Source organism: Zalophus californianus, chromosome 7 (assembly GCF_009762305.2).
Source record: "Zalophus californianus isolate mZalCal1 chromosome 7, mZalCal1.pri.v2, whole genome shotgun sequence".
Lineage (NCBI taxonomy): Eukaryota > Metazoa > Chordata > Mammalia > Carnivora > Otariidae > Zalophus > Zalophus californianus.
The window spans coordinates 88,707,265-88,851,443 of record NC_045601.1 but is presented as its reverse complement, the minus strand read 5'-3'; positions in this window follow the sequence as shown (position 1 = coordinate 88,851,443).

The following is a 144,179-nucleotide window of genomic DNA, read 5'->3' as shown; positions in this document are numbered from 1 at the left end:
CTAAGTACATCAGTTTGTAATTTATAAGAATAACATTTTTTTTGTTACAGAACCACAGAATAGTTACCTATTTAACAAATTTAGTATTGATTCTTACATACCATCACAAATTCATTTTTACCAATTGAAACCATAATGCTGTCTATAGTACTTTTTGGGATCCAACTGAGGATTCAGTCTAGACATGGGGATTGCATTTAGCTGCCATGTCATTTTGACCACCTATAATGGGAAACATTTCCACAGCTTTTCTTTGTCTTTCATGAAATTGACTTTTTGTGATTATTACCATTTCCTCCTCATTTCGAAATATAGAGCATTTTTCATTTTGTGTTGGTCTAATGTTTCCTCATGATTTTAATCGGGATATGTAATATTGGCTGCAGTCTGATAGGTGGTGTCTTGTCCTCTTCAGGACATCACATCTGGAGGCACACAGTGCCCATCTCTCTCCACTGGTGATATTAATTCTGATGAGTTTATCAAGGTGTTGTCTAATTCCTTCACCAAATTCATAATGCTTATTTTTCCCTTGCAACCAGTAAGCAACTTTTAGGAAAACACTTTAAGAACATGCAAATAACCTGCTTTTGATCATAATTTATCCTTAGATATAATGCCCACGGATGATTCTTGCTTGATATACCCTTTTTTATATTTTAACCTATAATGTATTATTTGTTTCAGAGGTACAGGTCTGTAATTCATCAGTCTTACACAGTTCACAGCACTCACCCATGGTACATATCCTCCACAATGTCCATCACCCAGCTACTCCATCCCTCCCAACCTCTCCCCTCCAGGAACCCTCAGTTTGTTGCCTGAGATTAAGAGTCTCTTATGGTTTGTCTCCCTCTCTGGTTTTGTCTTGTTTCATTTTTCCTCTCTTCCCCTATGATCTTCTGTCTTGTTTCTCAAATTCCTCATATCAGTGAGATCATAGGATACTTGTCTTTCTCTGATTGACATTTTTGGCTTAGCATAATACCCTCTAGTTCCGTCCACGTCATTGCAAATGGCAAGATTTTGTTCCTTTTGAAGGCTGCATAATATTCCATTATATACATATACCACTTCTTCTTTATCCATTCATCTGTCGATGGACATCTTGGCTCTTCCCATAGTTTGGATATTGTGGACATTGCTGATATAAACATCGGGATACATGTACCCCTTCAGTTCACTACATTTGTATCTTTGGGGTAAATATCTAGTAGCGCAATTGCAGGGTCATAGGGTAGCTCTATTTTCAACTTTTTGAGGAACTTCCACACTGTTTTCCAGAGTGGCTGCACCAGCTTGCATCCCACCAACAGTGGAGGAGGGTTCCCCTTTCTCCGCATCCTCGTCAACATCTGTCATTTCCTGACTTGTTAATTTTAGCCATTCTGATTGGTGTGAGGTGGTATCTCACTGAGGTTTTGATTTGGATTTCCCTGATAGTGAGTGATGTTTAGTACTTTTTCATGTGCCTGTTGACCATTTGGATGTCTTCTTTGCAGAAATGTCTGTTCATTTCTTGATTGGATCATTTGTTCTTTAGGTGTGGAGTTTGATAAGTTCTTTATAGATTTTGGATACTAGCCCTTTATCTGATATGTCATTTGCAAATATCTTCTCCCATTCTGTCAGTTGTCTTTTGGTTTTGTTGACTGTTTTCTTTGCTGTGCAGAAGTTTTTTACCTTGAAGAAGTCCCAATAGTTCACTTTTGCCTTTGCTTCCCTTGCCTTTGATGACGTTTCTAGGAAGGATTTGCTGGGGCTGAGGTTGAACAGCTTCCTGCCTGTGTTCTCCTTTAGGATTTTGATGGACTCCTGTCTCACATTTAGGTCTCTCATCCATTTTGAGTCTATTTTGGTGTGTGATGCAAGGAAATGGTCCAGTTTCATTCTTCTGCATGTGGCTGTCCAATTTTCCCAACACCATTTGTGGAAGAGACTGTCCTTTTGCCGTTGGACATTCTTTCCTGCTTTGTCGAAGATTAGTTGACGATAGAGTTGAGGTCCATTTCTGGGCTCTCTATTCTGTTCCATTGATCTATGTGTCTGTTTTTGTGCCAGTACCATACTGTCTTGATGATGACAGGTTTGTAATAGAGCTTAAAGTCCGGAATTGTGATGCCACCAGCTTTGCTTTTCTTTTTCAACATTCCTCTGGCTATCCAGGGTCTTTTCTGTTTCAATAGAAATTTTAGGATTATTTGTTCCATTTCTTTGAAAAAAATGGATGGTATTTTGATGGGGATTGCATTGAATGTGTAGATTTCTCTAGGTAGCATTGACATCTTCACAATATTTGTTCCTCTAATCCATGAGCATGGAATATTTTTCCATTTCTTATGTCTTCCTCAATTGCTTTTATAAGTATTTTATAGTTTTCTGAGTACAGATACTTTGCCTCTTTGGTTAGATTTATTCCTATGTATCTTATGGTTTTGGGTGCAATTGTAAATGGGATCGATTCCTTACTTTCTCTTTCTTCTTTCTTTTTGTTGGTGTATAAGAATGCCACTGATTTCTGTGCATTGATTTTATATCCTGCCACTTTATTGAATTCCTGTATGAGTTCTAGCAATTTTGGGGAGGAGTCTTTTGGGTTTTCCACATAAAGTATCATATCATCTGCAAAGAGTGAGAGTTTGACTTCTTTGCTGATTTCGATGCCTTTTATTTCTTTTTGTTATCTGATTGCTGTGGCTGGGACTTCTAATACTATGTTGAATAGCAGCGGTGATAGTGGACATCCCTGCCGTGTTCCTGACCTTAGGGGGAAAACTCTCAGGTTTTCCCCATTGAGAATGATATTCGCTGTAGGTTTTTCATAGATGGCATTTATGATATTGAGGTATGTAGCCTCTATCCCTATACTCTGAATCATTTTTATCAAGAAAGGGTGCTGTACTTTGTCAAATCCTTTTTCTGCAACTATTAAGAGGATCATATGGTTCTTGTTCTTTCTTTTGTTAATGTATTGTATCACATGGATTGATTTGTGGATGTTGAACTACTCTTGGAGCCCACGGATGAATCCTACTTGGTCGTGGTGAATAATCCTTTTAATGTACTGTTGGATCCTATTGGCTAGTATTTTGGTGAGAATTTTTGCATCCATGTTCATCAAGGATATTGGTCTGTAATTCTTCTTTTTGATGGGGTCTTTGTCTGGTTTTGGGATCAAGGTAATGGTGGCCTCATAAAATGAGTTTGGAAGTTTTCCTTCCATTTCTATTTTTTTGGAACAGTTTCAGTAGAATAGGTATTAATTCTTCTTTAAATGTCTGATAGAATTCCCCTGGGAAGCCATCTGGCCCTGGGCTTTTGTCTCTTAGGAGATTTTTGATGACTGCTTCAATTTCCATAGTGGTTATAGGTCTGTTCAGGTTTTCTATTTCTTCCTGGTTCAGTTTTGGTAGTTTATACATCTCTGGGAATGCATCCATTTCTTCCAGAATATCTAATTTGCTGGCATATACTTGCTCATAATATGTTCTCAGTATTGTTTGTATTTCTTTGGTGTTGGTTGTGATCTCTCCTCTTTCATTCATGATTTTATTTATTTGGGTCCTTTCTCTTTTTTTTCTGATAAATCTGGCCATGGGTTTATCAAAACCAGCTCCTAGTTTTTTGATCTGTTCTACTGTTCTTTTGGTTTCTATTTCATTGATTTCTTCTCTGATCTTTATTATTTCTCTTCTGCTGGGTTTGGGCTCTGTTCGCTCTTCTTTCTCCAGCTCCTTCAGGTGTAGGGTTAGGTTGTGTATTTAAGACCTTTCTTGTTTCTTGAGAAAGGCTTCTATTGCTATATACTTTCCTCTGAGGAGCACCTTTGCTGCATCCCAAAGATTTTGAACAGTTTTGTTTTCATTTTCATTTGTTTCCTTGAATTTTTTTAATTCTTCTTTAATTTCCTGGTTGACCCATTCATTCTTTAGTAGGATGCTCTTTAGCCTCTATGTATTTCTGGAGAACATTCTGGAGACTGTTCCATGTGCACTAGAGAAGAATGTGTATTCTGTTGCTTTGGGATGGAATGTTCTGAATTTATCTGTGAAGTCCATCTGGTCCAGTGTGTTATTTAAAAACTTTATTTCCTTGTTGATCTTTTTCGTAGATGATCTGTCCATTTCAGTGAGGGGGGTGTTAAAGTCTTCTACTATCATTGTATTGTCAATGTGTTTCTTTGAGTTCGTTATTAATTGGCCTATATAATCGGCTGCTCCCATGTTCGGGGCATAGATATTTACAATTGTTAGATTTTCTTGTTGGATAGACCCTTTAAGTATGATGTAGTGTCTTTAATCATCTCTTATTATAGTCTTTGGTTTAAAGTCTAATTTGTCTGATATAAGGATTGCCACCCCAGATTTCTTTTGATGTCCATTAGAATGGTAAATGGTTTTCCACCCCCTCACTTTAAATCTGGAGGTGTCTTTGGGTCTAAAATGAGTCTCTTGCAGATAGCATATTGATGGGTCTTGTTTTTTTATCCAATCTGATAGCCTGTGTCTTTTGATTGTGGCATTTAGCCCATTTACATTCAGGGTAACTATTGAAAGATATGAATTTAGTGCCATTGTATTGCCTATAAGGTGACTGTTACTGTATATTGTCTGTGTTCCTTTCTGGTCTATGTTACTTTCAGGCTCTTTCTTGGCTTAGAGGATGCCTTTCAAAATTTCTTGTAAAGCTGGTTTGGTGTTCTCATATTCTTTTAGTTTTTGTTTGTCCTGGAAACTTTTTATTTCTCCTTCAATTTTCAATGACAGCCTAGTTGGATATAGTATTCTTGGCTGCATATTTTTCTCATATAGTGCTCTGAATATATCATGTCAGTCCTGTCTGGCCTGCCAGGTCTCTGTGGATAGGTCCACTGCCAGTCTAATGTTTCTAGCATTGTAGGTTACAGACCTCTTTTCCCAAACTTCTTTCAGGATTTTCTCTTTGTCTCTGAGACTTGTGAGTTTTACTATTAGATATTGGGGTGTTGACCTATTTTTACTGATTCTGAGGGGGATTCTCTGTGCCTCCTGGATTCTGATGCCTGTTTCCTTCACCAGATTAGGGAAGTTCTCTGCTGTAATTTGCTCCAATATACCTTCCGCCCCTCTCTCTCTTTCTTCTTCTTTTGGGATCCCAATTATTCTAATGTTATTTCACTTTATGTATCACTTATCTCTCGACTTCTCCCCTCATGATCCAAAATTCTTTATCTCTCTTTTCCTCAGCTTCTTTATTCTCCATCATTTGGTATTCTATATCACTAATTCTCTCTTCTGCTTCATTTATCCTAGCAGTTAGAACCTCCATTTTTTATTGCACCTCATTAATAGCCTTTTTTTATTTCAATTTGGTTAGATTTTAGTTCTTTTATTTCTCCAGAAAAGGCTTCTCTAGTATCTTCTATGCTTTTTTCAAGCCCAGTTAGTATCTTTATAATCGTCACCCTAAACTCTAGTTCTGACATCTTACTAATGTCTGTATTGATTAGATCCCTGGCAATCGGTACTGCCTTTTTCTTTTCTTCTTTTTTTTTTTTTTGAGGTGAGTTTTTCCATCTTATCATTTTGTCTTCCAAAAAGTGACCACTTTTCTGTTCATAGTATTGCTGCTATTCTTTTCTTTGACCTGTTATTGAGTTTGTAGGTGTTTAGAATGATTTGATAACTATCTGGCTGACTTCCTGGGAAAAAACGAAATTTAGGTCTCCTACTCCTCTGCCATCTTGTTCCTTTCCCCTTGATCCACTCTTAATATGATGGCTGTATAACACTGGTTTTCTCAAATCTAGCACTCCCTCCCTCCTTCCTCAGTTACACATTTATAATCTGATTTATGATCTATTATCTTTATCTTTAAGGACTCACACATCTTTATTTTTATTTTTTTTATAATTCATTAATGTATTGAATTACTTTGCTCCCCAAATTGTCTTATTTGACTAGTAACATGACCCAATTATTATTATTATTAATTACTACTACTACTATTACTTTATTATTTTCTGGTGTAAGATATTCCGTCTTATATATACCCTGGCCCAGCCCTATAAAAAACTTCTCTTAGGATCCCTGGTTCCTTTTAGTGAAGAATGGTATCTGTTACTAAGATTAGGTATTAGATGTGCTCATTGCTATTAGAGTGCAATTATTACCTAGGCCTTTTAGGGGACAGTGTTAGAAAATATATGCATGCATATACATACATACATAGAACATATGTACAAATGTAATCACTCATGCAAATGCACATATTGCCATGCATATGCACAAACATAAATAGGTACATACATATAAGTGTACATACAAATACATAAAATTATGCATATGATATACATATTTTAGAAATCAGGAGTTTACATTAATGCCTCCAGTTCTTATGCATCATCACAGCTTTCATTTTTTTTTTTTAAGATTTTATTTATTGAACTTACAGAAACACAGCAAGAGAGGGAACACAAGTGGGGGAGTGGGAGAAGGAGAAGCAGGCTTCCCACTGAGCAGGGAGCCCAATACAGGGCTCGATCCCAGGACCCTGGGAATGACCTGAGCTGAAGGCAGATGCTTAATGACTGAGCCACCTGGTCCCCCCACCACAGGTTTCTTTCTTGCTTCCTCCATTCCATATTTGCCATCTCTTCTTCCTCATTGAGAACATTGGCTTGCAAAAGTATCAACACATATCTTTTCCTCAGTCCTATAATACGTCTAAAATTGTTTCAGAATTCTTTAGCTATATCACTACAAAAAGTAAACTTACTAAAAAGATTTCAAGGTTTGTTTGCAACTTTCACTCCCACCAGACTTAGAATATACTGTCAAATATTGTTTCTAAGTTATTTTGGTTCTTTCTTTTTTCTTCCATCCCTACCTTCTTCCTTCTCTCATTCACGCCCTCCCCCTCTTCCTCTCCCCCTCACTCCTTCCCTCCATCCTTCCCCTTTCTCTCCCTCTCTTCTCTCTCTTTCTCTGTTTCTTTCTTTTCCTCTTTTCAGTATGGTTATGGTATTCCTTTGAAATACATCTGGAAACATTTATTTAAATTTGCTTCCTTTGCTATATGTTTATCTTTTGCATTATTAGTTATTTAATTGCATTTTATTGAAAATGTAGACCATTAACATGCTTATAAAAGTCAAAACAAAATAAAAATAAGGTATATCCTCTACTTTGTTATATATTATAAACAAATATATAGCTTTTAATATTTTAGTACTCTTTTTACTTGAGAATATTTCCTTAACTAATTCCATATCAGTACGTAAATATTTCCTTTTTTATAGCTGATATTGTAATTGTACATTTTCAGTTTTGTGTATGTACAACAGTGTATTCACACAATCTCCTAAGTTTGTCTTTTAATATTTTGTAATTACAAATGATGCTCTAAACTCATGCATGTGACTTTTTGTATTATTGGAGTTGTATCATCAAGATGCATTTCTATGAGTGGGATTGCAAAATAGAAATGTAAAGGCATATGCATTGGGCTTTTGTTAGACATTGTCAAATTCCTTTCCAAAGGGATTGTATCAGTTTTCATTCCTATCACACTAAATATGTAAGTGCCTAGTTTCTCAGAGTCTTCCTCGTTCTCAAGTTTCTGCTGGTTTGCTAATCTAGTGGGTGAGAAATGGAATTTCAGTGTACTTTTCAGTGCATTTCTCTTTTTATGAAGTTGAATTTAATTCCATGTGTTTAAATGATATTTTTATAAATATTTTTGTTTATGTTTTTTCCCTATTTCCTAAATTTTTGGATTTTTATCTCTGTTTTTTAAATATTCTTTATATATTAGTAATAGTAATCCTGTATCTGTGATGTGTGTGAAAATATATATATACATTTACATCCCTGGTCCATTTGGAGTTTATTCTTGTGTATGGTGTGAAAAGTTTTAACTTTTTCCAAATATATTCAGTGGTTCCAGCACCATTTATTTTCCAAAGAATTATCTTTGTCCCAGTGATTTCAGCTATTTTAAATATCATGTAATAGATTTAAATAAATCTGTAGTTGGCTTTATATCTGGATTTTCTCTTCTATTCCATTGATCTTTCTGTCTAGTCAAGTATTTATTTTAATTATAGTATACTTGTAGTATGCTTTAGTACCTGGCAGGACTGGCTCTCCCTCATAGCTCTTCCGATATACCGTTTTCTAGCTGTTATGATAGCACAATTTTTTAAACCTGCAAAAAATGGAACTGTTACTTTCATTTATCTATGTTTCATGGTCAGTGTTAATTTTTAGAGAACTTCCATGACCCTTCCACCTAAATTAAGCCTGAAATATGTACTATTTTACTACATCTTTTTATTCCCACTCATAGTGTGTATCAGCATACATAATTATATTATTATTTTTGAGATCTGTTACTTAGTGTCCATCTTCTTGCATGCAATAGGCTTTTGGTGATGGTCATCATGCTGGAAGAGAGAGTACTAAAGGCAGGACATGGAAAATACCACGCATAGCTAAAAATCCTTGTTTATGAGCATATACGGAGAACCTACATGACACTCCATTAAATAATTCATGGGCTTTGTGGAGGAGGAAAGGTTCAGTAATAGCAAGTAAGGGAAAGAATTGGTGAAACATACAGTAAGATTTATAAAACTGAACTTTCTGTCACTTATATGCAATAAAATATTCATGAGGGAAGGGTGCAGAATGGGTCACAAGTCCCTACTGAGCCGATGAATATCCAGAAAATTAGATGATGGATAGCATGGAGAGTGAAATGAAGTGTGAATTTTTGAGTTCTTGCCATCATCAGGGATATTCAACGCAGCTCTATACTCTCTGCATCCTTTCCAAATTCAACGTGGTCACTGCCTCTGATACATTTTAAGAATGAATACACAGTTTTAATGTCCCCAAAAATCCAAATGCCAAAAAAAAAAAAATCACAGCTCTAGGGAAAATAAGTCAAAAGAAAAAAAATTGATTTAGAAGAAATGTAGTAATAACAATATAAATACCAACGTGTCTGATGATCATTGCAGGACACAAGTATTAACACTGGATTGTATAAAATAGATCTCATCACTGTATTTATATTTAAACATCAGATCTTAGTGGAAGGGCGTTTTCTTTGAAAAATATTAGAAGAGCATTTCTTTTTGAAATATATCAGAAGTTATTTCCCAGAATTAGCCAAATGGATAAAATATATCTCTCACTTGGTTTTGCCAAATTCTACATCATGACTCTCATTGTTGGAGGAGATTGAATCTTGACTTCTGTGATATGAGAAGGAAATTCAACTATTTTTAGAACACACTACATATTTTAAATTTAAATATCACAACAAACTACAAATTGACAAATCTTAGCATGTGACAGAATTAGAAATTGAACCATAACTGACTTCTTTCTAATGTCAATGTCCTGACCTCTACAAAATATTCTTTGATGAGTATTACTGGTATGAAATATTTATGAATTATGACATATAGTTTTATTTATATCTTTTAAGTTCTTCGAATTCTTGAAAGAAAAGTTGCTAGACTTTTCTTCCAGTTAATCATATTAAATATGGTAGATTATTCACACTTTCTAAGTAAGTTCACTGAAGGAAAAATAATTAATAAAAAGTAACAGATGGTAATTTCTTTAAATAAAAGTATAAAAAGAATATGCACAATTAAATTCTAATTAGAAAAGGTCAATTAGTAGAAAGGCAAAATGGTTTGCAATCTTAAGCAACATACTGAAAATTCAAGGCTTGGGGATTTCTACTCTTCCATTGAGAGAAGTTAGAGTTAAAGCATAGCGAAGGATAAAGTAATTATCTGGTAAACTTCGATATGTTCATATTAAAATCTTGAGAAATCATGCAAATAAAATGCCTTTAGAGTCTTGTTTAACTATGTCAAAAGCTTAATTTGTGGAAAGATATCAACAAAGCTTACTGTATTTTAGTTTCTTGACACAGACAAGATATGGACTTCAGCAATTATAATTGATTAATAACGTATTTAGCATTAAGCTAATCATAGCACAAAGATAGGTTTGCAAATAAGTTACTGAAAAATTCTTTAGAATATCCGACCTCTGTACTTCAGAGCTTTCATTTCAGAGAAGAGCAATATTAAAAGAAACACAAAGGTAGACACTAAGCCAGTGTGAATTCTATGGTAAAGAGGTTTTAAAAGTTGTGTATGTTATATGAATGTATTGTATTTTATCTTTTTACAACAGTATCACTTTGGTGAAAACGGTTTGAAGGTTGCTTAGTGTTTTAAAGGGCCATGTGATTTAAAAAGAAAAGGTGGGATAGAATAAGACCAAGAATGATGCTGAATTACCTATTGTAAAATTACCTATAGTTAAATTCACATTAATTTTTGGCTTTTTGTCAGAAAACTGTCTTATTTTGCTCCTAGGAAACAAAGCACACTAAAAGTCTGTACAATTACTTGGCAAAATAAAAATAATCCACAAAGTAACATGATTGAGTCGACTGTGTTACACAGAAAAAAATCATTGAGTAAGCAGCAGAGTAAAAGATTTAGGGATCTCCTTGAAGAGTAGCATTGAGTAGGTATCTATATGTTGATTCTATATGACTGAAAGAACCAGCACAAGGCCAATTAGATAGATTGTTGTGGACATCCATGGCTGGCTTTAAAACACTCAAAGTAAACAAGATCTACATTGACCATGAAGAAACAGTGCATCAGTCAAATTGACTGGGATTTGGTGCACTAGGAAAATGACCAAATGCATCTGATAAATTCGACTGCACTTCAGTTGTTTCTGGGTCTATCTGACATTTGTTCTAGGCAGTAGATTTTGCAATGAGAGAATCAGGTTCATTAACTGTTAAACACTTTGGGGTATGAAAATTCCAGTGCTTCATTTCTTATGACAAAATTTAATAAAGGACAGAAATTAACACAGCATTAATCTATGCTAGTGACAAGGATTGAAATATAAATGAGAACTGGAAAAGGTTTCCTATTTCTTATGCCTTCAGATTATAATTCAATATTACTCTCTACTTTTATGTCTAAATAGAAAAGCATACAGCCTATGAATTTTTATGATATATTGTATTTATGTATTTATCCTTACATTTATTTATTAACTTTCTTAGAACTAGTTTTCTATCTAAAAACTCATAGCACCATATGTAAAGCATTATATATTAAATGGATAAGAATACAGAATTGAAAATGAGAGGAGTGGGAAGAGGAGAGCCAAGGTTATTGTTGTGTTAGGTTAAATTAACTTAATGAGAATGGATTTAGGAAGGTGTTGGAATAAAAGTCCCTGACAGACCTCAGTGTCCGAAAATGATGTGAGTCGGTTTGTTCAGATTGTACTGAACTATTTTCAGATTACCAGAAAATTCAGGATAAGGACTTTCTCAAAGTTCCTTTCATTTTTTTTCTTCTAAATGTATTAAACAGGGCGCCTGGGTGGCTCAGTCGTTAAACATCTGCCTTCGGCTCAGGTCATTGTCTCAGGGTCCTGGGATTGAGTCCCACATCGGGCTCCCTGCTCCGCGGGAAGCCTGCTTCTCCCTCTCCCACTCCCCCTGCTTGTGCTCCCTCTCTCGCTGTGTCTCTCTCTGTCAAATAAATAAATAAAATCTTTAAAAAATAAATAAATAAATGTATTAAACAACATTTAAATAGATATGTAATTATGGAAGAATCTTCAAATCTATAACCCCTCAGAAAAAAGATAGAATTAGATAAGAAAAGTTGAAAGTAAAAAAAAAATTCTGTATAGAAGTAACTTTTGTAACTATAAGTAAATTTATGATGTATTATGTCCTGCAAATATGAATAAAACCTAAGTCAATACTTATTTAATGTTATGAATTACTACATTTACTCTTCAAAAATTATTTAATTTGAAGATCAATTATATTCCCTAGGTTTCCATATGCTAACTATAAATTTGTATTTTGAATTAATTATGACCCTTTAATGGAAGCATAATAGTTTCCTTGTACAGTAATTCATTCTAAATATAATTATGTAAGATTTTTCTTGAATAACTAACATTGAATGCATATCATAAAACCAACAATTTCAAGGTTATTTTAGTTCAGAACTGGCAGAATTCTGCTAAATTTTGCAATATTTTAATCTAATTTGATCACTATATGGTATGTCTCCAAAGTCTTCCATTAATTAAATCAGATTTGGATTACTGCATCTCAAGGAGAAGTTTCTAATGTCTTTTTGTTTTCCCCAAAACTAACTATGCAGTCCTTTGGAGGTCTTCTTACATACTCAGGCAAAGAGAGACTATTTAATTCTCTAATTCTCAAGACAAGAAAAATACGGGCATTAAAAACAGTTCTTATTCTCTGAAGTATACTGTTTCATAAATGTTTTTACTTCAGTAAGAAGCAAAAAAAAAGTTGTTAAAATTAATAGAATAATAATAAGAGAAACCAGGACCACTGTAAATTATCTAATCTTATTTAGTTTGTGAAGGAAAATAACCATAGAACTCATACTGCCTCAACTACCAAACACACACTCTGAGATATTAATTTGGTTTTTTATTTTAATAAAATAAATTCAACAGAGGAAAACTGCTACAATTACTTACCAACCAATGCATTAACCTACCTTATATACCTGCATGTATGCTCCTATGTTTCCTTTTAATCAATGATCTCTCTTTATTTGCATTAAATACCAACAATTTCATTTATGCACTGGATCTCATCGCATTTCCTGTTTTTCAAGGACTACTCCTAAAGTTGTTCATTTTATCGTCTCTGTCTTCTGCCTTATCAGTTTTCCCTCTTTCTACTAGATATTCCCATCATGAAACTTTGTTAAAATGATTCTCCCTTGACTATGTCCCTTCTTCCAGCTCCTACTTCGTTTCTCAGTTCCCTTTTACCTGTATTTGGTATCCACGCTTCTGCATATGATTTTTTTTCCTCAACACACTAAAAATTCACTCCACTGAAATAGTATTTGCCATTGTCATATAAGGTCTTAAACTTGCCAAGCTGATGGCCACATCCACCCTCATTTACTTCATCTCTAAACACTTTTTGATACTGTTGATCTCTTCTTGAAACAGAAGCTTTATTCTCCATGTTATCTTCATACTTCACTGTGTTTCTTGTGTCATTAGCAGATTCTCATCCTTTTCTCTTTAAATACTGGAGTAATTTCTCTTTTATCCTTTATAGTTCTGATGTATGATTTTTAGTACCAAACAACACTGATGATTCCAAATTTATATCTTGAACTTTGAGTCAAGACTTACCCAACTCTATTCATGACATCTCCACTTGGATGTCTAATAAACATTTCAAATGTAACCCAGCCAAAAATAAACCTTTAACTTTTCTGTCTCAAATTTACTCCTTCCCCAATCTTTATTAACTCAAAAAATTCACCACTATCTCCCCTAGTATAGCCTCCAAATTGAAATTAAACCTTAATCTTTCCTTTCCTTTTCCCTCACATCCATATACAATCCATTTATATTAACAAGTTTAACCATCTCCACTTCAAAATTTTATCCTAAATCTAATAAACATTTACTACCTCCACATCTTAGTCAATCACTGTAATCTCTTCTTAAGAACTGCAACGGTGGCTAATTGAACATAATAATAATAAAAAAAATACTCCTGATCATTAAAAAAAAGAAAAAGAACTGCAATTCTAAACTAATCTCCTTGATGCCATACTTTGCCCTTGTAGTTGATTCCTCAACCAGATTAATGTTTTTAAAATAAAATAAAATAAAAATAAAAATCAGATCACATAATGCACTTGCCCAAAACTTTCCAAGGATTTCGTATGACAACTGGGATAAAATCCAGACTCATTATCATGATCTTTAAAAGTTTTCAAGGTAGCCCCCGAACCTGTTTTAATTACTATAGCTTCAAAATAAATCTTGATATTTGGGTGGGTGCCCATAATTATTTTTCTTATTCAAATTCTCATGGATATTCTTTATCCTCATTGAAGAATTTGTGAATCATATTGCTCAGTTACACCAAACTTCTCTTGGGATTTTGATTGGAACTTAATTGAATTTCAGGCAATCTTAAATATTTTCCCAGTGTATATGCTTCAAATTTTTCAATATAATAAATTATTTATTTCATTTTATTTTCTATTTTTTTAAAGATTTTATTTATTTATTTGATAGATAGGGAGAGAGCAAAAGAAGGGGAAACAGCAGAGGGAGAGGGAGAAGCAGGGTCCTCGCTGAGCAGGGAGCTGGATGTGAGGTTCCTTCCTAGGACCCTGGGATCATGACCCAAGCAGATGCTTAACTGACTAAGCCACCCAGGCGCCCCCAAGAAATTATTTTAAAAATCACTGATTCAAAGAAAAAGAGAAGAATTAACAAAAAATATAAAATAAGAATAATTCATTAAGAAGAGAATAATTTTAAAATAAGACTCTTAGGGAGATTATGACAATACACTTTTAATAAGTAAAATTTAACTCCAGCAACGAAAAAAATAAAAGAGATAAAATATCAGCACCATGACGTAAAAATAAGAACACACAACTAGTTTATAATTGTATGCAGATAAACTGAGAAATTTAAAAGTAGTAAATTTAAAAAAAATTAAGATTATAATGATGAGCATTTAAACTTAACATTTTAAATAAGAAGTTAAAGAAAGGAATATAAAAGAAAACAAGTTTAGATAATGAAAATCTCAAATCAAGTGTTAAGAAAAATATATATATACATATATACATATATACAGACATCATACAAGGAGAAAATCTTAAGAAGTTCTAATTGCCATAGTATGGGTACCAGACCACTGCAAAAGATAAAAGAATTCTAAAACCCTAGTGATGCTAGTATGTGTATTTTGTAATGGTCTTTGAAGAGATATTTTCTTGAACATAACTGCATGCGAGAGTTCATCCCTGATTTCTTGAAGCAGAAAGACTTTGGTCCATGGCCTCATTCATTTTGCTATCCGTGCGGTCAGCGGGTCTGTCAGCAGCATTCCCTTGCTCGTCAGTAACCTGAGGCACCTGCCGCCTACAGAGGGCGCCAAGACTAACAATCAAATGATATTCCTGCAACTAGCAAGATGTTAAATTGTAAATAAACTCGCTGTTAAGAAAAACTTGCTGGAAAAAAAAAAAAACAACTGCGAAATAAGTAACAGTATTTAGATTAGTATAATAATACATTTCAATTGGAATTCCAATGGGAAAAGAGAGATAATAAGAGGTTAGCAACAAGAAGTAAAATTGAAACTGAAAGTTTATGAAATAGAGTAGGGTCCGTGAAGATCCGTGACTAGAAAGAAGACGATATTAGTATTAGGTAAATAGAAGGTACAAAGGAATAAAGTGATGAGTGAATACTAAGGCAACTATCAGGTAAGGAAAGTAGAGCCAGGATTAACGACAAAAATGACTCCTTCTGAGGTTGCCAGTTCCCAGCGGTCCCAGTTCTTCACAAGGTGTCTGTCATCCCATAGTTTTTGCTATTTGATTTCTTTGTGGTTATGCCTTTTTTTTTGTATTTGTGTATTTATACCAAACTTTCATCACTTATACTAGCCTAAATAAGTTTATTGTTATAAACTATCATATCAAGTAAAAAATACTCCCAAAGGAAAAAAAAAAAATACTCCTAAAGAATTTGAGTGAAATTGTTTTCAAGAAAGTAAGAAGCCAGGTGAAGAATCATAAAGGGCAATATTTTGATGATGACTGGAATTAATAACATAAAAACAAGCGTGATCAAACTATATTTCTGGTCAAAGTGCAAAGGAAAACATGTATACGCTCCTGCAGCCATATGAATAATTTTATTTTGCAATTTTGCTTTACACTTTTAATTTTTTAAGCTATTTAATTTGCAAAACTTTGATGCACAGTTTTACCAACCAGACTAGGCAAACGATAGTGTGACTGTTATTTTCAAACAAAAGGTGGATTTATAATAGAATAATAAAAACAGCATGAAAAAATACATTATAATATCTGAGCATTGGGCAACTGATTTTATCGAGATGCAGAAAATGCATATGGATTTGTGCCACATATGCATTTTGCTTTAGCTTTTATAAATACAAATCCCTTCTGATAAAAAGTTTATCTTTTAGGCTGCAATTTGTTTCTCTAGTTATTAAATTAAGCTTCTTTTGATAATTATTGCTGTCTGAATCTCTTTTCAAAGTCTTCTTTACAATAATAATAATTTACTTGAGTTGACCTTTGATTTTTCCTTGCTCCAGTTAGCATTGACTTTTAATATTTCCACCGCAGTTGCTATGTCTTCCTCCCATTACACTTTCTTTCCTCCAGTAATAATCATTTCTTCTATTGTTTAAATTCTACCATTTTTATTTTTAATTAGCTAGAAAACACAGGCAAGTAATACATTCTCATTGCAAGAAAAAATAGAAATAAAAATAAAATTATTATTATACAAGTGAGTTGCAACAGAATTAAAAACAGAAATATAGCAGGAACTAATACCTGCCATAAGAATAAAATTATAATTATTTAATATCTTTTGAACTGATAAAACATTTTTTTCTCTTCCTGTCTTAGAGTATTATGCTTTCATATGAATTCTTGTTATTTGTATGCTTTTAAGAACTATTTCTAAGCAAATTTTACATTCCTTGGAGACAGGGACTGATTTTGTCATATTTGTGTCATCATAACACCATGTTTAGTAAAATGGAATCACTTGAGCACATTTTGCTGGCTATCTTGCTCTATTTATTATAGATATTTGTTTTTGTAATTTTGTGTATATTGTATCTGAGTAATGACAATGCTATCAATAAATGCCAACATTTATTATCACAATAACTTGATCAATGTGTTTACACCATTTTCTCTTTTAGACTGCATGCCCCTCCCTAACACTATAACTCGGTACATGAGATAGGCCGGAGCTCATTTTGAAAATAATATTATTAATAACATGTCATTAGAGTTTTGTAGGGGGTTTTTTGTTTGTTTTAATTTTTCCCTTAGAATTTTAGCAGACCTTACGGATTAAGGAATAGTCCTATTGAAAATGTTAGCCAGCAATACCATCTTAAAAGCTGGAGAGAAAATTTTTATCTTTATTTTATTTTAATACTTTATCTATGCCACATCTTCACACATTCTGGATTCCCTCTAGGCACCTACCTGACTTAGGTGACACAGTGGCAAAGAATTAAAGTTTTCACTCAGTAGTGGAAGCTTTTATTGATTTTAGCCACCCCACCACTCCCGCTAGAATTTGTATTATGCACTCTCCTCTTCCCAATTCCACCAGGCATTTGCACTGAAACATGCACTTTTGAATAGAATCACTTTAATTCCATGCCACAGAGATAACTCCTAGTTAATCTGATTAACAAATCATACTATTGAGTTAATGAAGCTTTGAGAAATTTTAATAAGAAAATTTCTGACTTAATTAATTTTTTTGATGAAAATACTATGCCTCATAGACTTTGTGTAGCAAGTTTTTCAATGTAGAAATCCTATACAGTCCTAGACAATCATGATATACTATCAAGTTATGTATGAATCATTTTCAGTGTATTTTTAATAAACTTGTTTTTGAAGAAAGTAAGAAACTAGGAGGGGAATCATAGAATGTATTGCTTTGATAATGCATAGAATTAAGTACATAATAAGACAATGGTCAAAGTATATTTTGGTCAAAATGCAAGGAGAAAACACATATTTTCCCAAAGCATATGAATAAAAATACTTCTACCATTTATTTTCCAATTTTAAATAATAATCTATGTATATATAGTTCATATATAACTATATATAATATATTTCAAATCTATATATAACATATATAGTCACATATATTTTAGCACAGAAGGGATATATATATATATATACATAATAAAATTTATATACATATATAATATATATATAATACACATATATCTTAACACAAGAGGAATATTTGCTTTCAGTTCCTCTTATTTCTGCAATTTCTGACTAAATTAACTTAAGTTCTCTATTGTTTAGGCATTAGGTAAACCACCTCTTGGAGTCCTGAGATTTTTATTGCTGCTGATGCCTTTTTAACCGACCTTCATGCTTAGCCTATCTGGAATCTTTATCCTATGAGCTCTCTACAAAGCTCATTGTTACTTCCCTGTAATTTGAGCTCTATCACACAATGAATCCTTATACTTCTGACTTAGCACCCCATAATGCTTCTAGACTGCTTACCAGTTTTTTGGGAGCCTAGAAGGAATACAGAGAAATATATTTCTTTAAAAATAACGATAGTCAACATAAGACCTTTTTTTTTTTAGCACCAGAGATTAGTTTTCTATATTCCAGCTGATTTTCCTTGCGTTTGTTTACTTCCTCATGTTTGTATAATTCCATATTTGTTATTGTAATTCTATCTAGCTTTCAAATAAGAAGATGGAAATAAGTAAAAATAATGAACAAACATCACTTCATATTACAGCCAAAACCACAGTTTGTTTGCTATTCAATGTAGACTCAATAGAATTTTGATTTGGTAGGGAGTTCTGACATTGAAAATAATAAGAAAGAACTAAAAAGAATAGTTTAAGATCCAGTGGTAATTTAAATATTTAAAATGCAGTCAGTAAAATCAATGGAATAATCCATGTAGAATTAAAGATAGTATGAGTAAATCTTATTAATTTCCTTTTCTAAAGCATCTACCTGCTATATATATATATCCCTAGAAATGTCAACTTTAAAGTAAATTGCATTTATCTCTCGTATATTGATTTCTTAGATTATGATAAAGGTAATAAAATGCTAAACTTTTGAAGACTATCAGAATAATGCTCAATAAAATAATCTCCAGGAGGATTCCAATAAATCTAAAGAATGTATAACTTTAAAACGGCTCATATAACAAATGATAAAATACATTTCCAAATGCATTAGAAATCATAGCTTATAGTGTCCTCTAAATGCATAAATACCAAGTTTAGATATGACTGACATATTTGCATATAAGCATCTAATGACATCAATTCTCTCTTGTTTGTGAACAGCCCCTTCAAATGTCTTAATTTCACAATGAATGAAGATATGTTGATATCCAAATGTGTGGAGGCATTTCTGTATAGATCTGGAATAAATTTTCCCAGTCTATGCTTATTTGGACACCTTTTTGCCCTTATGATACATGTGTTGTTCTTTAGTCAAATTTGTCAACTCTATTCAATCAGGAACTTTATTGTAACACTGTATTTGCCCTACTTTGGAAAATAGCAGGTAGTGCATGTCTTTCCTCCACATTACTACATTCCTTAAGATCAAGGTTTCTCATTTACTACTAATCACAATTACCATTTACTCATTGCTAATTGTGTGACAGGCACCCCATATACATTATCTTTGTACCACTTGAGCTAATATTAATACTCTTAATTCAGAAGGAGTAATTTAATATTTAGACAAGTTAAGTTGCCCAACATCAACAACTATTACCTCGAAGAAGTAAGATTTGAACCCAGACTCTTGGACCTTAGAGCTTCTGTTCTTACCCATCATGCTTTAGAGCCACAGGTTTAATGAATAATTAATTATTTATTCAAAATAAAAAAAAATCTTCATTCAACATCTGTATTATTTGCTCATTAGTTATTTTAGTGCATATTGATTTATTGCAACAATAAAAGTGTCTTATGAGGCAATGTGATCTGGTGGAACAGTAAGTAACATCGTTAAAAGTGGACAAATTCAGGAGAAAAATACCAGAGGCCTAAATTTTTTTCAATTCAAAATTAAAATAATAGTAAGACTTGTGAAGAAATCTAATCTCATAAATAATTATGTTAAGGATGAGAGGAACACCAATGAGAGAATTGTTGCTTTTAAAATATAGATTTTCTTACTTCCCATTGGAAATGCATTTGTGGTCCAAATAAGGAAAGGCATGTTATAGGTAAACCAGAATCCAAAAAATTGCTCTTCATTGCTATATGTGAAATAGACTTGATTTTGAAATCATTCAGAGATTGATTGAACTTATTTTCTTATACTTTTTAATTGAATTACTGACTTATAAAGCAAAAAGAAATAATAAAGGGACTCTATTATTTTAGGCATTAAATGATATATATGAAAATAGTATACATAAAAATCAGTTTCTGGAACTATGCTAGATGATTAATAAATATTATTATCTTTTTAATATTTCTTCCCGCCCCTGTCCTAAAGAGCATACAACAAAGTAAAGGTATCTGGATCACTCCAGGATATTTTATGTTCATATATTCATTTTTTAATGCAGTCATTCATCCCACACATTTATTCAAAGTCCCTCATCTTTGTATAATGAGGCTGTATTCATGGGATAAAGAAAGATGGACGCTTACAAAGTGAATAACAAATCTCTGAATGAGGTTTTAAAGATTTGGATAAAGTTGAGTTAGAGAAAAGTTGTTTATGGTTACATTTACTTGCAAAAATAAAACCTTTTCTCAATGTTTTATTAAAGTAAATTTTCAGTAAATTTAATTTTAATGAATGTCAAGGCTCTCCTTTATAGAACATTCCTTGGAAAAGAATGGAAATTTAAACCTAAATAAGTTTTGGGAAAAAAATACTGGACAGGTTATTTCTTCCTAAAAATAAAACAATGAAAACAATAGAAGTTATAAAAGTGAGTGAAGTTAAGTAGAAAATGCATTGATATGGAAAAGACATTTCTAAACTTTACAACTAAACCAGAAACTACTCAGAAAAATATTAATTCAAAGTATAGCTGGTGTTCCAACAAAAATGACAGAAAATCACTACAAGCAAAATCTAAAGGTGTTGGAAAAACTGAATGAAGAATATGCATATTAAATATATATTATTGATATTTACATATTTGATAAAACAGGAAACGAATACTTAAACAAAAAATGTGCACAAGGTTGGAATAGGCGATTACCTAAGAAATCAAGGAGCCAATAAGTGAGCAAACCTTTAAATATGTTATTAATATTTGAAAGGACTTCATGGAATTATCAGGAAACAAAGCTCTTTATTAGATGAACAAACATATGAACAGAGTTCAGAGAATAGTATGAAAATATCCTTACTTTTCCCTGTATGTCAGCCCACAGTCCATGCTGAAACTCTATCTTCTTTATCTTCTCAAATTTCTTTGATAAAATCAATTCTTCCACCACTTCCATCAGATATACTTCCAGGATGCGGTAGGAAAACCTGATTTTTTTCAGTAAAAATTGAAACAGAAACATCAGATTGGGGATTAGACTAATAAGGGAAATTTCCTCTGAAATTGTGGGTCCTAAGGATGAGGACAAACACAACTTAAAAGCAAAATTTTTAGTGGCAGAGATTTTAAAACTTGACTTCCTCTCCCGTCAGATGAACAACTATCAGTTTACAAGGCATTTAGGAGATATAGTAGGAATTAGGATGTGATAAGTGGGTAAGACTGGAACTGAGAAATGCATTATCTTATCTTGCCTGTTTTCCCTATCTGAATTAAGATGCTTGTTGCAAGTCTAAAATTACCCTGGCCCCAAAATAAATCTGCAGCAGATAAATTCATCTTAATTATTTAGGACTGAGGGAAGGGTTGCACAGAGTATATCTTTGGCTATGTTTACACAAATTAAACAAACAAACAAACAAACTGTTATTTTGCCGAAATTCTTTCTCATAATGTCAAGTATATGGTATTGGATCCTATTTACCAAATTCACAACAACATAGTTCTCTGTTTCTTTCTGTGGTTATCACTGTAATTAACATGGAACAAGAAATGAGGTATGGCATGAGTTAGCCTAGATAATAATTTGGATATCTCAAAAAAATTTAGAGTTATAAATTGCTATATTATTTGTGTTAATATTATGTATGAATAAAGTCCTCTGGACTTAAGGCCAGAATATTTGGAAATTATTTGAATGGAGCACTGGGTGTTATACGCCAACAATGAATCATGGAATACTACATCAAAAACTAATGATGTAATTTATGATGAATAACATAACATAATAAAATTTTTAAAAAAGTATAGAAAATCATTGTGATCTAAATATAAATCTAATGTTTTGTGAAACTTAGAGCATGTGGAATCAATTCTGTGTGGTAATATAAATGTGGTATGAACTACTGAAATAAGCCCGCTTGAGTATTTTGGGTAAAAGTCTATAATTTGGTTGCATTTGCCAGCATTGTTTATTGTTTGTGGAAGGCAAGAGAGATAAAATCCTAGATAATTGAATAGTTACTTTTTATCTAAAGAATTTTATTAAATAATGAGAGCTTAACACTAAAGCTCCCCAGGATAAAAATAAATTAGGCCACTAAGGCCCATGAAAATACAGAACTCCAGAGAATTTTAGATAAAACATTAACATTACATATTCACTTATATTGTCCCTTTTGTTCCTGTTTTCTCATTACATGTGATTCTATCTGAGATACTGCATATCCTGGCTTGTGTATTTTAATGTTGATTTGGAAGGGAACTGAGCATTTTTATTCTTTTCAGAAAGTTGATACTCAAAATGACAAGGAAAAAAATCAGAAATTGAAAACTAGGAGTCAATTTCAATGTGTAAAAGCCAAGGGTTAAAGAGATGAAATGAATTTGAGGAGACATTGTAATTTGAACTCATTCTTCTTTTTTTTCTTTAAATTCAAGTAGCCAGAATGTGGAACATCATTTTCAGTTTCAGATGTAGAATTCAGTAATTCATTGGTTGCGTATAACCCCCAGTGCTCATCATATCATGTGCTCTCCTTAATGCCCATTACCCAGTTACCCCAACCCTCCACTACAATATGTATCAGGGAGATCAAAGTAAAAAGGGGGAAATTTAGAGAAGCACACTCCCATCTGAGACTAAAGGTAAAAAACATGAACTGGGAATAACAGTAAATTGCAATTTCAAAAGAAAACAAAATTTTTTCTCCTCCACAGCTATATTAATATAAAAATCTACTCTGAAATAAAATATTGCATGCAGAAGTTTATTAGACAGTCCTCTGGGTGGGGCGGGTGGGGATACACATTTGAGGAGGTGAGGGAGAAAAGATTGGGAAGAACAAGAAGCTGAAGACTAATGTAGTTGCACTTCACACACAGAGCTTTAAAACTGGGATGGCCATTCAGAGTTGTCCCAAATTGAGGCGAGGGTGTTGGCCTTTGAATTCCTGTATCATTGGATGCTGGTTACTGTAGATCCCTTTGGCCAAAGCAATTCTCACTGACAGCTGAAGCTGTAATCCATCAGTAGCCAATATTTCTAGCAGCTATGGAATGAGTGTCTTCCCTGAAGAAGGTATTAGGCAGAATGCTACAGTATCCTCTGCAGAAAATATGTATGTTAGGAAGTGATAAATCTTTCAGAGAGAAATGAAACAGGGCAAGAAGTTTCTTGTGACTGGAAGGATCAGGCTGTGGTGGAACAGGGTTCAGTTGCAAAATGGTTTTATGACATAACGCAATTTTGAAGGCAAGACTTTAATTTTTTTTTTTTTTTTTTTCAAGGAGAGACCAGCATAATGTTATGGAGCGTAGGAAAGTTCCCAGGACACAAGTTAAATCCTACTCTATAATTTGTATCAGAATGTTCATGATTAGTTAATAGAAATGTGACCTAATGAAATACCCAGGGCACAGCTTCTTAAATCGGACATGGAATTTCTTTTTTGTACTTTTTGTAACAGCATTTCTGAGAGATGTTTGCACTCCTGGGTGCCTAACTTAATACTTGCCTTTTGTTTTCTGATGGGTTTCCATAAGAATCTTTCTGAAAAGGAAATGTAGCATAAATTTAGTCAAAACACACTTTTTGGAATTAGGCTTGTTTTGAATTCCAAATCTCCAATGTGACTTTGAGCAGAAGCTTAAACCCTTAAGCCTCAATTGTTTTCCTTGTAAGTAGTGACAATGTTCATCGCACAGGGTAGTTTTAATGCTAAAACAAGAACAAGTATGTAAAGTGCTTAGCACAGTATATCACACAGACTAAGCATTGATTAAACTATATATTTGAAATAGTAGAGTGATTCAAGTTTGAACAGCTCTAGCAATAGCAACAAGATTGCCTGATTGACTATAAGCAAGCTCTTTCAGCAGACCCCACTGTTTCTAAATGTATGTGGATGAATTTACCATAACAAGAGTGAAGTAAACTGATGAACTGTGTATATTTTTAAAATTTTGCCTGATACTAAACTACACTAAACTACTACATGGCAAGTACTACCAATTGCCATTTTTTTTCATACTCATTTCTATGAGTTCAGTAGATTCTTAGTTATGGATACATGTTTGCCAATCAGTTAATGTAATAATTGAATTTAGTTGTAACCAAAACTTGATGAATCCTAACAAAATGTAGCACAGGTTATATGAAGTTTAAAAACAAATACACATATGCAAGATACTAGGGAACAAATTTTTAATATGAGCGAGACAGGTGATGCATGCATGTTACCATGACAACTTTGTAAGAAGACTTTATGCTTAGCACCACACTAAAGAACATTTCCTTTCTAGGCTGACAATCCTGTGATAAAGTCACCCACAGAGCCTATCATTTGAATTTAAGGACTCAGAAAAAAAAATTTGATTTTGCCTTCTCTGGTGAAATTCCTACCTTGTTACCTGAAGAGAAATAAAGTGGTTCTTATGAATGAGTTATTTTGAACAAGTCATAGCAATCTAAATGAAATAATCTTTGGAAAATGAAGAGGCCCTGGGCAGTAATCTGTTGAAGTCAAAAATAACAAACGTAACTAGGCCCTTTTTCTATAGTCCATTAGGAGCAGAAAAACTAATGATTGACTCTAAAAACTTCACATTTCAGGACATCTAAAAACTGTGAATCCAAGTGAAATGTATCTTCTAGAGTTAATGAACTGTATTTGGTCAATTTAATATAAATTTTTAATTATAAAATTAAATTGTATTCCCCCTCCTAGGCCCTAGAAAAGTCATTCCCTAATCTTTAGTCATTTTGCTTTTCTCTGAACTAGTCTGGAAATAGAGCAATTTAACACTCTCTAAAGGTTATTTACAGTTAGTATGTAAGTTCCCTTTGGCCATGGGTCACATATATAATGCTCAGGATATAGTAGATGTTCAAAACATATCTGCATAATATTTGAGGTTAGACATTTGGAACAACTGAATTATTTGCAGTGTTGGACAGAGAGCTAAACAAAATGCTAAATAAGGAGTTGTTATTGTAAACTATGGTTTTTTTTAATCTATATAATATTTATATTTGTATTCATCCCTGTCCTGATGATATCTTCTGGACAATACAGAGGATTATATTCCCAAAATAAATTGTGGGCACAAGACTTTTATACTTAAAGGTTTTTAGGATATGGGAGAGAAATATAATTATATCCATAGGTTGACATAATCAAGAGTTGAACAGTTATAAGTCTCTCATTAGACAACATCTTTATGGAACTTGAAAGTTTGTTCTTGGGAGTCCTTTGGGAATTATATCCACAAAGCAGGAAAACTTGACTTGAAAAATGAATTGTTTTAGATTCAGGTCAAGGATAGACCATTGATGTAGTTGCAAGAATTCAACAAAGAAATATTTTAGGAAGGAAAGAAGACATTCCATACCTATAAAAATTGTTCTGATATATTTGTGTACCTGATATCACACAAGTACATGACAATGGATCACAGCATCTGATGGATAGATGTCTGAATGAGTTTCTCTAATTCGAACTCTTTCTGCATTTCTAGCACTAAGTTGGAGCTCTTCAGTTACCCAGGTGTGACTACTTTTTAGAACTACATATATTCTTGTTAACTAAGCTTAAATTTTTAGATGTCAAGCTTTACATGTTCAGTTCCAAAGATGTGTTTGTATTCTCTAACAAATCCTGGTTACCCAGAATTTTAGTTTCCTTAAGCACATTATATGTAAAAAATGAAGAACTTATATCGTATTTAGTCACATACTGCCCATGTAGAACTTGTCATAAAATTCTACTGATGTACATCAGTCTATTCTTGGAGAATTTGCTCTTTATGTTTTTTTCCCATCAAAATCATGGTAATATTAGGGATGATTTTAAAGTTCCAGATTAATTTCCAGTTTTGATGCCAATTAAACATGTAGTTAAGTTCCTAAAAGGATAATATTATTTAATGATATGCTCTCAAGCTTTATTAATAACCTATGCTTCAAAATACTTGAAAGGCATGTTTTTCTGCAACAATTTGAATAGATGCATTTATATCTAATGTGTGTAAGATTTTCTATGCTATCTTTCATGTTGCCTTTTCTAGTATATGTCTTCCATGCAGTCTTCTGCAAGAAGACGCTTTGGAAGTGGGAGAAAGTAGGCTTGCACAAAGTAAGAAATGAAATTGCATTGCAGGCCTGCTGAAACCACAGACAACATGGCAGAGAGCTCTGGGGCAAGAATTGCCCATCAGGGTCATCCCGCACGAGCCTGAAATAGATAGGCTTTTAAACCTCCACAATGCTCAGTTGTAGGATGTAGGATGTCCCAGAAAGACATGACTTTGGATGGGGTGACTCTATTGACCACACTACCTGCAACTGGCAGAATGTCTTTCCTTGATGAAGGAACTGAGAGGCACATTCTCATGTCTACCTCACTCTACCATTTTCATGGACTCTACTTCTATATACACATGCAAAGATAAACAACTCATGGTGTTTGGTGGACCTTTTATTATATGGGTGTCTTCACCTCAGATGTCATGTTTACCTGTCTCAAAGGCTTACCTGGTGGTATAACCCAGACACTCATCACCAATGATCTGAATTTTTGCTGCCTGCCTTTCTAAAGTTGTGTTTGATAAGCCTGTGCTCTTATAGTCACAATAAGGCAAGGAAATATCAAGAGGAAACTGAATAAATGCCTCTTTTCTGGGTCTTACACATATTCTTCTGTTTAACAGCATCTTTACTTATCCTGATGACCAGAGACAATTATCCCTGATATTATAATGACTCCTTTCTTCCTGTTTCTTTGATACTAGGAGCCAAAAGTACCAGGAAGCAGCTATAGTTCATAATTCACTGAGACTTTTTCTACAATATTTAGCTAAAGTGTACCATTTCTGGGAATTTGGATATATAATCCTATAGCTCCCAGAGTTATGGGAAGAGGAAGGACAATGTCTCCTAGGGGGTCACTGGAAACAACAATAAATGGAGCCTTTCTTTCTTCCATCATTTGTGTGATGGTTAATTTTATGTGTCAATTTTGCTGGGCCACAGTGCCCAGATATGGGATCAAATATACTGGATTTTTCTGTAGGAATGTTTTTGGATAAGATAACTTCTGAATTGGTGGACTTTGAGTAAAGCAGATTATCCTCTATAATGGGTGACTCTCATTGAATTTTCATGGAGTTATTATTGGAACTTCACTGACTCTGTAGATCATTTTGGGGAGGATATACCTCTATTCACTATTAAATCTCACACGGTATGTACTTCCATATATTTATAGTTTCAATGATATTTAATAAGTTAAAAGTAAATCTTTTGTACATAATTGATTGGATTACTATAGAAATCTGTTAACTCTATTATTATTATTATTATATTACTTTTCATTAAATTTTATTTTCTGTTTTCTACTCATCTCATTGTGCAAATAAAACTTTGTATTGATATTTTAACTGGAAAGCTTATTAAATATCACTGTTAAGTTCTTTTTTTTTGTAAACCATTGTTAATTGTTAAGCATATTTGTAAATTCTTGTGGAGTTCATATGCATGTAGATAATCATAATCTTTGGAAAAAAATAATTTTTATTCTTCTTTAATTTTCCCTAAGTTTTATATCTTTCCCAGTCCTATTGCTCTATATAGGAATTCCAGTACATTGTTGAATGAAAGTTGATATGTTAGGGACGCCTGGGTGGCTCAGTTGGTTAAGCGACTGCCTTTGGCTCAGGTCATGATCCTGGAGTCCCGGGATCGAGTCCCACATTGGGCTCCCTGCTCAGCAAGGAGTCTGCTTCTCCCTCTGACCCTCTTCCCTCTCATGCTTTCTATCTTTCATTCTCTCTCTCTCAAATAAATAAATAAAATCTTTAAAAAAAAAGAGAGAGTTGATATATTAGATGTCCTCTTTCTGACTTTAATGGGTAGCTTCTAAAGACTCACAGACAAGTTTACTTGTAGGAATTTGGTAAACACATATTATCAAATTTGAAAAGTTAAAAAAATATCTTTTTGAAAGTTTTAATAAAAAAGTAAAATTTGTTAGAACAAAGTTTTTGCAAATTCAGCTGTACCTGTTTTAAATTCTGGGTTTTTATGGTTGCAGTTGTTGTTTGTGAATGTGTTTTTTTCCCCTTTTGGTTATAATAAACCCACATTTATTTATTTTGTTATTTTCTTCAGTGAATTAACCTCTGACTTTGTTGATCTCTATATTTATATTTGTTTTCTATTGCTTTATATTCTGCTCTTATGTCTATTATTTCCTTTCTTCAACATTATTTAATTTTAAGGATAGTTGCTTAATTCATTAATTTTCATATGTCACATTATAATATAAAGCATTTGCCTGCATTCCACAAGTAAGCTAAAATAATGCAACTACTTTTGTCCTTTAAATTTTAATTCACTTATAAACTATGACCCAGCAGTTTCACTGTTAAGTATATAACCTAGAGAAACACTTGCACAGGTGCCCCAAGAAATATTTAAAATATATTCATAGAAAAATTAATCATCATTGGAAAAAAGTAAGAAGAAAAACACGTGTGCATGGATGTATATATAGAGAGAGATTTATTTTAAGGAATTGACTCATACCTCATGAAACTATAGAATCTAGAAAGCCAAAATCTGTAGCGTGTGCTGGTAGGTTGGATACCCAGGGTGAAACCAACATTGCAGTTCAAGTCTAAAGACTGACTGTCTGCTGATGGAATGATCTTTTGCTAGTTGTAGGAGAGTCATTTGTTCTATTCAGGCCTTCAACTGCATGGATTCTCTTACAAAATATTTGGTAACAGAAAAACTAATTGATATATCGCTTAAGATTATATATGTAGAAAACCATAAAGTGAAGGATGAGAAAACCTCACATTAAATTCAAGACTATGGGTACTTCTAAGGGGAAAATAGTAAGACTTCAAAGTCACTGCAAGTAGTAATTATGTCCTATCTATAAAGGTGAGTAATATCTAATGGAAGTTCATTTGATTACTAATATTTGTAAATTTCTTTATATATACAATCATTTTGAGTTGTGTTTGAAAACAAAGGTGTGTTAAATATTAGGGAAGGACTTTTGGTTTACAGTTCCATACATAAGGAGTTTGGAAGTTATCACTGCCCTAACAATGAGTAAAAAGCTATACAGACTGAAAAATCAACAACTCTTCTGGGATCCATAAGAGAGGGAAGTAGACAGGGCAAATCTCTGCCCCCAGATTGGAGAGGCAGACAAGCAAATATAAGGAGTTGTGGCTTACTGGAGCAGAGACCCAGGAGTAGAAACCACTCTGGGAAACAGTGCCTGGATAGAAAAACCTGGGTTTCAATGGACTAAATGCTGGAGGCTCAGTGTGGACAACTCTGAGAGTTAAAATCTCTAAAGAGGTCTTGTTGTAGGGGTGCCCCACAATATTGTGAAATCTATCTCCAGGAACTCAACCTTGCCCCCACAGTAAACATCAGAGAAAAATCCCCTCATGCTTCCGGCAGGGGAAGAGAAAGGGGAACCATTTTGAAGTATGACAGAGCACTCTATTCTTAATAAGGACTGCTCTCAGGGGAAACTAGGTAAGCAGAGCCTAACCTGCTGGAGTATTATCAGAACCTAGCTGACCCAGGGAAGAAAAATACCCAACTCCAGCCCACTCTAGCCATTCTATCCTACCTAAGGGAGGAGAAAAAACTGAGAAAATTTTGTGAAGTTCATAGTCCAGAGGCATAAGCTCACTAAAAGAAGATATCTAACCATAAGACTATAGAACACTTTCTTTCCCTACACAGGTCACCATCACATTATTAAAGGCCTATTTATAGCAATTCCTTATAACTGGTACATGCCCTCTGTCTATCAAGAAAACAATTACAAGGCATACCAAAAGGCAAAAAACACAATTTAAAGAGATAGAGCAAGCATCAAAACCAGACATGGCAGTTATGTCTAAATTATCAGACCAAGAATTTAAAATAACTATGATTAATATACTAATAACTCTAACAGATAAAGTCGATGGTATGCAAGGAAGTTGGAAAATATAAGCAGAGAGATAAAAATCTAAGAAAGAAGCAAAAGAAAATGATAAAGATCAAAACACTGTAAAAAAATTAAGAACGCTTTTTATGGGCTTATTAGTAGACTGGAAATGGCTGAGCAAAATATCTCTGAGCTAGAGGATATATAAACAGAATCCTTGAAAGCCAGAAAGCAAAGAGAAAAAAGACTGGGGAAAAAAACAACAGAATATCCAAGGACTGTGGGATAATTACAAGAGGTGTAATGGGAATATCAGAAGAAATTATTTGCAGGAGAAACAGCCAATAAATGAATGTTATCCATAATATACAATGCACTCTTAAAACTCAACAATAAGAAAACAAAAAACCCAATAAAAAATAAGTCCAAAACTTTAATAAACACTTTAATAAAGAAGATATATGATAACAGATAACAAATAAGCACATGAAAAAATGTTGCACATCATATGACATCAGATAAATCAAATTAAAACAACAATGAGATATCACTGTGCATCTAATAAAATGTCCAGAATCTGGAACAATGATAAGACCAAATGCTGGCAAAGATGTGGACGAACAGGAACTCTCATTCATTGCTGGTGGGAATGCAAAATGGTACAGTCACTTTGGAAGACAGTTTGCTGGTTTCTTACAAAACCTAATTACTGTACTTCACTGTAGGATCCAGCAATCACTGTCCTTAGTATTTACCCAAAGGTATTTGAAAACCTATGTCCACACAAAAACTGCACTGAGTGTTTCTAGCAACTTTATTCATAATTGCCAAAACTTGAAAATAACCAAGATGTTTTTCTGTAGGTGAACAGATAAACCATGGTAGGTTCAGACAATGGACTAGTACTCAGTGCTAAAAAGAAAGCCATGAAAGGACATGGGGAAACCTTAAATGCATATTACTAAATTAAAGAAGTCAATTTGAGAAGGCTATATATATATACGATGCTAACTATATGACATTCTGCAAAGGCAAAACTAGAGAGAGAGTAAGGAGATCAATAATTTCAGGGATTTGGGGGGCAGGGAGAAGGAATAGGCAGAGAACAGAGGAGTTTTGAGGCAGTGAAAATACTCTATAGGATAGTAGGTGGTGGATATAGGTTACTTTACATTTGTCCAAATCCACAGAAAGTACAACACCAAGAGTGAGCCTTTTTGTAATCTACGGACTTCGATAGATTATGATGTATCAAGGTAGGTTCATCCTTCATAGAAATGTATTGTTCTTCTGAGGGATATTGATAATGGGAGAAGATATGCATTTGTAGGCACAGGGAACATAGAGGGAATCTCTGTATATATAGGGAATCGCTGTATATATAGGGAATCTCTGTACTTTTCATTCTATTTTGTTATGAATCTGACACTGCTCTAAAAAAAATAAGTGAAAAAAATTAAAGTAGAAATTAAAAAATAATTTGCATATCAAAATTTGTTAATTTTTGTAACAATTTGTGACATACATTTATCTGTTTTATTTATTTCAGCCAAGAATTCTCATTTTTAAATCTTTATTGGTAATCTATCAACCTATTATTCCTTTAAAAATTGTCATCTCAAATAAATTTGTCAATTTTTAGATAATGAAAATAAGTAAAGTTAAAGATATTTTAGGATCAGGTTTAAAAAGGCTTATATGGGGGGGGTGGAGCAAGATGGCGGAGGAGTAGGAGACCTGGATTTCGTCTAGTCTCAGGAATTCAGTTGAATAGGGATCAAACCATTCTGAACACCTACGAACTCAACAGGAGATCAGAGAAGAGAGTAGCAACAACTCTCTAAACAGAGAAGCGACCACTTACCGGAAGGTAGGACATGCGGAGAAGTGAATCCGAGGCGATATTCAGGAAGATAGACGGCGGGAGAGGGGGGCTTCCGTGGGCAACTTCTGGCAAGTGATAGAGCCACGGAGCGCAAAATAAGAACTTTTAAAGTCGGCTCCGCTGAGGAACGTCGCTCCAGTGGCTAAGCGGGGGGTAGAACCCTCGTGGGACAGTGTGGTCTCAGGACCCTCAGGGTCACTGAGTGCAGCAAAGCTCCCAGGTATCGGAGCAGGGAAGCCGGCTGCAGAGACAGAGCCGAGGCGTGGGCTCTCAGCTCGGGGTGGCCATAAACTGTGATCCACGGCCCAGTGGGGCCACTGCTCCTCCAGCAGGGACCCATCAAGTGGCAGAGCTGGGGAGACTCCCCTTCCTTCTCTGGGAGGAGGGGCACGGGAGTGAACCACAGGGATCTGCTGGGTTTGGAGACTCTACACGGGGTCGGGTGCCAGAGATAGAATCGCTCGGTCACAGGCCGGGTGAGCACGGAGTGCGGCTGGAGACCAGGGACACGGGAGTGACTGCTTTTCTCTGGGGGTGCACTGAGGAGTGGGGGCCTGAGTTCTCGGCCCCTCCGGGTGGAGATTGGGAGGCCACCATTTTCACCCTGGTCCTCCAAAGCTGTACCAAGAGCTTGCAGGGAACGAAAGCTCCTGAGAGCAAACCCTAGCAGCTCGCTTAGCCCGGACTCACAAGGGCGGGGCAATTCCACCTCCAGCAAAGACATTTGAGAACCACAGCAACAGGCCCCTCCCCCAGAAGATCAGCACGAACAGCCAGCAAGCCAAGACCGAGTTTACCGATCAAGGAGAACGGGAGAACTCCAGCGCTAGGGGAATACTGCACATAGAATTCATGGCTTTTTTACCATGATTCATTAGTTTTTCAAAAGTTAATTTTTTTAACTGTTTTTTTTTTTAATTTTTCTTTTTCCCTTTTTCTTTTTTTTTTTAAAGATTTTATTTATTTATTCATGAGAAACAGAGGGAGAGAGAGAGAGAGAGAGAGAGAGAAGCAGAGGGAGAAGCAGGCTCCCAAGGAGCAGGGAGCCCGATGTGGGACTCGATCCCAGGACCCCGGGATCATGACCTGAGCCGAAGGCAGACGCTTAACCATCTGAGCCACCCAGGCGCCCTCTTTTTCCCTTTTTCAACGAATATTTATCAATCCCTTTTTTAAAAAAACATTTTTTATTTTTCATTTTTAGAATCATATATTATCCCTTCATAGCAGTTACCCTTATTTTTGGCATATATATATATATAAGTTGTTCTCTCCTTAAAATTTTGAGATACAGTTTCTTCTAACAGATCAAAATATACCCTAAATCACTAGCGTATGGCTTTGTTCTAGTCTCCTGCCTGATCACATTCTCTCCCTTCTTTTTTCTGTCTTTTTATTCTTTAAATCTACTTCTTTCTTTTTTCAAACAACTTCTTATCTTATCAATTCCTTTTATAAAATCTTTTATAATTTTCATCTTTACAGTCATCTTCCATCCCTTCATTGTATCCACCCTTATTTTGTACATATATAAGTCTTTCTTCCTTTAAAATTTTAGGAGGCACTTTTTTCTAACAGACCAAAATACGCCCAAAATCTGGTGTGTGGCACTGGTCTATGCACCAGCCTGATCAAAATTGATCATATTCTGATTTATTTTGTATTGTTCTATTTTTGTTTTTATCTTTTTCTTTTTTTTTTCTCTTTCTTTTTTCTTTCTTTCCCTGTCTTTTCCCCTGGTTTCCGGTCTTTTCTGATTTGTATAGAGTATATTTGCTGGGGACATGTTAACCTGTTAGCATTTTATTCTATCATTCATCTATTCTCCTCTGGACAAAATGACAAGACGAAAAAAATCACCTCAGCAAAAAGAACAAGAGGTAGTACCGTCTGCCAGGGACCTACACAATATGGACATTACTACGATATTGGACTTAGAGTTCAGAATCATGACTTTAAAGATATTAGCTAGGCTTGAAAAAAGCATGGAAGTTATTAGAGAAACCCTTTCTGGAGAAATAAAAAAACTAAATTGTAACCAAGTTGAATTCAAAAAGGCTATTAATGAGGTGCAATAAAAAATGGGGGCACTAAATGCTAGGATAAATGAGGCAGAAGAGAGAATCAGTGATATAGAAGAACAAATGATGGAAAATAAAGAGGCTAAGAAAAAGAGAGATAAACAACGACAGGATCACGAGGGCAGAATTCGAGAGATAAGCGATACGATAAGACGAAACAACATTAGAATAATTGGGATCCCAGAAAACGAAGAAAGAGAGAGAGGGGCAGAAGGTATATTGGAGCAAATAATAGCAGAGAACTTCCCTAATTTGAGGAAGGAAACAGGCATTAAACTCCAGGAGGCACAGAGAACCCTTCTCAAAATCAATAAAAATAGGTCAACACCCCAACATCTAATACTAAAACTTATGAGTCTCAGAGACAAAACGAAAATCCTGAAAGCAGTTCGGGAAAAGAAATATGTAACCTACAGTGGTAGAAACATTAGATTGGCAACAGACCTATCCACAGAGACCTGGCAGGCCAGAAAGGACTGGCATGATATCTTCAGAGCACTAAACAAGAAAAATATGCAGCCATGAATACTATATCCAGCTAAGGTGTCATTGAAAATAGAGGGAGAGATAAAAAGCTTCCAGGACAAACAAAAACTAAAGGAATTTGCAAACACGAAACCAGCCCTTCAAGAAATATTGAAAGGGGTCCTCTAAGCAAAGAGAGAGCCTAAAAGCAGCATAGATCAGAAGGAACACAGACAATATACAGTAACAGTCACATTACAGGCAATACAATGGCACTAAATTCATACCTTTCAATAGTTAACCTGAATGTAAATGGGCTCAATGCTCCAATCCAAACACACAGGCTCTCAGATAGGATTAAAAAACAAGACCCATCAATGTGCTGTCTGCAAAAGACTCATTTTAGACCCAAAGACACCTGCAGATTGAAAGTGAGGGGGTGGAAAACAATTTACCATGCTAATGGACACCAAAAGAAAGCTAGGGTGGCAATCCTTATATCAGAAAAATTAGATTTTAAAACAAAGACTGTAATAAGAGATGAAGAAGGACACTATATCCTACTTAAAGGATCTATCGAATGAGAAGATCTAACAATTGTAAAGATCTATGCCCCGAACATGGGAGCAGCCAATTATATAAGGCAATTAATAACAAAAGCAAAGAAACACATTGACAACAATACAATAATAGTGGGGGACTTTAACACCCCCTTGACTGAAATGGACAGATCATCTAAGCAAAAGATCAACAAGGAAATAAAGACTTTAAGTGACACACTGGAAGAAATGGACTTCACAGACATATTCAGAACATTCCATCCCAAAGCAATGGAATACACATTCTTCTCCAGTGCCCATGGAACAGTCTCCAGAATTGATCACATCCTAGGTCACAAATCAGGTCTCAACCAGTACCAAAAGATTGGGATTATTCCCTGGATATTTTCAGACCACATTGCTTTGAAACTAGAACTCAATCACAAGAGGAAAGTTGGAAAGACCTCAAATACATGGATGCTAAAGAGCATCCTACTAAAGAATGAATGGGTCCACCAGGAAATTAAAGAAGAATTAAAAAATATTCATGGAAACCAATGAAAATGAAAACAAAACTGTTCAAAATCTTTGGGATACAGCAAAGGCAGTCCTAAGAGGAATGTATATAGCAATAAAAGCCTTTCTCAAGAAACAAGAAAGGACTCAAATACACAACCTAACCCTACACCTAAAGGAGCTGGAGAAAGAACAGCAAATAAAGCCTAAACCCAGCAGGAGAAGAGAAATAATAAAGATCAGAGCAGAAATCAATGAAATAGAAACCAAAAGAACAGTAGAACAGATCAACGAAACTAGGAGCTGCTTCTTTGAAAGAATTAACAAGATTGATAAACCCCTGGCTGGACTTATCAAAAAGAAAAGAGAAATGACCCAAATCAACAAAATCATGAATGAAAGAGGAGAGATCACAACCAACACCAAAGAAATACAAACAATTATAAGAAAATATTATGATCAAATCTATGCCGGCAAATTAGATAACCTAGAAGAAATGGGTGCATTCCTAGAGATGTATCAACTACCAAAATTGAACCAGGAAGAAATAGAAAACCTGAACAGACCTATAACCACTATGGAAATTGAAGCAGTCATCAAAAATCTCCCAAGAAACAAAAGCCCAGGGCCAGATGGCTTCCCAGGGGAATTCTATCAGACATTTAAAGAAGAATTAATACCTGTTCTACTGAAACTGTTCCAAAAAATTAGAAATGGAAGGAAAACTTGCGAACTCATTTTATGAGGCCAGCATTACCTTGATCCCAAAACCAGACAAAGACCCCATCAAAAAAGAGAATTACAGACCAATATCCTTGATGAACATGGATGCAAAAATTCTCACCAAAATACTAACCAATAGGATCCAACAGTACATTAAAAGTATTATTCAGCATGACCAAGTGGGATTTATCCCTGGGCTACAAGGTTGGTTCAACATCCACAAATCAACGTGATACCACACATTAACAAAAGAAAGAACAAGAATCATATGATCCTCTCAGTAGATGCAGAAAAAGCCTTTGTCAAAGTATCGCATCCTTTCTTGATCAAAACTCTTCAGAGTATAGGGATAGAGGGTACATACCTCAAATCATAAAAGCCATCTAGGAAAAACCTACAGCGAATATCATTCTCAATGGGGAAAAGCTGAGAGCTTATCCCCTAAGGTCAGGAGAGCGGCAGGGATATCCACTCTCACCACTGCTATTCAAAATAGTATTAGAAGTTCTAGCCACAGCAATCAGACAACAAAAAGGAATCAAAGGCATCCAAATCAGCAAAGAGGAAGTCAAACTCTCACCCTTTGCAGATGATATGATACTGTATGTGGAAAACCCAAAAGACTCCACCCCAAAACTGCTAGAACTCATACAGGAATTCAGTAAAGTGGCAGGATATAAAATCAATGCACAGAAATCAGGGGCATTCCTATACACCAACAACAAGACAGAAGAGAGACAAATCAAGGAGTCAATCCCATTTACAATTGCACCCAAAAGCATAAGATACCTAGGAATAAATTTAACCAAAGAGGCAAAGGATCTGTACTCAGAAAACTATAAAATACTCATGAAAGAAATTGAAGAAGACACAAAGAAATGGTAAAACCTTACATTCTCATGAATTGGAAGGACACACATTGTGAAGGTGTCAATGCTACCTAGAGCAATCTACACATTCAATGCAATCCCCATCAAAATACCATCCACTTTTTTCAAAGAAATGGAACAAATAATCCTAAAATTTGATGGAACCAGAAGAGACCCCGAATAGCCAGGGGAATATTGAAAAATAAAAGCAAAGCTGGCGGCATAACAATTCCGGACTTCTAGCTCTATTACAAACCTGTCATCATCAAGACAGTATGGTACTGGCACAAAAACAGACACATAGATCAATGGAACAGAATAGAGAGCCCAGAAATGGACCCTCAACTCAATGGTCAACTCATCTTTGACAAAGCAGGAAAGAATGTCCAGTGGAAAAAAGACAGTCTCTTCAACAAATGGTGTTGGGAAAATTGGACAGCCACATGCAGAAGAATACACACAAAAATAGACTCCAAATGGTTGAAAGACCTAAACGTGAGACAGGAGTCCATCAAAATCCTAAAGGACAACACAAGTAGTAACCTCTTCGACCTCAGCTGCAGCAACTTCTTCCTAGAAACATCGCCAAAGGCAAGGGAAGCCAGGGCAAAAATGAGCTATTGGGATTTCATCAAGATAAAAAGCTTTTGCACAGCAAAAGAAACAGTCCACAAAACCAAAAGACAACTGACAGAATGGGAGAAAATATTTGCAAATGACCTATCAGCAAAAGGGCTAGTATCCAAAATCTATAAAGAACTTATCAAACTCAACACCCAAAGAATAAATAATCTAATCAAGAAATGGGCAGAAGACATGAACAGACATTTTTCCAAAGAAGACATCCAAATGGCCAACAGACACATGAAAAAGTGCTCAACATCGCTCGGCATGAGGGAAATCCAAATCAAAACCTCAATGAGATACCACCTCACACCAGTCAGAATGGCTAAAATTAACAAGTCAGGAAATGACAAATGTTGGCGGGGATGTGGAGAAAGGGGAACTACACTGTTGGTGGGAATGCAAGCTGGTGCCGCCACTCTGGGAAACAGTATGGAGGTTCCTCAAACAGTTGAAAATAGAGCTACCATACGATCCAGCAATTGCACTACTGGGTATTTACCACAAAGATACAAATGTAGGGATCCAAACGGGTACGTGCCACCCAATGTTTATAGCAGAAATGTCCACAATAACCAAACTGTGGAAAGAGCCAAGATGTCCATGGACAGATGAATGGATAAAGAAGATGTGGTCTATATACACAATGGAATATTATGTAGCTATAAAAAGGAATGAGATTTTGCCATTTGCAACAACGTGGATGGAACTGGAGGGTTTTATGCTGAGTGAAATAAGTCAATCAGAGAAAGACATGTATCATATGACCTCACTGATATGAGGAATTCTTAATCTCAGGAAACAAACTGAGTATTGCTGGAGTGGTGGGGTGTGGGAGGGATGGGGTGGCAGGGTGATAGACATTAGGGAGGGTATGTGCTATGGTGAGTGCTGTGAATTGTGCAAGACTGTTGAATCACAGATCTGTACTTCTGAAACAAATAATGCAACATATGTTAAGAAAAAAGAAAAAGAAGAAGATAGCAGGAGGGGAAGAATGAAGGGGGTAAGTCGGAGGGGGAGACGAACCATGAGAGAAGATGGACTCTGTAAAACAAACTGAGGGTTCTAGAGGGGAGGGGGGTGGAGGAATGGGGTGGCCTGGTGATGGGTTTTAAGGAGAGTACATTCTGCATGGAACACTGGGTGTTATGCACAAACAATGAATCATGGAACACTACATCAAAAACTAATGATGTAATGTATGGTGTATGGTTTATTGTTATGTTAATAACAATAAAAATAACATAAAAAGCTTATATGATACAATAAAAATGGGTCCCAATTTTTAAAAAATAATAATGTGCTTTGATATTCTTAAGAAGAATTATTATTTTCAAAATAATGAATAAATGATATCTTTATGAAACTAGCACTAGTTTTGAGGAGATTGGCCATTTGATTCCTTTAGCGGTTTCTTCCATGTGTGAAGTAGAAACATACACTTTAATTAACATGTTTTCTATATTTTTACTGTAATTATTTCAGTTATTATAATTAAATAAATTCAAAGTATACACTAAAATAATAAGACATGGGGCGCCTGGGTGGCTCAGTTGTTAAGCATCTGCCTTCGACTCAGGTCATGATCCCAGGGTCGTGGGATCCAGCCCTGCATCAGGCTCTCTGCTCAGTGGGGAGCCCGCTTCTCCCTCTCCCACTCCCCCTGCTTGTGTTCCGTCTCTTGCTGTGTCTCTCTCTGTCAAATAAATAAAGTCTTTAAAAAAATAAATAAATAAAATAAATTGATAAGACATGGATTATTTTGTTAACTCAGTTTTACCAGAATATTCATACATAACATTTTAGTATTATTAGAATTCATGTTGTTAATAAATAAATGCTGAATTGTGAGATCTTTATATACAAATCCATCTGAATTTGCTAAAAAAAGCAGTAAAATTTTTGTCATGATTCTAAAATTAATTTGTAATTGCACTGTACATTGAAAAAAGAATTCAGGCTTGAACTTTTTGATTGATCACCTCCTAAATTGGTTCTGTGTTACTTTGCTTTGTTTCCTTTCATTAGATACAATATTTTATAATAAATATGTGCTTTAATACAGTGCTTTTATTTGATGGCTTTTATTGAAAATTTTCTATAACATTGATTGTTTGGGATAATTAAAAAACATTTTTCAGATTGAAGGGCATCAAAAAGCATAATCCATATGTGAATCTAAATGGTGCTTAATGACTACCATTAGTGATTTAATCAAATAAATAAATAAATACGTAAGTAGCCTAGGCTATCGTCTGAGGACCAATAACTTCAGTTAGGCTTTGCCAAAATAAGAATACTTTACCACTATGCTTTTAACCTATTGTTTATCAAAAATCTCATAGATATTATAAAATGTTCTGTAAAATTACATAGTATTTATTTATTATCTATCTATCTATTTTTGTCTCCTGTAATGCACATCATCTTTTGTTCTATGAACCTTCCCTAATTCCCCATGAAATTGAAACCATTTCATGGTGGTGGCCCGCTGGGTAGCAGTTTTATGCTATTTCATTTCCCTGGTTCAGCTTTCTGCCTTTGTCATCAGCTCTGTCAGTTTGACTCAAAACCCTGCTAACAAATTTGCTCTTCCACTTTTCCATTTTCAACATTAACACTGGGGTAGATTAAGAAGTGCAAAGGATTATTCTGTCTCCAAACCTTCACATGACATATTTTGTTTTCATCACATAAGAATCTACATTCCTGTAAGTACTAAAAGCAAGTGTCCTGAAGAAGTTTCCTGTTTTCAGATGCAAGTAACTTAGCAGCCAAGTTTGTCAGTCTCAGAAGTTCAGACTGACAGTTCTTATGTCATTTACTTTCATCTATTCTCTTTAGTGATTTATTTATATCTTATCTATATAAATATCTTATTTATATCTGGATCCAGAAGTGTGCTAGTTGTAGTACATAGATAAAATACCAGCTTAGCTTATTTCTTCAGGCTATGTAGCAATTGCCTCGAAACCTAAAGAATGACAAAAATGAATATTTATGCTCATCTACTTGACCTATTTGTAATAGTCATTTAGAGATCCCTTTTGTCATGTAAAATAGAATCACATATTTTCCCCTGGTAAGCAAAGGACTTTTCTGTGTCTCTGTGTATGATTGATTTGTCCAACATGCCCTATATTCCAAGCTCAGTTTTCATGGTCCTTGTTAGCTCAAGATCCAAAAGTACATTGTAGGCAGGATAGTCCGTGAAAGGAAAATATATTCAACAATATTGCATGTACTATCCAAACAGGATTTGATGCTTAAGGTCAGCAGAGGAGCTATGCTTTATATCTCTGGTTGCTAATAATAGCGGCTGGTCTTAGATATTCTGTACCATCTTTTCTTTAGTTATTTCTTTCTGTGCCTTGGATAACATTGTGAAATTGAGTGAATTCACAGCTATTTCCTTTTTTTATTCCTCAAGTCATCATATTATATAGATGAGTTTCTCCATCTCAGAAACTAAACATTTCCACTGTTTCTCAGAAAAATATTTGTCAGTCTTCATTCTATTTCTGCTTTTAAGTGTCCATCTAGTCCTGTTTTAAGGGAATAATGGCACAATATTTTTATGTTTATGTTCTTAGTATTCATATTTGGACTGTAACTTCTCTGATACAAAAATTATCATTTATATACTGAAAAAAGGCTGTAGCAAGTTCAAATTGGTAAGAAATAATGGAGTTTTTTTGGATGGTTTCAGTATTGTCTGCGTCCAAATTTAGGCCCAAGGCAGTCACTTCTTTTCACTTCCTTTTTTTCCTTCAGAAACACATTTCCTTGTCCACTCTTCTAATAGAACTTATCATCTATATATTTCTTTTCAAGGTTTTTACATTTTCTATGATATCAGTCCTCTATAACAGCTATCATTTAATAAGCACTCAATAAATTTTTTGCTGAGCTTAATTTAGTAAGTTAAATTAGATCTTGATAGGCATAACTAAACATTTATCCATTTTTTTCTTTCTGTCTCAAAAGAAATATGCTTATTTCACATAAAGAAACTGCAAATTCGCCCTGTTCTTCCTTTGCCCACTAGTAACCTCTGGCACTGACATTTTGTCTTCCCATCCTTGCTTTATATTAAAAAAAAATAACTGGGATAAAATATTTCACAGAGGCAGACAGCTGTATTTTATTGAATATAAAGAAAGAGAGAAAGAGGAAAGAGGAAAGAAGAAAGAGGAAAGAAAGAAAGAAAGAAAGAAAGAAAGAAAGAAAGAAAGAAAGAAAGAAAGAAAGAAAGAAAGAAAGAAAGAAAGAAAGAAAGAAAGAAAGAAGAAAGAAAGAAAGAAAGAAAGAAAGAAAGAAAGAAAGAAAGAAAGAAAGAAAGAAAGAAAGAAAGAAAGAAAGAAAGAAAGAAAGAAAGAAAGAAAGAAAGAAAGAAAGAAAAGAAAGAAAGAAAGAAAAGGAGAAAAGAGGAGGAAAGTTAGAACATTTCATTCATTCAGAATCAGTCCTGAAAACAAACCAGGCTTATTTCTGCTTCAGAAACTGTGTACTAGCCTTTGCCTTAGAAGGTTAAGGATAAAAACCTGACTTCCTATTATGGGATATGAACCTCAATGTTATTTCCTTGGAGAGATATTGACAGCCTGCTTGACAAGAGTATGTGAAAAAATCCTTTGCTTTTTCTCCACTGTATAACAAGGTTTAATTTTAATTATATTATTTTACTCCCAAGAATGTCAGACTCTAAGTAAGAGTAGAGACCTTGGCAATGTGGTTCAAGACTAGAGTAGTGTCTGCTCCAAGGACGCACCCAAAAATTGTGTTTAAAGAATGAATGAGTGAGGCTCATCTTCGTCATATGAAGATAACATTAGTTTATAAGTACTTCATGAATATTGGATGCAAATGATATTTATGTGATATATATATATTATCTATGTACATATATGCAATTTGTAATGTGTATATATATACATTTATACATACACAAACATATACAAATATATACACAGAGATTATCTATCTACCAATCTATTGTTTAAATAGTCTGTTCTAGAAGGCTTGTTTTATTTCAAAAAATATTCTTTTTTCCAAGATCTAAAAATTACTTGCTGTGGGACCAGCTTGTCATGTCACTTTCTGAGTCTTGGTAAATTCATTTCTAAATGTATCTACTTTCTAGTTTGTTATGAGGCTTATATGAGATAATGTATATAAAGTGCTTTTCCTGTAGAACGTTATAAGTTCAAGCCACAGTTAACTATAATTTTTACCAATAAACAATTACTATAGGTAATAAAAATTTGCATGACACAGACTTCGCATTGAATTATTTCTTCAGACAAGCTACTGAATAGCCTGGTTATTTTCTTGTACAAACATGCTCTGGAGACTGAATACTTTACATATCCAGAATCAGATATTAAAACAAATCTTGAATGAGGTTCTCAAAATTAAAAATCCCAATTTAACTGCCCATGAATAAAATTCATGGCCAGGTTTGGCTTTAGAATTTTCTCTGGGTTAATAAACACAGAAACTGTTCGGAGTGAAAAATACTTCAGGCCTAATTCTCAGAAATACTTATTTGCTCTGAATCAGACAGTCTTTTAAGAATATTGAGTGTAGAAAACACCTAATTTACATAAACTGGCAGTTTGGGTCATATTATAAATTAGCATAGTTTCTATTGCTAAGAAGTAATGGTTTCTATACATGGATTTGCTAAAAGACTAAAAAGGCTATGTTTGTTTTTCATATGACTGTCCAGCACTTTGTCTTCTATTTACCCCATGATAACTTTGATCACATTTTCCCATTTTAGGTATTATAATCTATCTATTTGTCTCTCTCTCTCCAGCTATCTATCTCCATGCTATCCATCACCTATCTGAGAATCATCTAAAACTTTTTTAAGCACTAGAAGGAATATTATGTATTTTGTAAGAATACAGACCACAGCCAGATTTAAAAGCTATATAATTATTGGCAAGTTACTTCATGTTTTCTGATTTCACTTCTTTCATCTGTTAAATGGGGATAACATTAGTATCTACCTCAGTGGATCATGGTGAGGTTTCAATGAGCTAATATATGCATATAGCTTAGAAAAATTTCTGGTACAGAGTACATGCTATATGTGTTGGCTATTATTATTTAGAAATAAGATTTGAACTATATTTTCTGATTATACTAATTGTGGTACATAGATCACCAAAAAGATGGTGTAACTATGTTTTATACTATTAAATGTACAATGAATGGGTCATTGGCTTGAGTAACGGTTCTGAAAATACAGTGTGCCAAATGATCACCAGATATGTTGATTAAAATCCAAATCTTCACACTTATCCTTATATAGGTAGGTAAAGTCAAGTCTTCTGTAGTTTAATAAGCAGGTAATTTCAATGCACAATGCATGGAACAGAGAATAATTGACAACAACAACATGATTGATTCCTACGAAAGCATGATCTTTGGGGATCTCAAAATCTCCTCAAGGATTTATATAGTCACCTTCACACCTATCATTGAAGTTATCAGTTATATGGGGATTTTTTTTTTCTTTACAGTTCTGTGAATTCACAGAGGAGAAAGAAATCAATTTTGGTGCATTTGGAAAAGCTTTCTAATTGGAGATGAAACTTGAAGAATAAATGAGATTTCAATTAGTAAATTAATCAGTGAAGGAGAAGAAATGGTGAGACTATAGAGAAAATGGAAAGAAAAGGGTACACTGAGAACATGATGGCATAAAATATACAGTTGATCCTTGAACAACATGGGTTGGGACTGCACGGATCCACTTCCATGAATATTTTTTTTTTTTTACTTGATTATGTTATGTTAATTACCATACACTACATCATTAGTTTCTGATGTAGTGTTCCATGATTCATTGTTTGTATATAACACCCAATGCTCCATGCAGAACGTGCCCTCTTTAATACCCATCACCAGGCTAACCCATCTCCCCACCCCCTCCCCTCTAGAACCCTCAGTTTGTTTCTCGGAGTCCATAGTCTGTCATGGTTTGTCTCCCCCTCCTATTTCTGCCCCCCTTCATTTTTCCCTTGCTTCTCTAGAATATAGTACAGTACGGTAAATGTATCTTCTATTCCTTACGATTTTCAATAACATTTTCTTTTTTTCTAGCTTACTTAATTGTGAGAAATATGTAAACATATAACATATAAAATATGTGTTTATCTACTATTTTTATCGGTAAGACTTCTAGTCAACAGTAAGCTATTAATAATTTTTAGGAGAGTCAAAAGTTTTATGTGGATTTTTGATTGGGTAGGGGGCAGCACCTCTAATCCTTGTGTTGTTCAAGGGTCAAGTGTATTATATTCACACACACCATTATATATATATATATATACATATATATATATATATATATGTATACACACACACACACAAACATGAATATACAAGTAACACAGCATTTGATGTACTAATTTTTTTCTGTATATTATGATGCTTAGACATCTTCAAAAAAAATCTTTTTGGCTGAGGAGAGACTACCTCTCCTGGGCCAGCTAATTCTTAGAAAAAGCAAGACTGAGCCAGGAACATGCCTTTGACTAATTCAGAGTCACACCTAGCCTATACATCCCAGGAGGTAATATTTCTTTTTTTTCTTTTTTTAATTTTTTTTAAAGATTTTTTTTTTTATTTATTTATTTGAGAGAAAGAATGAGAGAGAGAGAGAGCACATGGAGAGGGGGGAGGGTCAGAGGGAGAAGCAGACTCCCTGCCGAGCAGGGAGCCCGATGTGGGACTTGATCCCAGGACTCCAGGATCATGACCTGAGCCGAAGGCAGTCGCTTAACCAACTGAGCCACCCAGGCGCCCCCAGGAGGTAATATTTCTCTGACTTAATCATCTCAGGATCATGTACCAGGCAACTAGAGACCACTCTTCTAGCCCAAAGTCCACCAAAATTACTCAAACTAGCCACTCCTAGACCATTTCCCATACCTTGCCTTTCCCAAGGAAAACCCAGTAAAGAGGGTTTCTGATCTAGCTTCCCCCCTCCTTCCTGCTTTTGCTTCCTGACCAAAATGTTGTGTTCCTTCTGTGGTCTTTCATGAAGAACCATGCCTTTCATTTCTAGGGGCACTGTGAGTAACATTAAACTTTTCATTCAATGGAATTGACCTCTCCATGTTGTGTTACTCAATCACTTTTTTTTAATTTTTTATTGTTATGTTAATCACCATATATTACATCATTTGTTTTTGATGTAGTGTTCCATGATTCATTGTTTGTCCACAACACCCAGTGCTCCATGCAGAATGTGCCCTCTTTAATACCCATCACCAGGCTAACCCATTCCCCACCCTCCTCCCCTCTAGAACCCTCAGTCTGCCCTTCAGAGTCCATCATCTCTCATGGTTCGTCTCCCCCTCTGAACTCAGTCACTTTTAAAGATTAAGACCCAAGCACAAAACACACGTATACATTATACAAATACATAATGAAGTGGAATAATAGAATCTGAGTTTAAGATGATGGGACACATTGGACGAGTTACACATTTTTAAATTATGAAACTATTGAGGAAGCTATTAAAGTTTTATACAAGCAAAAGTTTAGGAATTAAAATTAAGGTAAGATTTGTTGAAACTGAAATACAAAATATGTATTTATCATCTGTTTAAGTCATCAGTAAGTCTTTCAGTCAACAGCAAGCTATTAGTAGTTAAGTTTTTGGGAAGTCAAAAGCTATATGTGGCGTTTTTATTGCACGGGGGGTCAGTGCCAACTTAACAAAATGCCAAAAAAAAAGTGGAGGATAAAGGAAAGAAAGAAATTAAAGATAATCTATACACCTAGATTCTCTGAAGTTCCAATCCACATTTTTTTAGAAATAATAATGTAGTTTGTTCTTTGGATATAGTCACTGGAAAGAAGGTCAAAGGACATTTTGGGGCTGTTCACCTTCTATCTCTTTATCTAAGTGCTGGTTACATGAGGGTATTATATTTGTAAAATTTTGTAAGCTATTGCACTTAATAATATAATGATATACACTTTACTACTCATATATTACATTTTAAGTTAAGAAATAAGATTTTTAATAAAAATGACTTGTAAACAGTAGAATGCAATTTACTCATCAAAATGGTTATTACTCACCTTTATAACCTAGACACCATAAGATATCTAATTATTCTAAAATTCTGCTGCTTACTGGGTGTTATATGTAAGTGTTGAATGACTAAACTGTGCTACTAAAACTAATATTACACTATATGTTAACTAACTGGAATTTAAGTAAAAACTTGAAACTACCAAAAAAAAAAAAAAAAAGAACTGATATGACAGCTCTATGGTGTCAGGGACCCAGGCTCCTTTTATCTTGTTATTTTGCTATAATCAAGTGGTAACTTCTGTCTCTGAGTCCCAGGTGGTTTTTCCAACATCTACCATCTTAACCTCAGTCAAAGGAAAGTGGAAAGAGGTTGGGTAGTTATTGTTCATTTGTTTTCTAGCTGCATATTTTTGTGTAATAAACTAAAAATCATAGTGACATAAAGCAACAACTACAAAATAATTAATTAATTAAAATTCTGCTGCTCGTCAAAGCATCTTTTAGCTTCTTTTAAACTGTTTTCACAGTTTAGTATACTTGTTAAAGTAACTTTTCTTGCTATATAATTTAATTATAAAAAAACGCATCGATTGTATGTTTGATAAGTTTTATACAACCTCCGACCCAATCGAAACAGAAAATTTCCACTTCCCTTGAATTTCCCGCATATAGGTTTTTCAGTCACACCACAGGTACTACATTTTTATCATTTGTATCTCTCTAGCTTAGTTTTGGTTTTATTTAGAACTTCATAAAATGGTATCAAACATGAACTTTTTAATATATCTCTTCATTTTGTATACATAATTTATATGCATTCCATATATATGTATATGTGTATGTGCATGTATGTGTGCATATATAATGAAATAATATAATAATATATATAATACAGTGAAATATCTTCCATTGTATTAGAGCACTACAACTTGTTACACTGCTAACATATTGGTAGACATCTGAGTTCTTTCCAATTTATAGCTATTGTTAATAAAGCTGCTAATAATATTCTTGTAGAGAATTTTTGTGGATATATATTTTTATCCCTTTGGGGATTTCACAGAAATGACATTTCACAGAATGACATTTCACAGAAATGACATTCATACAGTATGTAGTTTTGTTTTTCTTTTAGAGAGATTTCATGCATGCATGCATAGAAGCTGGTGGGGAGGGGGAGGTGCTGAGGGAGAGAATCTTAAGCAGGCTGCATGCTCAGTGCAGAACCCTATGTGGGCCTCTATCTCATGACCGTGAGATCATGACCTGAGCTGAAATCAAGAGTCAGACCCTTAACCGACTGAACCACCCAGGCACCCCTATTATTGACTTTTTGTATATTACATAACTCACTTATATATTGTGTTTATTGCCTCATTTCACTGCAGGTAAATATAAGCTATGATAGAAAAGTGCCTAACACTTGGTAGTTGTATATTGAATCTATAAGAAATGACCAAACTAGTTCCCTAAGTAGCTATGTATTATATACTCCCATCAACAATGCATGAGTTCCAGTTGACTTATCCTCACTAAAACTGGTAGTATCAGTACTTTTAATTCTATCAATCATTATGAGTGTGAAGTAGTTTATCGTTATGGTTTAAATTAGTATTTCCCTCACAACTAAGAATCTTAATCATCTTTTCATGTACTTATTAGCCATTTTTATGTGTGAATGTGTGAATATCTGTTCAAAATATGACTATTTCTATCATTTTGTTTTTTCTTTCTAATTATAATTTTATATATTTTAAGTGCAATGACACAGCAGTTTGAATATATTTTTAATGGCAAATGACATATTATATTAGTGTATTGGATTTTTCACAACATCCAAAAAATGAATGGCTATGTATTTTAAAAAAGTGGATAATCACAATTGAAAACACTAACAAAATATAAAAGGAAGACTATAAAAAATAATCTCATTCTTGCGTGAGATGTAAACCAAATCTTCATTAAAAATAGAATCTTTAAAAGTTACTTTTGGTGATATTTTCAGAAGTCTCTGGTTAGAAGACACTACACTGTTTGGATGGCACAATACTCTTTCCGATGTGAGGTCTTAGTTTGGTAGAAAAGTCAGTTGAATTTTGTTGTATTGCATGAGTTTTTTTTTTTTCTTTTTAGGATTATTTAGATATTTTTGATAGACTATTTTTTACAGCAACTTTAGGTTCATGGCAAAATTGAGCAGAAGTACAAAGTTTTCCCATATATCCTCTGCCCCACACATGACATGCAAAGTCTCCCCACCATCAATATTTTCCACCAGAGGAGTACATTTGTTACAGGTGATGAGCCTACAATGACACTTAATTATCAGCCAAAGATTACAGTTTATAATAAGATTCTCTCTTTGGGGTTGTGCATTCTATGGGTTTTGACAAATGAATTACATCCACCATATAGTATCATAGAGAATAGCTTCATTGCCCTAAAAATCTCCTCTGTGCCCCCTTCCCCCCCACTGTTTACCTCTCCCTCCCCCCAATCTCTGGCAGCCACTGATCATAGTTTTGTCTTTTCAATATGGCACAGAGTTGGAATCATACAGTATGTAGCCTTTTTAGGTTGGCTTCTTTGACTTAGTAATATGCATTTAAGGTTCTTCCATGTTTTGCTGTTGTTTTGTGGTTTGATAGCTCATTTCTTTTTAGCACTGAGTAATATTCTATTGTCTGGATCTACCACAGTTTATTTATCCATTTACCTACTGAAGGACATCTTGGTTCCTTCCAAGTTTTGCCAATTATGAATAATGCTGCTATAAACATCCGTGTTTATATCTGTGCTTATCCATATGCAAGTTTTTGTGTGGACATAAGTTTTTAACTCATTTGCATAAATACCAAGGCGTACAATTGCTGGATCATATGGCAAGAGTATGTTTAGTTTTCTAAGAAACAGCCAAACTGTCTTCCAAAGTGGTTGTGTAATTTTGCACTCCCACTACTGAGGAATGAGAGTTTTTGTTGCTCTACATCCTTAAAAGTATTTGGTGTCATCAGTGTCCCAGATTTTGGTCTTTTTAATAAGTGTGTACTTATATTTCATGTTGTTTTACTTTGCAATTCCCTAATGACATGTGCATCCTTAATGACAGAAGCATTTTTTCATATGCTTACTTGACATGTATATATATTCTTTGCTGGTGTCTGTTCAGATCTCATATATATTCTTAATTAGCTTGTTCATTATCTTCATGTTGAGCTTTATAATATATAGTATTCCTTTTTTACTTCATACTTATCAGTAAGATGGAATGCTTCAATGGCTTCAAAGCTAAAAAGCAGGGGGTGTAAAGGTGATCAGTATGTCTAATAGATCAGTGACTCCTCAATCTGACTGATCAGAACTCCAATCTTTTGTAGTTCATTAAGTAATAAAACAATTCTTTTTTCACTAGAGATTCTATTTCATAATTTCTACATTTGGTTGAAAATTAAAAAACAAAAGTAGAAACTCCAGTCATTTTATGGCTGTCTCATTGGGACAATCACTAGAATAAACTAACCTTGGGGTGTTAGATATTCAAATGATGAACCAAAACTTAACTGGGTTTCTATCAAGTACCATTCACTGTGTTAACTACTGAGAACCCATTTAAGTTTCCGTTCAATGATGTCATACAGTAAAACTAGAAAGTAAACAAGGAGGCAGATGAGTAAAAAAGAGATATAACATTTTATTTAATTACTATAAACATTGGAACCAAGGAAAACTGAAGAAGCAGGCATTCAGATTGGAAAGATGAGCAACAACTTAGAGAACATTATCACTAAGTTGTATCTTTAAGCACAAATGGGAATCCACTAAGCAAAGAAAGGAGGATAAGTATATTCAGATATTCTTGCAAAGACAAAATAAGATAAGGAATTGATTTATGTTAGGAATAGCAAAATTTCCTATGACTTCAGGTTTGGGTTTAAATGGGGGATGGTAATAAATCAGGGTCCTCCATAAACAATACCCGTATAAAAGTAGATATAGGCACACTACTCCACACCTATGTTGTTCTTCTTCCCTTTCTCCTTACTACTGCCTTTTTTTCTCCAGAAATGTACACAAATATATTATAATATATAAAATATAAACTGCATGAAAGCAGGAAACTTTTGTGTTTCTTTTTCTCAGTGTATCCCATGGAACTAGAAAAGTGTCTAGCACTTGTTATATGATGAGTATTTATTTGTGAAATAAATGAAAGAACAGATATCCCTATAATGTAAATTCGGTGGTATTATAGGAAGAATTGCAGGTCAGAATTAAAATAGTTATAGAGTTGGTCAGACCACTATTGGACCAGTCTCTTAAATTTTATCAGTCAATTTTCTCATAGGTAATTAGAAAAAAGAATGCTACCCATGCAGATCATGAAAGGATTAACTATTATGATATATATGAAAGAGCTCTATAAACTCCATATTATACAAAATAAGGATTTTTGTTTATGTTAAGAGTTTGAATGGCAACATGGTATTGTGGAAAGAACACCAGGTTCATGGTGAAGAAAAAGAATGAAATATTATTGATATCATTTACTTTTTCATTTTTTTTATATTCTCTGCAAAATTGAATCAACCAAATGCACTTGAATATATAAATTGGTTTCAGACTGCATTATTCAACACTCCTCCTACTGCCAGGATGGGTTATTACACAGACCATGAATGATAGTTTATGTAAAACTATGGGTTAATCTACTTTTGAAGCATAAATATTTTTTTGAAAAGATTTTATTTATTTGACAAAGAGAGACACAGCAAAAGAGGGAACACAAGCAGGGGGAGTGGGAGAGGGAAAGCAGGCTTCCCGAGGAGCGGGGAGTCCGATGCGGGGCTCAATCCCAGGACCCCAGGATCATGACCTGAGCTGAAGGCAGAAGCTTAACGACTGAGCCACCCAGGCGCCCGGAAACATAAATATTTTGTTGCTATTGTTGTCTCTTTGTTTTTACGTCCATCTTTCATTTGAAGCACTTCTGAGAGTACATTGGACCCTGGACCACTTTTCTACTGCTACAACTCAGTGTTCAATGTCACTGTAAGAACACCTCGTGCGTGTCTCCTTCATTTCGGATGTTGTCATGTTATGTACACATCATATCATGACTAATTCGGGTGTGATCATTCACAGCAGCAAGGAAAAGGGCCCATATTTCCAATTCCTTTTAACAAATGCTATCGTATTGCTTTTTATGTGTTCAGTGCAAGGAGATCACATAATCTTAATAAAATAAGGCAGAAAGTGTAAACGATTAGGGAAACATGACTCTTCCTCATGATCCCATTTGCATATTTTGATGAAAAAGCTGGAATGGATTCTACAGGTTAGAAATAGTATGATGTTAATTTCAGAGAAAATGTTTTTAAAACCACTATGGTAAAACAACAACAACAACAATAACAAGTCACCAAGTAGTAAAATGTATATTTACTGGGCAATAATCATTTTGAGCGCTGTTTCAGAAATATTTCCAAAGGAATGAGTTGTCTACCTGGAGTGCAATTATATTATGCAAGAGACGGCTCAGCTTGCTTATGGGTAGTTAGCAACAGCTTGTGTTTAGCTAAGATATGTCTATTTATGCCAATAATTTTGTTGTGAAATAGTTCTAATGATATGGTACTTACCGGGATGTTTTTAATGAAACTGTGAGGACAGGCTGTAATAAATAGATACTAACAGGAAAAATAAGGCAAAGGAGAAGATTGTGTTAATAACTCAACGGTATCATGGAAAATGGGCTGTGTTTGAGTAAAGGAGACATTTTTTTCATACAGGAATCAGAGCTTCCTGGGTGGTATGAAAAGTTAAACTTCAAACTCTGCTCTATAGTTGAAAATACATCCATTATCTAAGGTATTATGATTATGATCTCAGATAAAGTGGATATGGAATACATTGACTAGCTATAAATTTCAAACTGGAATTTCAGAAACATTTTAAATACAAAGAACTTAGAATAAGAATATAGCAAAATAAAGTAGTTAAATCAGATCTAAATATATATACTATATATTCTATAGCATGACTAAGATAAGCTTATATTAATATATCCAATTAATTGTTAACAATTCCAAAATACATGAAAACTCAAAGTGTTGAAAATATTTTGTTTTGTTTCCACTTTCTCTCCCTTTTTCCTGGAACGATAGTTTTTTTTTAATATTTTATTTATTTATTTGACAAAAAGAGACACAGCAAGAAAAGGAACACAAGCAGGGGGCATGGGAGAGGGAAAAGCAGGCTTCGTGCTGAGCAGGGAGCCCGATGTGGGGCTCGATACCGGGACCCTGGGATCATGACCTGAGCCGAAGGCAGCCGTTTAATTTAGATTGAGCCACCCAGGCGCCCCTGGAATGATAGTTTTTTCTGGTAGTTTTCTAGTGTACTACATTATGTTCCTCTGGCTTGTATAAATTAATATGATTTTCTTTTTGGGAGCAGAGTATTCTCCACAGAATTTAGGACTTACTTTATAATTGTACATTCTTTCAAATATATACTTAATATTGAACTTTCTGGGTTTCACTCCTGCTGTCTTTGTACCATATTTGACAGACTGAGTTATACAGCAATGATGGTGCATTAGGTGGTCTATTATAATGCAGTTTCCTTTCAGATTAAAACTTTCCAAAAGAAAGTTAATATGATTCTTTCTTTATAGTACAAATAAAGAAGATAAGGTTTCTTAGCTTCTTGCCATATTTCTGTTTCATCTAAATCTTAGGCATATAATTGTTTTCTTTTCTTTAAAAATGATTTGTAATTACAAAAACTCTCCCAACTCTTCAGATTGTTCTGGGACTGTGGCAAATTATATTCATTGTTCCATCAGTCCAACACTTTGAAAGGAAAGGGTGAAATGGTGTTAGCAGATTTTGGCAAATGTATTATTCAGGAAAGGTTAGTGAACTGCTTCTAGCTGAGCCAGAATACCCAGTCTTGTTTTATCTTGTAAAAACAAAAGCATACACGAAGATTTCCCCATTGTACTCAACAAGCTTTCTGAACCCACACAGAATGTAGCACTTGCTCAGAACCATTACTAATGATTTCCTCCACAGCCAGACAGGAAACCTAAAGCTCTTTAATATTCTAGCCTCATTATTCTCATTTTCTATAATTTAACAACTCCTCATATTATTCTTAATGGAAAAGTCATGCAATATTGAGCAGTAACTGCTGTTAATTTCCTGCTGTATATCATTTGCATTTTTTGTTGCTGGTGGAGAGTAATTAACATGCTCTAATTATCATACTGATTGTCTTTTTTAGCTTATGAGAATATAGTCATCTCAACCCTCGTTGATCTTACAATAGTATATTTTATTGTTTCTTATAATAGTATCCTGGGATATACAAGACTGAAATTTTTACAGAAAAATTGTGTGCTTCTGCAGTAGCAGGTTTTCTAAATGGTTCAATTTAAAACAGAGTAATGTAAGTTTTTATAGTTCCTATCAAAAAACATGGAGTCTTATTTCTGTGGCAGGACAAAGCCATCCTTTTTTGTGAAGTGAATTACAGTTATATTACACTATTATCACATGAGAAAATGTTTCTCATATTCCATTCAGATTGTATCTTTTATTTCTTCATATTTCAAAGGTTTATGTTAAAACTTGCTATGTATATACTTGTAAGTAATAATAAAAGTTACCTTGCAAGAATTTTTAGTGTATTAGATTCTTTTTACTAAAAATAACATTTTTCTCAGTTTAAAATATTTACTTTGTAATGTCTAAAAATTTCATAAAATAACATGGAGACAAAAGATAAAAATAAATCACGTTCTATTTTTGAAATACTACAAAAAAACTATTGATAGTACAACAAATTTTTGACAATGTTCAACTCATATTTTATGTCCAAACATAACCTGAGCATAGCAAGATGCATTATCATAGGAGAGTTTGTATGATCATTTGGTGAAGGGCAGATTTCAGGACAGTCGTTATTTATGACAGACGTATTATATCCAAGGAATGCTATCCCACAGAAGTTACAATGAGGAATAGAACTAATTTCCATATTCACTTCCATTTGGTTCCAATTATCAATGTATTCTGTACCATGGAAAAGAAAACAAATAAAAGGCACAAAGAGGACCTGAATATAAAACACTACACAAAGGTGCTCTTTTGTTTTTTAAATTTATTAACTTTTAAAAAGAACATAAATTAAAATAGAGTATCACAAAAACAGTAAATAGATTAGAAGGGAAGGCAGTGATAATTCCCTCCCGTATTTATAAAGACAGTTGTAATCAAAGGGGCTGAAATGCAAATCACACTTGCTCAAAAAAAATCAGTAGAGGGTAATGTTGGACTCTACATTTTGAGTAACTGAATTTTGATCATGACTCCACCATTTGTCTGAATTCTGACATAATACAAGTCATATAAAAACTTACAAGTTATTTCCCTTCTTTCCTAAATGGAGATAATATTAACATTTATCTCACATGTTGTTTTGAGCATTACAAAATTACACATCAGGTAAAACACTTCCCATACTGAGTGGCTCAAAGAAAAAAAATCAATTAAAAATTGGCTATTCATGGGGCACCTGGGTGGCTCAGTCTGTTAAGCGTCTGCCTCTGGCTCAGGTCATGATCCCAGGGTCCTGGGATTGAGCACCATGTCAGGCTCTCTGCTCAGCGGGGAGCCTGCTTCTCCCTCTCGCTCTCCCTCTCCCTCTCCCTCCCTCTCTCTCTATCTCTGTCAAATAAGTAAATATAATCTTTTTAAAAATTATGTTATTTTTAAAAGGAGCTTTATGTAGGTGGACCTAATTGGCTTTAAGAATTTTTCAATTCTGGACTCTAGTCCCATAATCAGAACTAGGTTTGCTTCTATCCCTTGGTTCAGCTCTGCTCTGCATGTGTTGGTTTTATTCTCATTTTGCACATGATCACAGGATGACTGTAGCAACTCCTATTTCACACACTTTCTCAAGTTCAAATCCAGTGTGCCCTTAAAGTTTCTCAGAAACATCTAAACATAACTGGCGGATTAAGCATGCATCATATGCCCAAACCTGAGTTACTGTGACCAAGAAGTTAAATCCACCAGTTGTTTTAAAAGTAGATCACATGCTTGCCTCTTTGTAGAGGTAAAGTCCCATCCAAACCACATGCCCTAAGGGTGATTGAGCTTTTGATCCCCAAATGAAAACTGTGGGTCTTTACCACAAATATGGCATATAGATAGTAGGGGCCTAAACAATAAAGCTAGCAAGCAAGAAAAAAGCAAAGGGTGGTTGTATATAAGAACTATATGATATAAATGTTATGGAAATCGTTTAGTTTTGATTCAAGTTAAAAAAAAAATGAATATCTGAGCTTAAGCAAAACTTCTAAACTCTCAGAATCTCAAGTTCTGCATCACCAAGACATGCAAGGATTTCCTCTCAAAGTTTTTGTGACATAACAGAGAAAGTATCTATAAAATAATTACTTGTGTGTTTCACTGAGAAATATTATATGGTAAGTAAATGTCATATTAAATAATACAATAATTACAAAAGATAATAAAATATTCAAAGACATGTAAAATGTTAGTAATCGAAATTGGTTAAATAAATTGTGTTTCATATGTACAAAATAAAAATGAGCAATAATTAGAATGGTTGGATGAATAAAGTCACAGAAAAAACATTGTTAAAAGAAAATATAGAAGGGTGCCTGGGTGGCTCAGTTGGTTAAGCCACTGCCTTTGGCTCAGGTCATGATCCTGGAGTCCCAGGAACGAGTCCCGCATCGGGCTCCCTGCTCAGCGGGGAGACTGCTTCTCCCTCTGACCCTCCCCCCTCTCATGCTCTCTCAATCTCATTCTCTCTCATAAATAAATAAGTTATAAAGAAGTATGGTCAGTGTTGTTTTTTTTTTTTTTTTGAGAAAGAGAGAGAGAGAGAGAGGGTTGGTGGGAGGGGCAGAGGGAGAGGGAGAGATAAAACCCTAAATAGGTTCCACACTCAGCATTGGAGCCTGATGCCCTTGAGATCATGACCTGAGCCAAAATCAAGAATCGACGCTTAGCCAAATGAGCCACCCAGGCACCCCTGGTTAGTGTATTCTTTATGAACACTTAAAATCTTGTATGTTTATAGAAAGGTAAATATGGAAAAGGCGTTTTTCAAATCTGTAGGAACAAGCTTAAGCAAACAGGAAGACCTTTTAAAGCAAACAGAAGGGAGCAAGCTCCCTCTTCCTCTTCTAGCCGTGTTGTTTCCACTCACTCCCTATTGGCCCAGTTTAATGTGGCAAAGCAGAAATGCGGTTTACAGATTCTAGTATCAAACACCTCAAAGCAAATTGTGGAAGGGTAATTTTGGAGCTGAAATACAAGAACTGACAGCTAATTAGGTGATATCAATTTGTTTATCAATAGAACCATGTAAGAAACAATGGAAGCCAGATAACAAAGGAATGATATAGTTAAAATGATTAAAGAAAATAACCAATGAACCAGAATTTTTACTTATTACAAATATCCATTAAGATGTAAATGGAAGTTTTGAACAAATGGAAAGTGTGAAAATATGTTATCAAAAGACAAATACTATACAAAGCACAGAGGTGTGTTTATTAGGCAAACAGAAAAGATTTGTTTCAATTGCTTTAACAGAGACGAAGTAATAACAAGATAGGTGGTTTTATTTCTTTTCTAACATAAACATCTAAAGTGAGAAGCAGTCTGAGGAAAGAAGGTGGGTTTCCTCTACAAGGTTCTTCAGGAACACAGATCCATTCTTTTCATTGCTCTCTCCTTCCCTGAGACCTGTTCTCCTTCAAAGTCCTTACTGATTCACCCCCACTACAACTGCGTCCCAGACTGCAGGAAAGGTCCCAGAGCAGAGAGAATGGAAATTAGCTTCCCTTTAAAGTTATCACATGAAGTTGAACATGATAATTCTACTTATATCTCTTTATCCAGAACTTAATCCCTGGGACACTCTTCGCTGAAAGAAAGGCTGGAAAATGTGGTTTAAGAAAGATTAAGGTTTTTAAAAAACAGAACAGTTGAGGTTTAAGGTAACATCCAATAGTTTCTTCTGAGTTGCTTCTCTGAGGTACCCTTGCAAATTGATTGCATTGTATGTGGGAAGAAATGGCTGACATTTTGAATAAAACAATTGAAGCCAAAAATATCTATTGGCTAATCTGAATTAAGGTTTTGTGTGTGTGTGTTTTTTTTTTCCTGAAGGAATCAAAATACTTTGTGCAATTTCAGCATTATTTATTCAATTTGGGAATCCTGTGAAGCTACACCTGAAATATGAGCCTCAATTTACAATATTTTCCTCCTGACAAGGGTTTTCCATGGCCATTTTGAGATTATGATGTAATGAGATTGAATCTGTGCTACTTGTGCCAAAACCCTTCCCGCACATAAAGAAACATATCTATTAGGGATTTAAAATCATAAACAATATTTAAGTGTTGCTGAAAATCCTTGCCAAAAATGTTGAAGATTCTTTCTAATCCACACGTTTTTTTCCAGATGGCTATGAGGACAAGGTAGAATAATAACTCATTCTTACTATTTTTCCCAGGCCACTAGCTCGGTGAATTGAATTCATATATAAAGCAATTTTATAAGTCTTTTTGAAAGTTGTGGTCAATGCAACCTCAATTCAATTCTAGTTGTTCATTCTTTTCTAATTCACCAGAATTGAAATGTAGATCAAATAAAAAAAGAGAAGTAGCTCTTCCTATTCTTAAAGAGTTAGTTTAGAACACCTTGCTGGGTACTGTGGTTTGATATTTCTCCTATCCTTTTCAAAGTCCTGAAATGTCTTCTCTGATGAACATATTTTAAATGGTAGGTCTAATGAGAAATCAGGTAACTTCTTCATGTATCAGATTCTGCATGGTGATAAGCCAATGAACACATGTGGTGGCAGAAACCCTTCTGAAATATTCACCACGTTATTTTGGGGAAACCATTCAACCATGGAAAAAGGAAGAATGCACATGTCAGAATCTCTCCAAGGCTATTTTTGTGTATGTGCAGTTCAGTGTAATTCCTAAAACCGCTCCAATATACTGTTTGATATAAAGTTGTTTTTCTATCAATTTATTTGCTGATAATTTAACATTTCAGTTAGAAGCAAAAGATGATTTATTCCTAGAATTTATAAAAATACATCTCACCATCTTCCAATCATGTCCCAACAAAAATTACCAGGAATTTTTTTAAAAGGGCAGGGAGGGGCTGAGGAAGAGGGAGAGAGAAAATCATAAGCAGGACCCAGCCCAGCAGGGAGCCCAGCACCAGGCTTGATCTCCCAACCCCGAGTTCATGACTTGAGCTGAAATCAAGATCAGTCACTTAACCAACTGAACCACCCAGGTGCCCCAGGAACATTTTTTTTTTTTGAAGGTAGAAAAAATAAAAAACAGAAAATAATGAAATGGGATCGATTATGCCGTCCAGAAGTTGTCGGTTTGGCCAGCAAACCTGAGGTGGTGAATGAAAAGATTGCTCCAGACACCTAAGTAGGAGAGAGGAGTGGGCCTGGGGACCAGATGCCCTAGTGGCAAAAGGCCTGAATCAGACTCTGCCTCCACCTTTATTGTGAATGTTATCCATACAACAAGGGAATAAGAAATACAAGAAGGAATATGAAGCTTTAATAATCAGGACAGTGATTTAGGGAGTATCATGTGAATGGAACAAGCTGTACTCATGAGGAGTATGCAGATAGGGAGTGTGTGGAGGGCGTGGCATCCAAAGATAAATGTTTGTCCTAAGTCAAGAATTTACTCCCTGGATGAGTGCATTGAGCCACAGGGAGGATCCAGTTGTTTTCAGCCCAGAAACCTTAAAGGCCCAGTTTTCTTGACACTCTTTCTTTGCTTTCCAACTAGTCTCAACCAGGGAGGCATGTGTTTATTAAATCCTATCCAACCAGGCACTATGAATTCCCACAAGAAGTATCTGAAAATTTTAAATGCTTTAGAAATATGAAAAAGATAACACTTAAAATCAAATGGAAAATGAAGAAATATATGATACAATGTGAATAATTAATGTAAAAAATTAAGAATTTCATTTTGAAAATAAGACAAAATTAGTCTTGAATGGTTGGGAATCTAAATTAAGATAAAAGTAAATAATAAGATAATACAATACAGTAAGAAGATAAAATGAATATACTTTATCTAATATTCAAAGGAAAAATAATTCCTGTATGTGAAAGTAGTAGAAGAGAACATAAAATGAAAATGCAAAAAATTATACTATAAAAGTTTAAAACTTTAGTATATCAACAATATCATGTAAACATTAAAAGTCATGCAATAATCCTGAAAAAATTGAAATAGATGACAAATAATATATTTAATACACAAAGGGTTCATAAATCATTAAGAAAAAGAAGTTATACATTCTCACAGAATTTAATGCTGGAAAAAGGCATGGACAGGAAATTCAGACATTGATCCAAGAAACATATAAATGTTTAAAGGTAACTAGAAATAAAATAAGTGAAAAATTCCAAACGTGATTTTCATAACTATTTAATATCATGACAAAGGTACTATGAAATATTCAATATGGTGAACTTTGTGCACTCCTAACTTAGGTTTAAATCACAAAAAAACTAATTCAAAGGGGTACATGTACCCCTATGTTTATAGCAGCATTATCTACAATAGCCAAATTATGGAAGCAGCCCAAATGTCCATCAACAGATGAATGGATAAAGAAGATGTGGTATATATATATAATACAATGGAATAATCGTCAGCCATAAAAAAAAAAAAAATGAAATCTAGCCATTTGCAATGACATGGATGGAGCTAGAGAATAGTATGCTAAGGAAAATAGAGAAAGAAAAATACCATATGATTTCACTCATATGTGGAATTTAAGAAACAAAACAAATGAGCAAAGGGAAAACAAGAGAGAGGGAGGCAAACCAAGAAACAGACTCTTAAATATAGAAAACAAACTATGGTTACCAAAAGGGAGGTGGGTGGAGGGATGGATTAAACTGGTGATGGGGATTAAGGAGTGGACTTGTGATGAGTACCAGGTGTTGTATGGACATATTGAATCACTGTATTGTATACTTGAAACTAATATTACACTGTATTTTAACAAACTGGAATTTAAATTAAAAATTTAAAAAATAAAAATAAATAAAAGTTTTATAATTAAACATTTGTAATGCATTTGTAAACAAATCAAATTTTAAAACTTTAAAATATTTATTCTCTTTAGGGGCACTTGGGTGGCTCAGCTGTTTAAGTGGCTGACTCTTGATTTAGGCTCAGGTCATGATCTCAGGGTTGTGGGATCAAGCCTTGTATGGGCTCTGCACTCAGTGTGAAATCCGCTTGAAATTCTCTCCTTCTCCCTTTGCCCCTCCCTCCGCTCACATGCATGCATTTGCTCTCAAATAAATAATTAAATAAAATATTTTAAAAAATAAAATATTTATTCTCTTTGACTCATTAATTTCATTTAAAGAATGCCATTAAATTATCCAAATTTATTAATTTATTAATTTATCCAAAGAAAGCAGTAAAAAATGTGCTCAAAACTTTAGATCTGAGGGTTACCTTTACAATGTGATGTGATAAAATAATTAGAATAAAATACTCACTATAGACAGTTATATTATTTATGATATTTTATTTAATTGGAATACAGTTTTTAAAGATTATTTGATGTCAATGGAAAATTTCTATTGCAGTGTTGGAAGGAATAAAAATGCATCAAAATATGCAGAGAGATTATATATCTGGAGAGTGAAAACACACACATGCATGTACATGTAATAAAACGTTTTATTTTTTAGTTAGCTACAAAAGAAATGTGTTACTACTCTCAGAAAATTCATTAATTTACATTTCATACCAGGTTTATAAGGATGGGCAAAATATATAATGGCAAGATTCTGCTTGTATGATTTTTCAGAGTGTTGGAAGTTATATGTTTAAGAACATATCTTTACATCACAAAATCTATTTAAACTTAAACAAGTTGCAAATTTACCAGCATTTTTCTTCTGAATCTTTTTAAAAACTGTTCATAAATGGTTGCCAAAATAAGAACACTATTGAAGTTTATAGATAACCATAGGTTAAACAAAAATGATAATATTAGATATGAAAAGTCATAGTGACTAAAAAGCCTAATTGTCAAAGCTGTGGCCCTACTCTTATTCTGCCCTGCTCATCAGGGTTCTCTTTAAGGAATGTTATTGTACACTAAAATAAATATTTCTATTTTAAGGAAGTAAATCATATTTAAAGATGTTTAAGGATACAAATACCAAGTTACTAGAAGTAATTTTCAAAATGACACATAAAATGGTAATAAGAGTTCCCCAAGTCACCATTTCAGATATCTAAGAAGCTTTTCCAAAATGTTTGTAATTAGTAATGAGTTTGAGAAAATCTTCAGAAAAATAGTCAAAATTTGGAGTTTTGTGTTCCATGAGTCAGTGCAAATGGATAGGGAAAAGCCTCAAGAAAACAATGTTTCAACATGTTTCTAGTTTTTTTACTACAATAGGACAAAACCAACAAAATAAAGATTAAATGATAGAACATTTTATAATGAGTATTTTCCAATAAACTCATTTGTTTATATTTTTAAATGACACTCTATGATCATTTCTCAGCCGTCAACAGTAACTCATGAAATTATATTTTTCAGGAAAGCAGAGCAAGATGGCGGAGGAGTAGGAGACCTAGATTTCGTCTGGTCTCAGGAATTCAGCTGAATAGGGATCAAACCATTCTGAACACCTACGAACTCAACAGGAGATCGAAGAGGAGAGTAGCAACAACTCTCTGAACAGAGAAGCGACCACTTACTAGAAGGTAGGACGTGCGGAGAAGTGAATCCAAGGCGATATTCGGGAGGATGGACGGCGGGGGAGGGGCCTCTGTCGGCCGCTTCTGGCAAGTGATAGAGCCGCGGAGCACAAAATTGGAACTTTTAGAAGTCGGCTCGGCTGAGGGATATTGCTGCAGTGGCTAAGCAGGGGGTGGAATCCTCCCGGGACAGTGTGGTCTCAGGACCCTCGGGGTCACAGAAAGACTGGGGGTGCCTGAGTGCGCCAGAGCTCCCAGGTATCGGAGCGGGGAAGCCGGCTGCAGAGACGGAGCTGAGGCGCGGGCTCTCAGCTCGGGGTTGCCATAAACTGTGATCCGCGGCCCACTCGGGCCACTGCTCCTCCAGCAGGGACCCAACAAGCGGCAGATCCGGGGAGACTCCCCTTCCTTCCCGGGGAGGAGCGGCACGGGAACGCACCGCAGAGATCTGTTGGGTTTGGAGACTCCACATGGGGTCGGGTGCCCGAGATAGAAATGCTCGGTCACAGGCCGGGTGAGCATGGAGTGCGGCCGGAGACCGGGGAGATGGGAGTGACTGCTTTTCTTTGGGGGCACACTGAGGAGCGGGGCCCCAAGTTCTCAGCTCCTCAGGGTGGAGATTGGGAGGCCACCATTTTTGCCCTGGTCCTCCAAAGCTGTACCGAGAGCTTGCAGAGAACAAAAGCTCCTGAGAGCGAACCCGAGCAGCTTCCTTAGCCCGGACCGACAAGGGCGGGGCAATTCAGCCTCCGGCAAAGACATTTGGAAACCACGGCAACAGGCCCCTCCCCCAGAAGATCAGCACAAACAGCCAGCAAGCCAAGACCAAGTTTACCGATCAAGGAGAACGGGAGAACTCCAGCGCTAGGGGAATACTGCACATAGAATTCATGGCTTTTTTTTACCATGATTCATTAGTTCATCAAAGTTAATTTTTGTTAACTGTTTTTTTTATTTTTCTTTTTCCCTTTTTCAACCAACATCTTATCAATCCCTTAAAAAAAAAAACAACAACATTTTTTATTTTTCATTTTTAGAGTCATGTTTTATCCCTTCATAGTAGTTACCCTTATTTTTGGCATATATATATATATATAAGTTGTTCTCTCTTTAAAATTTTGAGATACAGTTTCTTCTAACAGATCAAAATATACCCTAAATCACTAGTGTATGGCTTTGTTCTAGTCTCCTTCCTGATCACATTCTCTACCTTTTTCCTTTTTTTTCTTAAATCTTCTTCTTTCTTTTTTCAAACAACTTCTTATCTTATCAAGTCCTTTTATAAAATCTTTTATAATTTTCATCTTTACAGTCATCTTCCAACCCTTCGTTGTATCAACCCTTATTTTGTACATATATGTCTTTCTTCCTTTAAAATTTTAGGAGGCACTTTTTTCTAACAGACCAAAATACGCCCAAAATCTAGTGTGTGGAACTGATCTATGCACTAGCCCGATCATATTTGATCATATTCTGCTTTTTTTGTATTGTTCTGTTTTTGTTTTTATCTTTATCTTTTTTTTTTTTCTCTTTCTTTTTTCTTTCTTTCGCTTTCTTTTACCTTGGTATCAGGTCTTTTCTGATTTGTATACAGTATATTTGCTGGGGATGTTGTAAACCTGTTAGCATTTTGTTCTCTCATTCATCTATTCTCCTCTGGATAAAATGACAAGATGAAAAAAATCACCTCAGCAAAAAGAACAAGAGGTAGTACCGTCAGCCAGGGACCTACTCAATACAGACATTAGTACGATGTTGGACCTAGAGTTCAGAATCATGACTTTAAAGATACTAGCTGGGCTTGAAAAAAGCGTGGAAGTTATTACAGAAACCCTTTCTGGAGATATAAAAGAACTAAAATCTAACCAAGTCGAAATCAAAAAGGCTATTGATGAGGTGCAATCAAAAATGGGGGCACTAAATGCTAGGATAAATGAGGCAGAAGAGAGAATCAGTGACATAGAATACCAAATGATGGAAAATAAAGAGGCTGAGAAAAAGAGAGAGAGAAAACTACAGGATCACGAGGGCAGAATTCGAGAGATAAGTGATACGATAAGATGAAACAACATTAGAATAATTGGGATCCCAGAAGAAGAAGAGAGAGAGAGAGGGGCAGAAGGTATATTGGAGCAAATAATAGCAGAGAACTTCCCTAATGTGAGGAAGGAAACAGGCATCAAAATCCAGGAGGCACAGAGAACCCCTCTCAAAACCAATAATAATAGGTCAAAACCCCGACATCTAATAGTAAAACTTATGAGTCTCAGAGACAAAGAGAAAATCCTGAAAGCAGCTCGGGAGAAGAGATATATAACCTAGAATGGTAGAAACATTAGATTGGCAACAGACCTATCCACAGAGACCTGGCAGGCCAGAAAGGACTGGCATGATATCTTCAGAGCACTAAACGAGAAAAATATGCAGCCAAGAATACTATATCCAGCTAGGCTGTCATTGAAAATTGAAGGAGAGATAAAAAGCTTCCAGAACAAACAAAAACTAAAGGAATTTGCAAACACGAAACCAGCCCTCCAAGAAATATTGAAAGGGGTCCTCTAAGCAAAGAGAGAGCCTAAAAGCAGCAAAGATCAGAAAGGAACACAGACAACATACAGTAACAGTCACATTACAGGCAATACAATGGCACTAAATTCATACCTTTCAATAGTTACCTTGAATGTAAATGGGCTAAATGCCCCAATCAAAAGACGCAGGCTATCAGATAGGATTAAAAAACAAGACCCATCAATACGCTGTCTGCAAGAGACTCATTTTAGACCCAAAGACACCCCCAGATGGAAAGTGAGGGGGTGGAAAGCAATTTACCATACTAATGGACACCAAAAGAAAGCTGGGGTGGCAATCCTTTTATCAGACAAACTAGATTTTAAAACAAAGACTGAAATAAGAGATGAGGAAGGACACTATATCCTAATTAAAAGGTCTATCCACCAAGAAGATCTAACAATTGTAAATATCTATGCCCCGAACATGGGAGCAGCCAATTATATAAGGCAATTAATAACAAAAGCAAAGAAACACATTGACAACAATAAAATAATAGTGGGGGACTTTAACACCCCCCTGACTGAAATGGACAGATCATCTAAGCAAAAGATCAACAAGGAAATAAAGACTTTAAATGACACACTGTAAGAAATGGACTTCACAGATATATTCAGAACATTCCATCCCAAAGCAATGGAATACACATTCTTCTCTAGTGCCCATGGAACATTCTCCAGAATTGATCACATCCTAGGTCATAAATAAGGTCTCAACCAGTACCAAAAGATTGGGATCATTCCCTGAATATTTTCAGACCACAATGCTTTGAAACTAGAACTCAATCACAAGAGGAAAGACGGAAAGAACTCAAATACATGGAGGCTAAAGAGCATCCTACTAAGGAATGAATGGGTCCACCAGGAAATTAAAGAAGAATTAAAAAAATTTATGGAAACCAATGAAAATGAAAACACAACTGTTCAAAATCTTTGGGATACAGCAAAGGCAGTCCTGAGAGGAAACTATTTAGCAATACAAGCCTTTCTCAAGAAACAAGAAAGGTCTCAAATACACAACCTAACCCTACACCTAAAGGAGCTGGAGAAAGAGCAGCAAATAAAGCCTAAACCCAGCAGGAGAAGAGAAATAATAAGATCAGAGCAGAAAGCAATGAACTAGAAACCAAAAGAACAGTAGAACAGATCAACGAAACTAGGAGCTGCTTCTTTGAAAGAATTAACAAGATTGATAAACCCCTGGCCAGACTTAATCAAAAAGAAAAGAGAAATGACCCAAATCAACAAAATCATGAATGAAAGAGGAGAGATCACAACCAACACCAAAGAAATACAAACAATTATAAGAACATATTATGATCAACTCTATGCCGGCAAATTAGATAACCTGGAAGAAATGGGTGCATTCCTAGAGATGTATCAACTACCAAAACTGAACCAGGAAGAAATAGAAAACCTGAACAGACCTATATCCATTAAGGAAATTGAAGCAGTCATCAAAAATCTCCCAAGAAACAAAAGCCCAGGGCCAGATGGCTTCCCAGGGGAATTCTATCAGACATTTAAAGAAGAATTAATACCTATTCTCCTGAAACTGTTCCAAAAAATAGAAATGGAAGGAAAACTTGCGAACTCATTTTATGAGGCCAGCATTACCTTGATCCCAAAATCAGACAAAGACCCCATCAAAAAGGAGAATTACAGACCGTTATCCTTGATGAACATGGATGCAAAAATTCTCACCAAAATACTAGCCAATAGGATCCAACAGTACATTAAAAGGATTTTTCACCACGACCAAGTGGGATTTATCCCTGGGCTGCAAGGCTGGTTCAACATCCGCAAATCAATCAACATGATACAATACATTAACAAAAGAAAGAACAAGAGTCATATGATCCTCTCAATAGATGCAGAAAAAGCATTTGACAAAGTACAGCATCCTTTCTTGATCAAAACTCTTCAGAGTATAGGGATAGAGGGTACATACCTCAATATCTTAAAAGCCATCTATGATAAACCTACAATGAATATCATTCTCAATGGGGAAAGGCTGAGAGCTTTTCCCCTAAGGTCAGGTACGCGGCAGGGATGTCCACTCTCACCACTGCTATTCAACATAGTATTAGAAGTCCTAGCCACAGCAATCAGACAACAAAAAGAAATCAAAGGCATCCAAATCGGCAAGGAGAAAGTCAAACTCTCACTCTTTGCAGATGATATGATACTGTATGTGAAAAACCCAAAAGACTCCACCCCAAAACTGCTAGAACTCATACAGGAATTCAGTAAAGTGGCAGGATATAAAATCAATGCACAGAAATCAGGGGCATTCCTATACACCAACAACAAGACAGAAGAGAGACAAATCAAGGAGTCAATCCCATTTACAATTGCACCCAAAAACATAAGATACCTAGGAATAAATTTAACGAAAGAGGCAAAGCATCTGTACTCAGAAAATTATAAAATACTCAGGAAAGAAATTGAAGAAGACACAAAGAAATGGAAAAACGTTCCATGCTCATGGATTGGGAGAACCAACATGTGAAAATGTCAATGCTATCTAGAGCAATCTACACATTCAATGCAATCCCCATCAAAATACCATCCACTTTTTTCAAAGAAATGGAACAAATAATCCTAAAATTTGTATGGAACCAGAAGGGACCCCGAATAGCCAGAGGAATATTGAAAAAGAAAAGCAAAGCTGGCGGCATCACAATTCCGGACTTCCAGCTCTATTACAAAGCTGTCATCATCAAGACAGTATGGTACTGGCACAAAAACAGACACATAGATCAATGGAACAGAATAGAGAGCCCAGAAATGGACCCTCAACTCTATGGTCAACTTATCTTTGACAAAGCAGGAAAGAATGTCCAATGGAAAAAAGACATTCTCTTCAACAAATGGTGTTGGGAAAATTGGACAGCCCCATGCAGAAGAATGAAACTGGACCATTTCCTTACACCACACACAAAAATAGACTCCAAATGGTTGAAAGACCTAAACGTGAGACAGGAGTCCATCAAAATTGTAAAGGAGGACACAGGCAGCAACCTCTTCGACCTCAGCTGCAGCAACTTCTTCCTAGAAACATCGCCAAAGGCACGGGAAGCCAGGGCAAAAATGAACTATTGGGATTTCATCAAGATAAAAAGCTTTTGCACAGCAAAAGAAACAGTCCACAAAACCAAAAACAACCGACAGAATGGGAGAAAATATTTGCAAATGACCTATCAGATAAAGGGCTAGTATCCAAAATCTATAAAGAACTTATCAAACTCAACACCCAAAGAATAAATAATCCAATCAAGAAATGGGCAGAAGACATGAACAGACATTTTTCCAAAGAAGACATCCAAATGGCCAACAGGCACATGAAAAAGTGCTCAACATCGCACGGCATCAGGGAAATCTAAACCAAAACCTCAATGAGATACCACCTCACACCCGTCAGAATGGCTAAAATTAACAAGTCAGGGAACGACAGATGTTGGCGGGGATGTGGAGAAAGGGGAACCCTCCTACACTGTTGGTGGGAATGCAAGCTGGTGCAACCACTCTGGAAAACAGTATGGAGGTTCCTCAAACAGTTGAAATTAGAGCTACCATTCGATCTAGCAATTGCACTACTGGGTATTTACCCCAAAGATACAAATGTAGGGACCCGAAGGGGTACGTGCACCGCAATGTTCATAGCAGCAATGTCCACAATAGCCAAACTGTGGAAAGAGCCAAGATGTCCATCGACAGATGAATGGATAAAGAAGAGGTGGTATATATACACAATGGAATATTATGCAGCCATCCAAAGGAATGAGATCTTGCCATTTGCAACGACGTGGATAGAACTGGAGGGTGTTATTCTCAGTGAAATAAGTCAATCAGAGAAAGACATGTATCATATGACCTCACTGATATGAGGAATTCTTAATCTCAGGAAACAAACTGAGTGTTACTGGAGTGGTTGGGGGTGGGAGGGATGGGGTGGCTGGGTGATAGACATTGGGGAGGGTATGTGCTACGGTGAGCGCTGTGAATTGTGCAAGACTGTTGAATCACAGATCTGTACTTCTGAAACAAATAACGCAACATATTTTAAGAAAAAAGAAAAAGAAGAAGATAACAGGAGAGGAAGAATGAAGGGGAGTAAGTCAGAGGGGGAGACGAACCATGAGAGATGATGGACTCTGAAAAACAAACAGGTTTCTAGAGGGGAGGAGGGTAGGGGGATTGGTTAGCCTGGTGATGAGTATTAAAGAGGGCACATTCTGCATGGAGCACTGGGTGTTATGAACAAACAATGAATCATGGAACACTACATCAAAAACTAATGATGTAATATATGGTGATTAACATAACAATAAAAAATTAAAAAAATATATTTTTTTCAATAACCAAATTGGGACAGGGAGAAGGAAGCTGTCTTTTTACCACAAATATAAGAGCTCCCTCTGCCAAGAAAACTAATTAGGCCCTCAGTGTTTGCCTGATTACTTGGCTCAAGCATGACTGGTTCCTCACAGAGACCTCCAGAGATTAAAGCATTCTACCAACGTGTGGCTTCATCTTCCATTGAAGTATTAAGAAGTGACATAGGGGATCAAACCACAAAATAATTCACTACCTTTGCTCCCCACCATTGTTCCCTACCATTGCTCCACAAGGGACCCCATATATTGCTAATAAATACTTTTAAAATCTACTCTAAAGCAATCATCCATGAATTCATGTAAACCTTTCTTCATTCTGTTATGTTTTAAGTCTTTATGCTGTTCTTGGAGAGGAGTTCCATTCCATGTTTGCCATATATTTCTGTCACACAATGCTTTGAAACACAGCCCATCCAGCTACTTAAGAAGCATTTTTATCCAAGATCATATATCTAGGATTCATTCTCTTTTTAAAGAATGGAAATCAATTCTCTTTGGACAAATTGAGAGTATTAGAGATACAACATATGCCAAGTGCCCAGCACAGTGCCTGGGACTCAGCACCCACTGAACAAATTTAGTTTCATTTTGTATTTCCTGTAATCACCCAGAAACCACTCCTTCAAAGATTAAGGTTACTTCAATGTTTTACAATTTGTTTTTTTCAGTATTTATTAAGCTATATTCATGTATTCATGATTTTATGAAATCTAGACGTTAGCCATTATCATCTCCTGCCAGAATTATTACAATACTTTTGCACTGGTTTCTCTATTTCTGTTTTCATTTCCATGCAAAACAGCAAAAAATCCAAACTCCTTCTCCCACCTTGTTGTTAAACTCCAATAATTTATCATATAAGGCTGAAAAGTGCAGGCTCCATATTTTTATTCCTTGTTACCTGTCTACTGATTATGCCTTTCTGCTCTAGCCTTACTGATATGCTTGTTTTGTTTGTTTGTTTGTTTGTTTGTTTGTTTGTTTGTTTTGGGGCGGGGATGATTTGAATGAGAAAAGCCCAAAGATGTTCCCTCTCTAGCTCCTTTGCAGGGAGAACTTCTCATTACCACCCTATAGCAAATTCCTTCTCAGCTATATCTGCATCAGATACCCAAGAGTGAAAAAAACTCTCCTAGAACGTCTCCATATTTTCTTAATGGACAACCAAATTGTACACAGGGAAAAAATATGGGAATATATGCATACAAAGTAATATAGCATAAGAATTTACAATATAAAGATGTTGAAAGAATAAGGAAGCAGAGAGGCAACAGGTATAAAAGAGATAGGAGGTTATTGTGTCTCCAAAAAAGAAAAAAAATGGTAAAGAAATTTTAAAAAATAAAATAAAATAAAAATGTGATGATACAACAATTCCCTTGAGGTAAATACTTTCTTACTCTTAAGATCAAATTTATGTCATATTTAAGAGGCTGAATGTCTTGAATTCTGAAGCAGGAAATGGAAATCTATTTAGAAGTAAAGTGTATTTTTTTTTTTTCAAATCAACTTGGCCAGATAATCTCAATTACTTTATGCATTTTACCCACATAATGTCAATTACATGTATTTATATGGTTGTATGTTTATTAAATCTTATTGTAACTGTCATAAAGGAGCTTGTTTTAAATTTCAAATATTTCCCAGGGTTTTAAAGAAAAGGAGAAAGAGAAGAAATATTTGAGGGAATTTGTGAAAGATTACCTCTATCACAATGCAGCTTGCAATCTGAGGACAGGGAAAGGATACTGTAGGATGCTAAAAGGAACATCTTCTAGCCATGCCATAGTTAGCGACTACATACGAAAAATTTTAGTATCATTCTGTACAGTGAATTCAGAAAATCCCAGAAATTATCTTTGTGAGTGCAGAAGTGAGAAGTATTTTCATGTGTGCTTCTAACCTCACACATTGTTATATAATTTTCTTTTTGCTTATCTGGTTCTTGTTTTGTTTTATTTTGTTTGTTTTGTTTTGTTTTTTGCAGGAAACTTTAAGTAACTTCAGGTGACATTCATTTTCCCTTTTCATTCCAGAAAATAGCAAATGTCTGCTCTTGTTCACTTGTTGTAGAATGATAAAGTGAATTTCTGTTGGTCATACAATTCTATGATTTTTAAAGAAAAAGGCAAATGGTCACACCTGGAGAAGGCAGTAGACTCTTCTTTTTTTTTTTTTCCCAAAAATAAATGCAAGGAATTTGCTATTTAAGTCATATTTTGAGAAAATAAGTTCATTTTCCAAAATCCCCCAAAGCATTTCTTACATAAAATTCTAATATTTGCCAAATTAAAAGACACTCATTAATTTCCAATAGAAAGTATTACATAGATTGAAAAGTATCTGAGTTATTTTAGCCAATGGATGATGATAAACTGCAGTACACAAAACAACACTAATGTGTACAGTCAAGCGGTACAGAAATTGGTGTTACCTCTAATTTTAACATCCTCACTAATGATCATTTAGATGCAGTAAGCAGCAAATTAATTTAGCTCACGGTGAACATAATATTGGGAAATTTTGTGAGCACTTTTTGATCAGAAAAACTTGAATTTAGTTCCTCAAAACCATTTAAAATGAGATTCACACCATATGTTTTGTGTAATTACTAAACACACACAAACACACACACACACACACACACACACACAAACATTTAAAGTGTATACCAAAACCAGGAAATTTCATTTAAAAGGTCTTAAGAAGCTACATTAGTCTAACATTTTATAAATATATGTAAAACCTTCAAGTATCTCATAACAGGAAATATGTTCATTATTCTTCAGTAGTATAACATGATGAGAGCTTGAAATGATATCATTATTTCTTGTGTATGCTAGAAAATGAATCATACAATAGCCTAGCAACTATGTGCTTCACATCATCCTATCATGAAGGTGAAATAAACTGGAGTAGCATAAAAAGAAACAATCATGAATTTATTATAGTGGAATCTGCATAAAAATATGTAAGGTATAAATAATGTTAAAATATTTAAAATGATAATGCTTTAAAATGTACTATACTGTGAAGAAAGTGGTGAAGGGATGAAATTTGTTCTTTAACGTGTCTTGGAATACTGTCTTGGGACAAAGCCCAGAGACAGGCGATCCACCCAGAAGCTCGGATGCTGAGGTGGTTAGGCAACAGCCACGAAATGTGCTTCTGGCATCTGAGGTGCCTGGTGCTGGGTCACAAGGCACACACCCCCTCTAGGTAACTTCACAGGAGGCTCCAGCCTTCTCCTCCTACTCCAGGTGCAAACGATGTCTTTCCGAATAAGATGAAAACTTGCAGCCCATCTGTCTACTGAACAAATCAGAATCTGCCTTTTCAATTTTCAGTTGATATTTGAAAACTAAGCATTGTGTTGGTAAGTTGATGATTGCTGTGACTCATTTATATTTAAAGAGTGAGATATGCATTGAGCTCTTGGAAATGGCCCTGGGTTACACTGGAATTTTTGAGTCATAAGCAAGAAAGGATGAACAGAGGAGGGAGCAATAGTTTGAAAAATGAGAAGGGAACGGGGAGTTTTTGATAGAATTATTTATTTATTTTTTAAGATTTTATTTATTTATTTGAGAGACAGACAGACAGAGACAGACAGAGTTCGAGCAGGGAGTAGAGGGAGAAACAGTCTTGCTGGGAGCCCGATGCGGGGCTCGGTCTCAGGACCCCGGGATCATGACCTGAGCCGAAGGTAGACGCTTAACGACTTAGCCACACAGGAACACTTATTTTTAAACCATCATAGACATACTGCCCCTGCTTTTAGTTAAATCAAAAATGGATGAGGTTCCCCCGGTGTCTTATAATGTGAGTCTATGCACTGAATGCATGAAGAAAGTAGAGCTGCGAGGTTGAAAGTGCAGGCTCTTATTTAAGCAGGCAGTCTGGGTCCAAATTCCACAGGCAAAATTTATCTACTCTGTGAACTTTGATAAAATCACTATACTGTGTCTGCTTCAGGGTCCTCAACTAACAAATCATGTCACAATAAGACATACTTAATATTTGTGTAAGTATTAAATTAAATGATATATGAAAAATGTTTGAAATAGTGCTTGGTGCATAAGAACACAAAGATTATTAACTGTACATATTTTCAAAGTGCTGTCCTTTTACTTGCTTTTTATAATGTCTTTATTAAACAAGTACTGTATTTCATATAAACATTACCTAAAAATACCATATTGGTCTTATATATTTGAAGTATTAAGTTCTTATTAAATGATCACGATTTCTCTTCCATACCCTCCAACTGAAGCTACTGTGTACATATGTATATACATATATATACATATATAAATAATTATATAGACCTATTTTCCAACCCTCAATAAGATTTCCTCTTCTTTCCCTAATTTGTACAAACTTCTTTCTTAGGTTTGTAGTTTTCCTCCTAAAATCTGACCTTTTCTTTCTCAAGACTCAACTAAATCCATACCCCCTCTTTGAAACCCTTTTTAAAGCAATCCCGAGATTAAGAAGTTCATTCCATTTCTTTTAAAGTGCTAATGTCTGCTCTCTCTCAATCAGAAAGTTACTCTTAAATATTGCTCATGTTACAGGATTATCTTTCAGTACAGAGTGGAAGAAAGAAAAATTTTAAATGAGTTAAAAAGAAAAATAGGAAACCAGCATTTGTGTTCACTGGAAGAAAGTTGAATCTTCTAAACAATATTATCACTGATAAAATGCATGGAACTTTTAAGATAATTTTGATTAGGTGGATAAGCATAGTCTGACAAAAAAATAAGGTTTGTATTATAAGGCAATTCATCACAACTTTAAATGAAGTAAGAATGGAATGAAACACAAAATAGATGAGTAACAGATTTTGGAAAAGACCACTATAATCCAGAGAGGCACACAATGATAATGTTTTATTTAGCCATAACTGGATAGAAGTGTTCAAGAGGAGCTAGGCATATGAAATTTTATAAAAACTTTCGATAGCTCATTCATAGTTTGTTGTAAATAGATGTGCTTATTAAATGGCATCATAAAATGTATATAATTTTTTTAAAAAGTAACTGTTCTGTATGATTGTGTATGGTTTTTATTGCTCTGAACTAGAAATAAGTTTAACTAGTTCTGCTCTCTGATTACGGTTAAAGAAAACTCCCGATTTGATAATGGACTCCAAAACCAGTTGATTTTCTTTAAAAATACCTAGCAATAGTCCATAGCAAAAAAGTTATATTTACTTGTATATTACAGCTAGTTCATCTTGGATGATGCAGCAAGAATTAGATTACTTAAAATAGAAATCCTATGGTTTCCCAATTCAGCGATTACAAATTAAATTAAAACTTTTATGGACAAAGGGGAAATTCTTGATTTAATAATACTTTTTGACTGACGTCCCTACACCTATGTTTTGGAGTGGTGATGTGGGGTCTCAATCATATTTGGTTTCAGAGTTTGTGAGAAAAATGTGGATAATCTCAGTAAGATCAACTATTTCACAAAGCATCTGTAGAATCTATCAATTCCATCACTGTTTAAATGACCATTAAAATGTATGGGAGTGCCTTTACCAATAAAAATAGAATCTCTGCAATACAGTTTCCTCAGAGAATATAATATCAAAATCTACACATTTTGATGATTATCAAATCTTTGTTTGAAAGAGATAGATTTTTATGGAAATTGGCTGGGGGAATAGTTCATAGCATCCTCTATATATTACAGTATGTAATTAGATTGAGCCAAATCATCAGGGATCTTTATATGCGGTCACATCATTTTGACTCTTTACAGAGCTGTTTTTCTTATATGACACTTGAGATTTTATCCATATGCTCCTTTGTCCAATATAATTTTCTAGATTATTTACTTAAAAGATATTATTTGCTTACTTAAAATATATTATTGAAAATATATTGAACAGAAATCCTGATCGGGTATTATTTTACTTGGGATCAAAGAGAGAGTCTTAGTGTCTTGCCAGTGAGGGACTTGTGAGATTTGTCTCTGTCAGTGGCCATGTTCCCTCTACAAGGGAAATGGTCTGTCACAGAAGAGGTTACTGGCACCAGCCAAAGAAGTAGAGGTCAAGGTGAAGAGAGAAAACTGACAGCATTTAAAGATCTGGAGCCCCAGCTGCTCCTCTGCTTGTCTCATGATCCAATTACATGAACCAATACATTCTTTTTCCTAGGCTTGTTTTAATTGAGATTCTGTTATGTACACTGGAAAAAAAAAAAGTCCTAAAACCATGAGAAACTTGTGTCTTGAAAATAAGTATGCACTCCATGTTTATGTAATGGATAGATGGAAATGCACACAGAGGAAGATGGTAGAGAGGAGAGTAGCAGTCATAAAGGGAAGCAAAAAAAAAAGAGCAAGTCTACAAAGCCTACAAGACAGAGATCAATCTTACTTCCATAACTAATAAACATGGGTGCCAGTTGGCAAAAGGCCCAACAATACTTAATTTGTATAACATCTCAATATAAAAATACAGTGTTACAAAGAGTTTGGGCTCAGAAAGACTTGTGTTAGAATTTTTCCATTTATCACTGACTAGATATATACACTTGGGAATGCTAACTTTTTAAATTTTTATTTTGCTCATCTGTGGAGTGGAAATAATAACTGCCATATTTGCATAGGAAAATTATTTGCTAATGAATCTAAAGCACTTAATGAAGTGCCTAATTTTTAGTAAGGACTCAAAGTTTATTGTTATTATTACAATAAATGCAAATATATCAATTTTATTTTGTGTGTTCCAAACTCTTTGGTAAATAGAAAGTAGCTTGTCTAACAGAACTCCAATATATATATTTTAAAACTAATTACAATTAAAGGGAATTTTTAATGAGTGGCCTTATACCAGATTTTTTTAAGTGCTATGGATATATAAAATTCATAATTGAAATCCAAGTTTGGGGAATTAATTCATTTATTTACCCACTTGATAAACCAATAAACATATTGTAGAGGCTATATTGGATACTGAATTAACTAAGGTATAAATTCCAGTGATGAATAAAAGAAACACAAATATATAAAATATAGACATACATATTTTTGCCTAAGTAAACTTACTTAATGAGAAAATAGAAATAACACTGTAATAGAGTTCTCAAAAAAAAAAAAAGAACCAATTAATACAATATATATATGTTCACTTAGAGAGATTTATTTTAAGATCTTGGTTTTGTGAGTGTGGGCCTAGCAACTCCAAAATCCACAGGCTAAATTGGCAGACAGGAAATTCAGGTAAGAGCTGTTATTGCACTGTTGAGTCTGAAATCCTCAGGCCTGAAATTCAGGCAGTTGTTTTGTTTTTTGTTGTTTATTTGTTGTTCACTTTTGTTTAAAAATTTATTTACCTAGTTATTTTTTATGTTGCAGTCTCAAAGCTGAATTTCTTCTTCTTTAAAAACCTTGGTCTTAGTTCTTTAAAGCTTTTAACTGATTGGATGAGGCTCACCCACACTATGGAAGGTAATCCGTTTTACTCAAAGACTACTAATTTAAATCTTAATCACATAACAAATACAGAGCAACATCTAGACTGGTGTTTGACTGATGTTGACATCATTTGATGTTGCTTAGCCAAGTTGACACATATGATTAACCATTACAAGTGCTCAACTGGCAAATCTCTTGAGTGACTAAATTGCATGGCAATAATTATTCAATTTGCATTTCTAAGGTATGAAATGGAATTTCAATTTCACAGTTTTTACTAACATTATAAAAATGTTACCTTGGGAGCCTGGGTAGTTAAGTTGGTTAAGCGACTGCCTTCGGCTCAGGTCATGATCCCGGAGCCCTGGAATCGAGTCCCACATCGGGCTCCTGGCTCAGCAGGGAGCCTGCTTTTCCTTCTGACCCTATCCCCTCTCGTGCTGTTTCTCTCTCTCTCTCAAATAAATAAATAAATACAGTCTTTTTAAAAAAATGTTACCTTAACTTCCTGGGACTCTGTTTTCTCTCTCAACAATGATGACAAAAGTAACCCATTCCATTTTATTAAGAGTGACACTTAAGAACAACAGCAACAAAAATAATGTAGAAACAAGTACCATTAATGTATAAATTATATAAAATAAAATATCATGTGTTCAACTATTATATTCTAGTTGGGCTCCTTAGACAAATTTCCTTGCTTAAACCAACTATATATACCCTTAATTTAGCCATTCTAATTACACTGATTGCATACTGACCAATAATTATCAATGTATTAATTGTATCATATTGACTTGGACAATGGTGAAAGAAAAGGTCTCACCAGTGACACCCTAAGTGGCTGGGCCCAAAGAGGCTTCATTAGCTGACATAAACTTAATTATTGCAAAATGGTCTATAAGGTCCTCAAAATTTTAAGTGAATAACTGCAATCTAACACACTAACAGATAAAATCACCAACATTAAATAGCTAAAAAGTGGTCAAAGTTAAGTTTTGAATCTTATCTATCTTACTCTGTCTTCTCAAAAACTAATGCCTTGGTTTTGCTCATATCAACTCAACAACTATTTTTTGAATTGTTACTCTGTATCAGCAATTTTTAAGTGCTCAGGAGACACCCCAATTGGGGCGCCTGGGTGCCTCAGTCATTAAGCATCTGCCTTCGGCTCAGGTCATGAACCCAGGGTCCTGGGATCGAGCCCCGCATCAGGCTCCCTGCTCGGCAGGAAGCCTGCTTCTCCCTCTCCCACTCCCCCTGCTTGTGTTCCGTCTCTTGCTGTGTCTCTCTCTGTCAAATAAATAAAATCTTTAAAAAAGAAGAGAGAGAGAGAGAGACACCCCAATGAAGATGTGCCAGCTCTCGGTTAATGCAGATGTTCCATGCTATACTCTATTTTCAAAGTCAATGTTCCTTTAACTTTTAAAGATGACTTATTACTTGAGGAAGAATAGTGACAAAAATGGAGATATTAGATTAAGTGAGAAAGAAATAGCTGACCAATTTAATCTTCTTTAAATAAATGCAGTTGTGTATCAAATACTTTACTAGTACTTAGCCATATAAATGAAATGGAATATCTGTATTAGATCATTAGGGCTTTATAATTATACAAGCCACCCCAACCCTATTTAAGGAGGAAAGTAAGAAAATGTATGTGATTTGTCAGTAACTTACTTGGCTTCTCACTACAGTAATAATACTCATCTAATTCCATGGAGTCCAATTTGACTAGTCATGTGTAAGAATACAGAGAGACAGCATGGACTCCAAGAAATCACTGCACTATTTATACTTGCTCTGAATGGGTCTAGTATTTAGAAGTTTTTGATTTATGTCTTTCACAAATAACTTTTCACATATGTAGATTAACAATGGCCAGAAATGCTTTATTAGTGCTTCTGCCACTCTTCCTACTGAGGAGAAGACTTTATGTCCTCTCCCTTTGAAACTGAACTGGCACATTGGCTGTTTTAACTACAACAAGGTAGTGGAGGTCCTGGAACTTAGCCTGGAAGAGGCCTGGCTGTTCCTACTTTTGCATTTTTGAGTATTCTAAGTTGTAATGTAAGAGGACAGACTACTCTGAATGGGAAGGCCACAGGGAGAGGAGGTGCCTAAATACTCCATGAAGAACCAACCACCCCAGAATCCCTGCTTAGCCCATCCTTCCAACCATCCCCTCCAAGACAACCGACCATGAGGGAGCCAGCTTACAAGTTCCAGCCCACTGGAGCCCTCACCATACATAGAAGTGCCCATGCAACAAAGCCCAGGCATGGCCACCTCAAAGTATTGTGAGTAGTTTAAACATTGTTGTCACTCCATACCACTTAAGCTGAGGACTTATTTTTGTAAAACAGTAGATATTTTCACCGCTCTAGCTGCAAGATTTCCAATTGTCTCAAACAAAAAGTCATTGATACAGCTGATAGTGCCTCAGAGGAAAAGAAATCTAACAGGGTCAAAAGGAATAAAATCAGCAAGGTAAATTTTCTCATTTTATTCCTGGTATGGTGTTTTCTTCAGTTCCATAGTCCTCAACCAAATAAAACCTCTTAACTGCCTTATTTTTAATGACATAGTCTAATTAAACAAAGGACCATTAACAATACAAACATTACTCAGTTTTATCAGTTTTCAACCACAGGTTAAGCTTAAAAGTGTAAAAAAAAGATTCTTACTGTAGTGATCATTTCACAATGTACACAAATATTGAATCATTATGTTGTACACTTGAAACTGATATAATATGTCCATTATGTTTCAATAAACAAAAGAGAAATATCCAATATGAAGATAATTCCTAAAAAACAAAATCAAAAAACAAACACCGTTGACCAGGCTGTGAAGTTGGAAGCTCACGCTTCTCTTCTAAGCTCATTCAGCTTGAGGGCAGACTATATTTCCATGAGCAGTAGGACTGTGGTCTTCATTTTCTGCTAGTGATCAGCTGGGGAACACTCAGCTCCTGGAGACTGCAGCGGTTCTTTGCCATGTAACCTCAGAGGTCACAAAATGGGTGTTTGCTTTCTTTCAAGCCAGCAGGGTACTTATGACTCTTGGCCTTTCACCTTTTCAAAGCTCCTTTGATGAGGTCAGGCTTATCCATGATAAACTCTTTGTACTTTAGAGTCAACTCAGCAAGACCCTAGTCAGCGGAATGTTGTTCTATACTTTCACAGGTTTGGTTCACACTTCAGGGGAAGGAACTATGAAGGATGGATATAACAGAATGGGAATCTTGGGGCCCATCTAACAGCTGCCTAAAATGGAATGCTGTTGACACCGGTCATTATTCCATTTTCACACATGTAATTCTTATCTATCCACAGTTTTGTAAATCATAGATCATAGAAAGGCATGGATCATTACCATAGTGTGCACTTAGGAGAATCCTTTGTATATATTAGATATTTCTATTATATGTTGATTAAATATATATATGTATAAATACATGTACATTTACACATATCAAAACTATGTAACCTGGCATTCCCTTAATCTAATCCTAATCCACCTAATATTAGTTAAAACTTCAATTATTGGTTTATATCCATTTGTCTTTCAAGGAGATAGGGTTTTTTGTGTCATCATTGATTCCATCTTATGTTACGCTGTAGCTCCACTGTATTTTGATCTTATACTATACATAAAACATTGAAGTAGCTACTAGACTACAAAGTTTCTGCTCCCAGAAATATTTTCATCTACATAAAAAGCAGATACCAATCATTCTATTTTTCAACTATCATTTGTTTGTTGTATCTAAGAGTTAAAGGCAATACAGTTGACCCTTGAACAAGATGGGGCTTGATGGGCGCCTGGGTGGCTCAGTTGGTTAAGCGACTGCCTTCGGCTCAGGTCATGATCCTGGAGTCCCAGGATTGAGTCCCGCATCGGGCTCCCTGCTCGGCAGGGAGTCTGCTTCTCCCTCTGACCCTCACCCCCATGTGCTCTCTCTCTCTCTCTCATTCTCTCTCTCAAATAAAATAAATAAAATCTTTAAAAAAAAAAAAAAGATGGGGCTTGAAGTGACAACCCCATTGCAGTAAAAAATGTGCATATAATTTTTGACTCCCCCAAAAGTTAGCTACTAATAGCCTACTGTTGACTGGTAGCCTTACCAATAACATAAACAGTCAATTAACACTTATTTTGTGTATTTTATGTATAAACTAAGCTAGAGAAAAGAAATGTTATTAAAAATCAAAAGGAAAAGAAAATACATTTTCAGTACTGCATTGTATTTATTGAAAAAACTCTGCATACAAGTGGACCCATGCAGTTCAAACTGGTGTTGTTCAAAGGTCAAATGTATATTATAAATGTCAAATAATTGGAATGAATAATTAGTGATATAAAAATTTAGAGAAATGATATGTATACTTTGTTTCTTGGTTATCCTTTATCATTTAATCAATTAAATAACTGAGGAGATTGAAAATGTTCACTATAAATGGGCCTTTCTATTTACTTTGTGCTAAATTCAATTTTGTTCCTATATATTTCCTTTTTTATTGAAATATATCACAATATAACTCAATGAGTTTAGTATAACTAAATAGATATTCTGTGGTTCCTTCTCCAGTATCATTACATCTTCCTTTTTCTACCTATATTGAAGGGCTGGAAGATAAAATTCTTCATCTTAATGTACTCAGTAGACAATATGTAATTGTTATTTTTTATTGTTATTCATCAGTTGTGGAGTACTAGGTGGGCTTTCTGAATGCCATTACAAAGGGAGCCTTATTTATGACATACTCTTGATAGCAGAGTCAGAAATACATTTAGGATGTGTTAAGATATTTTGCTTACTGATGTATACCGTTATAAAGATATTTCATCAAGCATCACTATAATTTTCTTCTCATGCAACATTTTAGTGCTGATGACCTTGGACATTGTCCAAAAAAAGTCAAGAATAGATACTCTAAAGCCTGTGCAATTCCATATTTTACTGCTCCCTGTATACTGACATAAACTATAATTTTAATATATAGGCAGATCAGTCCATGAATAAGAAATGCACAATTCTGAACATAATAATCGTTAAAATAGTTTCCACCACTTCTCTCATACACACACAAAAAATTGTAGTAAAAGAAGCAGAACTAGTCAAGATATAGGAGTAAAATTATTAAGCTTGGAAACTAATGCTAACCTTGCAAAAAAAGTAAAAGTAATGACTTATTTTAATCTTTTCTAAAGGCATCACCTAAGGCTTTCAAATTCTTTTTGATATTGCAAGCAGATTTATCACAATGGCTACCTGTATGCTTTCCCCATAGGAATTAATTGACTTTATCTTGCAAAAGATAATATTTCTAGATCACGTTTTATTTCACCTTGAATCTGCTTCGTAGAATTGTTTCATGTGAAGTTGTGCCAATTATTAGAATTATTTTGTATTTTGCAAATGTATTATTTTAATGCAAATGATAAAATGCATAGGAACGAAAGCCATATAAATATTGCTTGGCCATCACTTTTTTTTTTTTTTTTTTTGCTGCCAACTGCTGAGAGCTAAAAGCTCTCTATTATCAATGATGAATATGTTTACAATGGGGAACTCAATTTCAGACAGAGCCTTTCACCTGTAAGCTAACTGGTAGATTCAGTTTGCAAATGCAACACCTAATGGAGTTCTCTTATTAGATCCACAAACAAAGTGGTTTTGGAAACAGTCTCCAGTCAATCTCTGCTAATGATTAATAGTAACAAATATCACAGGAAGTAGGGCCACTGAATTTACAAAACCTCTTTGGTGGACTAATTTTAATAAATGATGCTTATGTTCTCCCCATCCAGAGAAATTATGAATACTAGTCAAAGATTAAGATATTTTTAATGTTTTTTATTTCCTTTAATGTTGTTTTGTAATATTACTTAATATTATAATAATGCAGTGTTGATTTTAACTTTATAATACTTTATTTTCATGTTTGTACTATCATAGGCAAGCCTGGTAAAAAAATTTTTAGAGTTTGATTTGTCATCTCTTTGTAGATTTATAAAACAGTCAAGTTCTTTCATCATTTTCTCTGTTCTAGTATCATTTAAATAACATAGAATAATCTGTTGCTAAAAATCACATGTATAACTCTGGAATTTAAATTATTTTTAGAAGTTTTATTTTTCATTTTTTTCTTTTTTAAAAAGAAAATATCAATTTCATTGTGTTTTCAAGTTTGGTAGCATAGAATGGCATTGGTATTAATATTTTGCATTCTCCATCTCTCTTTTGTATTGCGTCATTTTGAAGAGCTTTTAAAAACTATGCCCATTATAATAGACAAATAGACTACTTACTTATTTTTGATTCTTATCATTTTCCATACCATGGAACATGCATTTATTTTTATTAAATGTTTACCTTGCTATTCTTTAGGTATACTTTGTTGTTTCATTTTTTTTCTATCTTCATAAGTTGAAGGCTTAATTATTTTTTCTTTCTTGATGACAATAGGATTTTTTGTGATACCTTTACTTACAATAGAGTTTTTACTTTAATAATTTTTTACAAGTAAGTTACTAAATGTTACTATATTCCTTTCCTAAACACCTTAAATTGCGGTTTGATTCCCTCTTTTATTTTGATTTATTTAGGATTTAGTACATTCATCAAATCATTTTTTGATAAATTTCCAGGATATATTCAGCGATTCTACAAGTTGTTACTAATGCAAATATTTTTTGGTTTAAATCTAATTTTAAATTTTCTTTAAATAATTTCAAGAGGACTTTATCTATTCTATTATTTTGCTTTAGGATGCACTGCTATTTGACTATGTGTGTCCCAGAATATGATTGCGATGAGGCATAGTCATGGATATGCGCATGCGTGTGTGTGTGAGTAGGCGTGTGTGTGTGTGGAGAGAGAGAGGAAAAGGAAGAGAGAGCAAGGGAGCACGTACACACAAGCATGTTCAGGATTAGATTCAGAAGAAAGAAAAACACTACAGCTCAACTGAACATTCAGTTAAATATCAAATTAAAATTCTAATAATTTTTTAAATTACACCTTAAATAGTTTAACTTTGACTATATTCCATAAACTTTTAACCTTTGCAAGATCTCCGTGACATAAGAGCTATTAACAGCTCTCTTTTACAGAGGAGTAAACTGAGACATGAAGAGATCAAGTGTGGGCTCTTCCTGGACCGAGTCTTGATTCTTTTGGGCCTTTTGTCAGATTAAAATGCAAAGACGGCCCTGTTATTCAGGGAGAGAGGGGGTCTTTGTGACTTCTGCGACCAATCGGATATGGTGAAATGATGTAGCAGAAGTTCTTGACGTTTGGGAGTATTGGCAATTCTCACTCTGTCTCACAGAGCCCAGTACTGCCATTTCAGTAGTGTAAGTATCTTCAAGTATCCCTGCTGTGTGGAAGTCTAAGGTAGGCAGGTGGAGGCCTGCAAGAGAATGACCAGAGGGAAAGATGGGTATCTGATCAGACCCCAGAATTTCCAACTCCCAGCCATTTAAGTCTTCCCTGCTATGGCCCTAGACATCATGGAACAGAGGTGAGCCATATCCACTGAATTCTTTTAACCCACAAAATGTGAGACATAATAATAAATTGCTGATTTACATGTTGTGGTTTTGTTTTGTTTTGTTTTAAAGATTTTATTTATTTATTTATTTGACTGAGAGAGTGCGCGGGAGAGCACAAGCAGGGGGAGCGGCAGAGGGAGAGGGAGAAGCAGGCTTCCCGCGGAGCAGGGAGCCTGATGCGGGGCTCGTCCCAGGAGCCCGGGATCATGACCTGAGCCGAAGGCAGACGCTTAAGGACTGAGCCACGCAGGCGCCCCTGCATGTTGGGTTATACAGGAATAACTAAACAGAATATGGTCATTTATTTCCCTCTCTCACTCTCTCATGTATATATTCAGTGCTTATTTATAATGATAATTTTGTTTCTAAAATATATCTAACAGAATGTAAGTAGTTATCTTCATATATTAACTGTTATTTTCTTTTAGAAATAAAAATAAATGAGCACCCAATGTCAGTATGATCTTTACCCTCATATATGTATTTACTTTAATAATTAGTTTTCTTAGCTTTCTAACTTTAAAATATATAAAGACATTAATAGTTTTCTGTTTAATAATCAATATTTCAATTTTATTTTATCTTTTCATCACATCCATTAAAACAGCCTTGACTTCTATTAAAATAGAATCTTCATTTAGTCATAAAAATAAAAAATAGCCGTGGCTCAGTCAGTTAAGCCTCTGCCTTTGGCTCAGGTCATGATCCCAAGGTCCTGGGATCGAGTCACACATCCGGCTCCTTGCTCAGGAGGGAGCCTACTTCTCCCTCTGCCTGCCACTCCCCTTGTTTGTGCTTGCTCTCTCTGTCAAATAAATAAATTAAATCTTTTAAAAATAAATAAATAAATAAAAATAAAAAATACTCTTCTTATACTTAATTTTTTTTAATCTGATTTTTAGTCACATCAGCTGTAGTATGCCTGTAAGTGTCCCTTAACCCCAAATAGCATTCAGGTCTCTAGTAACCTGAATGACCACTTGGATAGGTATGATATTTTGGGTTTGTAATCATTTTTTTTTTTTTTAACAAAAGTACATTGCAGAATCAGTCTCTATCAGCATCTAATATGAAGGGTGGCATTTGCTAGGAATCTAATTTTTAGTACTTTTTTTTAAAATTTTATTTATTTGTTTGACAGGGAGAGACACAGCAAGAATAGGAACACAAGCAGAGGGAGTGAGAGAGGGAGAAGCAGGCTTCCCACGGAGCAGGGAGCCTGATGTGGAGCTCGATCCCAGGACCCTGGGATCATGACCTGAGCCGAAGGCAGACGCTTAACGACTGAGCTACACAGGCGCCCCTAATTTTTAGTCCTTATGTGTTTTATATTTTCTATGTTGGGTATGTTTAGTTTGGTGATTTTTATAGAGTGAAAAGAATAGATAATACATAAAGATATAGATATTTTTAATATAATGACTTTCTTATTTAGCCTTCCACAACAAATCAGTCATTAACATTTACCGAATATTTACTCTTTCCCAACTGTCATAGTTTAGGAATACGAGTATAGAGTGGTCTCTTTAATGTGTCTACCACCTTCCTTTCCATTTTCGCACCATTCTCATCTGTTTGCTAACATTTTCTGAAATCCAGGGCTAGCAGAATTTCTTGCATTTATTTCCTACTTCATCACTTTAATTGTTTTGCAGCATAGAAACAGTTGTTTGCTACGTATTGCAGTTTCCAATTCACCATGTGAATCTTTCACCTCAATACAATCTTTCTTTGGGGGTCTATAAAGAAGTCTTCAATCTCTTGAAAAGATGAATTCCAATTTGAATAAAATTTACTCCTATTTCTTAGAACAACACTATTAATAGGCATGATGCTATTTTCTTAGCTCATTCTTACAGAATGAAATCTATGCTTTGTTAATAAGGGTTGATAGCAAATTCAAGTTGAGATTGGGTTGTCAGAGATTGATATAGGTCCTAGTCCAAATCTCTACGGACATACAAGATGAGAAAAGAAAATTTTAGGGGTGACTGGGTGGCTCAGTCGTTAAGCATCTGCCTTCGCCTCAGGTCATGATCCCAGAGTCCTGGGATCGAGCCCCACATCGGGCTCCCTGCTCCGTGGGAAGCCTGCTTCTCCCTCTCACACTCCCTCTGCTTGTGTTTCCTTTCTCGCTGTGTCTCTCTCTGTCAAATAAATAAATAAAATCTTAAAAAGAAAAGAAAAGAAAAGAAAATTTTAGATATAATTGAGAGATTTTTACCACATTACCAAAGAGATGCTATAAACCAGGGATTGCTGGGAGCTGGGAACAGTAGAGTCAATCACAGCAAGGAATTTTGCCTTCTGCCTATGTGTGTGTCTTTTTAATGCTTGGTGTGGCAGCCAGGAGACAGCCTCACCAGGGTCCCTGGTGTTTGCCTGGAATATCTGACTTCCTTGAGAGCCAACTACAGCCTATCTCCTGATTTTGCCTGTCAGAGCCTTCTGTTCCAAGAGGGCTCCAAGTCTAAGCCAAGAATAAACCCTGCCAGGTGCACTCTCCTTTTTCTGGCTTAGAACGGCAAGAATGTTTCCCCAGTGGCATTGCCAAGGTTGAAAATTCACTCCCACTTGTCCCATGGTTCATCTTATGAATACAAATGGCCCTCTGCCAACATTTGACCTGGCAGGCATTTCAGATAAAAAGTTATGAATTTGTTATTACTTCAATATGTTTTCTTACTTTCCACATAATAAACAATTATTTAATACTTCTAACGTGGTGAGGAAACACTCCCTAATTTCATATTTATTTAGGCTTCTCTCCATTTTTGAATTTCATTTGTCATTTCAGTTAGAGGCAGGGAGGGAATGGCTAGAGAGTAGCTAGATGGGGGCCTGTGTTCAGGTTGCCATCTCAACAAGCATATCTGTTCTCTATTTTAAACATAAATATTCTTACCAAAATATTAGTTCTTAGGACTTGAAGTTATCTTCTGTTTATAAATTAAACAGTACAAAAATAGAGATTTCCTTCAACTTTAAAAGTCCCTTTTGATAGAAGTTATTTTTGATCTAAGTTAGCAACACAAAAACATTGATATTGAGACAAGTATTGAAAAAGTCATCTTGAATGTTAGAAAACTGCATATAAGTCTTATTATCTCTATTTTTCATTATTTTCAAGACTCTGTTAAAGAAACAACCTGTCTATGCCCAATATATTACTTATAAATGAGCAAAGAACTCACCTTTTCCTATTTGACAGAGTGTACAAATCAGTATCTCTTTGGTGTCAAATGATACAAATTGATGGAAATATAATTAAAAGTTTATAAAAGAGAGAGCACATAAAAGTGAACGCCCAAGGAGTTCTCTGCTTAAGGGAGAACTGAACCCAAAGGATCAAATGTGAGCTGTGTTTATTTCTATATCTGCTCTTTTTGTTTTCAGAAGTGGTATAGCCTAAGGCTTGAAACAACTGATAGATGTTAGCTGTCATTGTGAACATGATCGCTAATATCAAGATTATCACTAGCACATGATTCTGTGTTATATATGAACGTGGTTTTGTTGTTCTGTTATTTTTTTCGTAGTACATACAAAACAGTTTCATTCACTTAACATATTGATCACCTATAATGTGTCAGACAATAAGCTGGTGACCAAGGTACACAAAGATTAATAAGAAACTGTCCTTCAATTTGTCTCTATTTCAGAAGATGAAATATGGCACTAATAACTATTTGTTCACATAAAAACACATTTTATTCAAAATCTGTATCATAAAGAAATTAGCCCACCATTCCTCCTTCATGAACACTGTCTAAAAAAAATCATTCATTCATTCTGAGGCCAGGGGTTATGGAAAGTTATAGAATTATGAAGGCTAAAGAAATGTTAATGTACAATTTTTATGGTTTTAACAGTCCTCTTCTGATAGAGCAGTAAATAATAACTTCCTCTAATGAAGGTTTACACTGTGTCAACCCGCTGGCTTTTATTGCATTGAAACTCCCTCCAGATAACCCATGTCCATCCTGGGCCTGTGTTCTTATATACACATACTGTCAAGAGCTGAGCTGGGGTGACCTGGTTGAATAAAATGACAAACCCAAATTAAAGTAACAGTTCTGACTGTATTTACTAACCACAGTAGTATAAGCGAGAAACCAGAAATAAACTATCCATATCACCTGTGTACCATTTATTCCCCCACAGAACTACACCAAGCAAAGGTTAGGTTAAGTGGGGGAATAATCTAATTGCCAGAGGTGTCCTGCCCCACTCTATAAACTTGGAGCAGAGAGGGGGAGGGAGGAAAATGGTAGGAATGGAAAGGTACCAAGGACTAAGTCAGAGTAGAAAAAGGTGTCTTCAAGGCACCTCATTATTAGCAGAGGCAACTGGAAGACATCTCCACTTAAGGCCTCTACAAGGTAGCCTCCAAATGGAGACCTCTGGGCTAGACATGCAGCTATGCTTAGGAACATGCTCAACCATGGAGCGCCTAAATCTTTGACTGCAACTTCCTTAAGACGCACGGCAATGTACTGTCTATAAACCGAGTCTGTGTGGAGAGGACAGTCTTGCCCCATGAGACCAGGCTGGTAGGGCCTTTGTAATTGCCTATGGGCAGGATTAAAAAATTTATGCTTGGGATTTTGGCCTGGAGCTGGGCTTTTCATTTATTTTTTTTTAAAAGTACATCTTAAAATCTTCCTTTTCCTTGGGTTTCTCATGCATTTGACATTTCAAACCTGCTTTTGAAATTCTTACCATTGAATTTCACTTTATTAGTTAATTCATTACTCATTTGCAAACCCAGTAAATCATCAGGGTTCCCTGCGATTATGTCTTTGAGCATCTTTTCCACTCAGAGCTATCCTCTCTTTCGATTTCACAATGCCTAACACTGATTACTTGCAAATGTCTGTTTCTTGCTCAGATTACCTTTCAGAATTCAATACAAAATTTCAGCTTTTGCTTAGGCATATTCTCTAGTATGTCACACAGGAACAACTTCAGAAACATCATTGGTTAATATCTGTCACTTATTAAATGCATTAGTCACTTAGTGTTGCTGAATATATTTATTAAATAATTCTTGATTGTCTACATCAGCTCTCCCACTTTGTTGGTTGTAGGTCGTTTTAATCCTTCTCGATGAAATTTTGTATTTTTATTCCAACTGATTTGCCGTTCTCTTTCTTTCTACTCAGTTCTTTCCTTCTACTGATAACAGGTCTTTTCAAAATATTTATTAGTGCCATCTTAAATCTTAAAATCTTTTTTTTTTATTTTTTATTGTTATGTTAATCACCATATATTACATCATTAGTTTTTGGTGCAGTGTTCCATGATTCATTGTTTGTTCATAACACCCAGTGCTCCATGCAGAACGTGCCCTCCTCAATACCCATCACCAGGCTAACCCATCCCCCTACCCCCCTCCCCTCTAGAACCCTCGGTTTGTTTTTCAGAGTCCATCATCTCTCATGGTTCGTCTCCCCCTCTGACATACTCCCCTTTTCTTCCTCTCCTGTTATCTTCTTCTTTTTCTTTTTTCTTAAAATATGTTGCGTTATTTGTTTCAGAAGTTGGGGCGCCTGGGTGGCTCAGTTGGTTAAATCTTAAAATCTTAATATCTCTGTGTCTCTCTAATGCACACAGGATACAATAGTTCCAGACACTAATTTCTATTCCTTTCAAATTCTCACTAACTAAAACATAGCAAATTGAGCTTTTGATCTTTTTCATTTATAGATTATTTTCCTTTGCTATTCATACCTTCGAACAAATTCTTTTCCTTGACTGAAAAACTTCTTATCATTTTCTCCACTGTTCAACTCCTACATAGCTATTAAATAGGTTTAATTTAAATATCGCCTTTTATCTCTCCTCAGGGATTACTCTGTATACACCTCACAGAGCTAACAATCATCATAGCATTCTCTGATTATGTGTTTACAGGTTGATTTCCTTGCTAGATTGTGAGCTACTCAAAGACTGGAGTGTTTTATTCATTTGCATGTTCCTAGACATCAGATATGTGTCTGACACATAAAAGCTAATGCATGATTTTTCATAAAGGAATAGTAATTTAAAAATAATCGTTATTGATAGAGTACTAATACATTTTGAAAAATACAGAGATATTTTAGTAAAAATTCTCTTGTAAATACATTTCATTTTTTGGTAGTTAATACTTCTTCCTGTTGTCATATTCAAAGTATTTATTAAGTATACATATTTGTCTGTATAAAAGTACCACATGCTGTATATAATGCTTTCAACATGTTTCCTGTCCTGTAGAAAATTAAAATTTAAGACATATGCTTTATCCCTGAATTAAGATAATTTGCCAAGAAAATTTCACAAGTATTTATCTTAGAAAAATGTGTGAGAAAAAATTAATTTATTACATGAAATATTTTCAATATACCACGTTTATTCTCCCCAGTGTACAATTTCTAGATCCAGGGAAGCATGAACCACAATGATATATGTCTGCTTTTGTAAAGATAATTTACATTGTTTTTCTTCACATTAAAATATAAACTATTATTAAAAAATCTAAACTGAAGTGCTGTAACTATAGTTTAATTTTAAGTATCAAAGCTGTCATGTAATGAAGTACCATTGCATGTCAATGAATTTTTAAAAGGTTTCATTTAAAAGAGTAATAACAAAAGTTATGACAAAGTTAAAATTTTAAACTCATGGAAGGCTTAATCAGATTGTTCTTCATTGCTTGAAATTATGCAACAACTATTTTTAGTATGCAAATTAATGTCAAGTAAAAATTTTCAGGAATACATTCAGCCCTTAAAATGTAGTAAAATGGCTTATTTAAAAAAATACACTTTTATGTAAATTACCATTTCTACTCATCTAACCAAACTCTTACAATTTAGAATATGAGTGGGATATATGTTTAAAATCTGTTAAGAATTACTAACTTTAATTACTGCTAAATTAAATGTTAATTTTAATTGACTTGAAAGTCAACCATTTTGGAATATTGGAAAGTGTACCGTACTTGGAGTATGAATACATGGGTTCAAGGACAAGTCATGCTCCTTACTAATGATTTCCCCTATGAGGAAGTACTTAACTTCTCTGACATTATTCATGTGAATTACACATGCACACATACACACATTGTGCTAACTCTGTTCAAATGCTAACTATATGCAGAACTAAAGTATTTGAAAATTATCATTTTTTAGATGATAATGATGAAGGTAATGAAATATGAAGGCAGAGACAGTGTATAATAGACATTTTTTGTGGACAACATATAATCAAAACTACAAAATTAGAAGGGAAATTGGATTGCATGGCGTTCTTGCCACACTTCACCTACCAAAACCATGCTGGCTAAATAAAAGGATAAATAAATACATTAATTGGAAATCAAATCAATGCTGCTCATAGTATACTGTCTTCTCAGAGTTGGTATTTTGTCAGGCACCACATTCCAGCCTGAATCTAATTGTAAACACTGGCCAAGTTTTTAAATCTCTGTGCACCTTAATTTCTGATTAAAAAAAAAATAGTGATACAATAGTATAGAGGTTTTCTTAGGAACTAATTAGGTGAGATGCATTATTTTTTAAGATTTTATTTATTTATTTATTTGAGAGAGGGCGCAAGCGGGGTCTGGGGGAGGTGGCAGAGGGAAAGGGAGAGGGAGAAGCAGACTCCTGGCTGAGTGGGGAGTCCAAAGCAGGGCTTAATCCGAGGACCCCAAGATCATGACCTGAGCTGAAGGCAGATGCTTAACCGACTGAGGCACCCAGGCACCCTTAGGTGACATACTGTTTTAGAAGTATTTAAAAGAATTTCTGGCATATAACAATACCTTCATAAATGTTAGAGATGACATCATCATTGTCATCATTAGCATAGGGTAGTAAAAAAATGGAAACTTTTAATTTATAATTCTTTGGAAAAGGATGCTGCTATATCATTTGACTATGTCATGTAACTTTTATTCCAACAATACCTCCAGTGTAAAAGTTTAACCAAGCTTTTTTGCATTTTATTGATGAGCAAAATGAATGAATTTGAGACACTTGAAATATTCTTATCTGAGATACCAGATCAAGTAACAGGAAGCACCTTCGTTCAAATCTTTGACTATATATATTTTATTGATTATGCTTGTTTTATTTCACCACCCTGGTTTAATGTTAAAAGAAGATAGAAATTTTTGAAATGACTTATCACATATAAGTGCATAGAGTTAAAAACAAATTGCTCTACTATTATGTGTATAATCTAGTAGAACATACGTTGTTTTTCATTAAAGGGTGTAGTATATAATCTTAAATCATTTTTATTCTAAATAATCTTTTAAAATAGTTGTAATGATGTATCATTGGACTTAGGTTATTATTTTAGACATAATTTTGCGAAATGTGTTTTTTTCCACTGGAAAATAGAAAGAGCTTTCTTCCACTCATTTTCCTGATTTGGCATGTTTTGATTTGCAACTAGTTGATAAAAGAGAATTATTCTGCAAAGGTGTTTTCATGAATGGAGTGCAGACAAAATCTCTCTGAATTGTGTTGTACCTGTGGAACAGAACCTTTAATGAAGTATTGACATGACCCATTTTTCACGGCTACAAAGACCTATTCAGAAGCACTAGAGCTGTATAAAGAACATCAGTGCTGATCCATATTACTTTCCTCCTTTGTAAGCCCACCACAGTGCTTTATAGTAATGCACTCTTATGTTCCTGCTTTGAAGGAAAATCTTTTGAAGGATAAAAATAAAAACAATTAATTTCCAAGAGAAAAGAATGTGATTTAAACTTGAGATCAAAATAGCTTGAAATAATTTTAGACAAACTGCCATAAAATATTCTTTTAGAAAACATAAAGGCAAAAAAATTATTTTTTTCAATAATAGTCACCTCTCTATACAGGGAAAATCCCACGTATTATTATTTCAACAACGAAATCTTTGGCTTATAAATCTTAGTATATATTTTTAATATATTTAAATATATTCTCTTTCTATTTCATAGTGTTGTATTAAGCAATAGTCAAATAAAATATGGGAAATTACTTCTAACAGATCTCATTTTTTTTTAGCCAACATTAAACCAACTTTAGTTTTTGGACAATATTTTGTGGAAATTCATCTCACTGTTTTCCTCATCCTCATTCAGTTCCACTGAGCCATCAGCCCCCCTCACAAACCAAATATGTGCATATTCTATCTTGTCAAAGAAAATAAGAAAGTATCATGGAATTTTTTTATCCATTTCTATAAGCACAAATTTAAAAAATATATTACATAGGACAATTTTCTCAGCATCTGTTTTTAGTCTTGTATTAAATGTAGTGTTCTTTTGTGAGGATCCTACATGAAATGAAATTCAATAGTATGTTTGAATTGGCTTTTAGGAAACTAAGAATAATTATAGGACAGTCTTTATAAAACTATTACCCTTCTTGAGGAAAAAGAGCAACATGAATTGATCATCTATTACCCATTGTGAATTTATTTATTAATTTATTATCTCATTTGATTGATATTAATTCCAAAGACAAATAAAATATTTTAAAATACTCTCAAGCAATATAATGTGTACAAGAACACTATTTTCAAACTTCTGTTTATGTTTAAATAATATTAGTCTAATACTGCAGTTTATTTTTTCCCCAGATACTCATGATATCTACAGTAAATCAATCTGGTTTAAAAAGACATAATAATAAAAAATATTATTCATTTTTAGTTATAGCTTACATGTAAATGTTATTACATTTTATTCTCACATGAAATTATATGAAGTTCTTTTCTGAAAATAAAACTACATCTGAGGACAAATCCCAATTAGACATTTTATATCATTATGAATGAAATAAAATTTTAATTTCTTAGAAAAACTTTAATCTTTTATTTTAGTTATGAAAATATTGTGCTTGCTATTGTTTTATATAATCCTGAATAGAAAAGAGAGTTAAACAAGCATGATTTTTAGAATTTGGAGTCAAATGAGAATTTACACTGCCGTAAAAACTTTTTTGTGTGTACAGCACAGAGAATATAGTTAATGATACTATAATACTGTTCTATGATGACCAAGCTACACTTGGTGAGCATAGCATAATGTATAGACTTGTTGAATCACCATGTTGTACAGCTAAAGCTAATGTAACCTTGTACATCAATTATACTTCAATTAAAAATACATATTTTTTATAACAAAGTGGGTGAATTCTAAGGTACACCTTTCACCTCAGCAACTGAAATTTCAGAATGACATAGAAAATATCCCATGTGCCAATTTGTTGCTATGTTGGTTTTATGCTATGGTTAGATGTTTGATAGGCTGCTGACAAAGTCCAGGAGTTACATGGAGACATCATATTGTTACTAGCATACCTCTCTTATGTATTGCAAGGTTTGTTGTTACTCTTTTTTGCCACAATTCAAATGGATGGTAGAAGTTAAGTGATCTCAGAATGTCATCAAAGATAATGTAAACTGCACAGGACCAATCAAGTTCATACACACAAACTCTTTACTGGACTTTAAGAATCGATTCCAAGTTAGAGTCATTTTTTTAAAAGGTATGTGGTAGAATTTTATAAGTAAATTTGAATAATATTTATCTATTATTTTCATCACTGTGTTATTCTTATATGATGAATATTAAATACAAACCTCTACTCTTATAGGTCCTTGTAACCATTTACAAAGCATTTGATATCTTAATGACTCAGAAGTGGCTTTTGTTGCCTGAAATATTAACTCAAGTTCTGCTCCTAGACCACTCAGATGTCTTTCTTTTTTAAAATTTTGATATTACTTTTAAATTTATTTTTAATTATCAATTTTTTTCAGGCAAATAATTGTTTTTGAGGTAGTCAAGTAAGAATAGGTATTTTTTTTTTTTTTTAAGATTTACTTATTTACTTTGGAGAGAGAGAGAGAAAGAGAATGGGGGAGGAGAGGAGTAGAGGGAGAGAATCCTAAGCAGACTCGGTGCTGAAGGTGGAGCCAGGTGGGGAGCTCAATCTCATTATCCTGAGATTAGGACCTGAGCCAAAACCAGGAGTCAGCTCCTCAACCAACTGCACCACTGAGGTACCCTAGAGAATGGGTAATTTTTAAATATACTTTAATCACCCTTACTATTTATGGTATTAGCCCTCATATTTCTTAATGACATGCTTATATTACATTTTTTAAAGATCGTCCCTATCAATTGATTTCTTATTGTGGAGAATGAAAATGTATCCTTCTTGTGTCTCTGCCCCTCTCAGCTTTCAAGGTCCCTTTGTGGTTCCTGAAATTCATGCATTTGAAGGAATGGCCACTTTTACAAAATAAATAAAGTACATTTCTTTGAAACAAGTAAATATATCATAACTTGTTTAACTTAAAAGCTGAAGAATGCCATAAATATTACAAAATTTAGAAAATATCATATTTTATTTAACTGCCTAAAAACATTTATAAATTTTTTTCTACATGATTTTGCCTCTAGTCTATAGATTGCTCTCTCATATAAAAACAAGTAGAAATTAATATTTTCTATAGAGGGTTAGTAAGGCAGTTCAGTCATTTGCCTATAATGGTTTTTTGATGTTATTAAAATTTATTTTAAAATTATTATAATTTAGAAATATTTATTTTAGCATCATAATGTGTTATTAACAATGTTATATAAATTTTTAGTATTTTTACAAAATTACAGAAAAATTTTATCAAAATTTTCATACATGAGATATAGGATTTGGAAGAATTTTTTACCATGTACTTTAAAATAATTTAAACTGGTTAAGTGTCTGTCTTCGGCTCAGTTCATGATCCGGGGGTCCTGGGATCAAGCCCTACACTGGGCTCGCCACTCAGTGAGAAGCCAGCTTCTACCTCTCTCTCTGCCCCTCCCCCTGCTTGTGCTCTCTCTTTCTCTCTCTCTCTCAAATAAATAAACACAATCTTTAAAAACAATAAAAAATTTAAAAATAAACCTACTTCTTATAAAAAATAAAAGTACACCATTATACACATTCTTCCAGTGCTGCATTCCATATGACACCTATCATATCACTCTGGTTTATATCTGTGGAGCATTATAGTTGAAATGGATAACAGGAATATTACTGGAAGCCATCCTTGTACCTAAATAGCTATCCATGACTTTACAATACACAGAAATGTTGAGAATCATAGAAATATATCCCATATATCTCCAAACTAAATGTCTTGCTAACTCAACCTCTCCTTAGTCAGATCCTGAAAATGTCCATGGTCATTCTAACACTACCAAACAGGAGGGAAAATATGATCAATGGAAATCAAAAAAGAAAGAAACAATATTCTCCACACATTGCAATTAAAATATTTCCCTCTCGTGAACTTTATTAAAAAATATATGCACATACGAACACATTAGTAAGATTTCACAGAAGTTAGGGGTCCTAACATTTAAATGTTATTAACCTTAGGGTAAATCTACTTCCTTAAGCACGTCTTCCCGTTTTTTATCAGCCAGAAGTAGTTAGAGCATACTTTTGATAGAGAAATTATTATTTTGTATTATTTTGTATTAGGTGTTAGATTTAAGTCAAGTTTCATGTTTGCCTATGAATCTCCGCTTGTCTCAGCATTATTAGTTGAAAAGGAAATCTTTCCCCCATTGAATTGTTTGTCCACCTTTGTCAGTATTGGCTGTGCATGTTTATGAGTCTACTTCTCAGTTCTCTATCTCCTCCATAGTGTCACTCAGCAAATACCATAGGGTCTTTATTGCTGAGCTATATAAGTTATGATATCAGGTGGACTTATTTTTCCCACTTTATTCTTCTTTTCCCGATTGTTTTAACTATTCAAGTTCCTTTGCCTTTCCATGTATATTTTAGAATGATCTTATTCTATTACATATATATATGTGTATACATGTATATATATATATATATATATATATATATATATATATGTATTTACACACACAAAATATCTTGCTGGGATTTTCATAAGAATTGCATTAAATCTTTACATCAATTTGGGGAGAATTAACATCTTTATTAAGTCTTCCAATCCATAAACATGGTATGTTTCTTAAACAAACAAAAATTATATTTGAACTTTGGACTAATTTTGTTCTTTTTTTGGTTCTTGAAGTGGGAGCTTAGATTATTGATATGACACTTTTCCTCTTTTCTAATGTATGTATTTATTATTATAATTTTCCCTTTTCACAATGTTCTGATATATTGTATTCTATTTTCATTCTGTGCAAAGGATTGCTTTACTTTCCTTGAAATTCCTCCTTGACCCATGTATTATTTAGAACTGTGTTGTTTAGTTTCTAAGTGTTTGAAAATGTCTTGCTTATTGATTTCTAGTTTGCACTGTTGTGAACAGAGAAAATATTCTGTATTGCTTCGATTATTTTGAGTTTGTTAAGGATTTTAGAGTCTGGAACATGGTCTATCTATTATATGTTCCATGGGCACTTGAAGAGAATGTATATTCTATCATTTTGAGTGGAGTGTTCTATAAATGTTGGTTAGATCATGTTGATTTAAGGAGTCTTCTAAATCCTTGCTGATTTTCTGTCAAGTTCTGTCAAGTTGAATTATATACTTAAATGTTTTTCGTGGGCCCCTGGGTGGCTCAGTTGGTTAAGCATCTGCCTTCTGCTCAAGTCATGAGCTCAGGGTCCAGGAATCCAGTCCCACATCTGGTTCCCTGATCAGTGGGGAGTCTGCTTCTTCCTCTCCTTCTGCCCCTCCTCCACCCCAAACCTGCTTTGTGGGCATGATTTCTCTGTTTCTGTCTCTCTCTCTTTCTCAAATAAAAATAAAATCTTAAAAATAAATAAATTAAAAAAAAAATGTTTTCCAGCCCCATCCTCTCTCCCCTCGCCTTCCAGAACTAAATGGTATGAATTTTCAATCTTTTGGTATAGTCCCACATGTCACTCAGGCTCTCCTTTTGGAGGGGCTAGCGGTGAATTATTTTCTGTTTTTCTCTCTTCCAGCTCACTATTTCCTTTCTTCTCTCTATTCTGTTGTTGAACCCCTTCATTGAATATTTTAATGTAGCTATTTTAATTTTTCATTCTACATATTTCCATTTGGTTCTTCTTTATTTTTTAGCTTCTTTGCCAAAGCTTTCTATTTCTTTGCCAAGTTTTTATACTTTTTCATTTGTCTCAAGACTTTGTAATTGTCATTTGAGGCAATTTCATGGCAAGTGTTTAAAAATATTTATTAGATATTTCTAATATTTCTGTCCTCTTGGTATTAGCACACACTGTCATTTTTTTAGTTAACTTTTGGATCTTTCTAGTTCTTGGTATGATGTATGACTTTTATTGAAATTTAGATATTTTATGTATTATTTTATGAGATTCTGGGTCTTACTTAAACCTTTTGCTTTAACTAGTTGTTTCTAAGAACACATCTGTAGAGAAAGGGAGGGTGTCACCTCATTACATGAGGTAAGGGAACAAATCTAGTTTCTCCACTAGACCTCTTTGACAGATGGGAGGGTGGACTTATGGGAGGTCGGGATTTCAGCTCCCTCCTGGGTTTCCACTGATACCTCCCTGTCTGAGATGAATAGGAGTGCCTCCTTACTACTTCTCACAGAGATGGGGTTATAATACTGATTCTCTGCTATGCCTTCTTTGAGACCGTCCTCTGATAATTGCAATATGGGGATAGAAGTATGTTCCCCACATGATTTCCACCGGCCCCATCTTTAGGATTGGGTTTTTCATCATTGCCCTGTAGAGATGGAAGTTCTGGATCCCTTCTTGATCTTCCCTAATTGGGAGGTTAGAGCACCTTTTACAGTTTGTTAAGGGTGAAATTAGGTTCCTGACTTGGCCTTTGCTAACATGAATGGGAGTGGGGCATAGGTCTTCTGTGGCATTTGGTTGAAGCAGAGCAGTAATTGTCTACAAGTTTACTGTCTCATTAGACTCCTTTTTCTTGGCTTTCTGGCTGGAAAGAGCAGGCTTTATTTATCTGCACCCATTAGAATATCCATGTTTATGGTTTCTTCAACATTTACCTTGGGATATAGGAGACAAAAAAGAAAATTTAGGGAACTCAGCACCATGTCATTTTTCAGGTCCCTAGGTCTTTAGTTGGTCTGCCTTTTCTCCACCTTTTAGAGCTGTTTTTTCTGTCCTGTTTTATTTTTAATATATATAATGTCTCAAGCTTTAGTTGTATTCATTTGGAGAAATAAAGAAATGTATGTCTACTCCATCTTCATGGAAGCAGAAATTGTTTCTTCTTGTTTTTACTCCACATTGGAAGATTTTAATTCCTGCTATTAGATTTTTAAGGCCCAAGAACTCTTTTCATTACCATGAATATTCCAAACTTAAAATACCCTGTTTCTGTTACATAAATGCAATATATCTCTTTTTATATCAAAGGACAATTTTGTTTTAGATTTTTAACTCTGTGCTTTATTTTCTATAGATTTTTGATGTTTGGTTTTAATCTTTTAAATTAAAGGCATTTGTTGGTGATTCCAAAGTTTCTCTACATCATTAAGACTAATACAATAAAGGTTGAATGGGAGCTCTTTGCCCATAGTTAGAATTTACCAATGAAGAGATCCATTTTCCTGAAGTTTAAATACTGTCTTTTTCTCTTGAAATATTGAGATTCCATAGAGGTAAAAATCCCAATATTCTGTTTATAATACATTGTATATATACAGTATACATATAGTACCCTGACTGCCCTCATTTGGTGAACCAAGTAATAGAGAGACCCCTTAATTCTTGGGTATATTATGAAATATGTATATGTTTGTGTCTGTGTGTCTATGATTTTTTTAAAAATTAATCTCCCACAGAATATTCACATCCAGTTGTACCTGGGATTGTAACTGAACAATAAACTCTCTGATTTTCTTTTTTGAGAGTAAGATTCCATTGTGTTCTATGAGCGATTTACTCTATCATGATGTGACAAGGATAGAAAATTACTGCTCTCTTCCAGTGGTCAATGAACACACCAATTGCTGGCCATTTTGGATTATCTGTATAGAAAATTGGCATGCTATTTTTACTTTTCACCTCTCCTTTGAATTCAGCTTTCTAGAGCATGCTAGGCTAGCTAGCCCATATCTTTGTATTTTTCAGTGTCCAGAAGAATATCGTTTTAATTTCCTCTCTTTTCTTTGTGTTTATTATTTTATGCTGCCATTGGTCCTTCTCCTAGATATTTACTGTGTTTCAGTAGCCAGCAAAGCTAAGAGGCTACACTGGCAGAGCTAAATCCAGAGCATTTAGGTAAACAGCCTATCTACTGGATAAATCTTTAAAATACTTTCTCCATTTTAACATAGAATAATCCACTAGTTATCTCTTGTGTGCTTCTTTCTTCATTAGAGTGATTTTTCTTCTGCATTGAACCGTTTGCCAATCAATATAACATGATTCTGGAGTAAAGACATTTATTTCAGTGTTATAAACCTTTACCATGGGCTTATTCAGTGCAGGGTTACATACAATCTTATTGTGAGACTGGCATTCCAAAGTCGATTTGGTTGTTGACGCTAAGATAGGTTGCACCTTCATTTCACTTCCTCTTTTCAATTAACCACCACCTGCCCCTGACTTTCTAACAGTAGAGTATTTTGAAGAACTATTTTCTGTCTTTATTTCTCTCTTTTTCCCCCCTTTGGAAAGGTCACTGTATATTTTGTATTATAAAATAACAAACATATAGAAGCATAGTTTTGTCTCATTCAGCTTTGAACTGGCTTCTACTATTTCTTTGAGACTATGAAATATCAGAGTTCTTATGTTGCTTCTTGCTTGAATTTCTTATTTCCGTAGTTAGAATTTTCATCTCAACTGTCAGCAGATCATTTTATTCCAACTGTGCCTTCGTACAGACAGATTAAGAGCAATCCCAAGTGGTGCTTTTAACTTGCGTAGAATTCATAATCAGAACCTTTCAAGCTCCAAATACCTAGGAGAGTCTCCAATCAACATGTACATGGAAGTTTGGCAATTCCTTCCTGGCAGAGAACAGAAGATTAAAAGGACTCAAGTACCTTTCACATGATTTCTCCTTCAGATAGAATGTTTTTAGTTCATTGAAAATCCTAAGTCTCGGCTTTGAAATGTTGGAAATATTGAAGTAAGCAATATTGACCACAATGTTACGGTTGCATCCTTTACACAAACTTCGTTTCAACAAACAGGGAAAAGTACTAATTTGTTACATAAACTCTTGGAGTATTTGTGAAAACTGCTATCTGAAAAGAACAGTTGTACAAACATCATGACTTGTGTGTATGAGATATAAATAATTTCCTTTGCCACAGTGACCTTTCCCTAGGGGAGCATACATGCAATCATCCCCCTTTATGCCAAACAACAATGGTGTTGCTATTCCATAAATGTTAGTAGCTATCTCTGTAATCACTAATACTTGAATTCTGGTATGATTTTTTTTATATTTACATTTCAATACATATTTTTTTATCTTTTAGGGACCAAAATACTTCAACAACCTAATATACATCATGGAGAATCTAGAAAGCTGTTTAGTTTTACCATGCTATGTGTTCTCACCCCTATTCTCCAATTTCTAATCTTTATTTGTGCCCTAATGAAATAAGATTTTCCTTCTCAGCAAAATATCAATTTATTTATGTCCTAAATTCTTCTTCCACTTTACTTTACTTCCCTTTCTGATTCAATACAGCAAGCGATGTCATTCCATTCATTGTAATTTTTATTCAATTTTTTCTTTTTTTTTTAGTTTTGAGTGTACATCTTGTACTTTGTTAATTTTTAGTATGTATTTATTTTGATATTCTTATAAATTGAATTGTTTTCTCAATTTTGTTTTCAGCGTGTTCACTGGTGATATATAATTTTTTTGCTTTAATCTTGACATTGTATCCTGAAAACTTGCTGATCATGACCTGAGCCAAAGACAGAAGCTTAATAGACTGAGCCATTCAAGTGTCCCTTCTTCTGTTTTAACATAGTCATTTATATCTATAAATTTTTCCTTATTATTTTAGCTGCATTCCATAAGTTTCTTATTTTATTTTATTTTTTAATGAGAGTAGGTAATAAATAAGTGGAGGGAAAAATGAGCTAAAAATATCAAGACTTCTTATAAAGATAATGTAACTAGGACTGTAGTATTGGTTTCAAGAGAGATAGACTATAAAGCAAAATAAAGAGAACAGAAGTAGGATTATATATTAGGCCAATTTTTTGATGGTGTCCGTAAGGAAAATACAAATAAGTCTTATTACATACTTCACACTCTACAGAAAACTCAATTTAATGTGTAGTCTAGATTCATATGGAAAACACAAAGCAATAACTTTCTAGACTATAATATAGAAGTATATCCTATTGATCTTGGGTTGAGGTACATTATTTAAGGAAGAAGACACCAAATGATTTTACCATAAAGAAAAAGATAAATTGAACCATATTTACTTAAGAATTAGGGATTGTCAAAGGACAAATCAAAAGCCAAAAGCAACAAAGGAAACAATACAGTATAAAATGTATCTGATGTGTGTGTGTGTGTCTTATCATAATTATGTGGCAGAACTATTAGTATAACAAGTAAGGATTTTGAACCAACAAAAATATTCAAATGGCCAATATGCTCATGAAAAGCTGGTCAACCTCATTAGCAGCCTGAAAAACACAAATTAAAGTGCATTACCAGAACCCACATTTTGCAATGGCTAAAATCAGACCCAGTCTGACAATATCAAGTATTAATGATGATGTGGACAGGGTAACTCTCATAGATTTGAGTTGAAAGTATAAATTGATGTAATCCACTTCAGTCTACTGTTTGATAGGATCCATTGAAGTTGAGTAAGTACACTTGCATTTACTTAGATTTACCAAAGGTGAATATACACATACCATATGGCATAGAAGATAAATATATATGTCGTATATGTATGTATATATATATATATGTATGTATGTGTGTGTGTATATCTATACATATAAATATATATCAGAAATATGTCATATTCACTGAAAGACATCTGTGAGTATGTTCAGAACACCATTGTTCATTATTCTTTGTATCTAATCTAATCTAATCTAATCTAGAGTCAAACAGATAAATCATATTGCACTCATACATGGAATAATATATGATAATGAAATTCATTATTGCTATATGAATATATTGTTATACTGATTTAGATAAATATCAGAAATATAGTGTTGAATGTAGGAGGATAGACACTAAAGCAAACAAATTAATCTATTTAAATAAAGTATAAAACAGCCTAGTTAATCTATGGTGTTAGAAGTAGTTAATGCTCATCTTTCAAAAGGGATGAAGAGACAGTGAGTGGAAGGGGGCACACAGGATATTATTTATGTTCTAATTCTTGACCTACATGGTTATTCACATGAGCATGGTTATTTTAGACTATTTATTGAGTTACACATTTATGATTTATACATTTGACTATGTGTGCCTTTTACCTGGAAAAAGAGTTTTTAAAATCACTGCAATTAATATCGATGTTTTCACCATACATAACGGAAGAACCATTTGTGTGAGATTGCTTGCCCATGTCCTAGAGAACATGATTTTGCCTAGTTTTATACTTAAAATTGTTTTTCTGTCAGAAATATTATATCTTACTTCCTCCATTTTTTCATCATTGGTATCATTTTAAAAAATAATCTACTAACACAGAATTATTTAAAAAATAATCTCCTAGGATTGCCAGATAACACACAGGTCATCCTACTGAATTTGAAATTTAGATGAATAAGGGATAGTATTTTTAATATTAGTATGCTCAATACACTGCATGTGAGATATTTATCCTAAAAAATATGTATCTACCTAAATTTCAAATTTGTGTTTGTTTTTTTGTTTTTGTTTTCTTTTTTGTTTTGGCTAAATTTGGCAATCCTAACTGAAGTAGTTCTACTCAATGCAAAATGAAGATCAGATAAAAAATGATTCCATGGAACAAAATGTACAATATTTAATAGATCACAGAGATAGTATTTCTGATTTCTTGGTGTGCTAAGGGATTAAAATAAATGTAATTTTGGTGTATATGAGAAAATAAGTATCAGCACTATCTCATTAAGTATCCTCCACAGTCTTTTTTTAAATTTTTTTTTTAATTTATTTATTTCACAGAGAGAGACACAGGCGAGAGAGGGAACACAAGCAGGGGGAGTGGGAGAGGGAGAAGCAGGCTTCCCGCAGAGCAGAGAGAGAGCCTGATGCGGGGCTGGATCCCAGGACCCTGGGATCATGACCTGAGTTGAAGGCAGATGCTTAACCGACTGAGCCACCCAGGCGCCCCGTATCTTCCACAGTCTTATGAAAGCTAAAATTAATGGTGCAATATCTCTACCATTATCAAGCAAATACAAAAGAATTGCTTAAAAATTTCAAGGAGAATTAGCAAATAATGACTCTGCAATATATATTACATCAGACAATTCTGTGCTTTAAAAATAAATAACTCATTGCTTTCATTGCTGAGTTATAGTGTTTTAAAGTTGTTTTCTACAACTACAGTTCATTTTTATTGGAGCTAATGATTTAGAGTAAGCAGTGCTTATTAGCCTTGATCACTGGATAGCTAAAGAGGAAACATCACAGCAAAAGCAACTGCTTGTCTGAACTTAAATAATTGAACCGTTGATTTTATAAATGGTGGAGAAGTATAAAAACTTCAAATTGTTTAGGTGTCTGTTTTTAGTAAGATCATTAAAATCCCAATATTTACAAAGGTCCCTAACACTCACAAATGTATTTGGGTGGAGAGGTAAAGTTAACAACAAAAATAAATGTGAACAGTGAAGTGGGCCAGTCTATGAGAGACTGAGGTCTGGAATCTATTCCAGATAATTGCAATGTGAAATAAGAAAAAGAACCAGGGTCAGATGAGGGCTACAGGCTAGAGCATTGTATTCTGGGAAATTCATAGTAAGGAGCTTCTCAGTCATGAGAGTAGGTTTCTAAGGTGGAACTCAGATCTGAAGTTTGTAGGAGAGACAAGGCAAGGAGATAGAAATTCTAGTAGGAAAACAGACTTCAGAAAATAATGAGCCTATCATTGGCAAAGCTGGTGTTTTGGAAATAGAAAAGTAAAAAAAGGTATTCTTTCATCAGGGAGGTTTTGTCAATAGGAAGGGCACAGCTTTGTAAGATAATAATAATACGTAAAACCCCACAAACCCCATGATTAGATGACATAGGATATTTAGTAATTTAAGTAAGTAAGTAAATTAAGAGTCAGGTAACCTAACTCATATATGACCAGTTCAATTTTTATAAGCAATGTATATACGGAAAATGTTTTCCTCTTTGATTAACTTAATGTGCATTTTCTCAGAAAGAGTGGAGAACTATTCCTAATATCATTCCACAATTATAATCCATGATAAAGTCATTATAATATAATATGCAAAACCACTCAGAGTCTAGGGAGTACCCCTTATCAAACACATTAATATTCTGAAGTAAGATGCATGAAAATTCACAATAAGTGGGATAAATAACTATATATTACTTGAGGTCAGATTTATTGTCAAATGAGTTTTGGCACCAAAATTAAGGAGGAAATATTCAATTCTCAGTGGGTTTTTGTTGTTGTTGCTGTTGTTCTTCTTTTTGTTTTGTTTTGTTTTGTTTTTTTATGTGCTTATGGACCTATCCTTTACTAAATAATAGTCACTGGGTTCTATTTTCTCTGTAGGGTGCAATCTTCCTATACTAAATGAGATATTATTTTTTTTTAGAGAAATGCGATGTTCGGATTTGAAAAGGAACCAAATTCACATAGCAGGTTAAGAAATAAAGACATGAGTTGTCCCCAGGATTCAGCTATCACTGGATTCCTGATAGCTTCCTCAAGCTCCAGGGTGCTCTCAATGCCCCAGGTTGGCCAGTTCTTTCCACTTTCTGTAGTACAGGGAAAGTTACATGTCTGAAGTTAATATTACATATCTGCCCCCCTCTTCACTATATATCCAATTATTCAGTTTCAAATGATTCTGCTTTCAGTTAGCTCTTATAAAGAAAGAAACAATTTATTTATAATTAGGAATTTATTACCTGTATGTAGTTCACTGTCAATACTTATCAAGAGCAATTTATTTTTTTTAAAAATCTATCTTAAAGAACATGATAAAATTTATTAGTATATATTTTGGCAGAGATTCGGTTAATTTTCTGAAACACAACAAAATTAGAGAAAGATAATTAAAACATAAATAATTTTAAAGATTAAATAATTTGGCCTTCAAAATTCCATTTTAAATACCAAAGACCTTGTTGAGATCATCTTAACATTTTTGTGTTCTTTATACACTCACGATCTATAGAATTATACGCATTTCATATCATATAATTGTCTAGACCTCTTTGATTCTATAATGTTAATACCATTTTTTCCTCTGAATACCTGTTACTAAAGCTACCAGAAATATATAACTTTTGTGTTTCGCCTTGTACTTACATAGTAGAGGATATTACCTGAATAACTTAGAAATGAACATTTGTGAGGACACTCCCCAGATGTTTATTGTTTAAAAATCTCAAATATGTAGCTATTTTATCTTTATAGGATAAATTCAAAGTTTTGAATGGCTTTTAATGATTTGAGTGAAGTGAATGTATTTGTATATTTGACAAAGAAACCAACTGGTAAATTAAAAAGATTTTACTTTTGAATCATTTTGCTGGAAAAATCACTCTAAAACCTTTAGACCTATCATCATTAGCTGAAGGAAATATCCTATTGGAACCAGGTATCAAATTTAGGGACCCTGGGCATTCTTTGAGCTGAAGTGACCATATTTCATCTCAATTGATAGTGTGCCCCACTCCAAGATACAACTAAATTCAAAAGAAATGGCCACATAATTGAAGACCAAAGAATCCCCAGGCCCACCTGGGCATTATGAGGTGGCATGGCACAAAATTATGTCCAATGAGGAATAGGTAGGACATCAGTTGATCATTTCCTTTCTTCAGGCATATTGTCTGGAATATTTTAAGACTTCCAAGACCTAGGGCACCTGGGTGGCTCAGTCGTTAAGCGTCTGCCTTCAGCTCAGGTCATGATCCCAGGGTCCTGGGATCGAGTCCCACATCGGGCTCCCCGCTCAGTGGGAAGCCTGCTTCTCCCTCTCCCACTCCCCCTGCTTGTGTTCCCTCTCTCTCTGTGTCTCACTCTGTCAAATAAATAAATAAAATCTTAAAAAAAAAAAAGACTTCCAAGACCTATTTCCCTATACTAATAGCCCTTAGTATACTGATGAACAACCAAAAGCATAGCAACATATGCATGGAAGAATCTTAGTTTATTTCATTGGCACATGATTACCCTACTCTGCAAGTGAAACAGTGTTCAGACTTAAGCCATTCTTTGAAAGGAAAGATTTCTAAAGCTTTCATAGAGCAAACTTACTCAGTCATGTTCCACAGATATTACTCCCCTGCCTATATACAAACAAAGCATCTACAGGAGGTGAGGATGGAAGAAAACATGTTGGAAGAGAAATACTAAAGTATATTGTTGCTGATACCTTTGACCAGTTGTCTTAATAGTTTGTGTTCACATCTTATCAGATGGCTTTGTCTCCTTCCTTGATATTCCAAATTGTTCTTGACCAATGTCTGTGATGACTCAAGCCAAATCTCAGATATATATATTTTATCCTTCCCACTTGCCTTTTATCAGACATCTACATATGTATTCTAACTCAGTGCAAAGGTCTGACAGTAAAAGCGGAAGATATGCATAGCTACATCTCTCTAGTTCTCTATCTGGATTTTTTTAGGTATACTGGCTGGATATATGCTTGAGGAAGATTGCCAATAGTGATGAGGAATTAATTGCTTTATGAAATTGGTTTATTTTGCACCCTTCATTCACTTATTCAGCCAATGTCCGTTTAGTACATTGCCCAGGCACTGTTCTAAGACCTAGAGATTTTTCTGTGAAAAATAAAAATATTTTAAACAGGGGCGCCTGGGTGGCTCAGTTGGTTAAGCGACTGCCTTCAGCTCAGGTCATGATCCTGGAGTCCCGGGATCGAGTCCCACATTGGGCTCCCTGCTCAGCAGGGAGTCTGCTTCTCCCTCTGACCCTCTTCCCTCTCGTGCTCTCTATCTCTCATTCTCTCTCTCTCAAATAAATAAATAAAATCTTTAAAAAAATATATATATATATATTTTAAACAACCCCTAACTTTGTGAAGCTTACATTTTTGTGGTCATAAAGTCATAAAATAATAGAATTACTGAATTGCTTAACATATTCATCTTTTTCCACCTGTTATTTCCCTTTTTCCGAGTACCCCCAAATAATAATTGTTAATCTAAGTAAATATTCACTAATCAGTAAGAGGCAAAAATTGGTATTTTCTGGAGAAGCCCCTTGGAATGAGAACAAATTGAAAAGAGAAGGAGATGAAGAAGAAGAAGAAGAAGAACAACAACAACAACAACAACAAAGGGGAAGGGGGAGAGGAAGAAAGGAAAGGGAAAGGGAAAGGATTTTAATTTTTTTAATCCCAATTAGATATTAAGATTGTTTTATATAATCATTTAGGTTTATCTATATGTTTAGATATTTATTAGTCAGCATATATAAAATATAACTATATTTTCTAAAGCAATAAATTATTGAAAAGAGCAGCTTTATTTTACATGTTTGCAAATCTCTGTAATGTCTGTCTTAATAGAAGATGGCTAGATTCTTACCTGCTTCTGCATTCAGTTGATAGTGATATAGTCTCTAGAAGATTCACTATATATTCATGAAGGAATGAAAGTGAAATAGGCAGATGATGCTGTATTAGTATTATTAAAAAAATAGTTTTCACCTTGCAGAGTCCCTGAAAGTTCAGGGAAGCCCAGGAAAGGCTGGACCACCTTTTGAACACAAGCACAGAGCCATATATAGAAAAGATATTTCTTATTTCAGTTGTGCTGGGAGAAGTTTTGAAACCAGCACTTCTCTATTAAAGATATTGTAAAAACAGTCTAGAGACTTTGCCTGAAGAATATCAAAGGTCTCCTACAATTATGTGAATATGAGTGTGTCATCTCTCCCACTAGACTGTGAGTTTCGCAGGGGTAATAGTTTTAATTTTGTGTCTACAGCATAAAGTTGATTTCCAGTAAATATTAAACAATCTTATTTTTCACCCTGTTGCAAAAATGAATTCAAGCTACTCAAAGCTCTATCTAGATTATGTTGCTTTTATGGCATTTGAATGGTCAGCAGATGGAAACTATAAAGTGTTACAGTACTTCTGAGAGACTATTACTCATAACAACAAAAAAGTATATATTTCTGCCAAATTCTTACATAGCCTTCTTCCTCTCGCAAAAAAAAAAAAAAAAAAAAAGAAAGAAAGAAAAGAAAAAAAAGTCTGCATTCAGACAATCTAGGTCCAGTTTAAATGAAATGATCCTTGGGTGTTTTAGATCTAGTTTATAGCATTCCCTTTACTTCTACTTTCATCCTATGTAATCCCTCACCAACACCAAATTGTTTTATTTGTATAGTCTGTTATATTATTGGACTAATATTGTGTGTCCATATTTCAGAAGAAAAATTAACATATTTTTATTGTCAAGGTATAGAATTGTATTGAATAGATAAATTATGAATGCAACTTAAAATTATTTATGAAATAAAATGTGGTGTCTAAAAGAGGTGTCTCTTGATCAGATGGGGGCCCCCAAATGTGGGGCATCAGGTGGAAGCCAATGGTATGGGAGGTGAAAGAATTCACCTCAGGCAGAATAAAGGAGAAAGAAGTTGAACGCTGTGAATCGTGTAAGAATGTTGAATCACAGACCTGTACCTCTGAAACAAATAATACATTATATGTTAAAAAAAGAAGAAGATAGCAGGAAGGGAAAAATGAAGGGGGGGAATCAGAGGGGGAGATGAACCATGAGAGACTATGGACTCTGAGAAACAAACTGAGGGTTCTAGAGGGGAGGGGGGGATGGGTTAGCCAGGTGATGGGTATTAAAGAGGGCACGTTCTGCATGGAGCCCTGGGTGTTATACGCAACAATGAATCATGGAACACTACATCAAAAACTAATGATGTAATGTATGGTGATTAACATAACATAATAAAATAAAATTTAAAAAAGTTTTTAAAAAGTAAGCATTACAGTTTCAACTGTAGCCATCAGCTGGCTGAAGTAGACACAATTATAAGGAGCACATTTGAAATAGTTGTCTTTTTTTTTTTAAGATTTTATTTATTTATTTGACAGAGAGAGACACAGCGAGAGAGGGAACACAAGCAGGGGGAGTGGGAGAGGGAGAAGCAGGCTCTCCGCTGAGCAGGGAGCCCGATGTGGGGCCCGACCCCAGGACCCCGGGACCACTACCTGAGCTGAAGGCAGACACTCAACGACTGAGCCACCCAGGCGCCTCTTTTTTTTTTTTTTTTTTTGGCCTTCAACAGCATCTATTCAACAGAGGCTTCTGTTCTAGTATAAAAGTTAATCACTTGAATATATTGAATGTTCAAATATATCATTATCATTAGTCCTATGTGAAAGTTAAAGAAAGAATATAATTTGTCCTCTTAGAGTATTTATTCTACATAATACGAGGGGAGCAAAACATCTTTGTGATTTTTACAATATCACTGAAAATTCATGTCTTTTGAGGAGTCACGGTATGTGGTTACTTACTGCTGAAGTGCTCAGTGAGGCCACAAGTTAAATGAGGATATTTCCAGATTATTGTAATATGTATCTCTTTAGAAGTCTCAGTGACTAAAGACATTAATCACCAGCAATGCAAATAAACTGATATACCAAATCAAAAAAAAAAGTTTATTTAATACACTTCAAGGGATCAGAGGGCAGGCAGGGGGGTAGAGGAGAAGCTTTCTGCAAGGACAGGGTGGAGGCTGGGGGCTGTTTTTAAAGAGGGAAGGTGAGGAGGTATGATGACATATGGAATTCTCCCATTTTTTGGTAACTGCCAAGTTGTAGGTAGCGCAGTAGTCAGTTAGGACCTACGGATATTTTGAAGGGGTGTCACCTGATGGGACTGTCTTTATTCAGCTGTGGGTTGGGGTCACTTTGGGCCCTTATGCCTTCCATTGCTCAAGCCCGTTTGCCTAAAAGCAGCCTCTACATAAAAGATCTATGTTCAGAGCACACAAAAAATTGCAGTTAGTACTCATCAATCCTAGCATGCTTCTAAGTCATTACAAAGAAGTTGCTTCAAGAAACCTATGATCAAATAAGTAAAATTCAAATATATATATTTATATATGTATCAAATATATATATTATATATATCAAATATATATATATTATATATAATTACAATTCTTTAAGATATTCTTTTCTGTTTTTACTTTCTGGACACAACGCTAGTTTTTGTGCAGAACTGAAGCAACTATCATTATTATTTCAATTCTATTTAAATTAGTCCCAAATGTTCGTATTATCATAACAAAGTTAAGAAAAACTGAACTGACTAGACAAGACTGGGTTACAGTACAGTCTTCTTCATCTACTCTTACATTTGCCATTTTGTATTTTGGTGTTCCAGAATAAGTCAAGGGCTTTTATACTTCAGATAAGCATTTCCACGTGAAAAAAAACATCTCCTTTGGCCTCTTGCCTTTGAAGATCTCAGACTCATTTTTAAACAAATGCTCAGTGGATCTGTGGTGACTCAGGCTCTTTGGTTAAGTGGGTTTGCTTTCTGAGATAAGTAGATTGCATAACGTTTCAGTCATTTATATGCATATTTTGCATATTCTTGGAATGATGAATGGGTTTTCACTTTGGTTTTAAACTAGGCTAAATGACAGTGGCTACTTGGATGCTGGCTGTTTAGGATTATAAGGCTGCAGGGTAAGGATATACTGGACCAATGTTTTGTATATTCAGACACCAGTTTACAACTTAGGAACACTCAGATATTATTAAACTAAGATGAAAATATCAGAGAAAACATCAGTAATATGATGTAGAAGTTGAAAAAAATGGAATAACGTGGTTGTGAAGAGAGTACACTTTATTTTTATTGAGACTGTCATGGGAAATTTTAGATATCAGTAAATCTTAAATGTTTTGAATGTCATTTGATTTTCTTAGTAGTTTCATGAATTGCATAACAACTACATTGATTAGAGTATTAGTTGTATTTGTAATGGTCAGCATACCTTTTGTTGTTGGTGGTGTTTAAATTAATCATTTTTTCCAAAGTCAGCTAAATCGTAGCTTCTCTTCAAAAGGGGCTTTTTAAATATCCCCACCTCCTCCTCCAATAAGCACAGGACACAGTCTCTCTCCCCTGCAAACTTCTAAGACACTTGATACACATTCCTTTTAGGTTATTGGACATACTCTCTGTCATTGTGATTATTTACGTGCATATCACATACCCACTGGTGAGAAATAGGATTCTTGAATCTGATTCATCTCTGTATAGTGCCTTGTAGAGGAAGTTGCTTAAAAAAATGTTCAGTAAGTATTGATTTGTTGAAGAAATCACTTTGTGAGAAAAATCCAAGTTACCAAAGACAGGGCCTTGACACAAAAGTAGTAGAAATATAAAGGACTCCTCAAAGCTGTACCTGAAAACCACCAAGAATGAACGTTAAAATAAGCTATAAACTTAAAGGGATTATGATGTGTCAGTGTTGGCTTAACCTTGGAAACAAGTGTCCCATTTTGGTGAGTGATGATAATGAGGGAGACGGTGTATTTTCAGGGCTGGGTATATTTGGGCAATCTCTGTACTGCCCTCTTAATTTTGTCATAAACCTAAAACTTCACTAAAAAAATTAAATCTAGAAAAAAAGAACCTGAATGTTTGGGAGGATGAACCAAATTTTCGCTTTCACTGGATGTTTGAGCATAGTGATTTGTGATTAACTTTGACCAACTTCCAGATTCATCATCATTTTTGGGGAGGGGAGAGAGAAGAAAGACAAAAGAAAAAAAAAAAAAAATTTGTAGAAAAGCCAAATGAGCAGGGGCAGGTGAGTTTTTGTTTTTAATCTTATTTGCATGACTATGCTTTCTGACTTATAAAATGCTTCTACAAAAACACACTAAAATACCTGCTGAGAACCCATAGCTGCATTTTATTTTAATGCTGAAGCAAACTTTACTTCTGTTTATAAAAGATTTCACTTTTAAGTCCAATTAAGAAAAAAAAAACTTATTTGAGGCAAATTACACAGATACACAAAAGAACTGCTGTCTTGTTACAGTCTCGTTCTCTTTCAAATTACTTTGAATTTCTTTTAGAAAAAAATTCACTGTTTAATTCTTTTTCTTATTTCCTTCCCTTAGGCATAGTGTAGTATCTAATTTAGGGTCATGGAAAGATTTTAGAATTCAGTTTCCCTTTCATAAATGTGGAAAAACGTATAGCAATGACTTCGGTTGGGCTTTTTGCCTATATTTCATGTAAGCTGAGTCTCAAGCTGGCTCCTGATAGAATAAGATGACCACAATTTACATGCATAACTAGTTTACCACATTTACCTCTACATGTGATACAGACGCACCTTTTTCCTCCTCCATCTTTTGGGCTTCTAGACAATACAATCAATACAGTAGCAACCGAGACTGAAAAAAGCTGCGCCATCATCATATGGCGTGTGATGCAGTTACAATATCTTAAAATTATAAAATATTGAAAACGCAAAAGCATCAAATTACAACCATATGGTTTCGATGGTTCAAATTTTATATAATCATCAACATTATTAATTCCTGAGTTTTGTATCTGTCTAAAAGGAACAAGGATCGGGCGCCTGGGTGGCTCAGATGGTTCAGCGTCTGCCTTCGGCTCAGGTCATGATCCCCAGGTCCTGAAATCGAGTCCCGCATCGGGCTCCCTGCTCCTTGGGAGCCTGCTTCTCCCTCTGCCTCTCTCTCTCTGTCTCTGTCTCTCATGAATAAATAAATCAAATCTTTAAAAAATTAAATAAATAAATAAATAAATAAATAAATAAATAAATAAATAAAACAAGGAAATGCTGAAAAATTATTAAAATCTAGTTTAAATTCTACATTCTAATAATCATAAAAGTTATTGTAAACAAGTTGACTTTCTGGTTATTGCTACCTTTCCTAGTTATTGAAATACAAGAAACAGAAATTGGGTTCTATTGTTGTGCATAGTATCTCCTACACAGTGCTTCCTCTGGTGTCCCTTCTAGTGACTCTGACTCCCAACTTCCCACTCACTTTTTCTTTCTGGGTGAGCATGGCTACTCCAAAGGTATCATAACCTTATCTGATCGTAGCCAAACAGAACTCTCCTTTTTTAGGTTACTCTCTTAAGCACTGGGTCTATTCATTCCCTTATCTTCTCCTTGGGTATCTCCCAAGAAATTAAAATACAAATCCAAAACTGAAGTTGCAGTTTCTCCCACCAAATGTACTCTTCTTCCAAAGCCCCCTATATTGATGAATAACTTTACCATAAGCCTCATTTCTCAAGCCAGTCTGTATCTCTCCTTCATTATCACTGGCAATAATCTATGATTCTCTTTGTTTGGTTTTACCTACTTAATCACTCTTGAATCTTCTCCTCCTCTGTGACCAATTTAAGTTTGGCTCTCATGATTGATTGCTTTGAGTAGGGCAACAATTAAGATTTTAGCCTTTTTCCATATCCATAATCCATTTTCCAGACTATAATCTATTGTCTGGACAAAAGTTTACATTTCATATTTGCCTCAGGAATTCCAAATAGATGTATTAGAGTTCCTAGAAGCCCTCCCATATGAGAGTTTAATTTTTCATAAATGTGAATTTTCAAAATGTATTTTTTTAAAATATTGTCCTTTTTTGTTAAATAATAGCCGCTAATATTTAAGGAAATACACTTGTATAAAAGTATCCGACGTGGTCCGACATAAGTCAGTGGTCCTGCAGATGAGAGGAGGAAAGATATATGACAGATATTTATGTGATAATACCAAAAAGATTAGAAAGCAAATTGGATATAAAAGATTTTGTATCAAAAATAACTCTTGAGATTTTTTTCAGTTGCTCTGAAATTTCCTGCGTAAGTTTCCTCATCTAGACAATAACAGTAGGACAGTATCAAGAATTAAACGAGTTCATACGTGTAAAGAACTTATCTTCATTTGCAAGAATTAGATGAGTCCTGTAGGGACATTCGTCTTTCCATTTAATAAATACTCTGTCCAAGGCACTGTGTTCTATACTGGACATACCAACTAAGTAAGGACAATCCTTGTCTCACCAGAGAGACCCGACCTTCCTGCGCAGGACAGGCCACCTCGGCCAGAGGGATCTGGAAGGGAGGGAGGGGTATGGAATTCAGCAGTGAAAGTGTAAGAAACCTGGAGTCATGTGAAGAGCTACTGGTGCTTCTGTGTTCTGCAGGAGTCTGGTGTGAACACGAGGTCCATGAGTTTTTTTTTTCCACTTTGGGAATATTGATTTAATTACGAATTTCCTCTTGGAAAGCCACAGGAACCTCAAATAAATCTTTTTCACTTTTTAATTGGCAGCAGCATATTGTTGAACTTGGACAGTTAGAAGCCTGCTTCTGTCTCTCCCACTCCCCCTGCTTGTGTTCTCTCTCTCGCTGTCTCTCTCCGTCAAATAAATAAATAAAATCTTAAAAAAAATAGATAAAACAAAATTCCCACCACTTGTAAACATCTGACAGCCTTAGGCTGCCGTTTAGAAATATGTTAATCACTGCAAAAACTATGATTAGGACCAATAAAATACATAGACTATAGCAAAGGCCAAATCATGACCATGTGTTTCAATCTATGCATAAATTTTATGCAACAGTCTATGAATATTTAATTTAATTAAATTGCATTTATTTGGTATAACAGTGAATGAAACAGAATTCATTGAATATGAATAGTTTGCAAATACTTAAGAAAAAGATAGAATTATATACTCCAAATGATACAGAGATACATAGACACCTTAGAGAAAGGCAAATATGTGTTTTCATGCTTCTTCTATAATTGATTAGAAATGACAAAAATAAGACCTTATGTGAAGTCTCAGAGTGAAATGAGTATGAACACATTGCAACATATGTATACCAGATTACAACAATTTGTAGTTTGTAGCATGAGACGGGTAAAACATACATGTCAAATAAATGCACTTTTCCAGGCTTAATTTTCATATAAAATATAGGATTTCAACAACATAATTAAAAAGAGTTTTTTTAAAATTCTTCTCTTATTTCTAAACACATCCATTAATTCACCATTTCCCAAGGGCCTACCAAATTTGAGAAGTTCTATTAAATGCTTGGATAAAAGGTGAGTGTCACCCCTGCCCCTTAGTATCTAAAATTTGGCTGTGGGAAACCAATATAAAGAAAATTTCCTTCCAATTGGCAGAAGTGGTAAGAAAAGCACTGACTGCCTCATGAGATAGCAGCAGAAAGAAACAAAAATCATTTGAGAAGCTTATGATATATGCAGTGATTGTGAAGATTAATTATGCTGTCTGGTTTTCATTAATAGAAATATCTTCTTGTATCCTTCTATACTGGTAAATCAGTACCTAAGCTACTGACCACTGTTAACATGTCAGTGTTGGAAGACCCTGTTGGAGATTTGTTGGAGAACAAAATGAAAATAAATCAAACCAATGCTTTTAAATGGAATACATCACTGAGAACTGAGATTCAGGAGGTCCTTGGAAACTTTTACACTAATAGCAACCAAATGAAGGAAAAGGAAAGAAAGAGGGAAAATAAGGGAAAATAAAAGAAAGAAAGTAAAAAAGAATCCTAACATGGTACACTAATGGAAGACTATTTCCAAATAGATTTTTTTACCAAGTTCTTTCTTTTTTAAATGACAAGCAATTGATGTTACAACAATTGTCAATATCTATTTAATGAACGTTTACTTACCACCTCCCAATATAAGATTTTTTAAATGGTATTTGTGCTGAAATTCAATATGTAGTGCTGGTAGAAAAATTAAACACTGTCCAAATAGTCAACTATAAAAACAATAAAAAAAAGAGTAAAAGCATTTTGAAGTAAACTGTTTTTAAAGATTTTATTTATTTTTTGACAGAGAGAGAGAGACACAGCGAGAGAGGGAACACAAGCAGGGGGAGTGGGAGAGGGAGAAGCAGGCTTCCCGCGGAGCAGGGAGCCAGATACAGGGCTCCATCCCATTACACTGGGATTATGACCTGAGCCGAAGGCAGACGCCCAACGACTGAGCTACCTAGGCGCCCCTGAAGTAAACTGTTTTTAATATGTAACTTTTATGATATACACAGTTTTGACAAAATCTTGATTACTAATGGATAGGACATAAGAGATTAATAAACAGGAATTTCCCTTACTCTGCTTCACCTTGGCAGCTCAGAGTCAAAATAAAACCACGTATCAATATCAATGTTTTGTCAGAGTTCTCCCTTATTTTAGTAATAACATTAATAATAACATTTGTGAACACCCACTTATGGGTACTTATTACCTGAAATGTATCTTTATTCCATTCATTCAAATAGTAAATGGCAATAACTTCAGTTCAATTTAAAGGTTTCATTATAGCAGAGTCAAATCCAGGTAAGTGACTGATTTGAGGCCTTCCTATTTCTCTGCAAAGAATAGAAGAACATAAATTTTAACTGAATCAGAATATATGCTTCTTTTTAAATTACTTATTATAAGCTAGAAAAAATGTTGTTTTTTATTTTATATTAGCTTCTCTAATAGTTTACTTTTATGGTATCACCTACATTTGTGTTAATCTAATTAATCAAGTTTCTCATATCTGTACCTTATCTCTATAAGCACTGTTTTAACCAAATGATATTTTGCACATATTTCTAGAATAGAGTCAAAGTTGTCTTGCATTCTTTAAATAGACTAATCCACCATTAACTTTTCTTCAGTGGAGACTTTATATCATCTTTATAAACTTCAATCACCATAATGCTTTCAGGAAATATTGAGGTGAGCAGATCTTTTTGCCTGGCTACTAAAGGCCCCCAGGAGGATTTATAAATTATGTTCCATATGTCTCTGATTCTACTCCCTCTACCTGTTCAGTCCATTTCTTTCATTATCTGTTTCTTTCTTTGTACCTTTTCAAATGAAGGGATTGAAAGTTGTCTGGGCAAATCTAATAACAAAACACGTTAATTCAGCAGGCATAATAGTATAATAATTCTGAGTAATAAACTCTAACCTGCAGGTAAATGGGTAATAGTTATATAATTTTCTTACATGGGGCTTGTGATGGACATTTTTCCTTTCTGCTTTGATATAGTTTCTCTAGTAATTCTTGGTTTCTGTTTTTTTTCCAGATAACATATATTGCCAGAAATCTGATGAGTAAGTAAGACCTGATGAGTAAATAAGTAAGACATTGCCACATAAAATTTAGTGAAGTACACTAGTACAAAAACTAGTGAATTCTACAATCTTAAGATAATATGTTACATAGAACAGAGCTGAGGAGTAACAGACATTTAAGCTTAAAAAAATCAACATATAGGTGTCTGTGCTGTTTTTTTCTTAATATCTTTATCTGAAGGTGACTCAAGATGAATCACATTTAGAAAACTAAACACTATACAACAAACATTGGCCAATAGGATTAAATAATCGTTATTTTTGGCATATATAGTTATATACATATTTGTTAACATATCTATACCTATAGGGCGCCTGGGTGGCTCAGTTGGTTAAGCGACTGCCTTTGGCTCAGGTCATGATCCTGGAGTCCCGGGATCGAGTCCCGCATCGGGCTCTCTGCTCAGCGGGGAGTCTGCTTCTCTCTCTGACCCTCTTCCCTCTCGTGCTCTTATCTCTCATTCTCCCTCTCTCTCAAATAAATAAATAAAATCTTTAAAAAAAACATATCTATACCTATATGTAATCCTTACTGATTGAGTGGAAGGATGTGAGAAAGAATCCTGGTCCATTTAAAACGAAGCCTAAAGAAAATTCTGCTTGCAATGATCAGTAGCCTCCTCATTGATCACACTGCAAGTCATGTTTGGTTTCAGTGATCCTCGTAGCTCAGCACCTAGCATTGATAATACATTAAGTCAGCTCAGAGTCACCTCTACAAATTGTGGTTTGAACGTGAGCTTACAGATGAATCATTCTCTCACTTACTGCCTTTTCTTCTCTCTGTCACCCTGCAATAAATTACACAGTAACTCTTTACAATTCACAAACATTAATAGCCAAATATAAATGGGCTACATTTGCAATGTTTTCTTTCTCTCATAAATCTAAGATGCAAACATTTTTTTTTAAATGACACTTTCGTTCTAATTATAAGAAGTTAGGATTAATTCATTTGTTTAGAAAGTGGCAGTAAATAAAACAATACCATGTGATATGACATATCTTTAAATAATGCAATTTCTTTACTTTTTAAGATAAAATTGAGTAGATATAAAACGTGTATCTAAATATATCTAAAATGAAACAAAATTAGTGTTTATAATCAAGTATTATTTTTGACAGCATCATACTTAGTAAATTACTAACTTTCTAGATGCAGAGAAGCAAACTGGGTCTTTTACTATGATCATGTTAAAGCTTATGTGTTTCAAACATATCTAGAATAAATTGATTCAATTTTTTAAAAAAACAGTCACTTTACTATTGATTAAATTTGCTGGGTTTTTTCCCTCTTGTCTAAGTTGTGATATTTGCATATGTCTGAACAAATACTATTTGCTTGTTTTCTTTACCTATGTATTCTATTCCATGTATATCCTTGGCCTGCGCTTAGTAGGGTAGCTTAGTCAATGGAAACACTAGAATTTAAGTTCCTCACAGAAGTGACAATAACATTAATGGAAGCATACTAAGTTAGTTTATTACAGAATGTAATAGTCATAGGAATGGGAAACAAAAAGAAATTACATAGGAGTGTTACTTCTTGCCCCATCTATCGCAGGTTCCCTAAATTTTAGTCTTTATGCAACTTAATTTTCTCTTATAATTCAGTCCATATTCATAGATTATTATGTATTACATGTTTATTTTCTGAATCTTCTATTGGCATGGAAGGTCTTTTTTCTATTATACGTCTTGCATGATTTCTATTATATGTCTTGCCTGTATTTATCAAATATATTCAATAAATATTAAATATACAACAACTGTTTACCGAAAACATTAAACAATCAATGGCTACGGTGTTGCTTTGTCTATACTTCTCTTTTCCCCCCCCAGCTTTATTGAGACATATTACAAAATGATTAGCACTATAGCATTAGTTAATACCTCTGTACCATCACATAGTTATGAGTCCTTTTTTGAAATGAGAACATTAAAGATCTTTCGCTCTCTTAGCAAATTTCAAATATATAATATAATATTATTAAGTATAATCATCAGGCTGCACATTAGATCCCTAGAACTTATTAATCTTATAACTGGAAGTTTGTAGCCTTTGACCAACATTTCCACATTTTTTTGCTTCTCCTTTGTGTGTGTGTGTGTGTGTGTGTGTGTATGTGTGTGTAATCTTTTAAAGTTAGAAATCTAATTTCAGTGCTGACTTTACAGTTAAAGGGTAGCATACTTGCATCATAAAAGCATGTATCTAGATTACCTTGAGAGATACATTTGACTTTCACTTCTATAGTCCATAATTATGAAGTTATACATTTAAAGACATCAAGAATTCCAGGTAGTAATTTGGAATTGCAATTAATACATTCTTTGAAATTAATTGAAATTAATATTTTCTTTGCAATATTTAAAGCCATCGTTTTAGCTTAAAACACTGTGGGGGTAATACATTTACCTGCTTACGGTTAGGACACATTGTTAAGCAACTGAGGAAAAAACACCTTTATTCCCTTGAGCTCCATCATGCTTGTTTCTGCTTCTTCCAAAATTTCTGTTTCTATAATGGTGAAAGACAAACTAGAAAGCGTATACATCAAGGGAAAAGACTTGGATGGGGTAGAATCTGAGAACAACATTCTTTAAAGACAGCCTTAAGAAATTACTTTTGCCCACCTAAAAGTAGAAGGCACTGGAAGAACTAACCTGATAAGTGTGTTGCAACCCCTTGGGAAGTCCCATTGGCATTAACTATCAGAAAATGCGAGGGAGGGGCGCCTGGGTGGCTCAGTCGTTTAGTGTCTGCCTTCGGCTCAGGTCAGGGTCCTAGGATCAAGTCCCACATCGGGCTCCCTGTTCGGCAGGAAGCCTGCTTCTCCCTCTCCCACTCCCCCTGCTTGTGTTGCCTCTCTTGCTATGTCTCTCTCTGTCAAATAAATAAGTAAAATCTTAAAAAAAGAAAAGAAAAAAGACAATGCGAGGGAAAGTCAGCAGTAATTCAAGATTGTGGAACGAAGACTGTGACTTTAAAAGCATTTTCCATGTTAAGGTTCTGCCTTCCATGTGTTTACACAGATTCTCTGGGGTGTGGAATAAATCTGTGTGTATTTGTTAAATGACAGTCTCACTGGTGGCACCATATAGACAACATACACTCTTCCCCCTACGCCAAAGGGCAATAAAATGTTACCCTTCTGAAAATGATTCTATTGCATTGTGTATGCTTTAGTCGGGTATGATCTGTTTTTGATATTAGAAAGATCTTAAGGAGAATCACAGACCTGTACCTCTGAAACAAATAATACATTATATGTTAAAAAAAAAAAAAAGAAGATAGTAGGAAGGGAGAAATGAAGGGTGGGGGGATTTCAGAGGGGGAGAGGAACCATGAGAGACTCTGGACTCCGAAAAACAAACTGAGGGTTCTAGAGGGGAGGGGGGGATGGGTTAGTCTGGTGATGGATATTAAAGAGGGCATGTTCTGCATGGAGCACTGGGTGTTATACGCAAACAATGAATCATGGAACCCTACATCAAAAACTAATGATGTAATATATGGTGACTAACATAACATAATAAAAATTAAAAAAAATAAATAAAATAAAAAAGAAAGATCTTAAGGAAAAGTGGGAATTGAGCAAAGGTCTAAAAAATTAAATTAAAGTGCAATAGGTCATGCTTATAGTAAGGCAGTGTTACCACAGGCAAAAATAGTCATGAATGTTTTACTTTCAGAAGTAAGTTGTCATTACCCCATTTTGTTATATTTAGTCACACAGCCCAATTGAACACATTTAAAATTCAATTGATATTTGAATTAATATGCTTGTGATTTTGGTCACCAGAGAATAGAATAGATTGCCACTGATACCTTAAAGTCTGTGTGTATATAGATACATATTTAAATCAGTGTACATGTATATGCTCTATATATTTAAATATAACAATAACAGAAAGATGGAAACATAACAGGTAAGAGAAATGGACAAGGAAAAGAAACTCTTTGAACTTCCTCCTACTACTTGTTTTTTTCTATGCAAGTGTTCAAATACCTTTATTTTATTTTATTAGTTATGTTAATCACCATACATTACATCATTAGTTTTTGATGTAGTGTTCCATGATTCATTGTTTGTGCATAACACCCAGTGCTCCATGCAGAACGTGCCCTCTTTAATACCCATCACCGGGCTAACCCATCCCCCCACCCCCCCTCCCCTCAAAACCCTCAGTTTGTTTCTCAGAGTCCATAGTCTCTCATGGTTTGTCTCCCCCTCCTACTATTTGTTATCATCTCTGACCAGGTTCCTGAGTTGGTTACTCTTCATAGAGAAAACAATTCTTTCTGTTTTTAAGAATGATTGACTAATGAAACACCATGCCCCCCCATCAATATCAATTTATTTACATCTTAAAGCAATATTTGGAATTATTAACTCCATTGCTATTTGTTTTGAAATGAGAAATTGACTGAAATGGATTTGATAATCCTTGCTTGATAAAACAGATGTTGAGAAAACATTTCCCAACTACCTGGATATTATATAGCTTCAAATTTAATATTAATGACTTTCTTTGGCAGCGAAAGAAAGTGAGGAAATCCTCGCTTTTTAATATAGGTAGCTCTTTCCTCAGTATGTGTGTGTACCTCCCTGTGCCTGAATATAATAAACTCTGTAAGAGTAATAAGAGCAAAAACACCACTTACTGCTTATATTTATGTGCTCAAATAACTTTGATCTATATAAACATTAAATTCCCTTCTGACTATGTAGTTCACTTAAGGCCATATACAAATACTTGAAATATAGTAAATGTAGTATGCATAGTGAATATGGTTTATAAGGTTGTTAGCAGACTCGTAAATATTACTGATTAACTCTAGGGCTACTACTTTTATAATGAAAGTATAATCTAAACTGAGACTTGCAGACTAGTTAGCAGTTCATGAGGCAGCGTGTTTGGGAGGATAGATCAGAGAGAAAACAGATATCATGGAAGGGAGTAGCGACATGGAAAATATACCAAGTTTCAGAATGGGTATGAGAGTGGCTGCCACTCAAGGTTCATAAAACAGAAGGAAAACAGGAATGGTGGTGTGGTAGAATTGAAAGAAAAAGACTTGAGTCTTATTTAGTCCCAATGTTAAACCACTGTACAATTTCAAGAAGTTTATGCTTCGTGCGTCCAATAACAAGTACCTTTGGAATTGCGTAGAGGGGGTGGAATTGGGTGCTGTTGGGATTACTTAAATGACTTCCAGGGGGAGGTGTGTATTGTGGCATGTTCATACTGAATTGCAGACTACCCCTGAAAGCTGTACTGCACCTGAAGAGAAGACTGAAAGCCTCTCCAAAGCACTGAGATGGAGAGCCATGAAGCCAGCATAACTCTGATGGGATGAAAAACGGATCCTGAACAGCTAAAAGGAAATAAACTATCGATTTTTTGTTTTAATTGCTAAATAAATTTGTTTTGGGTTTTACTATTTTACAATGTGTTCTTTCACATTATATTATATAAGGGAACAATGTAGACTATCTTTGTACCTTAAACTCTAATGTGTTTAAAGGAGTTACAAGGTAAAAATAATGCCTCAGAAAAATGTTTCCTAATATTCAGTGAAACTTGTTGTTTCAAGAAATCAATAGTAACAGCAGTTTCTATAGTAACCTTTCCAAAGAGAAATAGTGAAATCGCAATAAAAAAGAAACACACGTGCAAACACACACAGATTGCATCTGATGAATAAGTCATCTTGTCGGTTCAGAAGAGCTAATAAAATGAAGAATCAATTTTCTATAAAGCAAAGTCTACTTTTGAGCCAAGTTGCTCATTGGGAGTGGTACATTAGAGTAAATTATAGAGTTTAAATACTTTTCAAATATGTCTTAATTTCTTAAGAATACTATTCATATATTTTATTTTTATTTTCTCATGCATTGTATGGACACATCTCTTCATTCTGTGGTGTTGCCCTTAATTGTGGGTTCATTTATCCTTTCTAGGTTGTTGAATATGATGAAGAGAAAAATATACCATAAACCACATTATAGTTTTACAATGTCAGGTAAAACAGGCAAGAAAATTGCTAAAGAGTATCAAGATGATAATTTCCAGTTGCTGGGAAAATGTGTAATTTGTATCTATATCTATACCAATTGTCAGTCTTCTTTTGGAAGACTCTTACTATATCAGAACTTACATGTGGATATTTTATAAATTCTAAAGGTGACAAACAGGCACTATATATATGATATATATGTATTACTATGTATATGAGATATGTATATGTGTATATATATGAGAAGACACATTTTATTTTACATTATATAAAAGTTAGGAAAAAAGGCTCTTCTTTGCATTTGGAGACTGAATATTTCTGGAAGGTCAAAAATGGCATCATTATTTTTAACAACATATGTAAGTGGACAAAAACTAGGAAGGTGACTTAGGGTCAAAATATTGTTTTTATATTATTTCTACTATAAATTATAACGTTCAAAATTCAAAACCAATCTTTTGATTTTACTTGTAGCTGAATATTTGATGCATTACATTGATGAACTTTTGATCTTGGTTGCGCTTTAGATATATAAAGATTATTAAAGCTAGTATAATTTGATTCTTTCAAAAAAGATGGACTTTGTTCTATTTCTCCAATATATTACATTTCTTGACTCCATCCAGATGCTAGGAGGCTGGATGTGTCTTGAATTAGATTCCATGAACTTTGGCTTGCATATACATTGAGATAATTCAAACGATTGTGATTTCCAGTTCTTAGCTGCAAACTTCCCATAAGGTTTATAATATATGCTGCCAAGTTGCTTTTAATTTGTACAAATGTGTCTCTAATGAAACAACACCACAAAGAAGCAAGAAAAGAGTCCTAACTTCAGAAAAGGCAGATTTGGTCAGGAATTTTGGCATTTTCATCTGCCAGCTATGCAACAATGTGTTGTTACCTATTCCAAAGTGTTTTTCAAAATGGACAAAATATATTGGGTCCTAAGAAAAGAAAAGAGCTAACACATGCAAATTGAACACATTTAATTCAATTCAGCATTCATTCATTAACTATTTACTTTAAGGAAGATACTGTGTTGAATGGAAAGGATTCAATGATAAAAATCGCATGAGCACAGAACTTAAAATCTAGTAAGGAAAATAAGACAAGTATATAGGTATCTCAAGTATAATAGAATAAATTACGTAAGAGAAAAATAAGTCACAGTATTATGTGGTGATAATGGAGTTAGTCATTATTTTGCTGTGTTTCCTGTGTTGTTGTTTTTTAAGGCACATATAATCTTTTTTTTTTTTTTAAGGCACATATAATCTTAGTTTTGACCTCTAGACATAGAGATATATTGCTAAGTTGTCAATAAATGAGCGGGGCTTTTAGGGACCTTCCAAAGTGAATAAGAATGTGCATGGCTTGGAACCACAAATGGGAATTCACAGTTTGAGTGACTAGTATGAAGATAAGTGATAACTTGGAGGTTAGTAGTCATCTCCCATTAATTACATTAGGATTACACTCCAAAACTTACATTACAGAACGTCTACACTAAGAATCACATGTTTCACCTCAGGCTAGGCTAGCCTAGCTTTTTCATTACTTGACTCTCTGATTATGCCAGTTTTCTTCTCTTCACCTTGATAGATTTATAGAAGTTTCTGTTTTCCTGATGTCCCTTCATGTCCTAAACTTTGAAAGGCATCTAGCTAATTCATTTTAATATTTTTACTTCTTATTTTAATATTTTTCTTATTTTCTTATTTTTATGATTTATTTATTTATTCCCGAGATGGGGGGGTAGGTTGGGCAGAGGGAGAGTAGAGAGAATCTTCTTTTTTTTTTTTTTTATTATGGTCAGTTAGCCAGCATATAGTACATCATTAGTTTCTGATGTAGTGTTCAACAATTCATTAGTTGCGTATAACACGCAGTGCTCATCACAACACGTGCCCTCCTTAATACCCATCACCCGATTACCTGACCTGTTCATAGTAGCAATGTCCACAATAGCCAAACTTTAGAAGGAGCTGAGATGCCCTTCAACAGATGAGTGGATAAAGAAGATATGGTTAATATAAATAATGGAATATTACTCAGCCATCAGAAAGGATGAATACCCACCGTTCACATTGACGTGGATAAAACTGGAGGGGGTTATGCTGGATAGAGAGAATCTTGAGCACACTCTCCACTGAGCACAGAACTCTATTTGGGGCTCCATCTCACGACCCTGAGATCATGACCTGAGTGGAAATCAAGAGTCTAATGCTTAACTGAGTGGGCCACCCAGGTACCCTTACATACTGGGTTTTTGACAGGGTAGGTCCCCTAATGATTTTGCAAGGATGAATTATTTTATTTTGATACTCAATTATAAAATAATTCTGCAAGAACAGAGAGTAGACAGAATAATCATATTTTGCTTGATAATCTTTAATGCAAATACAATTACATCCTTTGATGGTGCATTTCTTTGAAATCTATAAATATATTTCACCTGTTATAATGTCCATTTATAGTTCCTCTTCATGAATTCCTTCAGTTCTGATCAGAACTTAAAAGTTCTATGGTAGGGGCACCTGGGTGGCTCAGTTGGTTAAGGGTCTGACTCTTGATTTTGGCTTGAGTTTTGATCTCATAGTTGTGGGATCCAGTCCCGAATTCTGCTTAGGGCTTGTCCGGGAGTCTGCTTGAGATTCTTTCTTTGCCCCTGCCCCCACTTGTGTGTGTGATTTCCCTCTCTCTAAAGTAAATAAATAAATCTATAAAAAAAGTTCTCATGGTACTGAGAAAAAAATACAGATTTTTTTTTTCTCTAGACTCAAAAATTTCTTTTCAATTAAATTATACAGGTTGGATTCTCAGTGGTATCTTCCCACAGTCTCTGTTCTAATATTTTTTCCACGTCTTCAGTTATGTGAAGTCCCCTTGCAGATTCTTCATCTTTATCCCCTTCCTTATTATAACCTCTGATTCATATTTTAGTATCTTAGATTGCCAGAGGAATAAAAATCACACTCACTAAAAAAGAAGTCATCACCAGTATGAACACCATGCAGTTCATATGGTATGATCTCAGAGGAATAGAGAAGGAAAATTTACCAGAGACTACTTCCTACTGGTGACTCATGGATGGCTAGGACTTCTTACCAAAGCATTCATATGGCTTAAGGGTTTATTTCTAAATTTTAAAAATAATGTGTGATTTAGCTAATAATATTACACTATAATTATGTAATGTGATAAATACTGCTATATTGGCAGTTTTATTACAACTTACAAATGTATAAAAGTAACATGCTGTACACCTTACACTTATACATCAAATTTATTTGATAAAAATTATGTGATTTATCTAACATCTAATTAAACCAACTTATTTTCATGAACAATACCTTGTTTTAGTCAAGTCACAGTAAAATTATTACTAAAAATACATGAAATGTATTTATATTGTATTTTGTTAGTGTAGTAACATATTAATGCCACAGTAACAATGACCATATAATTAATAATCAAACCTGTACTCTTTTGAGAAAGTGTGCTACAAAATTTAAATTATATAATTTTTGAAATATTTATTGACTTGCAAATTGATTCAGTCATGTCAGTTGCCCTATGAATCAGTTTTCTTCAAAATATTTTACAAAGTAAATATCTTCATGAAAATCAAAATAACATGCATCTGGAAGAAAATATTCACAGTTCGTGTATCATAAAAGGATTTGTATCTAGACAATAAATTAATATTAATTGATAAGTAAAATAACTCAAAGACTTGAATAGGCTTTACAGATGATGATATATGAATGAATAATGAATTATGAAAATTACATTAATATCATTACTCATTAGATAAATACAAATTAATACTGCAATGAGAACAATATGCAACAACAACTACAATGCCTAAAATTAAGAGCACAACAGCAACAACAAAATCCTGAATGTTGGCAAGGATGTATAGCAACTGAAACTCTTATATATAATCTGAAGGAAACATGAATGAAGTATAAAATGGCACAACCACTTTCAGTAAATTTTTACGTATTAACAAATTTTAAAGTAGGTTCATGACCTTACAACTACCTATGATTTAGCAATTCTACTTCTAAGAATATATACAAGATAAATAGATGCATACATTAAGAAAGAAATGTTTATGGCAGCTTCTTTCATAATGGTCCCAAACTGGAAGCAACCAAGTGTCTATCAACAAGAACATGGATTTAAAAATTATAATCTGTTCATACTATAGTAGTATACATAGACTATTAATAAGCTATCTATCTACCTATTATCTATCATCTATCCATCTACCTGTCTCTAACATCATCTATTTATCTATTACCCATATCTATCTATCATCTATCTATCTATTTCAACATGAACGAATAGATCCCAAATTCTCAAATCTACCATATTGGGAGAGAGAAGCCAGACACCACAAATAAACCCAGTATATGATTCCCTTAAATGAAAGTCAAGAACAGGCCCAACAATCTATAGTGATAGAAATCAGAAAATTGATTGCCTTGAGATGGGAAGGATTTTGAATGGAAAGCGGTATAACAGAACTGTCTAGGATGGTAAAAATACTCTCTCGTGACACCTCAGTGGTAATTACATGATGCATATATTTGTCAAATTAATCAAACAATATGTTAAGATTCTTCACATATATAAAAATTATATGTGCATATATGTATATATGTATGTATATATAATATGCACATATATAGCATACATCACTGAAGTATTAATAATTTATATACATAATATACAATAAAGAAACATTTTATATTAGTTATGTGAGTATTTCAAAAATAAGTTGAATAGAATAATTATTCATGTATCATAATTAGTTTCTTGTTTGCATCTATCTCCGAAACTTTGCTACTGACATTTTACTAAAAAATATTTTTATATGTGGTCTTATTAGTTTTTATTTTTTCCTCAAAATGTTCTGTGATTTTTTTTACAGTTGCATCTTTATGTATAAATTTGAAATTGTCAACAATATTCCTTGACATTTCCCTATTTACCAAAATTATTTTTATTGGGAAATGGTCTCAGGAGGTGCTAAGGAACCAGTACATTGGAAAAAAAAAAAAAAACTTCTAAATGGAGGCAGTTTTCAATTCTAATGCTTTGTATCGAATAGTGTAAATATTTTAGCAAATGATATAATAACTTTCACACTTACAGTATTTTTGAGTCCTTGCAGATTACCTTTCTTTGAGGCGTTGACTCAAGTCCTCTGAGAAGCAGACACCAAAAGGGGATTAGGCATGTGAAAGATGTACTGAAGGAAACACTGTGAAGATGAAAGAGAGGCAGCTGGAGATGAGGTGAGCCACCAGATGATGCTGCAGACAAAGGGGAGAGAGAAAGAAGAAGCGTTGGATAGGCAGTTTCAGACCACAGTGCAGTTCTAAGAAGGTTCCAGTCGGACTGTTGGCATGTTCTTGAACCAAGGTTTCCCTTAAGAGAAATTCAAGCCTTGTCCACACTCAGTACCCCTGCTGTGCTCAGTCTGGTTATTCCTCTTCTTCTAAAAGTACACTCATATAAGTAAATGGGCTTCAGTCCTTTTGGAAAATACTGAGAATCATCTCAATATATAAATTCCATCTTTCTACGAACTGAGCTAGGTCTTCAGTCAATGGAGTCTACATCTGAAAATTGCCTCACATGAGTGAGAGCTGGTGATTTTTGATTCTGACTCCTCCTGTGCAACCTCCTACCCTTGCCTCTAAACTTCAGCCTTCTGCTTCCTTAATTTTTGCCTTTTTGGGTTATATATGCTAAGCAGCGTCTTCTTTGGCTATCCATCCATTTTTCCTCTAAAGACAATATCCTCTGATGTCCTTGTTGGGATAGTAAATCCGTGTTCTATAAAAGTGCCTCCAAGTCAATCCAGCCTTATTGTCTGGCCCTCTTCATTGAGGATGTTCAAAATACAAAATACTGGTACATGTTAATTAATTATTACAGTTTCTTTCCTTCTTCCCCAGGCCCACATCCCCAGCCAAGTTATCCTCCTTTTATTTAACCACAGTTACTGTCCTGAAATCCAAGATCCTGAGGGTGGCACTCATCGCTTCGCAAAGGCAAGGATTCTGCAGCATCTTCCATCAGAGCGAAGGGGCTAACCTGTGCTAGGGCAAGACAGACCACCCTGAATGTGAAAAGCTCAGGTGGATCAACAGAACCAGCATACTCAGGGACATGCACCCAGATTCCTCATCACATGTGTTAAAAGTTCTAAATTTTTCTTAATGTGGGTCCTTTAACATAAAAGACCCATAACAATGCTTTGAGAGACCAGTGAGAAGTCTTTGGAATGCTGTGATTCTACCATATTTTCAGTTTGCTGCTTTAGCTATATCTACTCTTCTTTAGGAGATAATGACCTTTTCATAAGGACCAAAGAGCCCTCTTGGCTCACAGTTAGCTGCTTGTTATTGTCTCTCATTATTCCTAAACATGGGGTCAACACAATTTAACAGAACCAGACAACTCACCTATTTTTACAGGCACTCTTCCTCAGCATTTTTCAATCTCTTGACTCATCATTCCTGAACTGTCAATTTTATAAATCGTTTATAAGGGAAAAAAACGTATTAAGGAAATTATCTCTGTTTATTATTATTTTAAACAATTTGCCATTTTATTTTTAATTTTTTAATATTTATTTATTTATTTGAGAGACAGTGAGAGCGAAAGTGAAAATGAGAGAGTGAGAGAGACAAAGCACAAGCAGGGGGAGCAGCAGAGGGAAAAGTAGAAGCAGACTTCCCACTGAGCAGGGAGCCCAATGCGGGGTTTCATCCCAGGACCCTGGGATGATGACCTGAGATGAAGGCAGAAACTTGATTGACTGAGCGACCCAGGTGTCCCAGAACAATTTGCCATTTTAGATGCTACATTAATATATGCTTATTTGACTCTGGCTCAAATTATAATATTATCCAATTCAAACAGAAGCTGTCTCAAAATTTTCTTCTAACAATTTGAGAAATCTCAAGGCAAAATTATAAAATTTTAAAATTAAATTTCATGTTCTCATAATTTAATTTTCTCTACTCTGGCCTTAATTTTTAAGGAAAAATTTCAATATCTTCCTGTTTACACACTTTTATTTCGTTAATGTAATTCACTAAAAGCTTTCAAAGAAAAATATTTGGGGGGTACAGTGTTTGAATATTTTATGAAAAATTGCCAAAAATTCTTGAACCCAAATTTTGAACATTAAACTTAAAATCTCATTACCATGGTATATCACTTAGTTAAATTTACAAAGCAGTTTTCAAAGGCTCCAACTTTTCTGAAATACATTAAGTTCTAGAAGCCAAAACAGAAAGAACATTCTAATATGCTAATGCACCTTTTGTATTCGATATCAGCTTTGCCACCGAATTTTGTAATTTAGTGACTCAATACATGTGAGTTTGCAAATTTGACAATTATAGATAGCATCTATTTTTTTAATTAATTTTAATTAAATAGGCCCAAGGTGGGGCTTGAACTCATGACCCTAAGATCAATAATCACATGCTCCACCAACTGAGCCAGCCAGACACCCCTAAAGCAACTATTTTCTTACCAAACTTGTTTTGGATACACTTTCACAACATGGCCCAAATACTTTCCTGGTCTGTAAGTTTCTTATGAAGAAACTTGTATTGACCAGGATGCTGTGTTCTACCAAAATTTATATTTATCATAATCATACCATCTACAATAACAACAAAATAATGTTATTTATAGATATCAAACATTTTAACTGAATTTACAATTGCATTTACATCAGTGTCAGATGTTTATTAATGAACTTTCAAAGTTTTGTTTTGATTCTTCAAATCTGAGGTAAATTCAAACTAGATCTTTGCCTAGGTGTCTTCCCTTTCTAGAATTCATGTATACATATTTTAGACTGTTTTCTATTGTCCCAAATTTCTTAGATTTTGTTTTCACTCTTTTTTTCCTTTTAGTTATTTTAACTCATATCCATACTTGATTAATTTATTGATATTCTTTAATGAACTTTTATTTTTGTATTCTCTTGTAGAAAACTGGACAATTTATACATTAAAACAATTACAAATCTTCATGTTTCTTGTTTGTAAAAATCTAAACAACAGTGTATTGTTTTTTCAGTTTCATACCCACATCTTTTTTGCCTAAGGATATAAGAAAAGATTTTCTCATCAATCAATACACTATCAGTAAACAGAATTTGTGTTGTACTGAGTAAACAATCCTAAGTGTACTGGGTTAACTTGTCAAAGGAAGAAATGATAGTGAATAAATGTCATAGCAATCTAATGTAGAGACTCAACACTTTGTAAAGAAACCCATAACCATTCCTTTAACTTGATTTCATCTGGACCTATGGCTCAGTGACTTTTTAAACACAGTGAGCTGAAGCCTTTCTCTTTGATAACAACATTCTGGAAGATAGACCAGTGTGAGCTGGTCTAGGAAGAGTGAGTTCACCATTTTCGCTATTACAGGGCCCAGAGGTGGGGTTTCTGGACTTAGAAGCTTCAAAAGACAATAAGTAGAGAATTAAGAAAAACATCAAGTTAAAGTGCATGTAGTACCAAAATTATTCTAAATTGTCCATTTTTGTAAGTAAATTAATATTTATATGAATATTTTTCTGAATATCGCAATCATAAGCATTTTTAACTGTGATAACTTTATTTTTGTCAAGACAACTCCTATTTGGAAAGAGATCAGTCAAGACCAAGAAGAGAGTACCCCTTTCTTCCACCTTCAGGATACCATTTCCATACGGGCTCCTGTGTGGCTTAGTCCCTTAAGCATCCAGCTCTTGATTTCAGCTCAGGTCATCATCTCAGGGTGCTGAATTGGGCTCTGCACCCACGACAGAGTCTGCTCGTCCCTCCCCTTCCCCTCTGTCTCCCCCTCAAATAAATAAAATAATATATATATATATATATATATATATATAGCATTTGCATAAACCTCCCCTTACCCCAGCTAAGAAAAAAACACCAGCAGAAGGAATTCAGTTCCTGCATTAAAATACCCCAAGGGCTGAGGAATCATGGAATGTGATTTACTCTATAATGAAGTGACTGTGTTTTCTTTATGCAACAAAAAGAAGACTTATAGTCAAAAATGAATATTAAAAATATAGTTATGTTTCGTTGTATAATTTTTGTAACTGAAAATCTATTCTCATTATAAGAGATCAACTCCTCTTAAATCTAAGGTATTATAGATTGCAAAATAATCTGTCAATTTAATCACAACTACATTAAGTGTAACATCGCCCATAATAGGCATCTCAATGTGAAAAGGGGAGGCTTAGAAATGAGGAAACACGGCATTGCTCTGAATTCTAAAATATACCATAAGTCCCAGAGGAGGAAATTTATCTTAAAAAAATAAAACTATTATTATCATTATCATCTAAGTGAGGAGTAGTCATAGCAATATCCTCATTAAGCCTAACATTTTATAGTGAATATATTTAGCAAGTTTCCTATGTGTCATTGCTTTATCTCAGGAACGATTGTTAGATGATAATGATAATAATAGTTTTATTAAATAATACATTGTATGTTAAAAAAAAGAAGAAGATAGCAGGAAGCGAAAAATGAAGGGGGGGAAATTGGAGGGGGAGAAGAACCATGAGAGACTATGGACCCTGAGAAACAAACTGAGGGTTCTAGAGGGGAGGGGGGTTGGGGGGATGGGTTAGCTTGGTGATGGGTATTAAAGAGGGCACATACTCATGGAGCACTGGGCGTTATACGCAAACAATGAATCATGGAACAATACATCAATACCTAATGCTGTAATGTATGGTGATTAACATAACATAATAAAATAAAATAAAATAAAATAAAAAACCACATTAAAGAGCAGTAGAAGTTTTCCCCTTTATTTCCCTCATTACTCTAAGCACTGCTGAATTAGATTCAGTAACCCATCAATTCACTGATTCATTTTTTCATTAACTGAACATGATCGTGTGCTTAATGATTTGTATATGCTGTTGTTTCATTAATTCTTTCATTTATCTTAGTTCATAGATGAGGGAATGAGACAGCAGATTTAAGGATTTTATCCAAACATCAGCAGATAGTGAATAACCTTTATTTATTATACTTAAAATCTATACTGATTGTATTATACCACCATCTTTTGCTTTCATGTCTCTTTCTTTCTTAAGGGCAAAATTCAGATTATCAACAGGCAGCAAATCTCTACGCTGAAGTAGCCATGCTCACCTACTTCTATACCACCAGCAATTTTTGCTATATACAGAAGTTTGTAATACATCTGTGTATTGAAGACCATGTATTATGACATGGATACAGAATGAAAATAAAATTCTGTACCAGAGATTTGAAATGATATACATAAATGTTTAGCTTCTAAAAATTCGCTGATTAAAGTAATTATACTAAGCTACACTTTTTAATTTCACACAAATGTAAAGTGGAAGAAAAGATGAAATAGTGAAAGTATTTGAATTGAACCAAAAATGAATTGGCACTTCTAATTTAGTTTAAACGTAATTGATCAATTTGGTATCTCTCTATACTAACGCTGGAGTATTTGGAAGTCATAGAAATCAACATTACCAATTTTCTTTCCTGGAGCAATTTGTAATATACTTACACATGACTTCCTCCTTCCTGGCCCCCCTCCCCAACAGCAAAATTCCTTAGAGTGCACTTAGTTAAGGTTAATAGGCCCATCAAGCCACCCTATGCACTTACTCACTTATGAAGTTACATGATTACCTACGCCTTCCCAATGAAACTTTGAATCATTCTGTGTCAATAGATTTATCTCAGTTGCTTAGTATTGTTTCACTGAAAACTTCCACCTGCAATTTCCTTGACCGTTTTGTTTTACACACTCCTTTGTTTAAATTACATCTATTAACCCCAAATAGATTTCTTTTTTAAAAAACTGCTCAGACTCACAGAATTGCTTTTTAATTGTTGCATGCCTCTCTCTTGCTACTAATTACTCCACATATTTCAATCCTCTAATTATCTTTAAATCCAGGTGTTCTTAAACTAAGGTCAATTTTTTGGTTTAAGGGGATTGTAAAATCCATGAATTCCCAGGGCGCCTGGGTGGCTCAGTCGTTAAGCATCTGCCTTTGACTCAGGTCATGATCCCAGGGTCCTGGGATTGAGCCCCGCATCGGGCTCCCTGCTTCATGGGAAGCCTGCTTCTCCTTCTCCCACTCTCCCTGCTTGTGTTCCTGCTCTCGCTGTCTCTCTCTCTCTGTCAAAATAAATAAATAAAATATTTTAAAAAAATCCATGAATTCCCTTACATAGTAATTTTTTTAATGTATGTATACCATACATTTACCAGTCCTGATTATGCCACGGAATACCAGGGGTCATCACCACACCATGCACCACCATTCATGAGGTTTTCATTGCTATCAAAATGGGGTATAATCCAGTTCCCAAATCCTGTACTGAAGGTCTGCTTTCCAGCACCTCTCTTTACACAAATTTTCTTAGCCTGGTTCTGGCAACTAGCAGAGTCAAAGCAGAGCAATAAGCTGTTGTTATTACATTAAGACCCACTGCAGAGAGCAAGCTTGAGAAACAAGGGGAGTGTAACCTCCACTATTTTATGTGAGTTCCATGTCAAAATAACTGTCTATTCTTACACACCAACCTCTTCATTTCCTGACCTTTTTGCATCAGTAGACTTCTCTCCACTGTGGTGCAGTGATCTCTTTCCATATCTTTAACTTAGATCCCAGGATTGTTTCAGTGGAATCCAGAATTTATGTCAGACTTCCAAAGCTACTTTAAAACAAAACTTAGAAGAACTCCTTAGATCTTTGCTGTTCAATACAATAGCTACTAACCACATATAAATCTTCAAATTTTAATTGAAATTCAATAAAATTTAAAGTCAGTCCCTCTTCCTCAGTCACTGTAGATACATTTTAAGTTCCTAGTAGCTACATATGGCTATTTCCATCATTGGGTAACATTCTATTGGGTAGCATTACTCTAGATTATGCAGCTATTTTAAATCCTAAAATTATAACCTTGAATGTTTTCTGCCCACAGTCTTTCATCCTCTCTGATTTTCAGTTGTCTTAATACCATATTATATCTTATATTTTATCATGAATTCAGATTCTGAACTCCTACTAATACTTTTAGTCTTCTACCCTTCGTCTGATTTCACATACTTCCCAACCTAGACTTGAGTTTGTGATCAGTAACTGTACCTTCAGTTGGTGTCATTTATTTATTGTCACGTATGTTACAAACTTTGAATACTGAATTAATTTTTTAATTAATTCAACCCTTTCACCAATATTTACCAACAGCCTACTCTGGATTTCACAAAAACTCGAAGATTACCATGGCAGCAAGACAGATGAGATCCTCATTCTCATAGAGTTTACTAATAAGTGGAAATAGTAAGTATAGAAATAAATGAGTAAGTGAAATATGTCAGATAAGACCACATTATGATACCTGCAATAAAAAGACACAGTTGAATTTACTGCTTTTGAAGAAAGCTGTGCTAATCAGTCACAGTCTCCTTCAGCATAACAGACTGATGTTAACGCAGTGTTAAGAAGAAATGTAAAATTCAGTGGTTAGAAGACTTTTTACCTGATGAGTCAACATTGTCTGTAGAAGCGTGGTTCCTCTGATGAGATGGTTGTTGTTTGGTTGCCACTCAGAGGTGAGATTATTACATATAATCCATTCTTGATTGGCTGGCTTTCCAGAAGCAAGGGACTGAGACTGACTGGTTAGCTTACCCAAGAATGATGACTGAGAGGAGTGGTTGGCCACAGATTCTGATGGCCACTTGTCATAATGGATACAACCCATCTTTCCCTAAAGTTGTGGGAACTCTTATATTCTCAGACAAAGGAAATAAGAGAGTGATAATGATTGTTGGGAGACAATTCTCTGTTGGTTTCTTACATTTCTGCACATCTGAGCACAGACATTGAAAGCTTTTGTTTCAGACTATCTTTTCAAAACTGCATAGCAAGCAGACATGGGAAACAGAAAGAATGTCTTTCTCCAGGGCAGACGGCAGATTTGTTTGCTGCCCAAAATAGTAAAGATAATAACTCCCTCTAGGCCAAGGTTTGGGCAGATTTGAATGTGACCCCTTCAAAATATTGGGGTTTCTTATGATTGGATTTCTTCGGCTATTATGCGAACTTACTGCTTATGCAGAATCTACCTGGGCTACCTCACATTGCTCCCACGGAACGTGAGGGGCAAGGGAAATAAATGCAAACTTGAAGTTTATGCCTTTTGATGTGCAATAATAAAGTCCTTTGTTTCTCACCCAAGGGTTTCTTGTCTTCTGCTAACAACCAGGAAACCGTGGTAAGCTTATTTATTAGCTTACTAGTATGGCAAAACCTCAGATCATTCCTAATTTTTGATAATAAGACTAAGTGGTCCAGGAGAGGAGACTGTACCTTAGGTGTAGCTTGTAGATGAATGTGATATTTAAACTGAGGGAGTTACTTGAGGGACACCTGGGTGGCTCAGTTGGGTAAATGTCTGCCTTTGGCTCAGGTCATGATCACAGGGTCCCGGGATCAAGCCCCATGCTGGGCTCCCTGCTCAGAGGGGAGCCTATTTCTCTCTCTCACCCCTGCTTGTGTTCTCTCTCCCTATCTCTGTCTCTCTCACTCTCAAATAAATAAATAAAATCTTAAATAAATAAATAAATAAACTGTTACTTGAATCTATCTTCCCCCTTATTCCTCACTTATGCATAAAAGTTACAATTAAAAAAAAAAAAAAGACAACAATTCTGTTCATCAGCAAGCCAGGAATTTAAATCTAGGGATTACTTCCTTCTAGTCAGTTCCCTATCTCTTTTCCTGTTCAGTTTCCTAATCCAAACATGTGGTTTTCCAAGAGACCTTTAAGAAACTTAACCCTGGATAAAAAAGAACACACTTTTTGGAGGAAGGACTTTGAAATTTGTACTATTTGGGGATTTTCTTTAAGAAAAATAATACAAAATTAGACAAAGTGCTTTGCAAGAAACTCATGGAAATGGAGCATTCTGAAGCTTAAATGCCATTAACTTCACTGTGAATCTGTGTATACCTCTATTAATAAGCTGGTGTCTAACTTTCTATCTCAGTGAAAAATAAAAATAGCTATTGTGGTACTACTGATGTTTGAAAAAATAAAGAGGGTGCTTGTGGTTGTGTAAGTATTAATTATTTAATTGACTCTAGTAAAAGGTACATTAAATAAATATATTTCGAAAACAATTGCTGTATTTTCCATGAGTAACTGTAAAGTAAAATATAGCAAATATATCTAGAAATACTTCATTATAAAGGAAATAAAATTTTGAAAGCAATAAACAACAAGTGTAGAATCAAATATAAGTTCAAGACAAAGAGGGTAGAAAACCTGGACACAAATACTAGCAAATCACTTAAGCTATATCATCTTATTTAAATTAAAAACACTCTCATCCTCAATTTTTCTGTTTCTAAAATTGAGATGATAATAGTATTTATTTAATATATTAATGACTTAAAGTATCCTGTACTGGGGCACCTGGGTGGCTCAGTGGGTTAAGCATCTGCCTTTGGCTCAGGTCATGATCCCAGGGTCCTGGGATCGAGTCCCACAACAGGATCCCTGCTCAGTGGGAAGCCTGCTTCTCCCTCTTCCTCTGCCCCTCCCCCCTGCTCATGCTCTCTCAAATAAATAAATAAAATCTTCAAAAAATTTAAAAAATAAAATATCCCACACTAATAAAATATCTGGCAGTAAATAGTCAAAATGTTAGCTCTTGACTAGTATCATTCAAAAATAAAAACTAATCATCAGGTAGTCTGTTAACAAGATTGTGTATGCTTAGTACTTCATAGGAAATACGTGTTTGTTTTTAGTTTGAGGAAGGCTGACAATGCCCAAATCAAAGTATAACTGTTTTTTGAGGAAACGAAATATCACATTTTTGTGGTATGAGTAGGGCCTGTGAAAGTGTGAGAAAAGTCAAAGTGGAAGAGAGGGAGAGGAAACAGAGAGAGAGGAAGAGAGAGGGAAAGAAAGAGTGGAGGGGGAGGAAGAGAAACCAAAGTTAGCGCTTGTAGAATTTAGGTTCACTCTTAGAATCCGAAAGACTGCCTTAGTGCAGTGTGTGACATCGCCTGGACAGGAAATCTTTGAAAAGACACCAAACGTTTTTAACTTTCCGTTTTCTCTTCTAGAGATATCCTGTTGTACGTTGCCTGCCGAGCCTCAGATGAAATAGTTATGAGAAAGTTCTTTGTAAGGGATAATATCTTATACATTTTAAACATTTAATAATCATTTAGTTAAAAGGCATAGAATAAAAATGTTTTCTAGTGTGTGAATGTGTGTGTGTGTGAGAGAGAGAGAGAGAGACAGACAGACAGACAGACAGAGAACAAATATCTAAGCGGCTGCCCAGGAGAAGGTTCACCTTCAGTAGAGTTTTATAAAGATTATTCTTAGAAAGATACAATTTGTTTAGAATCCTACCTTGGGATATACATTTACAAATATCTAGTTTTTTTTCCCTGATGTATTCTGAGAGCATCAAAAATATTAGAGAATGTGCAAAAGTAAGTATACTGTGGGCATCTCATTGTATAATCTTTTTAAGTGAGAAAAGAGAATGTATTTCCAGTGCAAGAAGTTTTTATGATTCCAGCTTCTTAATAGATACTTACATTGTCATGAATATTTTACAATGTCAGCGTCTCAATGTCATCTATATTACTATTTCTTTGACATAGCATATGCCATATCCCTGCTACTTGGAGCTTCTTTTTAAAATGTCTAATGAAATATTCATTCAGTTTCACATTTTAGAAAAGATCACAGTAGGTAACCTTAACATAAAATACATTGAGTTTTATAAAGTTTCTGTTGTACTTTGAGAATCTCCAATTAATTACGAGCTAGGTCTAAGTTGGGCCCAAGATCTGGGCAGCATGTAATATCCTTCAGGCACCCTACACTCACTCAAGCACATTAAAAAATACTCTAATAGGGGGCACCTGGGTGGCTCAGTCGTTAAGCATCTGCCTTCGGCTCAGGTCGGGATCCCAGGGTTCTGGGATGGAGCCCCACATCGGGCTCCTTGCTCGGCGGAGAGCCTATTTCTCCCTCTCCCACTCCCCCTGCTTGTGTTCCCTCTCTTGCTGTGTCTCTCTCTGTCAAATAAATAAATAAAATCTTTAAAAAATAATAAAAAAAAATAAAAAAGCCTCTAATAGAATAAGACCATTTATTGGTACATTACTACATCTTGAAGTCTGGATGGTGTAGTAAAAAAATATAGATTGAACATTAGATCATGTTAGACCTGTTATCAAATTTTGTCTCAACTTTTATAAACAGAATGGTCTTGAGAAATTAGCTCAACTGCTCAGAAACATCAAGTTTTTCACTGGGAAATGGGAATATGAACACTCTCTTTTCAAAGTTTTTGTGCAAATTTACTCATTCTTTTAAATAGCAATTATTGATTCAGTATCTTCTGTTTTCCATGCACAAACAGCATGAAGACCCTGTCTTCACAATGCTTATATTCCAGTGGGGGAAATAGAAAATAAACCTATACATATATTATATTCTAGCAGCTATTGATAAGAGCCATGGATAAGAATTATCAAGGTAACAAGACACAGAGTAACAGGAGATGCTAATTCAGATTGAATAGTGAGTAAATAACTCTCAATGGGACAATGTGAATAAACTATCCAGTAGCTATCAGCTTTATCTAAGGGATAACATATTGTAGATTTTATAATGTACAATTAGAAAAAAATTCAGAGAAGCCAAATATTTTTAAATATGAAACTAGCTGAAAGTGATTGACTCAAATTACCTCTCTTTCTTTTCACCTAACTTATTCATGTTTAATGTCTCTTAACTTATTGTTAACCTATTGTTAAGAAACATTAAACATTAAATAAGACACATTAAACAATAATAATGGTTAACAAAGGCAAGATTTTTTTCCATGCTTGTTACACCATTGCCAAGCACCATAACTTTTAATAGGTGGTCTATAAAATTTTTGTTTTGACAATTATATTTAACTTAGAGAACCAAGCAGTCTATAATAAAATAATTTAATAATAAATTGAAATAAAATAATGAATTTATTAAAATAAAATTAATTACTAAATTAAATTTAAATTATTATTTAAATTAGGAACCAAATTAAATAAGCAAAATGAAATAACCAAAATGTTGCTGTATAAAAATTACACAGACACTGTCTAGAAGATTTTCTAATTTACAATAAAGATGTAAAAAAAATAATAAAATCGTAAATATATTTTGCAGATCATTCAGCTAAGGGCCCACTGAATCATATTTTAACTCTTCTCTGATGTGCTTTTATAATGTGACCACTTTAAGTTGAGGCAGTGTAAACCTATTAACATTAAATAAAACCCTATTAGTGTCTTGGTTCTCCTTTCCTTTCTTTGGGTTTTACTTCCAAAATAAACTTACATTCAAATAAATCCTTGCTAAGTCTCTATTTTGACTGTGGCAGTGGGGGAACCCACACAAAAACATATATACCACTACATAGCCAATTTAATGTACAAAACATTACTATTCCAAAAGAAACAGTGTGTGCATACCTATGCCTCTCGTCTATGTAATTTTCTACTGTCAGGTTAATATAATATAAACTTTAAACTCGCTACTCATTTCAGAACTTGGTAATTGCGACCTAAACAAATATAAGTACATTATAATACAAATTAATAAAAGTGTAAGAAAATTTTATCTCTCATATATTGTTACTATTCCCTATCCTAGTTTATCACATATAAAGTGACAAGATTACGATTATAGAATCGATTGCAGTGAAAAGCAACCAAGATGCAAATTACTAGTCAACAAATGCATATTTTAAAAAATAACATACACAATCTTAAAATAATTTTATATTTCTATAGTTTAAGTACCGCTTGAGCTATAAGAAAATTAACATGTTCTGAAACTGAGTTCAGTCTAGCTCTTAGTATGATAGTTTAATTTGACAATATAATTTTCCAAATTTTTTGCAGTGATGAAAAGAAATCATACTTCTTCCTATTCTTACTTCATGAGTTGTCTTTCTTTCCATTTTTCTTAAAAAACATATTACAGAAAAATCATTGTATAAGATTTATATGTTTATTTCTATTTTTTAAAGTCTCCTAAATTAGGGGCACCTGGCTGGCTCAGTTAGTAGAGTGTGTCACTCTTGTTCTTGGGATTGTGAGTTCAAGCCCAACATGAGGTGTGGAGATTGCTTAAAAATAAAATCTTAAAAAAAAAAGTCTCCTAATATAAAATTTTTTCCAAGCTCTGTTATATCATGTTAATTAAGTTATTCCAATAAGCATTTTCCTAGTCTCTTCTCTTTCCCGTTTAGCTTTTATAGGTAACCATAATATGCTAATATATATTTGAATGCATGATTTTTTTTTTTTTTTATAAATACAAGTACTTTATTCTTTCATGATCGTAGCTGGTAAAAATCCACACTTTCATTTATTTTATTTTCTCTTTTTGTAATAACACATTTTTTACACTTTAAATTTTAGTGCACTTTTCCAAAAGAGTATTGTTATAACCAAACCTTGACAGGAAATTCACTCCCATTCAAACCAGCAGTATATTATGTTGCTGAAGGTGTGCTATTCAGTATCCCATGAATGTGGTTCTTAAGGATTCTACATCTCAGGAAAAACTGGAGATCTTGCTTGCTCTTTTGGAATTCCCTGAAAGGCAGTAATTTTTTTTTTCATGAAATACTCATCTATCATGGCTATTTACCTTCAGCATTCGTTTTTAAATCTCATTCATAATGACTATCATATTTTTACTAGTAAAATAACTATTGCCAAGAGATTATTATGATCAAAAAGAGCTATCACTTTTGGTCATTTTATACAGTAGGTGGAAAAATAGTGCTTATTTCATTCAATCTTATAATATATTTAATAACTTTCCCTGCCTCAGGAAAGAAACCTCTGTGGAGATTATGAGTTATTTTATGGCAAGTTCTGTGCTTTATTTATCTTACCCCTTC